Source organism: Arvicola amphibius, chromosome 17 (genome assembly GCF_903992535.2).
Source record: "Arvicola amphibius chromosome 17, mArvAmp1.2, whole genome shotgun sequence".
Lineage (NCBI taxonomy): Eukaryota > Metazoa > Chordata > Mammalia > Rodentia > Cricetidae > Arvicola > Arvicola amphibius.
In genome coordinates, this window is record NC_052063.2 from 32237202 (window position 1) to 32380106 (window position 142905).

Below are 142905 nucleotides of genomic sequence, written 5' to 3' on the forward strand. Positions count from 1 at the left end.
GTGTAGATTGCTCAGTTACTGAATTCTATGCTGGGAGGGGAAACAGCGGTGCTCTGAAAATAAACTTTTTCAGCCCTTGCTACCAGTGAAACTGTAGCCTCAGCCTTCCCGTCTAGAAACCCTGGTGATCTAGTTCCTTTTGTAACTAACTTTCTCCACGAAGGAGTTCACTGGAGGTGTACTAGCCACTCCCATGTTAACAGCCACAGGTGTGTGTGTGTGTGTGTGTGTGTGTGAGAGAGAGAGAGAGAGAGAGAGAGAGAGAGAGAGAGAGAGAGCTCCTTTCTGAATTTTATTGGGAAAAAGAATTCCAGCCCTGAAACCAGGTAGGGCTGGAGAATTGCTGGTTATAAGGGTATTTATGACTGGGAATGTTTGTAATAGGGGAGGAAGAGAGAAAAAAGGAGAAAGAAACGTGGCTAGACAAACCCTATAGTGTGAGTAGATTTCTTACCCCCAGACTTCAGCCACTTTCCATTATTGTGGTGTCTTTTATTGAACCTTTTGAGGTACCATGTCTGTCTGCGCACAGCCATGCTTGCCACAGAGATAATAAGGGACTGCACCTCCACAATTGTAAGTGAGTCGCCCAGTTTACATGATTTCCTTTATTAGAGTTGCCAGAGTCATGGTGTCTCTTCACAGCAATGAAAAGCATTTGAATTGTAGTGTGAAGCGGCGGGGCTGTGTCCCGCCACCCGGCCCCCGGCTAGCTTTACACCCGAAATAATTACACGGAAACTGTATTCTTTTAAAGCACTGCCTGGCCCATAGTTTCAGCCTCTTATTGGCTAATTCTCACATCTTCCTTTAACCCATAGTTAGTAATCTGGGTAGCACCACGAGGTGTGGCTTACCAGGAGAAATCTTAACCTGCGTCCATCTCGGAGAGGAGAAGCATGGAGACTCACTATGGTGAATGCCTGAAGCGTCTCCCCAACTCTACTTCCTTGTTCCCACAATTCTGTTCTGTCTACTCCACCTACCTAATTTTCTGTCTCTTAAAGGGCCAAGGCAGTTTTCTTTATTAATTAACCAATGAAAGAAACATAGACAGATAACTCTCATGACTTAAGTGCTACTTAATGGGCCGTAGTAGTAGGAGCAGGAAAGACAATGGTGCGGAGTGTCATTTGATGAACTGCGTGTCCACTCAAGAGGCTTCAGAGGAGAATTTACTGTGTTGGCTAGAAATTATTCTTGTTATATTTTGGTGAGGAAAGTGGCTGCCTTTTGCCCTTGTCTGAAGAGTCTGCCTGAAGTTAAAGTGAAGAGTTGTTGATTAATTACCATGGTAGAGGAAATCTCAAAACAGCCTAGCATAGATTCTGTTTCATGGTTACAAGTGTTAACCCTTATGAAGATTTATAATGAAAAGGAGCAAGCTGAGCAAGGAAAAATATTTGTGGAGGAAAAGATCACCAGAAAGTGGAGTGGAGCTAAGTTCTGTGTTCTGAGAGAGAGACAGATGAGGAGATGGAATAGAGGAAGTAGTGACCTCAGGGCAAGATCCCACCCAGCTACATTTCCCACTTGTAAAAAGGAACTAAGGGAAAACTGAGGTGTGGTGAGGCCTACCTTTCATCCCAGTATGGGAAGATAAAGGCTGACAGATCTCTGAGTTGGAGGCCAGCCTGGTCTACACAACAAGTTCAAAGACAGCCAGGCTAAGGCAGCAAAAGAAAGCAAGCTGGCAAAGAAGTAATTGAACAAGGGGACTGTGTTCAAGCCCCAGTAAGCAGCAAAACTTGGCATATTTGGCAACCCTGTTCTGACTTTAGAGCTAAGGATAGATGAAACAGGTGTGGAATTTGACTCGATGCCTAAAAAAAGCTGCTGAAGCCAGGCAATTGTCAGGGGTCTCCTGAATGGAGGCCTAGAATGGATGCCTAGTAGAGAGGCCATAGTGTGAATCAATGAAGTTGAAGGCTGGACTGACTTGAAAACCCCAAATGTTGGAGATGCCAGAGCTGTGGGATACCTGGAAGGAAAGCTGCTAACAGGAAGAAGAACCAACCCAAGGGAAGAAGTGTGTTGCAGTCAACAAAGCTGAATGGTGTTGGTCTGAGACAGGTCCAGCCCTCCTGATCAGTTTCCTCACAATCTGTAGTTTGTAAAGTCAAAAAATGCTATTGTTTTTTCTAAAATGGGATTCGTGTGTGAAGGTGTTTGTGAGTGTGTATACATATGTCTGTTCACATGGATGCAGAGAAATTTGTAAATCCAGTAGACTTCATATTCACACTTGCCTTCCAGTGTGGAGGCCCAAAAATGTGAGCCTATTTCCACCTTGTCTGAAGATCACAGAGTTTGAGGTTGCTCAAAATTGTTGACAACAACCAGGGCTACACATCCTGACCCAGGATGTGGTTTCTTGGTTCTTCTGACATTAAGATTTCCCCTACAGGTAGATCCACTCCACCCTCACCAATGGTTAGGATATGCAAGCATACTTCTGCTCTTTCTTTTCAAATAGGAGGTTTGATACTTCAGAGTGAGTGGCTGCCTTAGGATATTTGGTCTAGGGTGGATTCACTGCCTAAACAACAGCACACTAATGACTTGATGGCTCAATATATTGAAGCAAGTAACTGTTCTAGTTGTCCTTTGTATCATGTTAAAGCAGTCTTTTGTCTTCTTCTGCCTGTTGAAATAGGGTATAAAAGTGTATGGAAAGATTAAATTAATATTTAATTAAAATTAAATGCTGTGGATTTCAGTATTCACTGAAACTCGCTCCCAATACTATCCTATTTATTATTATTATTTTCACTCATGTCTTTATCCTCTTTACTATATTTCTGATTCCTATTCCCTTGCCCTGGTAAGTGGTATTTTTGTCAAAGCTGGTCTCTGACAAACGGCACCCAATGTGGGTGACAGTCAAATCCTAGAATGCACAGAAGTGTGCCCAGGCATACAATGAAGTACATGAGGGACTCCTCATTAAGAAAATTACACTGCTGTAAAACAAAGAACACAGTCATTGAGACTAAAAGGCAACCTACTGAATGGGAGAAGATCTTCACCAATCTCACATCAGACAAAGGTCTGATCTCAAAATATTTAAAGAACTCAAGAAATTAAATGTTAAAATGGTGTGATCAACACCCCCAACCAGCTGGAAGTAGCCTGAAATACTACGCCCACACTCCCAAAAAAAATGGACTATGGATATTTTCCTTTTTTTAAAAAAAAAAAAAAAAGAGGGAGAAGTGGTGCGGGAGAATTGTCTGTAATCTGTCAATCATGTTTTATATAATACGCTGATTGGCCAGGCAGAAAGTATAGAAGGGAAAACCAGACAGAAAGGAGAAATGATGTAATGAGAACAGAAGAATTCTGGGAAGGAGGAAGTTGATTCCTCCTACTCCTGCCCAGACAACCAAAACAGCAGGATGTGATCTGCAACCACTGAAAAAGGTACTGAGCCACTTGGCTAAAATAGATAAAAAAAAAAAAAAAATGGGTTAATCAAGATGTGAGAGTTAGCCAGTGAAAGGCTAGAGCTAATGGGCCAATCAGCTTTATAACTTATAGAGATCTCTGTGTTATTTCTTTGGGGCTTGCTAGCTGTGGGGTACTGGGCAAAACAGAAACCCAAACAAGCAGTACGTGGACCCTCCATGTTACATTAAAATTCTAATTAACCCAATTAAAAAATGTGGTACTGAACTGAACAGAGAATTCTCAAGAGAAGAATTGCAAATGGCCAAAAGATACCTAAGGATATGTTCAAATTCCTTAGCTATCAGGGAAATGCAAATCAAAACAAATTTGAGATACCATCTTACAAGTGTTAGAATGGCTAAAATCAAAAACACCCATGATAACCTTTGCTGGAGTAGATGTGGAGTAAAGGGAACACTCATCCATTGCTGGTGGGAATACAAAGTTGTGCAACTACTTTGGAAATCAGGTTAGAAGGGAAACATGACCCTCTGCAGCATCGAAGGAGCTGCTAGATGCATTTATAGGACTGGGTAATTATAATCAGACAGAGCCTGATGACCCAGGACTGTGATGAGGAATTCACCTCCCTCAGTGACCCACAGTCCTTAGAGACAGGAGCATAATGATAAAATCTGGCAGGAGCTAAAAGGCTTAAAAGAGTTGGTAACATAACTTTCACAGAAACTAGACACTCTGCAGATTCCCTCTTACCAGAAGAGTACTTCTCTTACTACCGTAATAGCTGATTTAGATCCACCTACGATGCAAAGATCTCCAAGAGCAAGAAAGGCACTTAATATTAATCATGGGTCTCCCTTGCAAGCTAGCATTAGAGAGGTTGCTCACAGAGGGGAAGATATGCAAGGATTTCAATTGTTTCCTGTAATGGAGCAAAGAGATGCTCAAGGAAATCTACTCAGGGTACATACTCCCTTATCATTCAAGTTACTCAAAGAATTAAAAGCAGTCAGTGTTCAATATGGCCCCACAGCTCCATTTACACAGATGTTCCTAAAAAAATATGGCTCTAGAAGCTCTGCCCCCAGGGGACAGAAAGCAGTTGGCCAAAGTTTGCCTATGCGGAAAACCAAGTTTGTACAACCATGTCAGGCCACAGCTGAGAGAAACAGTGCCCAACAAGTTCCTAGTTCTTATGAAATGCTCGTTGCTGAGGGATCTTATACAGGGACAGAACAGCAGCTAAACTTTGATATGGCAGCACATGCCCAAATTAATGCAGCTACCAAAAAGGCCTGGAATAGACTTCTGTCTCTAAGAGCAGACTGAGGAATTGTGTAGTATAAGGCAGGGACCAGATGAACTGTTTCCAGACTTTGTCTCCAGACTGATGCAGATATCAAAAGGTTGATTGGGGATACAAAAACAGGACTTCTGATAGTTAAACAGCTACCCTTTGAGAATGCTGATGCTATACATAAAGCTCCTCTAAGGCCTTTTAGAAAGAAAAGTAACATTACTAAGTACATTCAGGTTTGTTCAGATATTGACCACTTGTATACTCAGGGACTGACCATAGCCCCTGCTTTACAGGGAAAGACAGTTAATGATGTTCCCTTCCAACAAAGACATCAAGGCCCAGGAACAGTGAGATCTACTGGATCTCCTAGAAGCTGCTTTGGGTGTGGTCTTATGGGGTATCACATCAGGCAACGTCCTGATAGGAGGGTAAGCCTGAGGGCAGCGAAGGAACCAGGACTGAGCAAGAAATGCAGGAGAGAGAAACATTGGACCAGCAAGCACAGGCCAAAGAGAAATGACCAAGGGGACCCCTTTTAGGAAATGGACACAAGGGCCAGCCTCAGGTCCTTAGACAAATTTTGGGGTAACCCAGCAACCTGTTCTCCCAAAAGAAAACCCATTCAGGTCCTTTGCAGGGCAGCCCCAGGCAGCACAGGGCTTGATCTCAGCTCTTCCATATACACAGTTCTGACTCCCAAAATGGAGATGCAGGCTCTCCCCACTGGGGTTTGTTAGAGGGCACTATAGGGCTACTGTTGGGAAGAAGTAGCATCACTATGCAAGGGATCCTTGTTGCCCCTGGAGTCATTGACACTGATTACCATGTAGAAACCGAGGTTATGACTCATTTTCTGTGGTAAAGACAAACCAGAGGCTTTCACCGTTAATTTTACTACCCATTGTGCAAACCAAAAATCAAAGAGAGATAAGAGAGGAGACATCAGATTTGCTCAATTGAAACCTATTGGCTACAAGTCAAAGTTCCACAGTAACCAGAACTCACTTTGTTTACAGATGAAAAAAAATTTTTTTCTGGTCTTCTGGATACTGGTGTTGATACTTCTGTTAAAACTGTCAGTCAAGGCTGCCAGGAATCCCTTATCCAGTGCAGTAGAGTTCCATCTGGACTGGTGAGTATGTGCGACCCTGGGGCACCCTGCCCTGGAAGAGAGCACAGACCCCCTCCCCCAGCTCCTGCTGCAGGCTTGTCTTTGTTTTTCATGTCCCTGCCTCTCCCAAGCCTTCCCTAGTGTATTCAGGTGTCCTGCTCCTGTACTAAGGCCATCCACCCAAAGGGGTCCGACTCTGGCCTCCAGGCAGGTCTGAGGATTCCTGCAAGGGAGTGTGGGCTCCTTCAGATTGTGCCGCAAGGAATAGCTCCTGCTCTGGCACTGAGGAGATCCAACCAGATTCAGTCACAGCAAAGATTGGTCTAAGACACCAAGCACCTCCCGGCTCCATTTGAAGGAAGAGATGGGCAGGCACCAATGCGAGAACTCCTCCAACAACATGAAAGGCAACATGACATCACCAGAATCCAGACATCCCGAAACAACAAGAATTGAACACCCTACTCCAGAAGATATAGAAGAAACCGACCTTAAACAGTACTTTATGAAAATAATAGAGAACCTTAAACAGGAGGTAAAAAAATTGCCATAAAGAAATGGAGATGACAAACAAAAAGGTAGATGAAATAAATAAATCTCTCAAAGATACCCAAGAAAAACAAGAAAAAGCAATCAAACAGGTAAGGGGAAACAGTACAAGACCTGATAAATGAAATGGAGGTAATGAAGAAAACACAAGGGAAGACTGGAAATGGAAATTCTGAGTAAACGAACAGAAACTTCAGAGACAAGTATTTCCAACCGAATACAAGAGATGGAAGAATCTCGGACTCTGAAGATACTATAGAGGAAATAAATTCACAGATTAAAGAACAAAACAAATCTAACAAATTCTTAACACAAAACATCCAGGAAATCTGGGACACCATAAAAAGACAAAACCTAAGAATAATTGGGGTAGAAGAAGGAGAAGAATTACAACTCAAAGGCCCAGAAAACATATTCAACAAAATTATAGAAGAAAACTTCCCCAACCTAAAGAATGATGTTCCTATGAAGGTACAAGAAGCCTACAGAACACCGAATAGACTGGATCAAAAGAAAGCAACCTCATGCCATATAATAATCAAAACACAAAACATACAGAATAAAGAACAGATATTAAGAGCTGCAAAGGAAAAAGGTCAAGTAACATATAAAGGGAAACCTATCAGAATTACACCTGATTTCTCAATGGAAACCATGAAAGCCAGAAGAGCTTGGATAGATGTGCTACAGACACTAAGGGAACATGGATGCAAGCCTAGACTACTATACCCAGCAAAGCTTGCATTCACCATCAATGGAGAAAACAAGATATTCCAGGACAAAAACAGATTTAAACAATACGTAGCCACAAATCCAGCCTTGCAGAAAGTAATAGAAGGAAAATCACTAACCAAGTAGTCCAACAACACCCACAATAACTCAGGCATCTAGCGACCCTTCACCAGCACAACTCAAAGAAGGGTAACACACAAACTCTACTACCAGAAAAAAATGACTGGAGTTAACAACCACTGGTCATTAATATCACTTAATATCAATGGACTCAATTCACCTATAAAAAGGCACAGGCTAAGAGACTGGATACGAAAACAGGATCCAACATTCTGCTGTTTACAAGAAACACACCTCAATGACAAAGACAGACATCTACTCAGAGTAAAGGGTTGGGAAAAGGTTTATCAAGCAAATGGACCTAAGAAACAAGCCGGTGTGGCCATACTAATTTCTAACAAAGTTGACTTCAAACTAAAATCAATCAGAAGAGATGGAAAGGGACACTTTATACTCATAACAGGAAAAATCCATCAGAATGAAGTCTCAATCCTGAATATCTATGCCCCTAATATAAAAGCACCCACTTATGTAAAAGAAAAATTACTAGAACTCAAGGCAGCCATCAAACCACACACATTAATAGTAGGAGGCTACAACACTCCTCTCTCACCAATGGACAGGTCAATCAGACAGAAACCTAACAGAGAATTAAAGACTTAATGGAGGTAATGAACCAAATGGACTTAACAGACATCTATAGAACATTCCACCCAAATAGAAAAGAATATACCTTCTTCTCCGCGGCTCATGGAACCTTTTCAAAAATTGACCATATACTGTAGTGTGCGGCGGGGCTGTGTCCGGCCACCCGGCCGCCGGCTAGCTTTACACCCGAAATAATTACACGGAAACTGTATTCTTTTAAAACACTGCCTGGCCCATAGTTTCAGCCTCTTATTGGCTAATACTCATATCTTGCTTTAACCCATATTTAGTAATTTATATAGCACCACGAGGGGTGCCTTACCAGGAGAGTTCTTAACCTGCGTCCATCTCGGAGAGGAGAAGCATGGAGACTCACTATGGCGACTGAAGCGTCTCCCCACTCCTGCTACCCAGCATTCTGTTCTGTCTACTCCACCTACCTAATTTTCTGTCTCTTAAAGGGCCAAGGCAGTTCTTTATTAATAATGAAAGTAACACATAGACACTCCTCCATCAATATACTTGGTAACAAAGCAAACTTCCACAGTTACAAAAAAATATTAGTAACCACCTGTGTCTTATCGGATCACCATGGATGAAAATTAGAATTCAACAACAATGCTACCCCCAGAAAGCCTACCAACTCATGGAAACTGAACAGTCAACTACTGAACCACACCTGGGTCAAGGAAGAAATAAAGAAAGAAATTAAAGTCTTTCTTGAATTTAATGAAAACAAAGACACAACATACTCAAACCTATGGGACACAATGAAAGCAGTGCTAAGAGGAAAGTTCATAGCACTAAGTGCCCACTTAAAGAAAACGGAGAAAGCACTCATTGGAGACTTAACAACACACCTAAAAGCTCTAGAAAAAAAGAAGCAGATTCACCTAGGAGGAGTAGAAGACTGGAAATAATCAAACTGAGGGCAGAAATCAACAAAATAGAAACACAGAAAACAATCCAAAGAATCAATGAAACCAAAAGCTGGTTCTTGGAGAAAATCAACAAGATTGACAAACCCCTAGCCAAACTAATCAAACAGCAGAGAGAGAACAAGCAAATTAATAAGATCAGAAATGAGAAGGGGGACATAAGCACAGACACAGAGGAAATTCAGAGAATCATTAGATCTTACTACAAAAGCCTTTATGCCACAAAATTGGAAAATGTAAAAGAAATGGGCAGTTTTTTAGATAAGTACCACATACCAAAGTTAAACCAGGACCAGGTGAACAATCTAAATAGTCCTGTTAGTCACGAAGAATTAGAAACTGTTATCAGAAACCTCCCTACCAAAAAAAGCCCAGGACCAGATGGTTTCAATGCAGAATTCTACCAGAACTTCCAAGAAGACCTAATACCTATACTCCTTAAGGTATTTCATAATATAGAAACAGAACAGTCATTGCCAAATTCCTTTTATGAGGCTACAGTTACCCTGATACCTAAACCACACAAAGACTCAACCAAGAAAGAGAATTACAGGCCAATCTCACTCATGAACATTGACGCAAAAATTCTCAATAAAATACTGGCAAACCAAATCCAAGAACACATTAGAAAAATTATCCACTACAAGCAAGTAGGCTTCATCCCAGAGATGCAGGGCTGGTTCAACATACAAAAATCTATCAAGCCGGGCGGCGGTGGCGCACGCCTTTAATCCCAGCACTCGGGAGGCAGAGGCAGGCGGATCTCTGTGAGTTCGAGGCCAGCCTGGTCTACAAGAGCTAGTTCCAGGACAGGCTCTAGAAACTATGGGGAAACCCTGTCTCGAAAAACCAAAAAAAAAAAAAAAAAAAATCTATCAATGTAATCCATCATATAAATAAGCTGAAGGATAAAAACCATATGATCATCTCATTAGATGCTGAAAAAGCATTTGACAAAATTCAACACCCCTTTATGATAAAGGTCTTGGAGAGATTAGGGATACAAGGGTCATTCCTAAATATAATAAAGGCTATTTACAGCAAGCCAACAGCTAACATCAAATTAAATGGAGAGAAACTTAAGGCCATCCCACTAAATTCAGGAACACGACAAGGCTGTCCACTCTCTCCTTATCTCTTCAATATGGTGCTTGAGGTTCTAGCAATAGCAATAAGACAACATAAGGGGATCAAGGGGATTTGAATTGGAAAGGAAGAAGTTAAACTTTCGTTATTTGCAGATGATATGATAGTGTACATAAGCGACCCCAAAAACTCCACGAAAGAACTCCTACAGCTGATAAACTCCTTCAGTAATGTGGCAGGATACAAGATCAACTCCAAAAAATCAATTGCCCTCCTATACACAAAGGATAAGGAAGCAGAGAGGGAAATCAGAGAAGTATCACCTTTCACGATAGCCACAAATAGCATAAAATATCTTGCGGTAACTCTAACCAAGGAAGTGAAGGATCTATTTGACAAGAACTTTAATTCTCTGAAGAAAGAAATTGTAGAGGATACCAGAAAATGGAAGGATCTCCCTTGCTCATAGATTGGGAGGATTAACATAGTAAAAATGGCAATTCTACCAAAGGCAATCTATAGATTCAATGCACTCCCCATCAAGGTCCCAACAAAATTCTTCACAGACCTTGAGAGGACAATAATCAACTTTATATGGAAAAACAAGAAACCCAGGATAGCCAAAACAATCTTATACAATAAAGGAACTTCTGGAGGCATTACCATCCCTGACTTCAAACTCTATTACAGAGCTACAGTATTGAAAACAGCTCGGTATTGGCATAAAAACAAAGAAGTCGACCAATGGAATCGAATAGAAGAACACCTGATTTTTTATAAAGGAGCCAAAAGTACACAATGGAAGAAAGAGGGCATCTTCAACAAATGGTGCTGGCATAACTGGATGTCAACCTGTAGAAGAATGAAAGTAGATCCATATCTATCACCATGCACAAAACTCAAGTCCAAATGGATTAAAGACCTAATATTAATCGGAACACACTGAGCCTGATAAAGGAGAAAGTGGGAAGTACTCTACAACATATGGGCACAGGAGACCGTTTCTTACGTATAACCCCAGCAGCACAGACATTAAGGGCAACATTGAATAAATGGGACCTCCTGAAGCTGAGCAGTTTCTGTAAAGCAAAGGACACTTTCACTAAGACACAAAGGCAGCCCACTGACTGGGAAAAGATCTTCACCAACCCTGCAACTGACAAAGATCTGATCTCTAAAATATATAAGGAACTCAAGAGACTAGACTTCAAATTGCTAATTAACCCATTAAAAAAATGGGGCTCTGAACTGAACAGAGAATTCTCAACAGAAGAAATTCAAATGGCCAAAAGACACTTAAGGTCATGCTCAACCTCCTTAGCTATCAGGGAAATGCAAATCAAAACAACTTTGAGATACCATCTTACACCTGTCAGATTGGCTAAAATCAAAAAACACCAATAATAACCTTTGCTGGAGAGGATGTGGAGTAAGGGGTACTCTCATCCATTGCTGGTGGGAATGCACACATGTGCAACCACTTTGGAAAGCAGTGTGGCAGTTTCTCAGGAAATTCGGGATCAACCTACCCCAGGACCCAGCAATTCCACTCTTGGGAATATACCCAAGAGATGCCCAATCATACTACAAAAACATTTGTTCAACTATGTTCATAGCAGCATTATTTGTAATAGCCAGAACCTGGAAACAACCTAGATGCCCTTCAGTGGAAGAATGGATGAAGAAACTGTGGAATATATACATATTAGAGTACTACTCAGTGGTAAAAAAAACAATGACATCTTGAATTTTGCATGCAAATGGATGGAAATAGAAAACACTATTCTGAGTGAGGTAACCCATACCCAAAAAGATGAACATGGGATGTACTCACTCATAATCGGTTTTTAGCCATAAATAAAGGACATCGAGCCTATAATTTGTGAACCTTGAGAAGACAATAAGAAGGTGAAACCAAAGAAAAACATATAGTTATCCTCCTGGATATTGGAAGCAGACAAGTTTGCCGTGCAAAAATTGGGATCTTGGGGGTGGGGTGGGTTGGGGGCAAGGGGAGATGGGGAGAGCAAAGCGTGAAGGGGAGGATAGGGAGAGCTTGGGGGAATGGGATGCTTGGGATATAGGAAGGGTGGATATGGGAGCAGGGAAGCATATATCCTAATTAAGGGAGCCATCTTAGGATTATTAAGAGACTTGACTCTAGAGGGGTTTCCAGGTATTCAGTGAGACGCCCCCAGCTAGTTCTGTGGGCAGCTGAGGAGAGGGAGTCGGAAAAGGCCAGATCCTATAGCCATACTGATGATTATCTTGCATATCACCAAAGAATCTTCATCTGCCGATGGATGGAGCTAGAGACAGAGCCCCACATTGGAGCACTGGACTGAGTTCCCAAGGTCCTGACGAGGAGCAGAAGGAGGGAGAACATGAGAAAGAAAGTCAGGACCGTGAGGGAACCTTCATCTGGTGATGGATGGAGATAAAGACAGAGCCACACATTGGTGTACCGAACTGAGTGCCCAAGGTCCAAATGAGGAGCAGAAGGAAGGAAAACATGAGCAAGGAAGTCTGGACTACAACGAGTGCTCCCACCCACTGAGATGGTGGGGCTGATCTATTCGGAGCTTACCAAGCCCAGCTGGACTGGGACTGAAAAAGCATGAGATAAAACCGGTCTCCCTGAATATGGCAGACAATGAGGGCTGCTGAGAAGCCAAGGACAATGACACTGGATTTGGACCCTACTACACATACTGGCTTTGGGGGGCCTGGCCTGTTTGGATGTTCACCTTCCTAGACCTGGATCGAGGGGGGAGGAACTTCAACTTCCCACAGGGCAGGGAACCCTTACTGCTCTCTGGACAGGAGAGGGAGGGGGAATGGAGGAGGGAGGGGGGTAATTGGGAGGCAGGGAGGAGGCGGAAATTTTTAATTAAAAAAGAAAAACCTGTCAGTCAATGGCCATCAAAATTGCCAAAACTGGAGACTGTTCCAAGGCTACAAGGGATTGGTCAAGCTCAAAAGTAGTAATTGGTCCTGAACAAAAGTAGTAATGAGCTTTACTGAAAGGATGGAAAAGGTCACTAAGGGACTTTTCAGTCATACATTGTTTCTCATTTACCTGTAAATTTATCAGGCTGACTTATGACCCAAATGGGGGTATATTTATATTCCCCTGACAGTTATTGCTAATCAAATGTTTCAGCAAGGATTGTTACCCAATCAGGGTCTAGTCAAGGAAAATAAGGGAAGAACAATCCTATCATACCTAGTGAAAGGTCTCCCAAGGTAGCATTAGGATATTTTTAGGAGAGGTCACTGAGAAACCTGCACTCCATGCAGGTTACCCAGTGGTCTGGAAAAGTAACAAGCATGTATGGGTAAATCAGTGGCCTCTAATAAAAGAAAACTTACAAGCTGCCCAACAGCTAGTGCCAGAATAGCTTGGTAAATGTCACATTATACCATCCAATCCACCCCCCATAATTCTCCTAGTTTTCTAATTAAAGAGAAGTCAGAAAAGTAGAGATTAATTCAGGACCTAGAGAGGCTAATGGAACCATGCAGGTGATGTGAGCATTACAACCTGGGTTGCCTTCTCCTACAGCTATACCGAAAGAAACTCATAAGATTATTTTAGATTCATGGTAGAAAAGCGTTATCTTAAGGCTATGAGGTCTCACATGTGAATAAGATTCATTTCGTACTGGTCAGCTAATGCAGCCAACACCATAGAGCTAAGCTTTGTTCTTAACATTAAATGAGACTCTAAATATCTTCTAAAGTATTTAAACATAACACATAAGTACATAAAGAATAGTAGAAAGTGCATGAAATAATGGAAGTCTAGGAAAAAAATATGAATAGAAGTTTATGTGGCAAAGAAAACACAGAAAAATGATAAACCTGATGATTGGAGGTTTGTTATTCTTTGTTTATTTGCTCAATAAAAAATTCAGTGACATAGCCACTGAGAGGGAAGGAAAAAGATTTTAGATTCAAAATGTTGTTTTTATGCCATCTTTTTGGCACCACAAGATTGCCAAAGATTTGCATTTAGTATGACCTCAAATAATATAATTTCAAAGAGCCAATGAAAAGATATCAATGGAGTGTCTTATCTCAGGGAATGGAAAAAAGTGCTACCTTTTGCCAGACATTTGTAGCTCAGGCTATACAAAATGATAAAGATCTATTTCCACAGGTTTATATTGTCCAGTATATGAGTGATATCTTACTTGCTCATAAAGATGAAGGAGTTTTACTTGAGACATACGGACTACTACAACAGAGCCTTACCCATGCAGGGTTAATTGTTCCTCCAGAGAAAATACAGGGTGCCCACCTTTACAATATTTAGGTCATATGATACATCCTAAAGAAAAAAAATTAAGCCTCAAAACTAAAAACTTAAAGGGATAGTTTAAAGATTCTAAATGATTCAAAAGTTGTTGGAAAACATCCAATAACTGAGACACTATTTAAAATATTTATGGGAGATGTTGATCCATAAGCAAAATTCTTAAAGGGAACAGTGATCCAAATTCCACTAGAGAGCTTATGGAAGCTGCCAGACAGGCACTCACACAGGTAGAGAATGCTATAAAGAGACAGCAAGTACATTATATTAATTGTAATTAGCCTTGGCAAGAATTATATTATCTAAAGAAATTGTGCCTACAGCAGTATTATAGCAAAAAGGTCCACTTTTATGGTTATTCTTCTTGTTTAACCAGTTAAGGAATTAAACTCTTATTTTTAAGCAGTAGCATGCTTGGCACAGAAAAACAGGAGTGAATCTAGAAGATATTTTGAAAGAACCTGCTGTGTTCAACATTTCTTATACTAAGCAACAGATTGATTATTTCAAAATAGTGATCCTTGGACAATTTTGTTTGCTCAATTTGAAAGCCAATTTAACCATCTTTTTCCAGCTGATCCATTGCCGCAACTTGCACAACTACATTCCCTTATTTTCCCAAAACTTATACCATAAGATCCCTTAAAGATGCTTTGTCAATTTTTACAGTTGGTTCTTCACATAGAAGACCACATATGTTCAGGAAAATAAAAAATCTGGACTCTATGGGTATTTCTACTCACATGCAATATAGACACACATAAAGACAAAAAAATAAATTTTTAAATTAAAATAAGTAAAATAGATGATCCTGATACATGGAAGTTCCCTTTCTTATTTTTATCAAGATTGGAATCATTGTTTAAACATAGAAGCTTTTCCTGTGGCTCTATATTCTCCATGGTCATACCAAAGGAATAAAAGTCAGGCACCTATGGATCTCCCTCCCAGTGACAAGTTTGTCCCAAGCCCAGCATCTGCCTTCTCCGGAGGATCCTCTTCCTCACACTGCACTCTTATACCTCCCAAAACAGAAACAGATGCAGGCTTCACAGAGCTTTTTCAGGCTTCATGGAGGTCCAGAATAAGATGGCATCTGCAAGACGGGTGGGCAGGTAGCTCACAGGGATGTAGAAGAGCTTGGCATCCCAACCAGCTGAGTAGCGGGTCCGGGGGTAACAGGAAGTCAGCGCATGCTCCATGCAGTTCGTCACCAAGGAGAGGTCCGTGTTGCACAGTTTGTCCAATAACTTTAGCCCTGTCAGATCTACGCAAAAGGAGAAAGGATTCAGGAGGTGATTACCTCTACCACTCCTGCTCTAGACAACATGGAGGAAAGCCTCACTAGAGCCCACGCTGCCCACATCTGAAGCCATGCCCAAGCCTAGCCTGTCCCAGGTCGTCAGGAGGACACAGCCCAGCTTCTAGAAGGAACTGCACACATGTTCCACCTGGGTCTCTGTTCAGAGAACTCTCTTGTCTCTGCAAGAGTGGAAACAAGTCCAAGCTCATGGAAAGCTCATGCTTCCTGACTCTGGCTTCACTTTCGTGTCATAATAATAAGGGGTTTAAATGAAACAATACTCTATGTTCTAGAAGGCACGATCTCTTTATGTGGAGACATGCCCACCATGGACCAAGGAAACAGAGGCTAATCGTGCTCATTTTGAGAAGAAACACCTTAGGGAAACAGCAGTCTACACCAACAGGAGACTCAGAATTCTATACTTCTTTGCTTTGGACTCCAAATCCCACTCACAGGCTAACAAAAACTTCTCGTCATAGATCTCCTTGGCTTCTGAGCTGGCCCGGTCCCACAGCATCTTGGAATGTGACACATGCTGGTCACTACTAGAAATGGCAGTCTGGAAGAAACCAGGCTCTATAATAGCCACCTTCACTCCAAAATAGGAGAGCTCCCTCCTGCAAGATAGAGAGACGTCAAGGACTTCAGAGGACTTTCTCTGTGGAAACTCATAATCAGAGTCCAGTCACATGACAACGTGAGCCTGTGGTGAGGAGAGGCCGCAAGCTTCAGACAGGTGTTGTGCAGCAGATAGGGATGAAACTCATGGTGAGGGCAATGCCTCTGTGCTTTAAATGGCACCCTAAGTATTTGGTGTATGTAGCTCTCTGGCATAAAATTAGACTCCAGGTAAGACCTGTCTATACATTCCAGGTGCAAAGGGTTACCCTTGCCCAAGTCACCTCCTCCTCACTCTTAGATTTGAACCTTCCCCAAACCCGCCTCAGTCCAGCTGGCCAATGGCTCCTGCAGGCATCTTCCTGGAAACACTCTCTGGCCACTTTCTTAGTGCCTCTCACGTTTACCATCCCCCCCATTCTCTACAACTCACAGGCTGCATGGCACACATGGCTCCCCTGATTCACTCTCTTCTCATTTGCCTTGCGAAGATCATGAAGTACATCTTTGTCTGTGGTTCTCATGCTCCCTACATGCCTGCATGTACTCACCTACTCATCCTCCTGCCTGTATCATATGACTTATCCTTTGGTTGAGTAGTAGCCAGCAGCACATTCAATGGCCACACAGAGCCTAAGACTGACCATTTTCCCCAACAGGCCTCCTCACCAGGCTGCTAGGTCGCCATTTGGCTCCTTGTTCTAGGACCCTAAATCTGATAACTGCTCTGTTCACTGCAAGGATGGCCACAATCTCTCTCTCTCCTTTCAATTTCTCAGTTGTCAGAGTTTTTAGGGTTTGGGGGAAAGTCTTCTTGTGGTTCTATAATGAGTTGACCACAGACCAAAGCAAGAGTCTAGAAACTATGATATGAACTGAATGAGTTGCTCAGCCCACCTCAAGGACATCAAATTTGAACATCATTAAAGGCCAAGAGTCTGGACTCTTCCCAAAATACCATATGTTTGACTATACTTCAAAAAATATTCCCTTTGTGTGCCTTCTGCTAGAGCAGGGTATTACATTTTTATGTGCATTGGTGTTTTTTTCTGCATGTGTGTGTGTGAGGAGTCAGATCTTGGAGTCATAGACAGCTGTGAGCTGACATATGGGTCCTGGGAATAGAACCTGGATTCTCTAGAACAGCAGCCAGTGCTCATAGCTTTTGAGTCATATCTCCAGCTTCAAGCAGAATACTATGAACTGATCTTGACAGGATGCTGGCACACAACTTTTATCTTGACAGAATCCTTTAATCCCAGTCCTCAGGTGATAGCTCTGTATGAGTTTGAGGCCAGTCTGCTCTATGTAGTGAATTGCAGGCCAGTCAAAATTACATAGACCGTGACAAAAATAAATGAAATAAATAAATAAACAAATAACTACTGTCTCAACCCTGCCCTTACTCGAGACATGGAAATGGATTCCTGGAGAATGGTCACCTTCCTCTGACAAGGAGGCAGTTATAGAATACCAGACCAGAGCATGTCCTCTTCATGATGGCCTCCTAATGGTCTTGATTAAAAAAACCCTATTCCAATGATTCTCTTAGATACCCACATCCCTTTCATTACCTGATGGAGTCTGAGAAGGCCTCTACACCATACTTGGAGATGCAGTAACCACCACCAAACAAAGACACTCGTCCCAAGACACTGGAGACGTTGACCACTCGGCCCTTTGCCTTCCTCACTAAGGGCAGCATGCTCAGAGTCACCTCGATCACACCCAGCAGGTTCACATCCAGGATCTTTGCAAAATGCTCTTTGTTCATCCACTCATTGAGACCCGAGGGGATGGAGATGCCAGCATTGTTGACCAGGCCCCAGAGTCCTGGGGACAGGGGGAGGAAGAGAAAGTTACACGGCACAGGTATAGTTATAGATGAAATGCACACTCCACAAAATAAGACAGCTTGGACATGTGTTTACTGGAGACTAGGACACAATGAAGAACGGCATGGTGTTGACAGAGGTTTTTGTCCCACCAGGCCCCATAGCAATTTAGTCCCAAAGAAAACACACAAAGGTTCGCATTAATTATAAACTGGTTAGCCTATTAGCTCAAGCTTCCTATTAGCTCTTATAATTTATATTAGCCCATAAATCTTGTCAGTGTTAGCCACGAAGTTGGTACCTGTTTTCAGCAAAGCATTTTCTTCTTACTTCCTCTGCATCTGGGTGATGGCTGCAGAGTGACCTTTCTTCCTCCCAGAATTCTCCTGTTCTCATCACACAACCTCTACATCCTGCCTGGTCACCCCGCCTGTACTTCCTGCCTGACGACTGGCCAATCAGTGTTTTATTAAAAAGAAGAGAAGAGACAGGAAATAGACCATTGTCCCACAGCACATCCCCCCTTTTTAAAATAAGAACTCTGAATCTAATATCCTTTCTTAATGTTTGTCCAGACCGTTATTCATAACATCTAGTAACCAAACTGTAAACAAAGATAAAGATCCATAATCCACTTTTGGTGGAATATGGGTGCAGTTTTCCAAGCTACTTCCTGCTGGTTGGGCATGCTGATAATCTTATGAGGAACAAAAGAAAATTTGAAATTATGTTCCAGTCCTGCCTGGAATATTCTGTGGGGCTTGTTCATCTCAGCAAGCAGCCTTGAGGCTGCTCTGGATGTACAATTCAGACATCTAGTCCATCTGTTACTATCAGATTTCTCAGGGGGGTCTTCCTTGATCAAGCCTCATTTTTCTTAATCAAGAATGAATCCACAGCCTCTCATTTCCTGTGGAATAAAAAAAAAAATCTCTGCTCCAAAGTAACATATCTTTTGACTTAAATTTTGAAGTCAAAGCATTTTCAAAATATGTAGGTTGGATTAATGCAGCAGCATTTAATATCAAATGTCTTTTAGCAGCTGTTGCCCCTTACTCAGCATTCAAACAATTCAAGGAGAATATAATAACATACAGTATCCAGATTCTCTGGGTGCTTTCCTTCTTCTCATGGCTTTATTTTCAATTCTGTTTCTGTTATTTTTACTTTAATTTTTTGGCTTTTTGAGACTAGCTTTCTCCATATATCTTTGGCTGTCCTGGCACTCACTCTGTAGACCAGGTTGTCCTTGAACTTAGAGATCTGCCTGCCTCTACCTCCCATTGTTGGGATTAAAGGTGTGTGTGCCACCGAACCCAACTTCTCTCTTCCTTTCATTTTTATTTTAAGGACTTTATTTTTTTACTTTTCTCTCCCAAGCCTACATATATTTTTAAACACACTGTAAACCATTTAGAGGTTTTCTTGTCTTTGAACCTATATTTACTGTATATCATTCTTTTTCTGACCATATGAGTCTTTAATTTGCTTAGTGATATATATGTGGCTATGATTAAAACCATAGCTTTGACAGCTGGATCCACCTCATTCCTTGGCTTTCTGAGAGTCTAGCCTCATAGTGAAGGAATAGGCTGGAGCCATGTTTATTGCCACAACTATATGAAGTTTCAAGGTTTCTGCCACCACCAAGAAGAATGCTATTAGCTACTCATAAACACCATTTAAGTTTTTGGTGTGGGGCTTCTTAAAAGATCTGCAAGGTTTTTGCTTCTAAAGCTGAGTCAGGAAGCCTCTCTTAAACGAGGTGCACTTGCATCTAGCTAGCAGAGTCCACCTGAGAAAATGTTACCAGCAAGGCATGCTTAAGGCTATTATTTTGTGTCTAGAATTCCTTCCTAAATTCTCTCAGGTTTTACGTGGATTTAGCTTTCCATGTTGGTGCCATTTGGTCGACTGAGGTTTCTGTCCCACGAGGTCCCACAGCCATTTAGGCCCAAAGAAAACACACAAGGCCCACATTAATTATAAACTGGTTAGCCTATTAGCGCAGGCTTCTTATTAACTCTTATAACTTATATTAGCCTATAATTCTGGTCTGTATTAGCCATGTGACTGGGTACCTGATATCAGTGAGGCATTCTCACCTTGCTTCCTCTGCCTCTGGGTAATGGCTGCAGAGTAACCTTTCCTCTTCCCAGAATTCTCCTGTTCTCGTTTCCCCACCTCCACTTCCTGCCTGGTTGCCCTGCCTATACTTCCCACCTGGCTACTGTGCAATCAGCATTTTATTAAAAATAAGACTAGTGACAGGATGAAAGACCATTGTCCCACAGCAGCATGGTATCATCAGGGCTGGGGAGCCCATCCCCAAGGCTCTAGGCTCCTTTAACCCTTCCTGACCCAGTGCGCTGCATGGGAAGCAATAGCAGTCACTTCTCAGTTGCTGATCTTCAGAACAGATGTTGAACACATGCTGTGCCTCTGCTAACCTGGAGAACAAGATGCTCTGCTTGTGTTTTACAGGTTGATGTCATGCTTGCACATACTTTACGCTTACAGCCACATTTTCAGATCTCTCTGAGCAGTTTACACACTGCGGTCTCTGTCTTTCAATGACAAAGAAAAGTAGGAGAAAGGGTTGTGGGGGACAGCTCAGTGTGCAGAGCACTTGCCTCCCATGCATGAAGACCTGAGTTTGAGCACTACAACCCACATGAAAAGGCCAGAAACGGGGCTTGTGTGTAATCCTGAAACTGGGGAGACCTAGACAGGAGCCTACTAGCCCAATAGCCTAGACAAATCTGTGAAACCCAGGTGGGAGATTCTTTTTATAAAAACCACACAAAAAAAACCCACAGGAATAAACAAAGAAGGTATGCACTGACCACTCCCAAGGTGTCTTCTGACTGATATGCCTTGGCACATTCAGCATCAACACTGAGCAACTTCCCCAAGGAGATTACAAAACAAGGCCAACCTGAGGGAGCAGCAAGGCTACAGCACAGCTCCACACTCTGCTCTCATCCTGCTCATCCACAGGATGCTGTCGCTGGTCTCTTTTAGTCACTGTTGCAGAATCCAGGCAGCCACCCTGTCCATGCTGCAAACTTCACCAGCACGTTCACTGTCAACCACCGTGCTTGGTCACCTGCAGGCTACTGGGTTCAAGGCTATTGTGGTGCTTATTGGTTTTGAAGAATTGGGCCCAAGAGGCACGTGCCACCTCACTCCAAACCCATACCTTATCCTGCTGGAAACACAAACTGTTTAACTGAGATATTTTATTGCTAGGATCCCACCACAAGCTCAGAAAACTGACTACCAGGATAGTGCTCGTGATCATAACTGTAGGGAAGAAGATGTGGGTGGTAGCACAGACCTGCAATCCTGGTACAGGACGGTCTGAGGCAGAGAGGTTGTGAGTTCAAGGCCAGTCAGTATCCATTTCCTGTCCTAAAATCTCAAGCTAAAACAATCACAAATGTACCAGACAATCCCAGCATCTGATCCCAAGATATGGTTCATTAGTGGGGGTTCTTGATGGTTAGATTTCTTTTTTTTTTTTCTTTTTTTTATTTGACAGTTGGTATTTTATTCAGATAGCAGTCTCATTACATGTGGTCCAAGAATATTCAAAGAACTCAAATAAAGTCAGATGTGAAGGTCAGTCTTCACACATCATAGCCAACGATGCCACGTTTGCCTATGATCTCTCCGACATAAAACCACATCCACACCTCAGTGGCCACCAAACCATTCAGCACAGCTTCCTTAACTGTAAGATGTTTGAAGCTACCAGTTTTAGCACTTTGAATTATTTTTTCTGCACTCTGAATAGCTGCAGGGAGTTCAGCAGGGGTTGAGGGAGCCAGCTCAACCTTGGCCTATTGCCAAAATGTGGCCAATCGAGGCTTTGAGTAAGTCACAGCAGCGGATATTAGCCCCGGGGCCTTCTCCGCGAAGTTACGGACGAACTTGGCCATGGTTTAGGGTGGAAGGTCATGGTTAGATTTCGTAATTCGTTAAATATTAGCATGCAAGCCAGGCTTTGGTGGCAAATGCCTTTAATACCAGCATTTGTAAGACACAAAAGGACTCATCTCTGAGTTGGAGGCCGGCTTGGTCTGCAGAATTCCAGAACAATCAAGAAACAAAGAAACCACGTTTTGAAAGTACAAGTATCAAAGGAATGTCGAGGTAAAAATTGCTTACCTTTCTTAAGCGAAAAGAATTCATTTACTTTAATGCACACAGGTGAAAATGTTACCAGTTTTTATGCACTGGATACTAAATTATAGGTTAAATTGTGTTGTTTAACATGCTCTAGTAATTTGAACAATCACCATGTTTTCAACTTATTCTTAGATTTCTTTTAAACCAAGGGTGGTCTTTTGTGCCATCACAATTAACACTGTCAGCTGCATGAAAGAAGAGAGTCATCTCTCCCTTATTTCCCTAATCAGTCCTTAATCTTGTCATGGCTGCTCTACATGGGAGCAGTCTTCTCTCCCTCACAGGTTACAAGTAAGAGCAAGGACGGTGCTGAACCAGGAGATCCACTCACACGTGGTCCCAGATACCCTGTAAAATATCCCAGGAACAAGTCCCATCCTCTGATCCAGAAAGGGACCCTGCTCTTAGCACCCAGCAGTCTAGATTGTCTGCATAGAGAAGGGGACAGAGCATAGGCAGGAAGGTGAGAAGGTGATTTCTCCAAAGGGCAACTTCTTTCCAAGACCAAAGAGACTGAGAGAGAGCAGGTAGGGGCTGGAGAGAGAACAAGTGCTCAGATAATGTTCAGGGGAGAGCAGGAGGCTCTGGTACTTTAAGTGCCCCAACCCACATAAAGCATCTTGTCATGGATATAAATGGGAGACCCCTTCAAACACGGAGTCAAACCAACAGACACAGACAGGGATCTCAATGGTACCTCTGTTCCCAACACGCTCCTTCACCCACTGGGTGGCTGCCACAATACTCTCTGTCTTGGTGACATCAAGGATCACTGTCTCCAGCCTGTCCGATGTCTTGTTCCTCAGCTCCTCGGCTCCATTCTCCGTCAGACATGCAGCCAGCACCCTCATGCCTCTCCTGTCCAGCTGTCTGGCCAGCAGGTTCCCGAAGCCCGAGTCACAGCCCGTGATGAAGACATGCTTGTCTTGGAGATGGCTCACCACCTGCCTCTCCCTAATCAAGCGCAGGAGGTTCCACAGGCCCACTAGAGCCACCAGGTAGAGCCACATGGCTTTTGATGGACTGCCACAGAGTCTGGGACAAAGTAGGCACACAAGACTCAGGAGACACAGAGGAATGAAGGCTTCTAGCAGGAAGTCCACACTTGGTTCTCTGTCCACTGCCTTTCTTGGTATTTATTCATGCCTCACTTCTCCTTTCGTTCACATGCTTGGTTTTATGAAATTTAATGGCCTTTGGTATTCCTTTACTTACTGCCAAAGGAAACATCATTGTCTATTCAGTAACACACCTCTGTTTTCTTATGATCTTTGCTTGTTTTACTTGTATGGCAATACATGCATGTTTTCATTACACTGCTCACTACAGTCAAGTCCCTGCCTCACCTTGCGTCTCAGCATCTTGCACTCCACCTCCACAAATGCAGGATTTGTGAATATATTTAGGCACAGTTTCTATTGTGCACTTGGACTCAGGACACATTTAAAAGACAAATTATCAATCACTGGACATAAATATCTCTTAATATCAATGGACTCAATTCACCTATTAAAAGACACAAGCTAGCCCGGTGGTTGTGGCACATGCCTTTAATCCAAGCACTCTGGAGGCAAAGGCAGGTGGATGTCTGTGAGTTCAAGGCCAGTCTGGTCTATGAGAGCCATTTGTAAGACAGGTTCCAAACCTACAGAGAAACCCTGTCTGGATAAACAAAATAAAACAAAGACACAGGATAACAGAATGGATACAAAACCAGAACCCATCCTTCTGCTACATACAAGAAACACACCTCAACCTCAAAGACAGATATTACCTCAGAGTAAAGGGTTGGGAAAAGATTATCCAATCAATTGGACCTAAGAAACAACTGGTGTAGATATCATAATATCTGACAAAATACCCTGCAAACTAAAATTAATCAAAAGAAATGGAGGACATTTCATATTCATCACAAAGAAAGTCCATCACAATGAAGTCTCAATTCTATCTATGACCCAAATTCAAGAGCATCCACATCTGTAATAAAAACATCATAGAGCTTAAATCATACATCAAACCCCACACACTAATAGTAGAAGACTTCAACACCCCAATCTCACCAAAGAACAAGTCTGCCAGACAGAAACCTAACATAGAAATAAGGGATTTAACAGATGTTATGACTAAAATGGACTTAACAGACATCTACAGAACATTCCACCCAAACACAAAATAATATACCTTCTTCTCAGCACTGCGTGGAACCTTCTCAATAATTGACCACATACTCAAAAACAAAGAAAATCTCAACAGATAAAAAATTAAAATAACCCCCTGTATCTTATCAGATCACAATGACTTAAAGTTAGAATTCAAAAACAAATCTAATTGCAGAAAGCCTATAAAACCATAAAAATTTAACAGTTCTCAACTGAATCATCACTGAGTCAAGAAAGAAAGAAAGAAAGAAAGAAACAAACAAACAAACAAACAAACAAAGAAGTTAAAGACTTCCATGAATTCAGTGAAAATGAAGGCACAACATACCCAAACCTATGGGACACTAGGAAAGCAGTGCTAAGAGGAAAGTTCACAGCACTAAGTGCCTACATAAAGAACATGGAGAAATCTCACACTCGTGACTTAACAGTACACTTGAAAGCTCAAAAACAAAGAGAAGCAGACTCACCCAGAAGGAGTAGTCAACAGGAAATAATCAAATTGACGCTAAAATCAATAAAATAGAAACAAAGAGAACAATACAAAAAAATCAATGAAACAAAAAGTTGGGTCTTAAATAAAATCAACAAGACAGACAAATCCTTATCCAAACTATCCAAAAAGCAGAGAGAGAATATCCAAATTAACAAAATCAGAAATGTAAAGGAGGATATAACAGCAGGCATGGAGGAAATCCAGAGAATCACCAGGTCATACTTTGAAAACTTGTTCTCCACAAAATTGGAAAATGTAAAAGAAAAGGACAACTTTCTTCATAGGTACCACATATCAAAACTAAATCAAGACCAAGTGGGCAATTTAAATAGACCTAGAACCCCTTAGGAAATAGAGACAGTCATCAAAAGTCTCCCAACCAAAAAGAAAAGCCCAGGGCCAGATGGTTTCAGTGCAGAATTCGACCAGAATTTCAAAGAAGAGTTCATATCAATGCTCCTCAAACTGTTCCACTCACTAGAAACAGAAGGTACACGCCAAACTCCTTTCACAAGGCTACAGTCACCCTGACACCCAAATCACACAAAGACACAACCAAGAAAGAGAATTGCAGACCAACACCCCTCATGAGTATTTTATTGAACAAAACATTCAATAAAATACTGGCAAACAGAATCCAAGAACACAACAACAACAACAAAATAAACCCCAGGCTGCATCCCAGAGATGCAGGGATGTTCAACATACAAAAATATATCAATATAATCCACCATATAATTAACTAAAAGAAAAAAAAACACATTATCATCTCATCAGATGCTGAAAAAGCATTAGACAAAATCCAGCACCCCTTCATGAGAAAGGTCTTAGAGAGATCAGGGATACCTAAACATGATAAAGGTAATATACATCAAGCCAGCAGCCAACATCAAATTAAACAGAGAGAAACTCAAAGTGATCCCACTAAAATCAGCCAGAAGACAAAATTGTCCACTCTCTCTGTTCAATCTTGTACTCAAAGTTCTATCTAGAGCAGTAAGTCAACAAAAGGAGATCAAAGGGAGACAAATTAGAAGAAAACGAGTTCAACTTTCACGATTTGCTGATGATATGATAGTTTACATAAGGGACCGCAAGAATTCTTCCACAGAGTTCCTAAAGCTGATAACACCTTCAGTAAAATGGCAGGATACAAGATTAACTCAAAAACAAACCAAAAAAGAAAAACAGCAGTAGCCCTCCTATATACAAATGAGTTAAACTTAAGTCTCTCTGTGTCCTTGAAGCTCCGCCCTTCCTCATTCCTGAGCTCTCTTTTCCCTGTCCCCAGGTCCTGCATAACCTCTTCCTGCCTAGATATTGGCCATTAGGTCTTTAATAAACCAATGAGAGTAACACATCTTCACAGAGTACAAAAAAGACTATTCCAGAGCCCTCATATTTCTCTGATGCTCCAAAGAAGAGGTCTAAGATTGGTCCAGCACTCATGATCAGCTTCCTCACAATCTACAGTCTTTAAAGTCAAGAAATGCTATTGTGTTTTTCAAAAATGTGATTTGTATGTGAAGGTGTTTGTAGGTGCATATACGCATATATGTTGAAACGTAATTAGAAAGAGCTGGAAATCCAGGAGACCTCATATTCACACTTGCCTTTCACTCACAGCGATCCTCCTGGCTCAGCTTTGCAAAATGATAACATTCCAATGGTGACAGGCATGTGTCACATATCAAGATGCTGTGGTTCGGGGCCAGCTCAGAAGTCAAAGAGATCTATGACGAGAAGTTTTTGTTATCCTGTGAGTGGGATTTGGGGACCAAAGCAAACGAGTCTAGAATTCTGAGTCTCCTGGTAGTGTTGACAGCGGTCATCCTAAGTGACCACAGCACTACCCTTTGTACCGAATGGTAGGGCTTCACCTTAACTTCCCCGAGTCCCAGAGGAGCCCCAAGGCAGCATCTACCGCCAGTGCAGGGGTGGGAGTGTGCTATTTACAAACTCTAAATATTCTGCCCTTGTTTTCTTCTCTACTTTAGCTCTTCTTGCTATCAAAATACATCCAAGCAACCGTGCCGATAACTGAATATTATTTCCTTGTCTCCTATCTACAACTATACACAGTTTTACTCTTGATTTTTTCTTCCCCACTTCTCTCTTTTTTAATATCTACTTATTTCTAAGGGCTCGTTACTCACCTCTTCACCTGTGGGGCAATTTTTTCCCTTCGGAGTTCCTCATGGGCCCCTCTGTACACCTGGTACTCTCCTGCATTTTTGGGGTTCCTCAGTCAGCTCCTCATTGTGGTGCTATATGTTGCGGATCAGCCCCAACAAAAAAAACACTTCTTGCCAAGACAGAGGCATGGGAACTGAAGAAATATAAGTGAAAGATACGAAGAGACATAAAAATAAGAAGACTGAGAACCTAGTACAGAGTCAGGAGGGAGTTTCAGGGATTATTCGGGTCCCCGAATCTGTAATCCCCGCTTGGCGGGTCAGCTATTCAGGGTCCTCTGAAGAGGCGCTAACCTGCAAGACATGGGCTGAAGAAGAGGAAGGAAACCAAGAAAGATTCTATTGTCAAGGTCTCCGTTTATTGGGGTGAAAGTTACAGTTTATATACCCTTGAATCGGGTGGAGGTAGGTAGGCAGGAACTCTGCCCAGGTAACTGAAGGTCATCAGCCAGCACCTGGTAAATAAGCCGAAGCATGTGATTCATTAACATTGGAGTAAGGGGTGGGTTCCATTAACAGATGTGATCCATTAGCATTGGAGTAAGGGGTGGGTTCCGTTAACAATGTTCTCAAGATAGTTGGGATGAGGGGTGGGTTCTCAGTAAACATCCTTAGGGCAATGACCTCTGCTATCCCTGTAAGGACGGTGGCCCCTGACAAATCTATCCTTTAGGAAAAAGGTCCCTGACACAAATCACCCATGTTTGTCTCTCCAACAGCTTTGAATGTGCACTGGGGAGCAGGTAACAAAAGGCTTCGTTAACATTCTGTTGCCTCGGTAGCTGGATGGCTTATTTACTTGGTCGTGTAGGCAGAAAACACTTCGCCCCCAGCTGAGCTCATAGTTCAATGGAAGGAGCAGAATCATATTAGCGCATCCTGACCATCTCAGCATGGCTAGGCAACCACCTCCTGTATTGGGAGGTGCAGATGGTGCCAGATAGTCTCTCAGATTCTCTGACCACCAGACAATGTGGGAAATGGGCCTGCATTTCTCAGCCCCCACAGCGTTTGAGGATAAAATTCTCCTGTTTTTATCTTTTGAAGTTGTGTTTTCAAGGAGCCATGGGCATGCTCCACAACTCCTTGTCCTTGAAGATTATAAGATATACCTGTCGTATGTTTGATATTCCATTGGGAACAAAATTGCTGAAATCCTTTACTCACATATCTGGACCCATTAACTGTCTTTATGATCTTTGGGGTTCTCATATATGAGAAGCATTTTAACAATGAGTTATTACATGCTTAGTAGCTGACCCCGTTTGTACAGTGGCCACCCAGAATTCTGAATATATATCGACTGTTACATGTATATATCTTAATTTGTCAAACTCTGCAATATGAGTAATATCCATTTGCCATGAATGACTAGGAAGCGGTCCTCATGGATTTACCCCCAGATGAGGTACAGATAAATATTATGAGCATCTATAACATTGCTTAATGATTTATGAGCAGCTTCTCTTGTTAATCTAAATAGTTTTCTTCAACTTATACTATTTTGATGATGTTATCTCTGAGCAAGCTCAACCTTAGGCAAAGTAATTAGTTTTGTAAGGTTATCAGCTAAAGCGTTACCTTTGGCTAGTGAATCAAGAATATTTGAGCTGAGGCCGGTTCTGTTTGTACTACATATCCTTCACCATCCACATGTGCAGTCTTCCATTGGAAGAACCATCTGTAAAAATTGACACAACATCCTTTAAGGGATCTTTTGCTATAAGTTTTGGGAAAATAAAAGAATATAGTTGTGCAAATTGCAGCACCAGATCAGCTGGAAAAAGATGGTTAATCTGGCCTTCAAATTGAGCAAACGCAATTGCCCAAAGATCACTATTTTGAAATAATCAATCTGTTGCTTAGTATAAGGAATGTTGATCACATCAGATTCTCTGCTAAAATATCTCCTAGATTCTCTCCTGTTTTTCTGTGCTAAGCATGCTACTGTTTAAAAATAAGGGTTTAATTCCTTAACTGATGGAACACAAAGGTGTAGCCACAAAAGTGAACCTTTTTGCTATAATATTACTGTAGGAATAAGTTTCTGAGATAATATAATGCTTGCCAAGACTGGTCACAATTAATATAATATACTTACTGTCTCTTTTTTTAATTTTATTTATTTATTATGTATACAACATTCCTTCCATGTATGCTTGCATGCCAGAAGAGGGCACCAGATCTCATTAAAGATGGCTGTGAGCCACCATGTGGTTGCTGGGAATTGAACTCAGGACCTCTGGAAGAACAGTCAGTGCTCTTAACCTCTGAGCCATCTCTCCAGCCCCACTTACTGTCTCTTTATAGCATTCTCTACCTGTGTGAGTGCCTGTCTGGCAGCTTCCATAAGCTGTCTAGTGGAATTTGGATCACTGTTTTTTTTAAGAATTTTTCTTAGAGGATCAAGGCCTCCCAAAGGATACATTAAATAAGGTCTCAGTTATTGTATGTTTTCCAACAACTTTTGAAAATCATTTAGAGTCTTTAAACTATCCTTTTTAATTTTTAGTTTTGAGGCTTAATTTTTTCTTTAGGATGTAACATGTGACCTAAATACTGGAAAGGTGGGGGCCCTGTATTTTCTCTGGAACAACAATTAATCCTGCATAGGTAAGGCTCTGTTGTAGTAGTCCATATGTCTCAAGTAAAACTCCTTTATCTTTATGGGCAAGTAAGATATCACAAATATGCTGGACAATATAAACCTGTGGAAATAGATCTCTATCATTTTGTATAGCCTGACCTACAAATTTCTGGCACAAGGTAGCACTGTTTGGCATACCCTGAGGTAAGACACTCCATTGATATCTTTTCATTGGCTCTTTGAAATTAACTGAGGTTATACTAAATACAAACCTTTGACAATCTTGTGGTGCCAAAGGAATGGCGTAAAAACAATATTTTGAATCTAAAATAATCTTATGAGTTTCTTTTGGTATAGCTGTAGGAGAAGGCAACCCAGGTTGTAATGCTCACATCAGCTGCATGGTTCCATTAGCCTCTCTTAGGTCCTGAATTAATCTCTACCTTTCTGAATTCTTTTTAATTAAAAAAATTAGGAGAATTACGGGGGGAGGGTAATTCAATGATATAATGTGACATTTACCCAGCTATTCTGGCACTAGCTGTTGGGCAGCTTTTAATTTTTCTTTTATTAGAGGCCACTGATTTACCCATACATGCTTGTTACTTTTCTAGACAATTGAGCAATCTGCATGTAGTGCAGGTTTCTCAGTGACCTCTCCTAAAAATATCCTAATGCTACCTTGGGAGACCTTTCACTAGGTATGATAGGATTGTTCTTCCCTTATTTTCCTTGACTAGACCCTGATTGGGTAACAATCCTTGCTGAAACATTTGATTAGCAATAACTGTCAGGGGAATATAAATATACCCCCATTTGGGTCATAAGTCAGCCTGATAAATTTACAGGTAAATGAGAAACAATGTATGACTGAAAAATTCCTTCATGACTTTTTCCATCCTTTCAGTAAAGCTCATTACTACTTTGTTCAGGATTTGGAGTCTGACCACTCCCTTGTAGCTTTGACCGTCTCCATTTTTGAACATTTTGATGGCCACTGACTGACAATTTTAACAAAAATATTCATACAAGTATTCAGAAGACCAGAAAACTTTTTTCATCTGTAAACAACATGAGTTCTGGTTACTGTAGAACTTTGACTTGTAGACAATAGGTGTCAAATGGAGCAAATCTGACATCTCCTCTCTTATCTCTCTTTGATTTTTGGTTTGTACAATGGGAAGTAAAATTAATAGTGAAATCCTCTGGCTTGTCTTTACCACAGAAAATGAATCATAACCTTGGTTTCTACATGGTAATCAGTGTCAGTGACTCCAGGGGCAACAAGGATCCCTTGCATAGTGATGCTACTTCTTCCCAACAGTAGCCCTATAGTGCCCTCTAACAAACCCCAGTGGGGAGAGCTTGCATCTCCATTTTGGGAGTCAGAACTGTGTATATGAAAGAGCTGAGATCTAGCCCTGTGCTGCCTGGGGCTGCCCTGCAAAGGACCTGAATGGGTTTTCTTGTGGGAGAACAGGTTGCTGGGTTACCCCAAAATTCATCTAGGGACCTGTAGTGATGAGATGAGCAGGCCTGCTTTTCGTCCTGCCTGACTCTTGCCCAGCTAGCTCTGTCAATAGAGCATGAGACTCTTAATCTCAGGGTCGTGGGATCGAGCCCCACGTTGGGCACCAGATGAAGGCATAAATCACAAACAATCCCACACCAGTTTGGAATTATGATTAATAGAATGGTTATTTATTTAAAGGGGAAAACTTACAGATCACCGTCCCAGCCCTCTGTGCAATGAGGAAGGGACCCTAGTTGCCGGAAGCAGAGCAGGAAGCCAGATAGTGAGTGGAGGAAAGTGGCCATTTTTTTTAAAGAAAGAGATAGACCACGCCCCAATAGGCTGGTATCTCAACAGCTATTGGCTGAAGGAGCGGAAGGAGCTCCCGCAACAGGGACCTGAGGCTGGCCCTTGTGTCCATTTCCTAAAAGGGGTCCCCTTGGTCATTTCTCTTTGGCCTGTGCTTGGTAGTCCAATGTTTCTCTCTCCTGCATCTCTTGCTCAGTCCTGGTTCCTTCCCTGCCCACGGGCGTACCCTCCTATCAGGACATTGCCTGATGTGATGCCCCATAAGACCACATCCAAAGCAGCTTCCAGAAGACTAGTAGATCTCACTGTTCCTGGGCCTTGATGTCTTTGTTAGAAGGGAACATAATTAACTGTCTTTCCCTGTAAAGCAGGGGCTATGGTCAGTCCCTGAGTATACAAGTGGTCAACATCTGAACAAACCCGAATGTAATCAGTAATGTTACTTTTCTTTCTAAAAGGCCTTAAAGCATCTTTATGTATAGCATCAGCATTCTCAAAGGCTAGCTGTTTAACTATCAAAAGACCTGCTTCTGTATCTCCAATCAACCTGTTTGATATCTGCATCAGTCTGGAGACAAAGTCTGGAAACAGTTCATCTGGTCCCTGCCTTATACCACACAATTCCTCAGTCTGCTCTTTAGAGACAGAAGTCTATTCCAGGCCTTTTTGGTAGCGGCATTAATTTGGGCATGTGCTGCCATATCAAAGTTTAGCTGCTGTTCTGTCCCTGTATAAGATCCCTCAGCAACAAGCATTTCATAAGAACTAGGAACTTGTTGGGCCCCGTTTCTCTCAGCTGAGGCCTGACATGGTTGTACAAACTCAGTTTTCAACAATAGGTAGTACCCTCCTGACAGGCAAGTTTTGGCCAACTGCTTCTATTCTCCTGGGGGCAGAACTTGAGTTGGGTCACTTTCTGTAATGTCACACAGAATCAGAGTCCAGTCACATGACAACGTGAGCCTGTGGTGAGGAGAGGCCGCAAGCTTCAGACAGGTGTTGTGCAGCAGATAGGGATGAAACTCATGGTGAGGGCAATGCCTCTGTGCTTTAAATGTCACCCTAAGTATTTGGTGTATGTAGCTCTCTGGCATAAAATTAGACTCCAGGTAAGACCTGTCTATACATTCCAGGTGCAAATGGTTACCCTTGCCCAAGTCACCTCCTCCTCACTCTTAGATTTGAACCTTCCCCAAACCCGCCTCAGTCCAGCTGCCCATGGCTCCTGCAGGCATCTTCCTGGAAACACTCTCTGGCCGCTTTCTTCGTGCCTCTCACGTTTACCATCCCCCCCATTCTCTACAACTCACAGGCTGCATGGCACACATGGCTCCCCTGATTCACTCTCTTCTCATTTGCCTCACGAAGATCATGAAGTACATCCTTGTCTGTGGTTCTCATGCTCCCTACATGCCTGCATGCGCCCACTGACTCATCCTCCTGCCTGTATCATATGACTTATCCTTTGGTCGAGTAGCAGCCAGCAGCACATTCAATGGCCACACAGAGCCTAAGCCTGACCATTTTCCCCAACAGGCCTCCTCACCAGGCTGCTAGGTTCCCGCTTGGCTCCTTGCTCTAAAATCCTAAGTCTGATAACTGCTCTGCTCACTGCAAAGATGGCCACAGTATCTCTCTCTCTCTCCTCTTTCAATTTCTCAGTTGTCAGAGTTTTTAAGGTCTGGGGGAAAGCCTTCTTGTGGTTCTGTAGTGAGTTGACCACAGACCAAAGCAAGAGTCTAGAAACTACGATATGAACTGAATGAGATGCTCAGCCCACCTCAAGGACATCCTCAAGTTGAACAACATTAACGGTAAAGAGTCTGGACTCTTCCCAAAATATCATATGTCTTACTATGCCTCAAAAAATATTCCCTTTGTGTGCCTTCTGCTAGAGCAGGGTCTTACATTTTTATGTGCACTGGTGTTTTTCCTGCATGTGTGTCTGTGTAAGGGGTCAGATCTTGGAGTCATAGACAGCTGTGAGCTGACATATGGGTCCTGGGAATTGATCCTGGATCCTCTAGAAGAGTAGCCAGTGCTCATATCTGCTGAGCCATGTATTCCCTTCAAGCAGGATACTATTAATTGAACTTGACAGAATGCTGGCACACAATTTTCATCTTGAAAGATTCCTTTAATTCCAGTCCTCAGGAAATAGGTCTGTACAAATTTGAGGGCAGCTGATCTACATAGTGAATTGAAGGCCAGTCAAGTTTACATAGACCATGCCTAAAATAAATTAAATATAAATAAACAAACAAACAAAAACCAACCAACCAACCAAACAAACAAACAAATAAATAAATAAATACTGTCTCAACGCTGCCTTTACTGGAAATATGGAAATGTATTCCTGGAGACAGTTACAGCACCCCAAAGCCAGAGTGTGTCCTCTTCATGATGGCCTTTAATGTTTTTGATTAAATGAAACCCTATTCCAATGATTCTCTCAGATACCCACATCCCTGTCATTACCTGATGGAGTCTGAGAAGGCCTCTACACCATACTTGGAGATACAATAACCACCGCCAAACAAACACAATCGACCCAAGATGCTGGAAACATTGACCACTCGGCCCTTTGCCTTCCTCACTAAGGGCAGCATGCTCAGAGTCACCTCGATCACGCCCAACAGGTTCACATCCAGGATCTTTGCAAAATGCTCTTTCTTCAGGAGCACATTGAGACCCGAAGGGATGGAGATGCCAGCATTGTTGACCAGGCCCCAGAGTCCTGGGGACAGGGGGAAGGAGAGAGTCACACAACACAGGTATAGTTATAGATGAAATGCACACTCCACAAGATAAGACAGCTTAGATATGTGTTTACTGGAGACTAGGACACAATGAAGAACGGCATGGTGTTGACAGAGGTTTCTGTTCCACCCAGTCCCACAGCCATTCAGTCCCAAAGAAAACATACAAAGGCCACATTAATTATAAACTGGTTAGCCTATTAGCTCAGGCTTCTTATTAACTCTTATAACTTATATTAGTCCATAATTCTTGCCTGTGTTAGCCACACAGCTTGGTACCTATTATCAGTGAGGCATTCTCATCTTGCTTCCTCTGCATCTGGGTGATGGCTTCAGAGTGATCTCTCCTCTTCCCAGAAATCTCCTGTTCTCATCATGCTACCTCTACATCCTGCCTGGTCAACCCGCCTGTACTTCCTGCCTGACGACTGGCCAATCAGTGTTTTATTAAAAATAAGAGACGTGACAGGAAATAGACCATTGTCCCACAGCACATCTCCCCCTTTTTAAACAAGAACTCTGGATCTAATATCAATTGTTTAGCTCTTTTTCTAGACCATTATCTATTACATCTTCTAACCGACACTCTATAAACAAGATAAATATTCATAATCCATTTTGGGGGGAATGTGCGCATAGTTTTCCAAGCTACTTCCTGCTGATTTGGAGTGCTGATAATCTTAGGGAGTCCTAAAGAACTTTAGAATTATGGCCAGCCCTGGCTGGAATATCTGTGGGGCTTGCTCGTCTCAGCAAGCAGCCTTGAAGCTGCTCTGGATGTAGAACTCAGACATCTGGGCATCCGCTCCTAGCGGCGTTTTCTCAGGGGGTCTTCTTCGATCAAACCTCAATTTCTTAATCAAGAATCAACCTACAGCCTCTGTTTTCCTGTGGAAACAAAAACAAAACCTCTGGCCCAAAGTAACATATCTTTTAACTTAAATTTTGAAGTCATATTTTCAAAATATGTATGTTGGATTAAATCCAGGAACATTTATAATCAAATGTCTTTTAGCAGCTGTTGCTCCTTCCTCAGCATTCAAACAATTCAAAGAGAGCATAATAACATACAGTATCCAGATTCTCTACGTGTTTTCCATCTTCACATGGCTTTATTTTAAATTCTGTTTCTTTTATTTTTACTTTAAGATTTGGCTTTTTGAGACTAGGTTTCTCTATGTATCTTTGGCTGTCCTGGCACTCACTCTGTAGACCAGGTTGTCCTTGAACTCAGAGGTCTGCTGCTTCTGCCTCTCAAGGTTGCCACCACCACACCCAACTTCTGTCTTTCTTTCATTTTTATTTTAACGACTTTATCCTTTTTCTTTTCTCTCCCAAGCCTACATATATTTTTAAACACACTGTAAACCGTTTAGACGTTTTCTTTGTCTTTGAATCTATCTTTACTATATATCTTTCTTTTTCTGACCACATGAGTATTTAATTTGCTATTATATATATATATATATATATATATATATATATATATATATGGCTAGGATTAAAACCATGGCTTTGATGGCTAGATCCACTACATTCCTTAGCTGTCTGAGAGTCTAGCCTCATGGTGGAGGAATTGGTCGGAGCTATGTTTATTGCCACAACTCTATGGAGTTTCAAGGTTCCTGCCACCACCAAGAAGCATGCTATTGGCTACTCATAAACACCATTTAAGCTTTTGGTGGTGGGGCTTCTTAAAAGAGGTGCAAGATTTTTGCTTCTAAGCTGAGTCAGAAAGCCTCTCTTAAATGAGGGGCACTTGCCTCTAGTAAACAGAATCCATCTGAGAAGATGTTACCAACAAGCTGTGCTTAACACTATTATTTTGTGTCTAGAATTCCTTCCCAAACTCTCTCAGGTTTTACGTGGATTTAGCTTTCAATGTTGGTGCCATTTATTTGACAGAGGTTTCTGTCCCACGAGGTCCCACAGCCATTTAGGCCCAAAGAAAACACACAAAGGCCCACATTAATTATAAACTGGTTAGCCTATTAGCGCAGGCTTCTTATTAACTCTTATAACTTATATTAGCCCATAATTCTGGTCTGTATTAGCCATGTGACTGGGTACCTGATATCAGTGAGGCATTCTCACCTTGCTTCCTCTGCCTCTGGGTAATGGCTGCAGAGTGACCTTTCCTCTTCCCAGAATTCTCCTGTTCTCGTTTCCCCACCTCCACTTCCTGCCTGGTTGCCCTGCCTATACTTCCCGCCTAGCTACTGTGCAATCAGCATTTTATTAAAAATAAGACTAGTGACAGGATAAAAGACCATTGTCCCACAGCAGCATGGTATCATCAGGGCTGGGGAGCCCATCCCCAAGGCTCTAGGCTCCTTTAACCCTTCCTGACCCAGTGCGCTGCATGGGAAGCAATAGCAGTCACTTCTCAGTTGCTGATCTTCAGAACAGATGTTGAACACATGCTGTGCCTCTGCTAACCTGGAGAACAAGATGCTCTGCTTGTGTTTTACAGGTTGATGTCATGCTTGCACATACTTTACGCTTACAGCCACATTTTCAGATCTCTCTGAGCAGTTTACACACTGCGGCCTCTGTCTTTCAATGACAAAGAAAAGTAGGAGAAAGGGTCTTGGAGGACAGCTCAGTGTGCAGAGTACTTGCCTCCAATGCATGAAGACCTGAGTTTGAGCACTACAACCAACATGAAAAGGCCAGAAACGGGGCTTGTGTGTAATCCTGAAACTGGGGATACCTAGACAGGAGCCTACTAGCCCAATAGCCTAGACAAATCTGTGAAACCCAGGGGGGAGATTCTTTTTTATAAAAACCAAGCAAACAAACTCCAGGAATAAACAAAGAAGGTAGGCAGTGACCACTCCCAGGGTGTCTTCTAGCCAGTATGCCTTGGCACACTCAGCATCAACACTGAGCAACTTCCCCGACAAGCTTACAAAACAAAGCCAACCTGAGGGAGCAGCAAGGCTACAGCACAGCTCCACACTCTGCTCTCATCCCGCTCATCCACAGGACACTGTCGCTGGTCTCTTTTAGTCACTGTTGCAGAATCCAGGCAGCCACCCTGTCCGTGCTGCAAACCTCACCAGCACGTTCACTGTCAACCACCGTGCTTGGTCACCTGCAGGCTACTGGGTTCAAGGCTATTGTGGTGCTTATTGGTTTTGAAGAATTGGGCCCAAAAGGCACGTGCCACCTCACTCCAACCCATACCTTATCCTGCTGGAAACACAAACTGTTTAACTGAGAAATTTTATTGCTAGGATCCCACCACAAGCTCAGAAAACTGACTACCAGGATAGTGCTCGTGATCATAACTGTAGGGAAGAAGATGTGGGTGGTAGCACAGACCTGCAATCCTGGCACAGGACGGTCTGAGGCAGAGAGGTTGTGAGTTCAAGGCCAGTCAGTATCCATTTCCTGTCCTAAAATCTCAAGCTAAAACAATCACAAATGTACCACACAATCCCAGCATCTGATCCCAAGATATGGGATCATTAGTGGGGCTTTCTTGATGGTTAGATTTCTTAATTCATTAAATATTAGCATGCAAGCCAGACTCTGATGGCGAATGCCTTTAATACCAGCATTTGTGAGACACAAAAGGACTCATCTCTGAGTTGGAGGCCAGCTTTGTCTGCAGAATTCCAGAACAATCAAGAAACAAAGAAACCACGTTTTGAAAGTACAAGTATCAAAGGAATGTCGAGGTAAAAATTGCTTACCTTTCTTAAGCGAAAAGAATGCATTTACTTTAATGCACACAGGTGAAAATGTTACCAGCTTTTATGCACTGGATACTAAATTATAGGTTAAATTGTGTTGTTTAACATGCTCTAGTAATTTGAACAATCACCATGTTTTCAACTTATTCTTAGATTTCTTTTAAACCAAGGGTGGTCTTTTGTGCCATCACAGTTAACACTGTCAGCTGATGAAAGAAGAGAGTCATCTCTCCCTTATTTCCCTAATCAGTCCGTAGTCTTGTCATGGCTGCTCTACACAGGAGCAGTCTTGTCTCCCTCCACAGAGGATGGCAGGTGACAAGTAAGAGCAAGGACCGTGCTGACCCAGGAGATCCACCCAAGTGGGGCCCAGATATCCTGCACACATAGCCCAGGGACAAATCCCATCCTCTGCTCCAGAAGGGACCCTGCTCTAAGCACCCAGCAGTCTAGATTGTCTGCATAGAGAAGGGGACAGAGCACAGTCAGGAAGCTGAGAAGGCGAGTCCTCCACAGGGCACCTTCTTACCAAGACCAGAGAGACTGAGAGACAGCAGGTAGGGGCTGGAGAGAGAGAAAGTGCTCAGGTGATGTTCAGGGGAGAGCAGGAGGCTGCTGGAACTTCAAGTGCCCTAACTCACATAAGGCATCTTGCCAGGGAGTGTGACCATGAGACCCCTTCAAGCAGGGAGACAAACCAACAGACACAGACCGGGATCTCAATGGTACCTCTGTTCCCAACACGCTCCTTCACCCACTGGGTGGCTGCCACAATACTCTCTGTCTTGGTGACGTCAAGGATCACTGTCTCCAGTCTATCCGATGTCTTGTTCCTCAGCTCCTCGGCTCCCTTCTCCGTCAGACATGCAGCCAGTACCCTCATGCCCCTCCTGTCCAGCTGTCTGGCCAGCAGGTTCCCAAAGCCCGAGTCACAGCCTGTGATGAAGACATGCTTGTCTTGGAGATGCCTCACCACCTGCCTCTCCCTGATCAAGCGCAGGAGGGTCCACAGGCCCACTAGAGCCACCAGGTAGAGCCACATGGCTTGCAGAAGACAAGCTGAGAGCAAGAAAACTCCTATTCAGAATGAGCCTGACTTAAGTTCACACAGGACAAGCTAGGAAATCTGGACTGTGATTTGTACCTTAGAATCCACACTTTCCTCTCAAACCACGGTATTTCTGTAACATTTATTTCATGCCTGACCTCTGCTCTTTGAACTTCTATTGGTCTTCTGATATCCAGTGCCCTGTGGCATGCCCTTCCTTGCTGTCAAAGAAAATACAACTTCTTGTTAAGCAGGACACCTCCATGCCCTTACGATTTTGCTTCTTTTACTCACGTGGGAATACGTGCATGTTTCCTTGCACATGCCCACTTGATTCAAGTCCTAGGGTCAACTTGTGTCTCAGTGTCTCGCACACAGCTCCCTAAACCCAGAGCTATGTGAACATAATTTAGGTGCTGTTGCCAGCATTCACTTAGACTCAGGACACTCTTTACAAGGAAATCCTTACCTTAGTTCAGGTCATCTTCCTCGGGCTCCTCAGCCAGATTCTTTCCTCAGTAAATAAAGTTCCTCTCCTTGTCTGTAGAGCTTCAGGGGAGGCTAAAGAAAGACAGGGAGAGCTGGTGTCTTTCTGGTACAGCATCTGCCTGTGATGAAGGAGGTACCAACTACAAACCTTTCCAAACCTTTCCTTGTTCCTTCTCTTCTTTGCTTCTTTGGTTTTCTGTCTTTTTTTTTTTTTTTTTTCAACTGACACAAGCCAGAATCAAATTAGAAGGACCTTAACTGAGAAGAGGCTCCCAGGAGATTGCTATAGGCAAGACTTTGATGGCCTTTTCTTGATCGTTCATTGATTAAGGAGGGTCTACTCTCCAATGGACAGGGTCCTTCCCGGAAAGGTGGTTCAGAGCAGTATAAAAATTTTGGCTGAGTTAGGAGCAAAGCAGGACACAACATTTCCCAAGCTCTCTGCTTCAGTTCACGACTCCGGGTTCCTGCCTTGACTTCCCTTCACGATGCCTGTCACTCAGAGGTGAAATGAACCCTTTCCTCCCCACGTCGCTTTGGGCCATGGTGTTTCAGCACAGCAATAGAAGGCTGCTGAGGGCAGATGTCCTTCTCTTGACCACGCAGAATCACCGGACACAAGTGGAGCAATCTTGAGTTGTAACCACCATGAATGCCCCAGGCCAACCTGAGCCAGGATTTCTTGCATGATTTCCCACCAATCCTTACTTACACAAAATGTCTAGAGATACTTGAAGCCTTGCATGTGGTTCCTAGGCTCTAGGCTCTAGGCTCTAGGGTCATGCCTAACGGAATCTCTGATTCAAGCTCAAAATAAACAGGGTAACTTGCAGCACAGATACAGTTGCATTCGTCCTTACCCATGGTTTTCACTGATTTTTAATTCAGATTTCACGAATCAAAATAGGCTTGTCACCCACAAGGATGAGATCTGTCATGGAGTCTCCCAGTGCTTGTATACACAAACTCCGTCTTCCTGCCTTTCTTCATCAGGTCTCCTAGTATTTCATGTCCGCTCCTCATTCCCTAGGACGCCGTAGTTCTAGAAAGCAGGATGTGGGTGCCCATCATCTGCCCTCTCTCCTCCATTTCTGATGTTTGAGATTGGTCCAACCCTATCGATCAGCTTCCACACAGCCTACACAGTGGAGAAAAGCTACTGTTTTTAAAACATGTGATTTGTATGTGAAGGTGTTTGTGCGTGTGTATACACATATATGTTCACATGTATGTAGAGAGAGAGCTGTAATTCCAGGAGACTTCATATTCACACTTGTTTTCCACTCACAGCGATCCTCCTGGCTCAGCTTTGCAGAATGCTAACATTGCAGGAGTGACCTACCAGGCCCTGGGCTTCCTCTCCCTACAAGGAGAACCTGGGCTGACCAGAATGAACCACACAGGAGCATTTGGAGGCTCTTAGCTCCTTTACATCCTGGTCATCCTGTTCCTTCACTGCTCTGATGCTGGAACCAACACTCATTGTGAGTTTGATGAGTAATTGCTTGAAATATTACATGCTAGACTATTATCATGGGTAATATTCCTGTTTGTATGTATTAATCAAACATAAAATAGCAGTATGTCTAGGGTGTGCATTCATAATCCCAGCACTGGAGACACCGGAGCAATATAAAGACAAGGAAGCCCTAAGTGAAGGTGTGCTGTAGACCAGGACATCAAAATGACAAGGACCAAGGCTTCAGACCCAAAGAAAATTGGAACAACCTTTCCATATGGCTCAGGCTCAGAATTGGCAAAGTCTTCTTCCTCTACTTCAAGTTCCAGTGTTTATGGATGCCTGATCATTCTGAAGAAAACTGGCAACTGAAGCTCCCTGGAGGTTCTAGCCTGAGACAGCTGCCTTCAGACCTCCTACAGAGCCGAGAAAGCCTCTTCCCCTTCCCTGTCACAATAACCAAGCTGAGGCTGCAGCTTACAGTGGAGCAGCTGAGGCTCCATCAGAGCACACACGAGCCACTGATGCCAGCTTTTCTGTCCACGTGTCTGTGTGTCTGTCCTTTCTTCATTCCCTCACTGCCCCTCAAGGGCCCTGTGGGGTCAGACCTAAGAGATGTGCTAAAGCAAGGCTAGAGATTGAGAAGGACATGACGTACCTGGGTGACATAGTGAGATCCTGTCTCAAAATAATTAACTAAAGATATAAATAAGGTGTTTAGCCATAGGGACAGGTGGTAGACTAGAGGACCAAAATGTGTTCCCAACTCCACAGTTAGGTAATTCACAAGAGCCTGTAAGTACAGGCCCAGGGAAATCAATCATCGGGACTCTATGGGTATTCCTACATGCATGGAATATAGACACACATGCAGACAGACAAATAAAAATTTTTTTTAATTTAAATAAGTAAAATGGATGATACATGGAAGATCAATTTTGTGTTTTTACCAAAATTGGAATCATTGTACAGACAGCAGTTTCTCCTGTGGCTCGATGTTCTCCATGCTCACACGGAAGAAAGACAAGTCAGGCACCTGTGAATCCCCCTCCAGTGACAAGTTTGTCCCGAGCCCAGCATCTGCCTTCTCCCGAGGATCCTCTCCCTCACACTGCACTCTTATACCCCCAACTACGGAAACAGATGCAGGCTTCACAGAGCTTTGTCAGGCTTCAGGGAGGTCCAGTAGAAGAAGGCATCCGCAAGACAGGTGGGCAGGTAGCTCACAGGGATGAAGAAAAGCTTGGCATCCCAACCAGTTGAGTATCGAAGCCGGGGATGACAGGAAGTCAGCGCATGCTCCATGTAGTCCGTCATCAAGGAGAGGTTCTCTTTGCACCTTTGGTCCAGTGACTTTAGCATTGTCAGATCTACACAGGAGAAATGATTCAGGGGGTGATTATCTCTACCACTTCTGCTCTAGACCAACATGGAGGAAAACCTCGCTAGAGCCCATGCCTCCCATGTCAGAAGCCATGCCCAAGCCTAGCCTGTCCCTCATCATCAGGAGGACACAGCCCGGCTTCGAGGAGGAACCATGCACACGCTCCACCTGGGCGTCAGCTCATGGAAGGTGCTGTCCATCCCGGCCCCATTGCTGACTTCACTCTCAGCTGAAGAGGATGAGAGGTTCAGATGGGACAGAGCCCCAAGCTCTAGGTCAAGAAACTCACTTTGCGAAAATGTACCCACCCACCCCATGGGTCTAAACGCCCTTCCTTTGAAGAGAAAGACTGTGGGATTTTTTTCTGGCTTAATGAATAGAAGACTAAGGTTTCAGACTAGACTTCCTTGGGCCCTCATAGTTCACATACGGGATGCCAGGAACTTCTCGCCATAGATCTCTTTGATTTCTGAGCTGGCCCGGCCCCACAGCATCTTAAGACTACATAAATGCCGGTCACTACTGGAACCTGTAGTCTTAAAACTTCCAGGCTCTACAATAGCCACCTTCACTCCAAAACAGGAGAGCTCCCTCCTGCAAGACAGACAGACATTAAGGACTTCAGAGGAATTTCTGTTAGGTCACTCCGAATCAGAGTACAGTCACATGACAACGTGAGCCTAAGCCTAGCCATGTCTGCTTAGCATTGTTTTTGTTAAAAGGGGGCACTCCTGCTCAGAAAACGTTTACAGATACTCACTAAAGACAGATTCAGACAGAAATAAAATTCTGAACGGGTCATAGTATGTTTTTAAAAATGTACATAGGCTTGGGAGACAGGAAAAAAGAATATAGACAGTTATAAAAACAAATAAATGGTTTTAAAAATAAAACAAAGTCTTTAAAGAGACAGTAAAAGTAATAGAAAGGAGTACAGACAGTGATAGATTAAAGGAGTGAAGAAAAATAAGACACGTAAGATGTAATACGCACAGAGAGCCTGGGTTGTGTATATTATTGTGTTCTTTGAACTTTTAGACTGCAGAGAGACATTTGATTCTGGGGGATGCTAAGTAAAACCAACATAAAGGTACATGGACTTCAAAATTTGGATCTCAGGATATGTTACTTTTGAAAAGAGGTTCTGCTTTTGTTTCCACAGAGGATGAGAACCCGTAGATTTCCTTCCAGGCTAATGTGATTTGATGGAACAAGAGCCCCTGAAAGGTCTTGGTGAACCCTAAAAATATTTTGTCCAACAAAGAGCAGGAAGCTGTTTGGAGAAAATAATGCCCAAATTCCAAAAATGATTTTTTATAAATGTTGGTTTTCATTTAAAGGGGGTTGATTATAAATGTTTAATGTCACAACAAATTTCTTTCAAAAAAAAAGAGGGAGATAAGATATAGACATGAATGCTATACATTGGTATGGATCTTGGTTTATTGCTATAAATTTAAGGTCAATTTTGTTATCTGTGTATTTCTACTCTTGTTTAAGGTATTATGTTTGTGCAGCTCATTTAAAAATGTAATATATAATTAAAAATGATGGGTTATAGTTATCTGTAATTGTCAAACTTATAGTCTGTTGCGGGAGCTCCTTCCGCTTCTTCAGCCAATAGCTGCTGAGATACCAGCCCATTGGGGCATGGTCTTTCTGTGTAAAAAAGCTGCCACTGCCCTCAGCTCACTCTCTGGCTTCTGGCTCTGCTTCCGGCGACTAGTCTCCCTTCCTGATCAAGCAGAGGGCTGTTGTGTGGGACGGTGATCTGTTTTTCCCCCTTAAATAAATAACCATTCTATTAATCATAATTTCAAACTAGTGTGGGATTGTTTGTGACTTACACCTTCAATAGTCATGTTAGTTAGGTATTCTAAAACACAAAGATATATTTCAGGTAGATAGATAATCTTTAACACTTCAAAGACCTACAGAATATGGCATTTAAAGTGTTTTAAGAACTTAGACTTTTCTCAACAGTGAGACATGTCTGATTCTGGCAGAACTAATTACTTCAGAGAGGTTGATGGACGTTGAAGAAACTTGTTATGGAATTTGCCTTCAATGTGACAAGGCTAGCCATTTGGGCAAGAACCTGCTCTTGCCTGGACTACTTGATGGTATGCTATATGAACTGGACATGCAGGACCCACAGAGAAATGGCTCCAGAACGTGTCTAAAGAAGGTTAGACAGTCCTTCAGGATTCCAGTTTCATGAAAGAGTCTTCCAGATTTTCTACAGGGCACAGAAAAAAAAACAAAAACAAAGAAGAAAGTGACTCACCAACTGCCAATAGACGCAAAACAGTCTTTCAAATTTCCTGACTCACTGTAAAGTCTGCAGGACACTATGAGCCTGTAGGTTGCCCAAATGCTACAGAAGAGCTCAGGTGACTTTACAGGCAGCACGATGTCTCTGTCAATTCCAGAACTTTGGAAGTTGCTTACAATACACTTCCTGTTTTCTTAGGTAATATTATATTCTTTTGGGGTCTTTGATTCAGTTGAATATTAGAGAGTTATAATTATAGTTTTTCTTTGTTATGATAAAAGATAAAATAGATATAAAATTTTAAACTCACAAAAATAGAATAGATGATGGAGTATTTTTCTTAATTTGCTAAATGTAAAAGGGTTAAATATGGTAAGTGTAATTCTTGGTCGATAACTGTTTTGTTATATGTAATTCTACTATATTAAAGTAAAACCTTCCTTTTTATAATTAGACAAAAATGTAGAGATGATGTGGGATGCTCTTCTTTATCTGTGTTGCTTTAATTGATTGATGGATAAAGTTGTTTCAGCCAATGGTTTAGCAGAGTAAAGCCAGGTGGGAAGCATGAACAGAAATATAGAGAGAGAATAGGCAGAGTCAAGGAGATATCATGTAGCTGCTTAAGAGACAGATACTAGACCATTATGAGTAGGGCACAGACTTGTGAGAAACACAAACGGGAGGGCGGACATGGAATCAGACAGGGCACCAGCTGACCAACACTAGAGAGCTTGAAGGACTAGGTATAGGAGTAAGAAGAAGGGCTGACATGCTGGGGGAGAGCCAGAGTCTGCAGTCACTTTAATTCCACCCCCACCCACATCGGGAACCTTTGCGGGCAAAGCAGACATTTCCTTCACGCAGCCATAAAACCACCAGACAGAGACAGGGATCTCAATGTTACCTCTGTTCCCAACACGCTCCTTCACCCACTGGGTGGCTGCCACAATACTCTCTGTTTTGGTGACATCAAGGATCACTGTCTCCAGCCTGTCCGATGTCTTGTTCCTCAGCTCCTCGGCTCCCTTCTCTGTCAGACATGCAGCCAGCACCCTCGTGCCCCTCCTGTCCAGCTGTCTGGCCAGCAGGTTCCCGAAGCCCAAGTCACAGCCTTGATGAAGACATGCTTGTCTTGGAGATGGCTCACCACCTGCCTCTCCCTGATCAAGCGCAGGAGGGTCCACAGGCCCACTAGAGCCACCAGGTATAGCCACATGGCTTGCAGAAGACAAGCTGAGAGCAAGAAAACTCCTATTCAGAATGAGCCTGACTTAAGTTCACACAGGACAAGCTAGGAAATCTGGACTGTGGATTTCTACCATAGAATCCACACTTTCTTCTCTAACCAGGGTATATCTGCAACACTTAATTCATGCCTGACCTCTGTTCTTCTATTATTTTTCTGATATCCAGTGCCCTGTGGCATGCCCTTCCTTGCTGCCAAAGAAAATACAACTACTTGTTAAACAACACACCTCAATTCTCTTATGTTCTTTGCTTCTTTTATTCATGGGGCAATATATTCATGTTTTATTACACATGGCCACCACAGCCAAAACTCAGGCTCACCTTGTGACTCAGCACCTTACCCACAGTGCCGTAAACCCAGGGCTATGGGAACATACCCAGGTGCTGGTACCACCATTCGCTTGAACTCAGGACACGGTTTACAAGGAAATCCTGCTCTGAGCTCAGGTCTCCTCCTTGGGCTCCCCAGCCAGAATCTCTCCTCATAAAACAGAGTGGCTCTTTGTGTTTCTAGAGATCAAGGGGAAGCTAAAGAGACCTCAGGGTGAGCTGGTATCTTCCTACTACAGCATCTGCCTGAGATGAAGGAGGTACCAACTACAAACCTCAAAGGACAGTGAGGGGATGGTCATATGGGACCCAGATACATGTGGCTTCCCAGAATGGATGCGAGGGTACGAATGACTTTTACCTTCTCAAGATGCCGTCCTTGTTCCTTCTCTTCTTTGTTTGTTTCTTTGGTTTTCTGTCTTTTTTTTTTTATTATTTTGTCAACTGACACAAGCCGGAACCAAAGTAGAAGGACCTCAACTGAGAAGAGGCTCCCAGGGGATTGCTATAGGCAAGACTGTGGTGGCCTTTTCTTGATTATTCATTGATTAAAAAAGATCCACGCTCCTATGGACAGGGTCGTCCCTGGACAGGTGGTTGCGAGCGGCATAAAAGTGATGGCTGAGTTAGTCAAGAGGAGCAAACCAGGAAACAACATCCTCCCCACCCACATGTTCTCTGTTTCAGTTCATGACTCTGGGTTCCTGCCTTGACTTCCCCTCACGATGTCTGTCACTCAGAGGTGAAATGAATCCTTTCCTCCCCACGTCGCTTTCGGCCATGGTGGTTTCAGCACAGCAATAGAAGGCTGCTGAGGGCAGATGTCCTTCTCTTGACCACGCAGAATCACCGGACACAAGTGGAGCAATCTTGAGTTGTAACCACCATGAATGCCCCAGACCAACCTGAGCCAGGATTTCTTGCATGATTTCCCACCAATCTTTACTTTGACAAAATGTCTGGAAATACTTGGAGCTTTGCATGTGGTTCCTGTTTGATTGCTAGATGCTGGGTCTGAAGAATGTTTGGGAAGCATTGGGGTTTTGGCCTTGTTGGAGGAGGTGTGTCACTCGGGGCCAGCTGTCAGGTTACTAAAGAGTCCATCCACTCAAATCTGCTCTGTTCCCTGCTTCTGGGAGATGTGAGCTCTCCTGCTGCTCCAGCTGTCTGCCCCGGGGGCTTTGCTCCACCATCATAAACCCGATCATACCTAAGCCCAGCTAAATGCTTTCTTCTGGCAGAGGCCTTGTTCATGGCTTTTCATGACAGCAGTGGGAAGGAGCCTCTGCACATCTATTCCTGTCCCGGCATCCTACCTTATTTATCACTGCTCCAGAAACAGTTGCCAATCACAGCAAAAGGGACAAAGAGACTCGAAAGGATCTCAGTAGTCAAGGGGACCTCAAAACCCTAGAATGGTTTGCACCTTACAAAGTGAATACTGGGGCTCCCTTACCAGAGTGAGACTGAAGGTAGATCCCCTGTCCCATGTCACGTCACCTGTGAGTTCGCTAGGTCCATCCATTCACGTCCAAACACACTCTTCACAGCAGCTGCACGGCTCTTCCTCATCCTGACAGCGGGAAGCCCTCGAGCTGCTGTCTAGGGCTTCTAGAACACAGTAGGGTTTAGACTAGGCAGTCTCTCTAAGTTCTGGACAGAGTCAGTGGGAATGGGAGTCTGTGTGTGACTCCTGCACATGGAGCCACAGGGCTGAGGAGACATCCTCAGAGACACCGACCTGTCCCGTGGGGCTTCCCTCAGCCCATCCATCCCTCCACTGAGATCCCTGCACAAACCACTAGACAGTGCCCAGCTGGCTCTCCTCTCTGTCCTGGGTAGCGGGTGCCTGGTCCCATTCCAGGACTGAACGTGTGAGGGTCTAAAGTCTCCAGCTGTCTGAGCTCCAGCTGCGGTGCTGAGGTAGAATCTGAGCAGAGCCACCTACGGGGATCAACACTCCAGAGGGGTCTCCCCACCCACCCCACTCTTTCTCCTTCATGCAGGAAGGGGAGGGACGGGGCCTGGAATATGTGATGTAAAGCATGGGAAACAGGCCCACTGTGGAAGCCTGTACCCAGTCCTGCCACAGGGAGCCCCTTCTCATTCCTAACTGGGGACCCAGAAATGAAGAACCAGTTGTGCTCTAAGGCCTGAAGGTCTACAGCAGCGATCTCAACATTCCTAATGCTCGACCCTTTAATACAGCCGCTCACCTTGCAGCGACACCACCATACAATCATTACCACTGCTATTTCATAACTGCAGCTTTGCTCCTGTGACGAACAATAATGAGTATCTTTTTCTTAGGGTCTTAGGTGACCCCTGTGAAAGGCTCATTCGATACCCAAAGGAGTCACCACCCACAGGCTGAGAACTGCTGACCAGAAGTTGGGCTTAATTAGGTGGACATCTGACAAACGGCCATGACAACAAGGGGAATAAACAAGGTGGCTTTTTATAGCAGTCCAAGAGGAGGAGGAGGAGGTTGAAGAGGCAAGAGAGAGGAGGAGGGAGCTAGGGAGATGGTTTTCCAAGCATAAAAACCCAATTCAATTCCTACAATTTACGTTGAAAAGCTAAATGTGCTGTTTGTCCTGCTTTTAATCTTGTGGAAGGCTGGTGAACCTCTGGGGCTCACTTAAAAAATGGATTGCTTTGGGGAAGAGGTTATGCTTTTGGTTCCACAGGTAACAAAAGACTGTGGGTTTCTTCAATGTTGCTAGAGATCAGATTTGGTTAGGGAAGACTCCCTGAATATCCTGGCTACAAACATAAAGATCATATTTGGCTGGCTGGGTATGATCCACAGTCCATATGTGTGGTAAGGTAGATATATATGTTACCTTTGAAAATTTGTGTGTTTTCAGAGCAGGGGACCAGACACCAAACAGGTGGCCAGGTTATCCAGCCTCTGATGCGGTCCCACGCCCAGACCAGCTTCAAGACTGCAGGTAGAGATGCTGCAGCCTTACAGACTACTCCAGCCAGATGTCAGATAAGCCCTAAGCTTTCCCATCACAATGAGACTAGACAACAGCAAACTCTCCCAGGAATTAAACATTACCCCAATTTTTTCAGGCTCACTCCATTCACCAAAGGGCTGAGGAGGGGACCGAGGTGGCAGATGCCACAGAACAGAACACGGTGAACTGAGGGGGTCAGTGACTGAGTCTGCAGGGCAGGTGCTGGTGACAGAAGGGAAAGGTGGGAGAAAGGAAGGGCCTGGGGGCTCCCAACACCCCCAACAGATCTCCTTGATGAAAACTCTTTGCCTTATCCTGGGAATCAGGTTGCTTAACAGCCCTGAAAGGGAAGCAATGGTCACTGTGCTCCATGGTGGGAGGAGCTGAGCAAGAGCAGAGGTGACAGTTGCTGGCGCTCCTCAGGACAGCCCCCTCCCTTAACTCTGTCTCCCTGTGGTCCACACCTCGCTGCTCCTCTAGAGCAAGGCATAGGACACAAGTAATCTTTCCAACATTTATTCTAAAATGAAAGGAAGCCGAAGAAGGCCATGGTTTCAATACAAATCAACAATTGTTTCTCAGTCTTGGTGAGATTCCATACCACCAGCGTCACCGTCTCCCTGCCACAGGTTGCTCATGCGGCATTAGGACATGGGGTGCTGGCGGTGGCCCTCCCACTTCACTGCACAAGGGCAGATTTCACAGGGCCTGGGCGGGCTTTGCTGAGCTCCAGTAGAAGAAGGCATCTGAGAGGAAGGTGGGCAGGTAGCTCAAGGGGAGGTACAAGAGCTTAGCGTCCCAGCCGGCTGAGTACCGGGTACGAGGATGACAGGAAGTTAATGCATGTTCCATGCAGTCCGTCACCCAAGTAAGGTCCTCTGAGCATGTTTCCACCAGTGATGTTATTGTTTGCAGGTCTGCAGAGAACAAGACGCTATTCTGGTCACCTCCATATCTGACCACCCCTGCTCAGTGACCGACTGAAGAAAGCCTGTCTAGAACCCGGTGTCCAGTTGAGAAGCCACGCCCAAGCCTAGCCTGTCCCAAGTGCTCAGGAGGACACAAGCAAGTTTTAAGAAAGAACCGTGCACACTCAGTCCCCGGTATCCCTGTTCAGAGAACTCTCTGGCTGAATGGCTGGAAGATCTCACCCAACTCCAGACACTAACCCAAGCTTATGGAAAGCAGTGGTCTGATGCCACCTCCCACCCCTGGTATCATTTTTATCTGTGAGATAATGAGGGGTTCATATAAAACAGAGCCTCATGTTCTAGAAGCCAGAATGTCTTTGTGTGAGCAGAATCCCATATGCCCCCAAGGAAAGGGGACTAAACTTCTCCACAGTGGGAAAGACAATCTGGATGAGGCCATGGAGCAGTGACAGAAAGCAGAGACTCAGGACTTAGGACAAGACTTTTTCTCGGTTCCTAAAGGTCACTCACAGGACTGCAAAAATTTCTCCCCATAGATCTCTTTGACCTCTGAGCTGGCCTGGTCCCACAGCATCTTGATAATTGACGAGTGCCTGTCATTTATAGCGGTCTTGAAGCCCCCGGGCTCTACAATAGCCACCTTCACCCCAAAATAGGACAGCTCCCTCCTGTAAGAGAGCAGACAAATGTCAATGACTTTAGATGTTTGGAGGAAAAGAAAACAGTTAACAACACAACACAACGCAACAACAGGAGCCTGTGCTAAGGAAAGTTCAAGAAGGTTTGGGTCTGGTAAGTGCAGCAATTCAGGACAAAACTTTTGGGAAGTGTAGGAAAATAAGAATCGCAAAGCAGAGAGGGGAGCCAACCTGCAGTCTGCCTGGAGGCCTACACGTAGGCTCTCTGGGAGGTCCTGATCGCGCCTAGCATTACAATGAAGGGCAACCATGTGATGGTGCCTAAGGCCCTAGCAATAGGTGTTATCAGAGGTCCCAGTGGTTCTTAGCCAATGAGCCTACTACGCAATGTCAATAGATCAGAATGCAGCCCCAGGCTCTCCTCATTGCTGAGTAAAGGAGTGTGCTGTCTGCCTTTTGCCTGACTCCCAAAGTCTATGCCAGTGATGCTGTGCCTCTCACCCCTCCACCATGGAAGCCAAGAGGATCCAACAAAATCTGACACCAGAACAGGTGCCAGCCATCTCCTGCTCCTCATCTGTGGCACCGGACAGCACCCCCAAGGTGGAGTGTTTTAGTGGAAAGGCCCCTTGATGTTTGTGTTTTCAGTTCCCTCAGAGGAAAGCATTGGGACCCACTTTCTTTCCTTGTCTGGCTTTTATTTATTTATTTATTTATTTATTTATTTATTTATTATTTATTGATTGATTGATTGATTGGTTGATTTATTGATTTATTTATTTATTGTGCTGTCTGTTGTAACATGAAGGGGCCAGGCCTGCTTGTTTGTTGGGGTTTCTGTCCTGCCCAGTACCCCACAGCCGGCAAGCCCCAAAGAAATAATACAGAGATCTCTTTAAGTTATAAAGCTGATTGGCCCATTAGCTCTAGCCTCTCACTGGCTAACTCTCACATCTTGATTAACCCATTTTTCTCATCTATTTTAGCCATGTGGCTCAGTACCTTTTTCAGTGGTTGCAGATCACATCCTGCTGCTTCGGTGATCTGGGCAGGAGTGGGAGGAATCAACTTCCTCCTTCCCAGAATTCTCCTGTTCTCATTATATCATTTCTACTTCCTGTCTGGTTTTCCCACCTATACTTTCTGCCTGGCCAATCAGCATTTTATTTAAAACACGATTGACAGATTACAGACAATTCTCCCACACCAGTCTGTATTGTCTGTCTGCCCACCTGGTTAGGAAGGCATATTTTTTCTGCTTTGATTTGCCCGATGCCTCCACATAAGTGCTGTCCCCCACAGAAGGTGGAACCAAGGCTTGTCTTCTCATCTGGAGACATGGTGTGGGCTTAGAGCCGTGGCCAGAAAAACCACGGAAGGCCCCAATAATCATGAATCATGACACAATTTTCCACTCCTGTTGACCACTGTCTTTTCTTTTGACTGTAGCTCACCTGGTAGCTCCCTCTACAAAATGGGTAACCTCTCCATCACCCCCACCCTTTCCATGTGTGATCTCTCTATGACATCCAATGATGAGGAGACAGACAGTTAGAGACCTGGAATACACACTAAGGAGAGCACAGGCACAGTTAAGAGCTCATGTGCCACCTCCCATCAGATTCCCTCCTGCTGGTGGAGGCTATGCCTCGCCCAGCCACCCTTGGATTGAGATGCCTCAGTGTCTACCTGGCCCTGACAGCAGACTTTCTCCCCAATCTGGGACAAATGCCATTAACCAGCCCTGGATTCCCACTCCCACAGTTGAACTCTCACCTATCCAGAAGGCAGCTAATGAGTCATGCCCGGACTCATCTTACTTCAGAAAGATTCTCACTCAGACTTACTTTGATTGCTGTAGTCCCCTCAAAGCTGTGCCAGAGCCAGCCCCCTTTGGTAGTTGGAAAACAGCTTACTATGGTCAGGCTCAAGCATGAACAAACCTCATAATTAGTGTTCCATTGACCTTTGAACTGATCACTGGTGAGGTAACTCTGTCTGTCCTGTCTATCAGGCACAGATTTGCCATCAAATCTACTCCCAACAGATTTCTGATGTGGCCTTCAAGGCTGTCAAGCCTTGTACCATGCCGGACCATTCTGCTTACTTCTGCAATCTTATTCAACAGACACATGAAATTGTCCTATTAAATCAGAAAAGGGCAGAGGTTATAGCTTTGGACTCTTCATTTTTTGAAAAAGTTTGGTGTAATATAAAAAGGCTATTTGATCCCTCCTGGGTGCTCACATATGCCTTAATTGGCAGCGTGACACTGTTAATCTTTATTCTTTTTAAATGTTTCCTGCAGCATATTCAAGAGTAGTGGCAGCAACCAACCAAGGGGACTCTCAGGCACCCTTTTCTCAGTCCTCTGCAGGAGGTTATGCATGCCTGGTTATCTGAAATCCAAAAGGCTGCAGCCTTGTCTCCCCACCCTGGAAGCTTTCCAGGAATGAATGCTTTTTGAGGAATGGAGGTCAATGAAGGATAACAGCTTCTTAGCAGGGCAGTCTAAGACAGGCAAGGCAAAGTCCAGTTGCCGAGCCCACCTGAGGCAGGATCAACAAGGCCTGAGCAGAGAACTCTGGCTCCCGCTGAGTGATCATGTAATTAAAAAAAAAAAAAGGTGGATACATAGAAAGTAAAGGCATACAAGGCTGAGAGATGAGCCACCCTGGAGTCTGCCTGAGAGTCTAGCACAGGCACCGTGGGAGGTCCTGATTGTGCCTGACCAATGGATGGACCAAGTGATGCTTCCTGGGGGCCTAGCAAAGGGTGCTGTCTGTAGACTGAATAATAAAAGCCCAGAGACAGATATTGGGGTTCAAGCTGAAGATCAGCAAAGCAAAGCAGCCAAGCCACGAGAGAGTTCTTACCTCTACCAAGGCTCAAACCATCAAAGGGTCGATCCTGTCTTCAGAGTGACTGTGGACTGCAATGCTCTCCACCAGCCTCAGACTGTAATGAGCTCTCATCTCTTCCTACTGCATATACCTCTCTCCACCCGGCCATATCCCTCCCGTCTCTACCTCACTCATGCTGGGATTAAAGGCACATGAAACCCAAGGGCTGAGAGCATCTCTGTGTGAGTTCTATTTCTCTTTTTAGACAGATTCAATCTCGTGTTGCCCAGGGTGGGCTTGGGTCCTGGGGTTAAAGGTGGGTGGCACCTGTACATGGACTCTAGTGTCTTAGCTCTGCATTCTGCTCCTCAGGAAAACTTTATTTATTAAAACACAAATTAAATAGCACTATAACTGTCAGATGTCCTGATTGTGCCTAGTCTATCACAGGTGACCATGAATATTCAACGGATCAAAATACAGCCTAGGAGCTGGGAGGAGGGTATATACAGCTGTCCCCATTGGTGAATAAATGAGTCTGTTAAACAGACTTTTACTTGACTCCCAGTATCTATGCCATTGACATCACGCCTGCTCAACCCCTCCCCTGAGGGAGCCGTTAGGACCCTGTCACAGGCGAGTACAATGCTGCTGGGCTGTGGAGTGTCACTCCTATTATTTATTGTATGCAGCTCACTGCTCTAAATCTAGATATTTCTCTGCTATGACACCAAGGAGGACTTCTGTCCATAAAGAGTCACATGACTCACCAGGCTTGCCTAAATCAACTCCCCCTCATTCCTGGCCCCTGCCTTCACCTACTACTGGCTCAGGAAATCTCAGACCATTTCTTGCCTGGCTCCCTCAGATGCGTTCAGGGAGCTATTCTGTATAAGTGTTTGTAGAACTCAAACTTGAGATCTTCTTGTCCAGAAGCTAGCAGAAAGTCTAACCCCCTTTGCTACAGTGATACCACAGCTTCAGATGGCTGAATATATAGTATACATATTGTGTATATACAGCTCTCAGCCTCTGCACAGCCACCTCGTGAGTCTGCACAGATCCACCGCTGCCAGGGCTGACCTGCCTTTTGCTCCAGGATGACGCAGCACTGAAGGCACTCTGCAAATGTCACACTGGGCCTGCACTGTTCACATTTTTCTTATCCTGGAACGCCAGGATAAGACCCGTGCTGCAGGGCCCTCCACTCATCTGGTGATTAACGCGGTCACTACTGCTAATACCCTGTCTGTCCTGCCCGTGTTCTCTCTCTTTCTCTCTCAGTTGCTGGGGTTTTGGGTGTGGTTGTTGAGCTGTTTGTTTATCAGGGTCTAACATCTTGGCATGCTAGGATACGAGAATTGTAGACTTTGATATAGCTTGAGAAGAGAGGTCGCATTGAATACGATGCTCAGGCACCCCAAGGTCAATTCCCTACAGAGCATCAGAGAGGGTGAACATCTGGACTCTTGGCCAAGGCCAGTGCCACCTCAATGATTCCTGGTTGTACACGGGGCAAACATTCAGGACAGGGCAAGGGTAAATGAACCCAGGGGTTGGTCATCTACCAGGGGTATGGCAAGGGGTTCACAAGAAATGATCACCTTATTCCAGGGAGGCAAACGTAAGAGAGTGCCATAAACAGGATTGGAAAGCTCTTCATGAGGGTTTCTGAAAAGCTGTGATCAAATCAAAACCCCGCTGAAGGTTTTCCACAGGACGCCAAAACTCTCCATTACCTGAGGGAGTCCGAGAAGGCCTCTACACCATACTTGGAGATGCTGTAACCACCACCAAAGAAACAAATTCGACCCATGACGCTAGAAACGTTGACCACTCGGCCCCTTGCCTTCCTCACTAAGGGCAGCATGCTCAGAGTCACCTCAATCATGCCCAACAGGTTCACATCCAATATCTTTGCAAAGTCTTCTTTGTTCATCCACTCAATGGGACACACGGGAATGGAGATGCCGGCATTGTTGACCAGGCCCCAGAGTCCTGGGAAGAAGAAAGAATCACATTATACAGGTATAATCATAACTAAAATCACATTACAGTGGGTATGGCCATATGTACAGGCATTGGATGGAGAGTTAAATAGAAGTAACAGCATGGTGTCTGTGGGCTGGAGCTACCCATCCTGGTAGTCATGGCTCACAGCAGGATACCTTCCTCTTCCTTTGACTCCTGACAGCTCCCTCCCTGAGAATCCACAACCAGCGACTTCACATTTGCTAATAACCACGACAGATGTTGAAGACATATGGCGCCCCTGTTAATCTGGACGCGTGGAACTGTGTTTGCATCTTACAGGTTAATAACACCTGCAGGTGAGGGAGCAGAGGAAAAGACAAGACAGGAAAGGGACAGGGCAGAAGGCAGAGCTAATACCCTAGTGGAGTTTGAGAAATATGGACTGAACGTCTTGGCTGGAGGAGACCATGGAAAACCATGCTGCGTTCGTGCTTTGAAGAAAGCTGGCTTTGGCAGGTCCAGCATCACTACTGAACGACTTATCACACTTGGTGTGTTCTATTTTAAAAAGAAGATGTGACGTTGTGGAGGAAGATATAAAGCAGGGTGGGGGGGGGACTAAAGGAGAGAGAGGTGTTGGATTGATATGATACAAATTCACTGAATGACTCCATGAAATTACCAAACAATGAGTAAACAGTCTTAAAAATATATTGAGCCATGTTCCTGGGATGCTTGCCACACATGGCCAGCAAGAAGGGGAAGTGTCACTTCCTGCAAACAACAGGACATGAGCTCCACCCTCTGTCCCAGAAAATGGGGCCCTCTCTGCACAGTCAACCACAGGCCACTCTCACCCATTCTGCCAGTCTCTAGGCAGTGGATCTTCAGGGAGTCACCCTGCAAGATCTACCATCAGCTACACAATTGTCAGCACTGGACCCTGCTAACCTCCATGCGTAGAGAACAGGGGACTGGCTGATTTAAGAAAACAGGTCACTTTAGAACTGGCTCAGTAAGTCAGATGCCTCCTTAACTCAGTTCCACGCCTGTCTTTCTTGAGGTGAACATGTTTAATCAAGGAAATTTACTCTAGAATCTCAACATATTCATGCGTGCTGATAATTTTAGTAAATGGTTTCCCAAGACATTGCTTATAGCAAAAGAAAAAGAAAAAAAGAGAAAATAAAAGTAGGAAACAAACTGAACATGATGGCACATGAAACCAAAGCCCTTCTACAAAAATAACAACAACAATAATAATAAAAGAAAGAATTATGTGCTAAACATTCCAGTATTCACCTCAAGATACATTTAAATTCCTAAGGATAGATTAAAGTATTCACTGCTCCTAATCAGTGAATACCAATATTTGAATAAATGTGCTTCAGGTATCAAAACTGGTCATATTTTTAAGTGAAAATAATTCATGTATTTTAATTTCATATGAGTCAAAATGTTTATAGATTTTAGGTCCAGGGAGTGAGAATATAGGTTAATTTTAATTAAAGTTTCATTCCCAATGTTTTAATGAAAAATCATATTTTCAATTTATTCTTAGATTTCTTTAGCCACCTCTTTCTTGCTTGCTATTGGTATAATAAAAGAACAGCCAGCAGTGTTGGTACACCCCTTTAATCCGAGCACTCTGGAGACAGCTGCGGGGGGGGGGGGGTATATCTGTGAGCTTGAAGACACCCTGAGATGCACAAAGAAACCCTGTCTCAAAAACCAAACCAAAGCAACAACAAGGCAGCCCCCTTTTCAAGTATGTTGTTTCCTAAGTCAGTCCCTAATCTTGTCATGGCCGCTCTACACAGGAGCAGTCTTGTCTCCCTCCACAGAGGATGGCAGGTGACAAGTAAGAGCAAGGACCGTGCTGACCCAGGAGATCCACCCAAGTGTGGCCCAGATATCCTGCACACATAGCCCAGGGACAAATCCCATCCTCTGCTCCAGAAGGGACCCTGCTCTAAGCACCCAGCAGTCTAGATTGTCTGCATAGAGAAGGGGACAGAGCACAGTCAGGAAGCTGAGAAGGCGAATCCTCCACAGGGCACCTTCTTACCAAGACCAGAGAGACTGAGAGACAGCAGGTAGGGGCTGGAGAGAGAGAAAGTGCTCAGGTGATGTTCAGGGGAGAGCAGGAGGCTGCTGGAACTTCAAGTGCCCTAACTCACATAAGGCATCTTGCCAGGGAGTGTGACCATGAGACCCCTTCAAGCAGGGAGACAAACCAACAGACACAGACAGGGATCTCAATGGTACCTCTGTTCCCAACACGCTCCTTCACCCACTGGGTGGCTGCCACAATACTCTCTGTCTTGGTGACGTCAAGGATCACTGTCTCCAGCCTGTCCGATGTCTTGTTCCTCAGCTCCTCGGCTCCCTTCTCCGTCAGACATGCAGCCAGTACCCTCATGCCCCTCCTGTCCAGCTGTCTGGCCAGCAGGTTCCCAAAGCCCGAGTCACAGCCTGTGATGAAGACATGCTTGTCTTGGAGATGGCTCACCACCTGCCTCTCCCTGATCAAGCGCAGGAGGGTCCACAGGCCCCCTAGAGCTACCAGGTAGAGCCACATGGCTTTCAAAGGACAGGCACAGACAGTCTGAAACAGAGAGAACCTGGCCTCTATTCACAGAGGATAAAGTAGGCACACAGGACTCAGGAGACACAGAGGAATGAAGGCTTCTAGCAGGAAGTCCACACTTGGATCTCTGTCCGCTGCCTTTCTTGGTATTTATTCATTCATCACTCCTCTGCTCTCTCACCTGTTTGGTTTTGCAATATTCCTTTACCTGCTGCCAAAGAAAACATCACTGTCTACTCAGTAACACACCTCCATTCTCTTATGACCTTTGCTCCTTTTATTCATACGGGAATACGTGCACGCTTCCTTACACATCCCCACTACAGTCAATCCCTGCCCCACCTGTGTCTCAGCATCTTGCCCTCCACCTCCACAAATGCAGGATTTGTGAACATATTTAGGTGCTGGAACTCAAGACACAATTTACAAAAAAATCCTGCTCTGAGCTCAGGCCTCCTCCTCGGGCTCCTCAGCTAGAATCTCTTCTCAGAAAACACAGCTACTCTTTGGGTTTCTAGAGATTTAGGAGAGGCTAAAGTGAGGCCAGGGTAAGCTGGTGATTTCTTGATACAACAAGGAAATAGGAGGGGTCAATTATAAATTGGAAGGCTGACCCACGGAGGTACAGGCCCCACCTGCATCAACTGGAAGGAAGAGATGGGCAGACGGCAGTGTAAGATCACATTCAACAACATAAAGGGCAATATGGCAGCACCAGAAACTAGAGGCTCTACACCAGCAAGATCTGAACATCCCAACACAGATGAAGCAGGAGAAAACAACCTCAAAAATAATTTTATGAAGATAATAGAGGCCATTAAAGAGAAAATGAAAAATTCCATTAAGGAAATGGAGGAAAATACAAACAAAAATTGGAAGAAATAAAAAAATCCCTTAAAGAAAGCCAAGAAAACTAAGAAAAGCAATTAAACAAATGAAGGAAACAGTCCAAGACTTAAAAATTGAAATAGAGGCAATAAGAAAACACAAACCATGGCAATTCTGGAAATGGAAAATCTGGGTAACAGGAACTACAGATGCAAGCATAACCAGCAGATCGCAAGAGATGGAAGAGAGAATCTCAGGCATTGAAGATACAATAGAAGAAATAGAGTCATCAGTCAAAGAAAATGGTAAAACAAAAAATTCTTAACATCTGGGCTGGAGAGATGGCTCAGCAGTTAAGAGCACCGCCTGCTCTTCCAAAGGTTCTGAGTTCAATTCCCAGCAACCACATGGTGGCTCACAACCATCTGTAATGAGGTCTGGTGCCCTCTTCTGGCCTGCAGGCATACACACAGACAGAAAATTGTATACATAATAAATAAATAAATATTTAAAAAAAAAATTCTTAACATCAAACATCCAAGAAATCTGGGACACAATGAAAAGACCAAACCTAAGAATAGGAATTGAAGAAGAAATAGAAGTACAGACCAAAAGTACAGAAAATATATTTAACAAAGTCATAGAAGAAAAATTTTCCCAAACTAAAGAAAGATATGACTATGAAGGTACAAGAAGCTTACAGAACTCCAAATAGATTGGATCAAAAGAGAAAGTCTCCTCACCATATAATATTAAAAATACTAAAAATACAGAATAAAGAAAGAATACTGAGAGCTGCAAAGGAAAAAGGCCATGAAATATATAAAGGCAGACCTATCAGAATTGCACCTGACTTCTCAATGGAAACTCTAAATCCAGAAGGTCCTAGGCAGATGTGCTACAGACACCAAGAGACCTCAGATGTCAGCCTAGACTACTATACCCAGCAAAGCTTTCAGTCACCATAGATGGAGAAAACAAGGTATTCCATGACAAAATCAGATTTAAATGATATCCACAAAATCTGTCCTACAGAAAGTACTAGAAGGGAAACTTCAACCTAAGGAAGTTTGCTGCACCCACAAACACACAGGCAACAGATAAACAAACTCACACCTCACACCAGCAAAACCCAAAGAAGAGAAACACACAAACACTACCACCACTAACAACAAAACCCAATGTAATAGGAATTAACACTCACTAGTCATTAATATCAATGGATTCAGTTCACCTATTAAAAGACATAGGCTAGCCTGGTGGTGGTGGCACATGCCTTTAATTCAAGCACTCAGGAGGCAAAGGCAGGTGGAACTCTGTGAGTTCAAGGACAGCCTGGTCTATGAGAGCCAGTTGTAAGACAGGTTCCAAAGCTACAGAGAAACCCTGTCTGGAAAAACAAAATAAAACAAAGACACAGGCTAACAGAATGGATACAAAAACAGAACCCATCCTCCTTCTACATACAACCTCAACCTCAAAGACAGATATTACCTCAGAGTAAAGGGTTGGGAAAGATTGTCCAACTAAATGGACCTAAGAAACAAGAGGTGTAGCTAGCATAATATCTGACAAAATACACTGCAAACTAAAATTAATCAATGGAGATGGAGAGGACATTTCATATTCATCACAGGGAAAGTCCATCACAATGAAGTCTCAATCCTAACTATCTATCCCCCAAAAACAAGGGCACTCACATCTGTAATGAAAACATTACTAAAACTTAAATCATACATCAAACCCCACACACTAATAGTAGAAGACTTCAATACCCCAATCTCACCAAGGAACAGGTCTGCCAGTCAGAAACCTAACATAGAAATAAGGGATTTAACAGATGTTATGACTAAAATGGACTTAACAGACATCTACAGGACATTCCATCTGAACACAAAATAATATACCTTCTCAGCACTGCATGGAACCTTCTCAATAATTGACCATATACTCAGTAACGAAGCAAACCTCAACAGATAAAAAAAAATGAAATAACCCCCTGTATCTTATCAGACCACCATGACTTAAAGTTAGAATTCAACAGCAAAACTAATTGCAGAAAGCCTACAAACTCATGGAAATTTAACAGTTCTCAACTGAATCATCACTGGGAAGGAAAGAAAGAAAGAAAGAAAGAAAGAAAGAAAGAAAGAAAGAAAGAAAGAAAGAAAGAGAGAGAGAGAGAGAGAGAGAGAGAGAGAGAGGGAGGGAGGGAGGGAGGGAGGGAGGGAGGGAGGGAGGAAGGAAGGGAGGAAGAAAGGAAGAAAGTAAGTCCATGAATTCAGCGAAAATGAAGGCACAACATACCCAAACCTTTGGGACACTAGGAAAGCAGTGCTAAGAGGAAAGTTCACAGCACTAAGTGCCTACATAAAGAATGTGGAGAAATCTCATACTCATGACTTAACAGTACACTTGAAAGCTCAAAAACAAAGAGAAGCAGACTCACCCAGAAGGAGTAGTCAACAGGAAATAATCAAATTGAAGCTAAAATCAATAAAATAGAAACAAAAGAACAATACAAAAAATCAACAAAACAAAAAGTTGGGTCTTAAATAAAATCAACAAGACAGACAAATCCTTATCCAAACTATCCAAAAAGCAGAGAGAGAATATCCAAATTAACAAAATCAGAAATGTAAAGGAGGATATAACAGCAGACATGGAGGAAATCCAGAGAATCACCAGGTCATACTTTGAAAACTTGTTCTCCACAGAATTGGAAAATGTAAAAGAAAAGGACAACTTTCTTCATAGGTACCACATATCAAAACTAAATCAAGACCAAGTGGGCAATTTAAATAGACCTAGAACCCCTTAGGAAATAGAAACACTCATCAAAAGTCTTCCAACCAAAAAGAAAAGCCCAGGGCCAGATGGTTTCAGTGCAGAATTCGACCAGAATTTCAAGGAAGAGTTCATATCAATGCTCCTCAAACTGTTCCACTCACTAGAAACAGAAGGAACATGCCAAGCTCCTTTCACAAGGCTACAGTCACCCTGACACCCAAATCACACAAAGACACAACCAAGAAAGAGAATTGCAGACCAACACCCCTCATGAGTATTTTATTGAACAAAACATTCAATAAAATACTGGCAAACAGAATCCAAGAACACAACAACAACAACAACAAAATAAACCCCAGGCTGCATCCCAGAGATGCAGGGATGTTCAACATACAAAAATATATCAATATAATCCACCATATAATTAACTAAAAGAAAAAAACACATTATCATCTCATCAGATGCTGAAAAAGCATTAGACAAAATCCAGCACCCCTTCATGAGAAAGGTCTTAGAGAGATCAGGGATACCTAAACATGATAAAGGTAATATACATCAAGCCAGCAGCCAACATCAAATTAAACAGAGAGAAACTCAAAGTGATCCCACTAAAATCAGCCAGAAGACAAAATTGTCCACTCTCTCTGTTCAATCTTGTACTCAAAGTTCTATCTAGAGCAGTAAGTCAACAAAAGGAGATCAAAGGGAGACAAATTAGAAGAAAACGAGTTAAACTTTCACGATTTGCTGAGATATGATAGTTTACGTAAGGGACCGCAAGAATTCTTCCACAGAGTTCCTAAAGCTGATAACACCTTCAGTAAAATGGCAGGATACAAGAGTAAATCAAAAACAAACCAAAAAAGAAAAACAGCAGTAGCCCTCCTATATACAAATGATAAATGGGTTTCAGCACCGTGAGTTAAACTTAAGTCTCTCTGTGTCCTTGCATCTCCGCCCTTCCTCATTCCTGAGCTCTCTTTTCCCTGTCCCCAGGTCCTGCATAACCTCTTCCTGCCTAGATATTGGCCATTAGGTCTTTAATAAACCAATGAGAGTAACACATCTTCACAGAGTACAAAAAAGACTATTCCAGAGCCCTCATATTTCTCTGATGCTCCAAAGAAGAGGTCTAAGATTGGTCCAGCACTCATGATCAGCTTCCTCACAATCTACAGTCTTTAAAGTCAAGAAATGCTATTGTGTTTTTCAAAAATGTGATTTGTATGTGAAGGTGTTTGTAGGTGCATATACGCATATATGTTGAAATGTATGTAGAAAGAGCTGGAAATCCAGGAGACCTCATATTCACACTTGCCTTCCACTCACAGTGATCCTCCTCGCTCAGCTTTGCAAAATGATAACATTCCAATGGTGACAGGCATGTGTCACAAATCAAGATGCTGTGGTTCGGGGCCAGCTCAGAAGTCAAGGAGATCTATGACGAGAAGTTTTTGTTATCCTGTGAGTGGGATTTGGGGACCAAAGCAAACGAGTCTAGAATTCTGAGTCTCCTGGTAGTGTTGACAGCGGTCATCCTAAGTGACCACAGCACTACCCTTTGTACCGAATGGTAGGGCTTCACCTTAACTTCCCCGAGTCCCAGAGGAGCCCCAAGGCGCAGCTACCGCCAGTGCAGGGGTGGGAGTGTGCTATTTACAAACTCTAAATATTCTGCCCTTGTTTTCTTCTCTACTTTAGCTCTTCTTGCTATCAAAATACATCCAAGCAACTGTGCCGATAACTGAATATTATTTCCTTGTCTCCTATCTACAACTATACACAGTTTTACTCTTGATTTTTTTCTTCCCCACTTCTCTCTTTTTTAATATCTACTTATTTCTAAGGGCTCGTTACTCACCTCTTCACCTGTGGGGCAATTTTTCCCTTCGGGGTTCCTCATGGGCCCCTCTGTACACCTGGTACTCTCCTGCATTTTTGGGGTTCCTCAGTCAGCTCCTCATTGCGGTGCTATATGTTGCGGATCAGCCCCAACCAAAAAAAAAAAAAAAAAAAAAACACTTCTTGCCAAGACAGAGGCATTGGAACTGAAGAAATATAAGTGAAAGATACGAAGACAGATAAAAATAAGAAGACTGAGAACCTAGTACAGAGTCAGGAGGGAGTTTCAGGGATTATTCGGGTCCCCGAATCACCCATGTTTGTCTCTCCAACAGCTTTTGCAGCTCATTAAGAGGTCCTGCCACAAAACAAACGGTGTTGATGAAAAGCTGACTGCATGCTTGTTTGTTTTCAGCGGTAGCAGGAAAAAAGTTGTGCTGTTTTAAAATGCTGGCGTTCTGGTCCGTCCTGCCATGGCAAACTCTGACTCTTTCAAGCAGGCGGTCCTAACTATGGAGCTTTTGATTATTGTTTAACACTGTTGCAGCTTGCTTGCTGGCAGGGACCTTGAACCGCCACAGAGCTGTGGTGATAAACATGGCTACAGCCAGTACCTCTGCTATGAGGCTGGAAAGCTAAGGAATGGGCTGGATCCAGCTGCCAAAGTCACGGCTTTATTCCTACCGATATTGTTTGGTAAATTAAAGACTCGTGTCGTCAGAAAAAGAGAGATATACAGTAAAAGAAAGATTTAAAGTCGAAGAAAATGTCTAAATGATTTATGATGTGTTAAAAATATATGCAGGCTAAAGGTTAAAGTTCTTAAAAAAAAAAAAAGGAAGCAGTTTGTTGTGGTGATACACACCTTTAATCCCAACACTTGGGGGGCAGAGGTAGATTGACCTCTGTGACTTCAAGGTGTGGCAGGACATACCTTTAATCCCAATGCCTGGGAGGCAGAGACAGACAGATCTCTGTGAGTTCAAGGTGTGGTAGCATACGCCTTTAATCCCAGCACTTGGGAGGCAAAGGCCAGTGGATCTCTGAGAGTTCAAGGACAGCCTGGTCTATAGAGTTATTCCAGGACAAAGATATACAGAGAACCTGTCTCAAAAAGTAAAAGTAAAAATAAACGAAATAGAGGTTAAAACAAAGCTGCACAAAGATGGAAAATATACAGAGAACCTTGATACTGTATACTATTATGCTCTCTTTGGATTGTTTCAATGCTGAGGAAGGAGCAACAGCTGCTAAAAGATATTTGTTTATAAATGCTGCTGAACTAATACAACATAGATATTTTGAAAATACCTTGACTTCAGAATTTGGATCTAAGGATATGATACTTTGGAAAAGAGATTCTTCTTTTGTTTTTACAGAAAATGAGACCCTGTGGATTGCTTCTATCCCAGTATGGTATGATAGACCACGCCCTCCTGAAAGGTTGCTGTGAACACCCTCAAAAAATTACTTTACCCAACTGCTGACTGAGATAAACCTGGCACACAGATTATACTGTGAAAGACCTAATTAACAGCGCCCCCATTCAGCAGGAAGCAGTTTGGAGAGAAATAACTGCGCCCATGTTCCCAAATATTGTTTATAAATGTTCTTTTACATTTAAAGGGGGAGATAATACAGATATGAATAATTTACATTTGGTATAAATTTTGCCTTATTGATAGAAATTTAAGGTCTATTTTGTTAAATGTATATGTATTTCTGATACTGATTAATGTATTGTGATTGTGTAGTTCATTTTAAAAATGTAATGTATATAGGTTGTTAATGAATAGTCATCAATAATAGTAAAGCTTGTAGTTATGTTAGTTAGATTTTCTAGATATATAGAGATATATTTAAGTTAAATAGGCATTCTTCATATCTTTCAAAGACTACAGAATATCGCATTTTAGATGTTTTAATAACTTAGGGCTTTTCATGACAATGAGACACGTCAGCTCCTGGCAGCACCAATCTACTTCAAGAGGAAGATGGGCATCGAAGAGGCTACTTATGGAGTTTGATAGCCATTTGGGCAAGAAACTGCTCTTGCCTGGACTGTTGGCATAAACTGGACATAAAGAACCCACAGAAAGAGGACTGCTGAACTTGCCTAAATGTGAGATGATTCTTTGGGGTTCCTGATTCATGAATGAGGCTGTGAGACATTCTGCAGGACACAGCAGATACTGACTGAACTGCCTTTGAAATTTCCTGCATCATGGAAATGTCTCCTGGAAACTATGGGCCTGTAGGCCGAAGATGGATGCCCCAACAGTACAAAAGAACTTTGGGTGACTGTCCAGGCAGCGAGATGTCTCTGTCATTTCTAGAGTTTGGAAATTGCATATTTCTTATTTACTTAGGTAATATTGTGTCCTTCTGGAGTCTTTGATGGAGCTGAAGAAGAATAGATAGATAATTATAATTGTTTTCCTTTGTTATGATAAAAGATAAAGTAGATGTAAATATTGTAACTGTAATTCTTACTTGATAACTGTTTTGTTATATGTAATTTTACTATGTTAAAGTTAAAGCCTTTCTTTTTTGTTTAAACAGAAAAAGGAGAAATGATGGAGGGCTCCCATTGGCTAATAAAGAAACTGCCTGGCCCATTTGATTGGCCAGCCTTTAGGTGGGCGGAGTAGACAGAACAGGAAGAAGGAAGTGAGGTAGATGGCTCAGTCAGATGCCACGCCTCTCCTAAATTAGTCAGACCGCAGTGCCTCTCCTCAGAGAGATGCCAGATGCGATGAAGCCAGCCACCAGGTCAAACATGCTGGATCTTTCCCGGTAAGACACCACTTTGTGGTGTTACACAGATTATTCGATATGGGTTAGTCAAGATGTGAGTAAGAGGCTGAAAATAATGGGCCAGGCAGTATTTAAAAGAATAGAGTTTGTGTGTTGTTATTTTGGGTAAAGCTAGCCAGTGGCTGGGAGCCGGGCGGTGGGAAGCCGCCCGCAGCTCCACACTACAAGCTTTGAATGTGCACTGGGAAGCAGGTAACAAAAGGCTTCATTATCATTCTGTTGCCTCGGTAGCTGGATGGCTCAGTCATGTTTTACTTGGTCGTGTAGGCAGAAAACACTTCGTCCCCAGCTGAGCTCATAGTTCAATGGAAGGAGCAGAATCATATTAGCGCATCCTGACCATCTCAGCATGGCGCCGAGTTTCCCCAACTTCAAAAGAGGCTAGGCAACCACCTCCTATATTGGGAGGTGCAGATGGTGCCAGATAGTCTCTCAGATTCTCTGACCACCAGACAATGTGGGAAATGGGCCTGCATTTCTCAGCCCCCACAGCATTTGAGGATAAAATTCTCCTGTTTTTATCTTTTGAAGTTGTGTTTTCAAGGAGCCATGGGCATGCTCCACAACTCCTTGTCCTTGAAGATTATAAGATATACCTGTCGTATGTTTGATATTCCATTGGGAACAAAATTGCTGAAATCCTTTACTCACATATCTGGACCCATTAACTGTCTTTATGATCTTTGGGGTTCTCATATATGAGAAGCATTTTAACAATGAGTTATTACATGCTTAGTAGCTGACCCCGTTTGTACAGTGGCCACCCAGAATTCTGAATATATATCGACTGTTACATGTATATATCTTAATTTGTCAAACTCTGCAATATGAGTAATATCCATTTGCCATGAATGACTAGGAAGCGGTCCTCATGGATTTACCCCCAGATGAGGTACAGATAAATATTATGAGCATCTATAACATTGCTTAATGATTTATGAGCTGCTTCTCTTGTTAATCTAAATAGTTTTCTTCAACTTATACTATTTTGATGATGTTATCTCTGAGCAAGCTCAACCTTAGGCAAAGTAATTAGTTTTGTAAGGTTATCAGCTAAAGCATTACCTTTGGTTAGTGAATCAAGAATATTTGAGCTGAGGCCGGTTCTGTTTGCACTACATATCCTTCACCATCCACATGTGCAGTCTTCCATTGGAAGAACCATCTGTAAAAATTAACACAACATCCTTTAAGGGATCTTTTGCTATAAGTTTTGGGAAAATAAAAGAATATAGTTGTGCAAATTGCAGCACCAGATCAGCTGGAAAAAGATGGTTAATCTGGCCTTCAAATTGAGCAAACGCAATTGCCCAAAGATCACTATTTTGAAATAATCAATCTGTTGCTTAGTATAAGGAATGTTGATCACATCAGATTCTCTGCTAAAATATCTCCTAGATTCTCTCCTGTTTTTCTGTGCTAAGCATGCTACTGTTTAAAAATAAGGGTTTAATTCCTTAACTGATGGAGCACAAAGGTGTAGCCACAAAAGTGAACCTTTTTGCTATAATATTACTGTAGGAATAAGTTTTTGAGATAATATAATGCTTGCCAAGACTGGTCACAATTAACATAATATACTTACTGTCTCTTTTTTTTATTTTATTTATTTATTATGTATACAACATTCCTTCCATGTATGCTTGCATGCCAGAAGAGGGCACCAGATCTCATTAAAGATGGCTGTGAGCCACCATGTGGTTGCTGGGAATTGAACTCAGGACCTCTGGAAGAACAGTCAGTGCTCTTAACCTCTGAGCCATCTCTCCAGCCCCACTTACTGTCTCTTTATAGCATTCTCTACCTGTGTGAGTGCCTGTCTGGCAGCTTCCATAAGCTGTCTAGTGGAATTTGGATCACTGTTTTTTTTAAGAATTTTTCTTAGAGGATCAAGGCCTCCCAAAGGATACATTAAATAAGGTCTCAGTTATTGTATGTTTTCCAACAACTTTTGAAAATCATTTAGAGTCTTTAAACTATCCTTTTTAATTTTTAGTTTTGAGGCTTAATTTTTTCTTTAGGATGTAACATGTGACCTAAATACTGGAAAGGTGGGGGCCCTGTATTTTCTCTGGAACAACAATTAATCCTGCATAGGTAAGGCTCTGTTGTAGTAGTCCATATGTCTCAAGTAAAACTCCTTTATCTTTATGGGCAAGTAAGATATCACAAATAAGCTGGACAATATAAACCTGTGGAAATAGATCTCTATCATTTTGTATAGCCTGAGCTACAAATTTCTGGCACAAGGTAGCACTGTTTGGAATACCCTGAGGTAAGACACTCCATTGATATCTTTTCATTGGCTCTTTGAAATTAACTGAGGTTATACTAAATACAAACCTTTGACAATCTTGTGGTGCCAAAGGAATGGCGTAAAAACAATATTTTGAATCTAAAATAATCTTATGAGTTTCTTTTGGTATAGCTGTAGGAGAAGGCAACCCAGGTTGTAATGCTCACATCAGCTGCATGGTTCCATTAGCCTCTCTTAGGTCCTGAATTAATCTCTACCTTTCTGAATTTTTTTTAATTAAAAAAATTAGGAGAATTACGGGGGGAGGGTAATTCAATGATATAATGTGACATTTACCCAGCTATTCTGGCACTAGCTGTTGGGCAGCTTTTAATTTTTCTTTTATTAGAGGCCACTGATTTACCCATACATGCTTGTTACTTTTCTAGACAATTGAGCAATCTGCATGTAGTGCAGGTTTCTCAGTGACCACTCCTAAAAATATCCTAATGCTACCTTGGGAGACCTTTCACTAGGTATGATAGGATTGTTCTTCCCTTATTTTCCTTGACTAGACCCTGATTGGGTAACAATCCTTGCTGAAACATTTGATTAGCAATAACTGTCAGGGGAATATAAATATACCCCCATTTGGGTCATAAGTCAGCCTGATAAATTTACAGGGAAATGAGAAACAATGTATGACTGAAAAATTCCTTCATGACTTTTTCCATCCTTTCAGTAAAGCTCATTACTACTTTGTTCAGGATTTGGAGTCTGACCACTCCCTTGTAGCTTTGACCGTCTCCATTTTTGAACATTTTGATGGCCACTGACTGACAATTTTAACAAAAATATTCATACAAGTATTCAGAAGACCAGAAAACTTTTTTCATCTGTAAACAACATGAGTTCTGGTTACTTTAGAACTTTGACTTGTAGACAATAGGTGTCAAATGGAGCAAATCTGACATCTCCTCTCTTATCTCTCTTTGATTTTTGGTTTGTACAATGGGAAGTAAAATTAATAGTGAAATCCTCTGGCTTGTCTTTACCACAGAAAATGAGTCATAACCTTGGTTTCTACATGGTAATCAGAGTCAATGACTCCAGGGGCAACAAGGATCCCTTGCATAGTGATGCTACTTCTTCCCAACAGTAGCCCTATAGTGCCCTCTAACAAACCCCAGTGGGGAGAGCTTGCATCTCCATTTTGGGAGTCAGAACTGTGTATATGGAAGAGCTGAGATCAAGCCCTGTGCTGCCTGGGGCTGCCCTGCAAAGGACCTGAATGGGTTTTCTTGTGGGAGAACAGGTTGCTGGGTTACCCCAAAATTCATCTAGGGACCTGTAGTGATGAGATGAGCAGGCCTGCTTTTCGTCCTGCCTGACTCTTGCCCAGCTAGCTCTGTCAATAGAGCATGAGACTCTTAATCTCAGGGTCGTGGGATCGAGCCCCACGTTGGGCACCAGATGAAGGCATAACTCACAAACAATCCCACACCAGTTTGGAATTATGATTAATAGAATGGTTATTTATTTAAAGGGGAAAACTTACAGATCACCGTCCCAGCCCTCTGTGCAATGAGGAAGGGACCCTAGTTGCCGGAAGCAGAGCAGGAAGCCAGATAGTGAGTGGAGGAAAGTGGCCATTTTTTTTAAAGAAAGAGAGAGACCACGCCCCAATAGGCTGGTATCTCAACAGCTATTGGCTGAAGGAGCGGAAGGAGCTCCCGCAACAGGGACCTGAGGATGGCCCTTATGTCCATTTCCTAAAAGGGGTCCCCTTGGTCATTTCTCTTTGGCCTGTGCTTGGTAGTCCAATGTTTCTCTCTCCTGCATCTCTTGCTCAGTCCTGGTTCCTTCCCTGCCCACGGGCATACCCTCCTATCAGGACATTGCCTGATGTGATGCCCCATAAGACCACATCCAAAGCAGCTTCCAGAAGACTAGTAGATCTCACTGTTCCTGGGCCTTGATGTCTTTGTTAGAAGGGAACATAATTAACTGTCTTTCCCTGTAAAGCAGGGGCTATGGTCAGTCCCTGAGTATACAAGTGGTCAACATCTGAACAAACCTGAATGTAATCAGTAATGTTACTTTTCTTTCTAAAAGGCCTTAAAGCAGCTTTATGTATAGCATCAGCATTCTCAAAGGCTAGCTGTTTAACTATCAAAAGACCTGCTTCTGTATCTCCAATCAACCTGTTTGATATCTGCATCAGTCTGGAGACAAAGTCTGGAAACAGTTCATCTGGTCCCTGCCTTATACCACACAATTCCTCAGTCTGCTCTTTAGAGACAGAAGTCTATTCCAGGCCTTTTTGGTAGCTGCATTAATTTGGGCATGTGCTGCCATATCAAAGTTTAGCTGCTGTTCTGTCCCTGTATAAGATCCCTCAGCAACAAGCATTTCATAAGAACTAGGAACTTGTTGGGCCCCATTTCTCTCAGCTGAGGCCTGACATGGTTGTACAAACTCAGTTTTCAACAATAGGTAGTACCCTCCTGACAGGCAAGTTTTGGCCAACTGCTTCTATTCTCCTGGGGGCAGAACTTGAGTTGGGTCACTTTCTGTAATGTCACACAGAATCAGAGTACAGTCACATGACAAGGTGAGCCTGTGGTGAGGAGAGGCCGCAAGCTTCAGACAGGTGTTGTGCAGCAGATAGGGATGAAACTCATGGTGAGGGCAATGCCTCTGTGCTTTAAATGGCACCCTAAGTATTTGGTGCATGGAACTCTCTGGCATAAAATTAGACTCCAGGTAAGACCTGTCTATACATTCCAGGTGCAAAGGGTTACCCTTGCCCAAGTCACCTCCTCCTCACTCTTAGATTTGAACCTTCCCCAAACCCGCCTCAGTCCAGCTGCCCATGGCTCCTGCAGGCATCTGCCTGGAAACACTCTCTGGCCGCTTTCTTCGTGCCTCTCATTTACCATCCCCCCATTCTCTACAACTCACAGGCTGCATGGCACACATGGCTCCCCTGATTCACTCTCTTCTGACTTGCCTCACGAAGATCATGAAGTACATCTTTGTCTGTGGTTCTCATGCTCCCTACATGCCTGCATGCGCCCACTGACTCATCCTCCTGCCTGTATCATATGACTTATCCTTTGGTCGAGTAGCAGCCAGCAGCACATTCAATGGCCACACAGAGCCTAAGCCTGACCATTTTCCCCAACAGGCCTCCTCACCAGGCTGCTAGGTTCCCGCTTGGCTCCTTGCTCTAAAATCCTAAGTCTGATAACTGCTCTGCTCACTGCAAGGATGGCCACAGTATCTCTCTCTCTCTCTCCTCTTTCAATTTCTCAGTTGTCAGAGTTTTTAAGGTCTGGGGGAAAGCCTTCTTGTGGTTCTGTAGTGAGTTGACCACAGACCAAAGCAAGAGTCTAGAAACTACGATATGAACTGAATGAGATGCTCAGCCCACCTCAAGGACATCCTCAAGTTGAACAACATTAACGGTAAAGAGTCTGGACTCTTCCCAAAATATCATATGTCTTACTATGCCTCAAAAAATATTCCCTTTGTGTGCCTTCTGCTACAGCAGGGTATTACATTTTTATGTGCACTGGTGTTTTTCCTGCATGTGTGTCTGTGTAAGGGGTCAGATCTTGGAGTCATAGACAGCTGTGAGCTGACATATGGGTCCTGGGAATTGATCCTGGATCCTCTAGAAGAGTAGCCAGTGCTCATATCTGCTGAGCCATGTATTCCCTTCACGCAGGATACTATTAATTGAACTTGACAGAATGCTGGCACACAATTTTCATCTTGAAAGATTCCTTTAATTCCAGTCCTCAGGAAATAGGTCTGTACAAATTTGAGGCCAGCTGATCTACATAGTGAATTGAAGGCCAGTCAAGTTTACATAGACCATGACTAAAATAAATTAAATATAAATAAACAAACAAACAAAAACCAACCAACCAACCAAACAAACAAACAAACAAATAAATAAATAAATAAATACTGTCTCAACGCTGCCTTTACTGGAAACATGGAAATGTATTCCTGGAGACAGTTACAGCACCCCAAAGCCAGAGTGTGTCCTCTTCATGATGGCCTTTAATGTTTTTGATTAAATGAAACCCTATTCCAATGATTCTCTCAGATACCCACATCCCTGTCATTACCTGATGGAGTCTGAGAAGGCCTCTACACCATACTTGGAGATACAATAACCACCGCCAAGCAAACACAATCGACCCAAGATGCTGGAAACATTGACCACTCGGCCCTTTGCCTTCCTCACTAAGGGCAGCATGCTCAGAGTCACCTCGATCATGCCCAACAGGTTCACATCCAGGATCTTTGCAAAATGCTCTTTCTTCAGGAGCACATTGAGACCCGAAGGGATGGAGATGCCAGCATTGTTGACCAGGGCCCAGAGTCCTGGGGACAGGGGGAAGGAGAGAGTCACACAACACAGGTATAGTTATAGATGAAATGCACACTCCACAAGATAAGACAGCTTAGATATGTGTTTACTGGAGACTAGGACACAATGAAGAACGGCATGGTGTTGACAGAGGTTTCTGTTCCACCCAGTCCCACAGCCATTCAGTCCCAAAGAAAACATACAAAGGCCACATTAATTATAAACTGGTTAGCCTATTAGCTCAGGCTTCTTATTAACTCTTATAACTTATATTAGTCCATAATTCTTGCCTGTGTTAGCCACACAGCTTGGTACCTATTATCAGTGAGGCATTCTCATCTTGCTTCCTCTGCATCTGGGTGATGGCTTCAGAGTGATCTCTCCTCTTCCCAGAAATCTCCTGTTCTCCTCATGCCACCTCTACATCCTGCCTGGTCAACCCACCTGTACTTCCTGCCTGACGACTGGCCAATCAGTGTTTTATTAAAAATAAGAGACGTGACAGGAAATAGACCATTGTCCCACAGCACATCCACCCCCCCCCCTTTTTAAACAAGAACTCTGGATCTAATATCAATTGTTTAGCTCTTTTTCTAGACCATTATCTATTACATCTTGTAACCAACACTCTATAAACAAGATAAATATTCATAATCCATTTTGGGGGGAATGTGCGCATAGTTTTCCAAGCTACTTCCTGCTGATTTGGAGTGCTGATAATCTTAGGGGGTCCTAAAGAACTTTAGAATTATGGTCCAGCCCTGGCTGGAATATCTGTGGGGCTTGCTCGTCTCAGCAAGCAGCCTTGAAGCTGCTCTGGATGTAGAACTCAGACATCTGGGCATCCGCTCCTAGCGGCGTTTTCTCAGGGGGTCTTCCTCGATCAAACCTCAATTTCTTGATCAAGAATCAACCTACAGCCTCTGTTTTCCTGTGGAAACAAAAACAAAACCTCTGGCCCAAAGTAACATATCTTTTAACTTAAATTTTGAAGTCATATTTTCAAAATATGTATGTTGGATTAAATCCAGGAACATTTACAATCAAATGTCTTTTAGCAGCTGTTGCTCCTTCCTCAGCATTCAAACAATTCAAAGAGAGCATAATAACATACAGTATCCAGATTCTCTACGTGTTTTCCATCTTCACGTGGCTTTATTTTAAATTCTGTTTCTTTTATTTTTGCTTTAAGATTTGGCTTTTTGAGACTAGGTTTCTCTATGTATCTTTGGCTGTCCTGGCACTCACTCTGTAGACCAGGTTGTCCTTGAACTCAGAGATCTGCTGCTTCTGCCTCTCAAGGTTGCCACCACCACATCCAACTTCTGTCTTTCTTTCATTTTTATTTTAACGACTTTATCCTTTTTCTTTTCTCTCCCAAGCCTACATATATTTTTAAACACACTGTAAACCATTTAGACGTTTTCTTTGTCTTTGAATCTATCTTTACTGTATATCTTTCTTTTTCTGACCACATGAGTATTTAATTTGCTATTATATATATATATATATATATATATATATATATATATATATATATGGCTAGGATTAAAACCATGGCTTTGATGGCTAGATCCACTACATTCCTTAGCTGTCTGAGAGTCTAGCCTCATGGTGGAGGAATTGGTCGGAGCTATGTTTATTGCCACAACTCTATGGAGTTTCAAGGTTCCTGCCACCACCAAGAAGCATGCTATTGGCTACTCATAAACACCATTTAAGCTTTTGGTGGTGGGGCTTCTTAAAAGAGGTGCAAGATTTTTGCTTCTAAGCTGAGTCAGAAAGCCTCTCTTAAATGAGGGGCACTTGCCTCTAGTAAACAGAATCCATCTGTGCTTAACACTATTATTTTGTGTCTAGAATTCCTTCCCAAACTCTCTCAGGTTTTACGTGGATTTAGCTTTCAATGTTGGTGCCATTTATTTGACAGAGGTTTCTTTCCCACGAGGTCCCACAGCCATTTAGGCCCAAAGAAAACACACAAAGGCCCATATTAATTATAAACTGGTTAGCCTATTAGCGCAGGCTTCTTATTAACTCTTATAACTTATATTAGCCCATAATTCTGGTCTGTATTAGCCATGTGACTGGGTACCTGATATCAGTGAGGCATTCTCACCTTGCTTCCTCTGCCTCTGGGTAATGGCTGCAGAGTGACCTTTCCTCTTCCCAGAATTCTCCTGTTCTCGTTTCCCCACCTCCACTTCCTGCCTGGTTGCCCTGCCTATACTTCCCGCCTGGCTACTGTGCAATCAGCATTTTATTAAAAATAAGACTAGTGACAGGATAAAAGACCATTGTCCCACAGCAGCATGGTATCCTCAGGGCTCTAGGCTCCTTTAACCCTTCCTGACCCAGTGCGCTGCATGGGAAGCAATAGCAGTCACTTCTCAGTTGCTGATCTTCAGAACAGATGTTGAACACATGCTGTGCCTCTGCTAACCTGGAGAACAAGATGCTCTGCTTGTGTTTTACAGGTTGATGTCATGCTTGCACATACTTTACGCTTACAGCCACGTTTTCTGATCTCTCTGAGCAGTTTACACACTGCGGCCTCTGTCTTTCAATGACAAAGAAAAGTAGGAGAAAGGGTCGTGGGGGACAGCTCAGTGTGCAGAGCACTTGCCTCCCATGCATGGAGACCTGAGTTTGAGCACCACAACCAACATGAAAAGGCCAGAAACGGGGCTGTGTGTAATCCTGAAACTGGGGAGACCTAGACAGGAGCCTACTAGCCCAATAGCCTAACAAATCTGTGAAACCCAGGTGGGAGATTCTTTTTTATAAAAACCAAGCAAACAAACTCACAGGAATAAACAAAGAAGGTAGGCAGTGACCACTCCCAGGGTGTCTTCTGGCCAGTATGCCTTGGCACATTCAGCATCAACACTGAGCAACTTCCCCGACAAGCTTACAAAACAAAGCCAACCTGAGGGAGCAGCAAGGCTACAGCACAGCTCCACACTCGGCTCTCATCCCGCTCATCCACAGGACACTGACGCTGGTCTCTTTTAGTCACTGTTGCAGAATCCAGGCAGCCACCCTGTCCGTGCTGCAAACCTCACCAGCACGTTCACTGTCAACCACCGTGCTTGGTCACCTGCAGGCTACTGGGTTCAAGGCTATTGTGGTGCTTATTGGTTTTGAAGAATTGGGCCCAAAAGGCACGTGCCACCTCACCCCAAACCCATACTTTATCCTGCTGGAAACACAAACTGTTTAACTGAGAAATTTTATTGCTAGGATCCCACCACAAGCTCAGAAAACTGACTACCAGGATAGTGCTCGTGATCATAACTGTAGGGAAGAAGATGTGGGTGGTAGCACAGACCTGCAATCCTGGTACAGGACGGTCTGAGGCAGAGAGGTTGTGAGTTCAAGGCCAGTCACTATCCATTTCCTGTCCTAAAATCTCAAGCTAAAACAATCACAAATGTACCAGACAATCCCAGCATCTGATCCCAAGATATGGGATCATTAGTGGGGCTTTCTTGATGGTTAGATTTCTTAATTCATTAAATATTAGCATGCAAGCCAGACTCTGATGGCGAATGCCTTTAATACCAGCATTTGTGAGACACAAAAGGATTCATCTCTGAGTTGGAGGCCAGCTTTGTCTGCAGAATTCCAGAACAATCAAGAAACAAAGAAACCACGTTTTGAAAGTACAAGTATCAAAGGAATGTCGAGGTAAAAATTGCTTACCTTTCTTAAGCGAAAAGAATGCATTTACTTTAATGCACACAGGTGAAAATGTTACCAGTTTTTATGCACTGGATACTAAATTATAGGTTAAATTGTGTTGTTTAACATGCTCTAGTAATTTGAACAATCACCATGTTTTCAACTTATTCTTAGATTTCTTTTAAACCATGGGTGGTCATTTGTGCCATCACAGTTAACACTGTCAGCTGATGAAAGAAGAGAGTCATCTCTCCCTTATTTCCCTAATCAGTCCGTAGTCTTGTCATGGCTGCTCTACACGGGAGCAGTCTTGTCTCCCTCCACAGAGGATGGCAGGTGACAAGTAAGAGCAAGGACCGTGCTGACCCAGGAGATCCACCCAAGTGGGGCCCAGATATCCTGCACACATAGCCCAGGGACAAATCCCATCCTCTGCTCCAGAAGGGACCCTGCTCTAAGCACCCAGCAGTCTAGATTGTCTGCATAGAGAAGGGGACAGAGCACAGTCAGGAAGCTGAGAAGGCGAATCCTCCACAGGGCACCTTCTTACCAAGACCAGAGAGACTGAGAGACAGCAGGTAGGGGCTGGAGAGAGAGAAAGTGCTCAGGTGATGTTCAGGGGAGAGCAGGAGGCTGCTGGAACTTCAAGTGCCCTAACTCACATAAGGCATCTTGCCAGGGAGTGTGACCAAGAGACCCCTTCAAGCAGGGAGACAAACCAACAGACACAGACCGGGATCTCAATATTACCTCTCTTCCCAACACGCTCCTTCACCCACTGGGTGGCTGCCACAATACTCTCTGTCTTGGTGACGTCAAGGATCACTGTCTCCAGCCTGTCCGATGTCTTGTTCCTCAGCTCCTCGGCTCCCTTCTCCGTCAGACATGCAGCCAGTACCCTCATGCCCCTCCTGTCCAGCTGTCTGGCCAGCAGGTTCCCAAAGCCCGAGTCACAGCCTGTGATGAAGACATGCTTGTCTTGGAGATGGCTCACCACCTGCCTCTCCCTGATCAAGCGCAGGAGGGTCCACAGGCCCACTAGAGCCACCAGGTAGAGCCACATGGCTTGCAGAAGACAAGCTGAGAGCAAGAAAACTCCTATTCAGAATGAGCCTGACTTAAGTTCACACAGGACAAGCTAGGAAATCTGGACTGTGATTTGTACCTTAGAATCCACACTTTCCTCTCAAACCACGGTATTTCTGTAACATTTATTTCATGCCTGACCTCTGCTCTTTGAACTGTGTTTGGTCTTCTGATATCCAGTGCCCTGTGGCATGCCCTTCCTTGCTGTCAAAGAAAATACAACTTCTTGTTAAGCAGGACACCTCCATGCCCTTACGATTTTGCTTCTTTTACTCACGTGGGAATACGTGCATGTTTCCTTGCACATGCCCACTTAATTCAAGTCCTAGGGTCACCTTGTGTCTCAGTGTCTCGCACACAGCTCCCTAAACCCAGAGCTATGTGAACATAATTTAGGTGCTGTTGCCAGCATTCACTTAGACTCAGGACACTGTTTACAAGGAAATCCTTACCTTAGTTCAGGTCATCTTCCTCGGGCTCCTCAGCCAGATTCTTTCCTCAGTAAATAAAGTTCCTCTCCTTGTCTGTAGAGCTTCAGGGGAGGCTAAAGAAAGACAGGGAGAGCTGGTGTCTTTCTGGTACAGCATCTGCCTGGGATGAAGGAGGTACCAACTACAAACCTTTCCTTGTTCCTTCTCTTCTTTGCTTCTTTGGTTTTCTGTCTTTTTTTTTTTGTCAACTGACACAAGCCAGAATCAAATTAGAAGGACCTCATCTGAGAAGAGGCTCCCAGGAGATTGCTATAGGCAAGACTTTGGTGGCCTTTTCTTGATCGTTCATTGATTAAGGAGGGTCTACTCTCCAATGGACAGGGTCCTTCCCGGAAAGGTGGTTCAGAGCAGTATAAAAATTTTGGCTGAGTTAGGAGCAAAGCAGGACACAACATCTCCCAAGCTCTCTGCTTCAGTTCACGACTCCGGGTTCCTGCCTTGACTTCCCTTCACGATGCCTGTCACTCAGAGGTGAAATGAACCCTTTCCTCCCCACGTCGCTTTGGGCCATGGTGTTTCAGCACAGCAATAGAAGGCTGCTGAGGGCAGATGTCCTTCTCTTGACCACGCAGAATCACCGGACACAAGTGGAGCAATCTTGAGTTGTAACCACCACGAATGCCCCAGGCCAACCTGAGCCAGGATTTCTTGCATGATTTCCCACCAATCCTTACTTACACAAAATGTCTAGAGATACTTGAAGCCTTGCATGTGGTTCCTGGCTCTAGGGTCATGCCTAACGGAATCTCTGATTCAAGCTCAAAATAAACAGGGTAACTTGCAGCACAGATACAGTTGCATTCGTCCTTACCCATGGTTTTCACTGATTTTTAATTCAGATTGCACGAATCAAAATAGGCTTGTCACCCACAAGGATGAGATCTGTCATGGAGTCTCCCAGTGCTTGTATACACAAACTCCGTCTTCCTGCCTTTCTTCGTCAGGTCTCCTAGTATTTCATGTCCGCTCCTCATTCCCTAGGACGCCGTAGTTCTAGAAAGCAGGATGTGGGTGCCCATCATCTGCCCTCTCTCCTCCATTTCTGATGTTTGAGATTGGTCCAACCCTATCGATCAGCTTCCACACAGCCTACACAGTGGAGAAAAGCTACTGTTTTTAAAACATGTGATTTGTATGTGAAGGTGTTTGTGCGTGTGTATACACATATATGTTCACATGTATGTAGAGAGAGAGCTGTAATTCCAGGAGACTTCATATTCACACTTGTTTTCCACTCACAGCGATCCTCCTGGCTCAGCTTTGCAGAATGCTAACATTGCAGGAGTGACCTACCAGGCCCTGGGCTTCCTCTCCCTACAAGGAGAACCTGGGCTGACCAGAATGAACCACACAGGAGCATTTGGAGGCTCTTAGCTCCTTTACATCCTGGTCATCCTGTTCCTTTACTGCTCTGATGCTGGAACCAACACTCATTGTGAGTTTGATGAGTAATTGCTTGAAATATTACATGCTAGACTATTATCATGGGTAATATTCCTGTTTGTATGTATCAATCAAACATAAAATAGCAGCATGTCTAGGGTGTGCATTCATAATCCCAGCACTGGAGACACCGGAGCAATATAAAGACAAGGAAGCCCTGAGAGAAGGTGTGCTGTAGACCAGGACATCAAAATGACAAGGACCAAGGCTTCAGACCCAAAGAAAATTGGAACAACCTTTCCATATGGCTCAGGCTCAGAATTGGCAAAGTCTTCTTCCTCTACTTCAAGTTCTAGTGTTTATGGATGCCTGATCATTCTGAAGAAAACTGGCAACTGAAGCTCCCTGGATGTTCTAGCCTGAGACAGCTGCCTTCAGACCTCCTACAGAGCCAAGAAAGCCTCTTCCCCTTCCCTGTCACAATAACCAAGCTGAGGCTGCAGCTTACAGTGGAGCAGCTGAGGCTCCATCAGAGCACACACGAGCCACTGATGCCAGCTTTTCTGTCCACGTGTCTGTGTGTCTGTCCTTTCTTCATTCCCTCACTGCCCCTCAAAGGCCCTGTGGGGTCAGACCTAAGAGATGTGCTAAAGCAAGGCTAGAGATTGAGAAGGACATGACGTACCTGGGTGACATAGTGAGATCCTGTCTCAAAATAGATAATTAACTAAAGATATAAATAAGGTGTTTAACCATAGGGACAGGTGGTAGACCAGAGGACCAAAATGTGCTCCCAACTCCACAGTTAGGTAATTCACAAGAGCCTGTAAGTACAGGCCCAGGGAAATCAATCATCTGGACTCTATGGGTATTCCTACATGCATGGAATATAGACACACATGCAGACAGACAAATAAAATTTTTTTTTAATTTAAATAAGTAAAATGGATGATACATGGAAGATCAATTTTGTGTTTTTACCAAAATTGGAATCATTGTACAGACAGCAGTTTCTCCTGTGGCTCGATGTTCTCCATGCTCACACGGAAGAAAGACAAGTCAGGCACCTGTGAATCCCCCTCCAGTGACAAGTTTGTCCCGAGCCCAGCATCTGCCTTCTCCCGAGGATCCTCTCCCTCACACTGCACTCTTATACCCCCAACTACGGAAACAGATGCAGGCTTCACAGAGCTTTGTCAGGCTTCAGGGAGGTCCAGTAGAAGAAGGCATCTGCAAGACAGGTGGGCAGGTAGCTCACAGGGATGAAGAAAAGCTTGGCATCCCAACCAGTTGAGTATCGAAGCCGGGGATGACAGGAAGTCAGCGCATGCTCCATGTAGTCCGTCATCAAGGAGAGGTTCTCTTTGCACCTTTGGTCCAGTGACTTTAGCATTGTCAGATCTACGCAGGAGAAATGATTCAGGGGGTGATTATCTCTACCACTTCTGCTCTAGACCAACATGGAGGAAAACCTCGCTAGAGCCCATGCCTCCCATGTCAGAAGCCATGCCCAAGCCTAGCCTGTCCCTCATCATCAGGAGGACACAGCCCGGCTTCGAGGAGGAACCATGCACACGCTCCACCTGGGCGTCAGCTCATGGAAGGTGCTGTCCATCCCGGCCCCATTGCTGACTTCACTCTCAGCTGAAGAGGATGAGAGGTTCAGATGGGACAGAGCCCCAAGCTCTAGGTCAAGAAACTCACTTTGCGAAAATGTACCCACCCACCCCATGGGTCTAAACGCCCTTCCTTTGAAGAGAAAGACTGTGGGGTTTTTTTCTGGCTTAATGAATAGAAGACTAAGGTTTCAGACTAGACTTCCTTGGGCCCTCATAGTTCACATACGGGATGCCAGGAACTTCTCGCCATAGATCTCTTTGATTTCTGAGCTGGCCCGGCCCCACAGCATCTTAAGACTACATAAATGCCGGTCACTACTGGAACCTGTAGTCTTAAAACTTCCAGGCTCTACAATAGCCACCTTCACTCCAAAACAGGAGAGCTCCCTCCTGCAAGACAGACAGACATTAAGGACTTCAGAGGAATTTCTGTTAGGTCACTCCGAATCAGAGTACAGTCACATGACAACGTGAGCCTAAGCCTAGCCATGTCTGCTTAGCATTGTTTTTGTTAAAAGGGGGCACTCCTGCTCAGAAAACGTTTACAGATACTCACTAAAGACAGATTCAGACAGAAATAAAATTCTGAACGGGTCATAGTATGTTTTTAAAAATGTACATAGGCTTGGGAGACAGGAAAAAAGAATATAGACAGTTATAAAAACAAATAAATGGTTTTAAAAATAAAACAAAGTCTTTAAAGAGACAGTAAAAGTAATAGAAAGGAGTACAGACAGTGATAGATTAAAGGAGTGAAGAAAAATAAGACACGTAAGATGTAATACGCACAGAGAGCCTGGGTTGTGTATATTATTGTGTTCTTTGAACTTTTAGACTGCAGAGAGACATTTGATTCTGGGGGATGCTAAGTAAAACCAACATAAAGGTACATGGACTTCAAAATTTGGATCTCAGGATATGTTACTTTTGAAAAGAGGTTCTGCTTTTGTTTCCACAGAGGATGAGAACCCGTAGATTTCCTTCCAGGCTAATGTGATTTGATGGAACAAGAGCCCCTGAAAGGTCTTGGTGAACCCTAAAAATATTTTGTCCAACAAAGAGCAGGAAGCTGTTTGGAGAAAATAATGCCCAAATTCCAAAAATGATTTTTTATAAATGTTGGTTTTCATTTAAAGGGGGTTGATTATAAATGTTTAATGTCACAACAAATTTCTTTCAAAAAAAAAGAGGGAGATAAGATATAGACATGAATGCTATACGTTGGTATGGATCTTGGTTTATTGCTATAAATTTAAGGTCAATTTTGTTATCTGTGTATTTCTACTCTTGTTTAAGGTATTATGTTTGTGCAGCTCATTTAAAAATGTAATATATAATTAAAAATGATGGGTTATAGTTATCTGTAATTGTCAAACTTATAGTCTGTTGCGGGAGCTCCTTCCGCTTCTTCAGCCAATAGCTGCTGAGATACCAGCCCATTGGGGCATGGTCTTTCTGTGTAAAAAAGCTGCCACTGCCCTCAGCTCACTCTCTGGCTTCTGGCTCTGCTTCCGGCGACTAGTCTCCCTTCCTGATCAAGCAGAGGGCTGTTGTGTGGGACGGTGATCTGTTTTTCCCCCTTAAATAAATAACCATTCTATTAATCATAATTTCAAACTAGTGTGGGATTGTTTGTGACTTACACCTTCAATAGTCATGTTAGTTAGGTATTCTAAAATACAAAGATATATTTCAGGTAGATAGATAATCTTTAACACTTCAAAGACCTACAGAATATGGCATTTAAAGTGTTTTAAGAACTTAGACTTTTCTCAACAGTGAGACATGTCTGATTCTGGCAGAACTAATTACTTCAGAGAGGTTGATGGACGTTGAAGAAACTTGTTATGGAATTTGCCTTCAATGTGACAAGGCTAGCCATTTGGGCAAGAACCTGCTCTTGCCTGGACTACTTGATGGTATGCTATATGAACTGGACATGCAGGACCCACAGAGAAATGGCTCCAGAACGTGTCTAAAGAAGGTTAGACAGTCCTTCAGGATTCCAGTTTCATGAAAGAGTCTTCCAGATTTTCTACAGGACACAGAAAAAAAAACAAAAACAAAGAAGAAAGTGACTCACCAACTGCCAATAGACGCAAAACAGTCTTTCAAATTTCCTGACTCACTGTAAAGTCTGCAGGACACTATGAGCCTGTAGGTTGCCCAAATGCTACAGAAGAGCTCAGGTGACTTTACAGGCAGCACGATGTCTCTGTCAATTCCAGAACTTTGGAAGTTGCTTACAATACACTTCCTGTTTTCTTAGGTAATATTATATTCTTTTGGGGTCTTTGATTCAGTTGAAGATTAGAGAGTTATAATTATAGTTTTTCTTTGTTATGATAAAAGATAAAATAGATATAAAATTTTAAACTCACAAAAATAGAATAGATGATGGAGTATTTTTCTTAATTTGCTAAATGTAAAAGGGTTAAATATGGTAAGTAATTCTTGGTCGATAACTGTTTTGTTATATGTAATTCTACTATATTAAAGTAAAACCTTCCTTTTTATAATTAGACAAAAATGTAGAGATGATGTGGGATGCTCTTCTTTATCTGTGCTGCTTTAATTGATTGATGGATAAAGTTGTTTCAGCCAATGGTTTAGCAGAGTAAAGCCAGGTGGGAAGCATGAACAGAAATATAGAGAGAGAACAGGCAGAGTCAAGGAGATATCATGTAGCTGCTGAAGAGACAGATACTAGACCATTATGAGTAGGGCACAGACTTGTGAGAAACACAGACGGGAGGGCGGACATGGAATCAGACAGGGCACCAGCTGACCAACACTAGAGAGCTTGAAGGACTAGGTATAGGAGTAAGAAGAAGGGCTGACATGCTGGGGGAGAGCCAGAGTCTGCAGTCACTTTAATTCCACCCCCACCCACATCGGGAACCTTTGCGGGCAAAGCAGACATTTCCTTCACGCAGCCATAAAACCACCAGACAGAGACAGGGATCTCAATGTTACCTCTGTTCCCAACACGCTCCTTCACCCACTGGGTGGCTGCCACAATACTGTCTGTTTTGGTGACATCAAGGATCACTGTCTCCAGCCTGTCCGATGTCTTGTTCCTCAGCTCCTCGGCTCCCTTCTCTGTCAGACATGCAGCCAGCACCCTCGTGCCCCTCCTGTCCAGCTGTCTGGCCAGCAGGTTCCCAAAGCCCGAGTCACAGCCCGTGATGAAGACATGCTTGTCTTGGAGATGGCTCACCACCTGCCTCTCCCTGATCAAGCGCAGGAGGGTCCACAGGCCCACTAGAGCCACCAGGTAGAGCCACATGGCTTGCAGAAGACAAGCTGAGAGCAAGAAAACTCCTATTCAGAATGAGCCTGACTTAAGTTCACACAGGACAAGCTAGGAAATCTGGACTGTGGATTTCTACCATAGAATCCACACTTTCTTCTCTAACCAGGGTATATCTGCAACACTTAATTCATGCCTGACCTCTGTTCTTCTATTAGTTTTCTGATATCCAGTGCCCTGTGGCATGCCCTTCCTTGCTGTCAAAGAAAACACAACTACTTGTTAAACAACACACCTCAATTCTCTTATGTTCTTTGCTTCTTTTACTCATGGGGCAATATATTCATGTTTTATTACACATGGCCACCACAGCCAAAACTCAGGCTCACCTTGTGACTCAGCACCTTACCCACAGTGCCGTAAACCCAGGGCTATGGGAACATACCCAGGTGCTGGTACCACCATTCGCTTGAACTCAGGACACGGTTTACAAGGAAATCCTGCTCTGAGCTCAGGTCTCCTCCTTGGGCTCCCCAGCCAGAATCTCTCCTCATAAAACAGAGTGGCTCTTTGTGTTTCTAGAGATCAAGGGGAAGCTAAAGAGACCTCAGGGTGAGCTGGTATCTTCCTACTACAGCATCTGCCTGGGATGAAGGAGGTACCAACTACAAACCTCAAAGGACAGTGAGGGGATGGTCATATGGGACCCAGATACATGTGGCTTCCCAGAATGGATGCGAGGGTACGAATGACTTTTACCTTCTCAAGATGCCGTCCTTGTTCCTTCTCTTCTTTGTTTGTTTCTTTGGTTTTCTGTCTTTTTTTTTTACTATTTTATCAACTGACACAAGCCGGAACCAAAGTAGAAGGACCTCAACTGAGAAGAGGCTCCCAGAGGATTGCTATAGGCAAGACTGTGGTGGCCTTTTCTTGATTATTCATTGATTAAAAAAGATCCACGCTCCTATGGACAGGGTCGTCCCTGGACAGGTGGTTGCGAGCGGCATAAAAGTGATGGCTGAGTTAGTCAAGAGGAGCAAACCAGGACACAACATCCTCCCCACCCACATGTTCTCTGTTTCAGTTCATGACTCTGGGTTCCTGCCTTGACTTCCCCTCACGATGTCTGTCACTCAGAGGTGAAATGAATCCTTTCCTCCCCACGTCGCTTTCGGCCATGGTGGTTTCAGCACAGCAATAGAAGGCTGCTGAGGGCAGATGTCCTTCTCTTGACCACGCAGAATCACCGGACACAAGTGGAGCAATCTTGAGTTGTAACCACCATGAATGCCCCAGACCAACCTGAGCCAGGATTTCTTGCATGATTTCCCACCAATCTTTACTTTGACAAAATGTCTGGAAATAATTGGAGCTTTGCATGTGGTTCCTGTTTGATTGCTAGATGCTGGGTCTGAAGAATGTTTGGGAAGCATTGGGGTTTTGGCCTTGTTGGAGGAGGTGTGTCACTCGGGGCCAGCTGTCAGGTTACTAAAGAGTCCATCCACTCAAATCTGCTCTGTTCCCTGCTTCTGGGAGATGTGAGCTCTCCTGCTGCTCCAGCTGTCTGCCCCGGGGGCTTTTCTCCACCATCATAAACCCGATCTTACCTAAGCCCAGCTAAATGCTTTCTTCTGGCAGAGGCCTTGTTCATGGCTTTTCATGACAGCAGTGGGAAGGAGCCTCTGCACATCTATTCCTGTCCCAGCATCCTACCTTATTTATCACTGCTCCAGAAACAGTTGCCAATCACAGCAAGAGGGACAAAGAGACTCGAAAGGATCTCAGTAGTCAAGGGGACCTCAAAACCCTAGAATGGTTTGCACTTTACAAAGTGAATACTGGGGCTCCCTTACCAGAGTGAGACTGAAGGTAGATCCCCTGTCCCATGTCACGTCACCTGTGAGTTCGCTAGGTCCATCCATTCACGTCCAAACCCACTCTTCACAGCAGCTGCACGGCTCTTCCTCATCCTGACAGCGGGAAGCCCTCGAGCTGCTGTCTAGGGCTTCTAGAACACAGTAGGGTTTAGACTAGGCAGTCTCTCTAAGTTCTGGACAGAGTCAGTGGGAATGGGAGTCTGTGTGTGACTCCTGCACATGGAGCCACAGGGCTGAGGAGACATCCTCAGAGACACCGACCTGTCCCGTGGGGCTTCCCTCAGCCCATCCATCCCTCCACTGAGATCCCTGCACAAACCACTAGACAGTGCCCAGCTGGCTCTCCTCTCTGTCCTGGGTAGCGGGTGCCTGGTCCCATTCCAGGACTGAACGTGTGAGGGTCTAAAGTCTCCAGCTCTTCTGAGCTCCAGCTGCGGTGCTGAGGTAGAATCTGAGCAGAGCCACCTACGGGGATCAACACTCCAGAGGGGTCTCCCCACCCACCCCACTCTTTCTCCTTCATGCAGGAAGGGGAATATGTGATGTAAAGCATGGGAAACAGGCCCACTGTGCAAGCCTGTACCCAGTCCTGCCACAGGGAGCCCCTTCTCATTCCTAACTGGGGACCCAGAAATGAAGAACCAGTTGTGCTCTAAGGCCTGAAGGTCTACAGCAGCGATCTCAACATTCCTAATGCTCGACCCTTTAATACAGCCGCTCACCTTGCAGCGACACCACCATACAATCATTACCACTGCTATTTCATAACTGCAGCTTTGCTCCTGTGACGAACAATAATGAGTATCTTTTTCTTAGGGTCTTAGGTGACCCCTGTGAAAGGCTCATTCGATACCCAAAGGAGTCACCACCCACAGGCTGAGAACTGCTGACCAGAAGTTGGGCTTAATTAGGTGGACATCTGACAAACGGCCATGACAACAAGGGGAATAAACAAGGTGGCTTTTTATAGCAGTCCAAGAGGAGGAGGAGGAGGTTGAAGAGGCAAGAGAGAGGAGGAGGGAGCTAGGGAGATGGTTTTCCAAGCATAAAAACCCAATTCAATTCCTACAATTTACGTTGAAAAGCTAAATGTGCTGTTTGTCCTGCTTTTAATCTTGTGGTGGTTAGGTGAAGGCTGGTGAACCTCTGGGGCTCACTTAAAAAATGGATTGCTTTGGGGAAGAGGTTATGCTTTTGGTTCCACAGGTAACAAAAGACTGTGGGTTTCTTCAATGTTGCTAGAGATCAGATTTGGTTAGGGAAGACTCCCTGAATATCCTGGCTACAAACATAAAGATCATCTTTGGCTGGCTGGGTATGATCCACAGTCCATATGTGTGGTAAGGTAGATATATATGTTACCTTTGAAAATTTGTGTGTTTTCAGAGCAGGGGACCAGACACCAAACAGGTGGCCAGGTTATCCAGCCTCTGATGCGGTCCCACGCCCAGACCAGCTTCAAGACTGCAGGTAGAGATGCTGCAGCCTTACAGACTACTCCAGCCAGATGTCAGATAAGCCCTAAGCTTTCCCATCGCAATGAGACTAGACAACAGCAAACTCTCCCAGGAATTAAACATTACCCCAATTTTTTCAGGCTCACTCCATTCACCAAAGGGCTGAGGAGGGGACCGAGGTGGCAGATGCCACAGAACAGAACACGGTGAACTGAGGGGGTCAGTGACTGAGTCTGCAGGGCAGGTGCTGGTGACAGAAGGGAAAGGTGGGAGAAAGGAAGGGCCTGGGGGCTCCCAATACCCCCAACAGATCTTCTTGATGAAAACTCTTTGCCTTATCCTGGGAATCAGGTTGCTTAACAGCCCTGAAAGGGAAGCAATGGTCACTGTGCTCCATGGTGGGAGGAACTGAGCAAGAGCAGAGGTGACAGTTGCTGGCGCTCCTCAGGACAGCCCCCTCCCTTAACTCTGTCTCCCTGTGGTCCACACCTCGCTGCTCCTCTAGAGCAAGGCACAGGACACAAGTAATCTTTCCAACATTTATTCTAAAATGAAAGGAAGCCGAAGAAGGCCATGGTTTCAATACAAATCAACAATTGTTTCTCAGTCTTGGTGAGATTCCATACCACCAGCATCACCGTCTCCCTGCCACAGGTTGCTCATGCGGCATTAGGACATGGGGTGCTGGCGGTGGCCCTCCCACTTCACTGCACAAGGGCAGATTTCACAGGGCCTGGGCGGGCTTTGCTGAGCTCCAGTAGAAGAAGGCATCTGAGAGGAAGGTGGGCAGGTAGCTCAAGGGGAGGTACAAGAGCTTAGCGTCCCAGCCGGCTGAGTACCGGGTACGAGGATGACAGGAAGTTAATGCATGTTCCATGCAGTCCGTCACCCAAGTAAGGTCCTCTGAGCATGTTTCCACCAATGATGTTATTGTTTGCAGGTCTGCAGAGAACAAGACGCTATTCTGGTCACCTCCATATCTGACCACCCCTGCTCAGTGACCGACTGAAGAAAGCCTGTCTAGAACCCGGTGTCCAGTTGAGAAGCCACACCCAAGCCTAGCCTGTCCCAAGTGCTCAGGAGGACACAAGCAAGTTTTAAGAAAGAACCGTGCACACTCAGTCCCCGGTATCCCTGTTCAGAGAACTCTCTGGCTGAATGGCTGGAAGATCTCACCCAACTCCAGACACTAACCCAAGCTTATGGAAAGCAGTGGTCTGATGCCACCTCCCACCCCTGGTATCATTTTTATCTGTGAGATAATGAGGGGTTCATATAAAACAGAGCCTCATGTTCTAGAAGCCAGAATGTCTTTGTGTGAGCAGAATCCCATACGCCCCCAAGGAAAGGGGACTAAACTTCTCCACAGTGGGAAAGACAATCTGGATGAGGCCATGGAGCAGTGACAGAAAGCAGAGACTCAGGACTTAGGACAAGACTTTTTCTCGGTTCCTAAAGGTCACTCACAGGACTGCAAAAATTTCTCCCCATAGATCTCTTTGACCTCTGAGCTGGCCTGGTCCCACAGCATCTTGATAATTGACGAGTGCCTGTCATTTATAGCAGTCTTGAAGCCCCCGGGCTCTACAATAGCCACCTTCACCCCAAAATAGGACAGCTCCCTCCTGTAAGAGAGCAGACAGATGTCAATGACTTTAGATGTTTGGAGGAAAAGAAAACAGTTAACAACACAACGCAACAACAGGAGCCTGTGCTAAGGAAAGTTCAAGAAGGTTTGGGTCTGGTAAGTGCAGCAATTCGGGACAAAACTTTTGGGAAGTGTAGGAAAATAAGGATCGCAAAGCAGAGAGAGGAGCCAACCTGCAGTCTGCCTGGAGGCCTACCCAGGCTCTCTGGGAGGTCCTGATCGTGCCTAGCATTACAATGAAGGGCAACCATGTGATGGTGCCTAAGGCCCTAGCAATAGGTGCTATCAGAGGTCCCAGTGGTTCTTAGCCAATGAGCCTACTACGCAATGTCAATAGATCAGAATGCAGCCCCAGGCTCTCCTCATTGCTGAGTAAAGGAGTGTGCTGTCTGCCTTTTACCTGACTCCCAAAGTCTATGCCAGTGATGCTGTGCCTCTCACCCCTCCACCATGGAAGCCAAGAGGATCCAACAAAATCTGACACCAGAACAGGTGCCAGCCATCTCCTGCTCCTCATCTGTGGCACCGGACAGCACCCCCAAGGTGGAGTGTTTTAGTGAAAAGACCCCTTGATGTTTGTGTTTTCAGTTCCCTCAGAGGAAAGCATTGGGACCCACTTTCTTTCCTTGTCTGGCTTTTATTTATTTATTTATTATTTATTTATTGATTGATTGATTGGTTGATTTATTGATTTATTTATTTATTGTGCTGTCTGTTGTAACATGAAGGTGCCAGGCCTGCTTGTTTGTTGGGGTTTCTGTCCTGCCCAGTACCCCACAGCCGGCAAGCCCCAAAGAAATAATACAGAGATCTCTTTAAGTTATAAAGCTGATTGGCCCATTAGCTCTAGCCTCTCACTGGCTAACTCTCACATCTTGATTAACCCATTTTTCTCATCTATTTTAGCCATGTGGCTCAGTACCTTTTTCAGTGGTTGCAGATCACATCCTGCTGCTTCGGTGATCTGGGCAGGAGTGGGAGGAATCAACCTCCTCCTTCCCAGAATTCTCCTGTTCTCATTATATCATTTCTACTTCCTGTCTGGTTTTCCCACCTATACTTTCTGCCTGGCCAATCAGCATTTTATTTAAAACACGATTGACAGATTACAGACAATTCTCCCGCACCAGTCTGTATTGTCTGTCTGCCCACCTGGTTAGTGAAAGACCCCCACTCAATAATAGCAGCTAGCAGCAGTAACGCCATTTCGCAAGGCATAAAATTTTACCAGCGCAGAGGACAGGGAAGCTCAGTTAAAGTTCAGCTCAGAAAAACAAGGGCGGTGGGGGCCAAGCAGGATATCTGTGGTCAGACACCCGGCCATGAGCAAGGGAACGGAAACAGCTTGTGCCCTAGATAAACGAAGTTAACTTGCATATCTGATTTCTTGGAAACCCCCTGGAAGTGCCCAGCTGTCCCTAGTTTAAACCCGAGCCTTGTTTAAATTGTCCAATCAGAACCCTGTAACTACGCTTCTCGCTTCTGTACCCGCGCTTTTGCTCCCCGACCCTATAAAAACCCACTGCTCCAGCCTAAAGGCGCGCTAGTCCTCCGAGAGACTAAGTCGCCCCAGGTACCTGTGTATCTGAATAAAGCCTCTTGCTTTTTGCATCCGAAGAGTGGTCTCGCTGTTCCTTGGGAGGGTCTTCCCAGACTGGAAGACAACCCACCTCGGGGGTCTTTCATTTGGGGGCTCGTCCGGGATTTGAAGACCCCTGCCCAGGGACCACCGACTCACCACCGGGAGGTAAGCTGGCCAGCGATCGCTTTATGTGACTGTCTGTATTGTGTTTTTATGTTTGTGCCTGCGCCAGTGTCTGCACTAGTTAGCTGACTAGATCTGTATTTGGCGGACCCGTGGAGGAACTGACGAGTTCGTACTCCCGACCGCAGCCCTGGGAGACGTCCCAAGGGCATCTGGGGTCCGATTCGGGACCCGTCCGTATTCAGTGAACCCCACCCGGATTGGGCTGTTTGGAGCTCCTCCGCAGTCAGAAGGGTACGTGGTTCTTCTGGGAGTAGAGAGATCCGGACTCTCGCTATCTCCAACTCAGACTTTGCTCTCGGTTCTACGCCGAAGCCGCGCTGCGCGATTTTGTTGTTTTGTTATTGGTTTTCTGTTCTTTTGTTTGGTTTTGTCTGCGTCCGTGTTTGAAAATATGGGACAGTCCTTAATTACCCCTTTGAGTCTAACTTTACAGCACTGGAGGGACGTCCAGGACATTGCGAACAACCAGTCCGTGGAAGTCCGAAAAAGGCGTTGGGTCACTTTCTGTTCGTCTGAATGGCCCACGTTTAACGTGGGCTGGCCGAGGGATGGTACATTCGACCTTACTATTATTTCACAGGTCAAAGCCAAAGTGATGGACCCCGGCCCTCATGGGCACCCAGACCAAGTTGCCTACATCGTGACTTGGGAGGCAATGGCATATGATCCACCACCATGGGTTAAGCCTTTTGTCCCTCCCAAACCCCCACTTCCTCCGTCTGCTCCCTCCTTACCCCCTCCACTCCTCCCCACTCCAACAGGACCCCCATCCCGCTCATCTCTATATCCGACTCTTACTGACCCCTCAAAAATCAAACCTCCTCCTCCGCAGGTTCTGCCCGCGGGGGATGACCTATTGGTAGACCTCCTCACGGAGGACCCCCCTCCCTACCGAGAACAGGCCCTCCTGCCTCAGGTGGCCGACTCGACCGATGAAAACGAGGGGCCTGCCGCGCCATCTCCCGCTGCCCCGTCCCCCATGGCAGCCCGCTTAAGGGGACGGCGAGACCAGCAGCTGGCCGCGGATTCTACTTCCTCTCAGGCATTCCCTCTCCGGACCGGAGGAAATGGCCAACTACAATACTGGCCGTTCTCCTCCTCCGACCTATATAACTGGAAAAATAACAATCCCTCTTTTTCTGAAGACCCAGTTAGGCTGACTGCTCTAATTGAGTCGGTCCTGATTACTCATCAGCCCACCTGGGATGATTGCCAACAATTACTGCAGACTTTGCTGACTTCGGAGGAGAAGCAGAGAGTCCTCCTGGAGGCTCGAAAGGCGGTTCGGGGAACAGACGGACGTCCCACCCAGCTGCCTAATGAAATAGATGCCGCTTTTCCCCTCGAACGTCCCAACTGGGACTTCACCACCCAGGAAGGTAGGAATCACCTAATTCTCTATCGCCAGTTGCTCATAGCGGGTCTCCATGGGGCAGGCCGACGCCCCACCAACCTGGCTAAAGTTAAACAGGTATTGCAGGGACCAGGAGAAACTCCCTCAGCGTTCTTAGAGCGACTCAAAGAAGCCTATCGTAGATACACTCCTTATGACCCAGAAGATCCAGGGCAAGAAACTAGCGTAGCTATGTCTTTTGGCAATCTGCTCCGGATATCAAACGCAGACTCGAGCGCCTAGAAAACTTAAGGGAGAGTTCGCTCAGGGACCTACTAAAGGAGGCAGAAAGAATTTACAATAAGAGAGAGACTCCAGAAGAAAGGGAGGACCGTCTTAGAAAGGAGGCAGAGGAAAGAGAGGACCGTCGGAGAAAAAAAGCTGAGAAAAAGGAAAAAAAAAAAGGGGACCGTAAGAGACATAAGGAGATGAGCAAACTCTTGGCCACCGTAGTTTCCAGTCAAAGACAGGGTAGACAGGAGGGAGACCGGAGGGGGCCCCAGGTGGGGCGAGGACCAACAAAAGGCATATCAGGAAATAAAGCGGGCCTTACTCACCGCTCCCGCATTGGGACTCCCAGACCTAACTAAGCCATTTGAACTGTTTGTGGACGAAAAACAGGGTTACGCAAAAGGGGTCCTAACTCAAAAACTGGGTCCTTGGAGACGTCCTGTAGCTTATCTCTCGAAGAAGCTCGACCCAGTGGCTTCAGGATGGCCGCCCTGCCTGCGAATGGTAGCGGCGATTGCAGTCCTTACCAAGGACGCGGGTAAACTAACTCTGGGCCAGCCATTGACCATCCTGGCACCTCATGCGGTGGAAGCCTTGGTTAAGCAGCCTCCAGACCGTTGGCTCTCTAATGCCCGCATGACCCACTACCAAGCCATGCTCCTGGATACGGACCGGGTGCACTTCGGACCTGTGGTAACCCTAAACCCTGCAACCCTGCTCCCTTTGCCGGAGGGAGGGGCGAAACACTATTGCCTCGAGATCCTTGCGGAAATGCACGGGACCAGACCGGACCTGACGGATCAACCCCTCCAGAACGCTGATTTTACCTGGTATACAGACGGGAGCAGCTTTCTAAAAGATGGTCAACGAAGAGCCGGGGCTGCGGTGACCACCGAAACCGAGGTAATCTGGGCAGAAGCCCTTCCAGCCGGAACCTCTGCCCAGCGGGCTGAACTCGTTGCGCTCACCCAGGCTCTCAAGCTGGCAGAAGGTAAGAAGCTTAATGTCTATACTGATAGCCGGTACGCCTTTGCCACTGCCCACATCCACGGGGAGATTTATCGGAGGCGGGGACTGCTAACATCCGAGGGCAAGGAAATTAAAAACAAAAACGAGATCTTGGCCTTACTAAAAGCCCTGTTTTTACCCCGAAAACTAAGTATAATCCATTGCCCAGGACACCAAAAAGGGGACAGCCCCGAGGCCCGAGGCAACCGAATGGCTGACGGGGCCGCACGAGAGGCCGCTATAGGCATGACGCTAGGCGCCTCACAAGTCCTCACGATTGCCCCAGAAGATACCAACGCCCCTCCTTTACATTGTCCCTTCCACTATACCAGAGAGGACACGGAGATACTAAAAAGAATGGGGGCTTCTCATGATTTGGCCAGAGGGCATTGGGTCTTCCAAGGCAGATCTGTGGTGCCCACAAAACAGACTTTCGAACTGATAGATTATTTACACAAGCTGACTCACCTTAGTCCTCGGAAAATGAAAACTCTCCTAGACAGAGAAGAAAGCTTCCATTATTTGCTAGGCAGAGACAAAATCCTACAACAAGTAGCTGATGCCTGCAGGGCATGCTCTCAGGTCAATGCTGGAAAATCCAAATTCGGGACAGGAATCCGGGTACGAGGACACCGACCAGGTACCCATTGGGAAATTGATTTCACTGAAATTAAGCCTGGACAATATGGATACAAATATCTGTTGGTATTTGTTGACACCTTCTCCGGATGGGTAGAAGCCTACCCGACCAAACATGAAACAGCCAAGATAGTGACCAAGAAGCTGTTGGAAGAGATTTTCCCCAGGTACGGCATGCCCCAGGTACTGGGAACCGACAATGGGCCCGCCTTTGTCTCCCAGGTAAGTCAGTTGGTGGCCAAGCTCTTGGGGATTGATTGGAAATTACATTGTGCTTACCGACCCCAAAGTTCAGGACAGGTAGAGAGGATGAATAGAACAATCAAGGAGACTCTAACTAAATTAACGCTTGCAACTGGCACTAGAGATTGGGTACTCCTACTACCCCTAGCCCTTTATCGTGCCCGCAACACTCCAGGACCTCATGGACTTACTCCCTTTGAGATATTATATGGGGCGCCCCCGCCCCTCATTAATTTTTTTGACCCCGATATTTCAGACTTTGCTAACAGTCCCTCTTTGCAAGCTCACTTACAGGCACTCCAGGCCGTGCAGAGGGAAGTCTGGAAGCCACTTGCTGCCGCTTACAAAGACCAGCTGGACAGACCAGTGATACCCCACAACTACCAAATTGGTGACGCGGTTTGGGTCCGCAGACATCGGACTAAGAATTTGGAACCCCGTTGGAAGGGACCCTACACTGTGCTGCTGACTACTCCGACTGCCCTCAAGGTCGACGGCATTGCGGCCTGGGTCCACGCCTCCCACGTAAAAGCGGCCCGACCGGACGAGAAAACATCAGAATCATCATGGAAGGTTCAACGTTCTCAAAACCCTCTAAAGATAAGACTTACTCGGGAGCCCCCCTAATCATTTTATGGGCCCCCTCATAATCATACTGTTAATCTTGCTGTTCGGGCCTTGTATCCTCAACCGTCTGGTTCAGTTCATGAAAGACAGGCTGTCAGTTATACAGGCCTTGGTCTTGACCCAACAATACCACCAACTTAAACAGTTTGACCCTGAAGATGTAGGAAACCAAGTCAGCTGAATAAAGGATTTTATTCAGTTTAAAGAAAAAGGGGGGAATGAAAGACCCCCACTCAATAATAGCAGCTAGCAGCAGTAACGCCATTTCGCAAGGCATAAAATTTTACCAGCGCAGAGGACAGGGAAGCTCAGTTAAAGTTCAGCTCAGAAAAACAAGGGCGGTGGGGGCCAAGCAGGATATCTGTGGTCAGACACCCGGCCATGAGCAAGGGAACGGAAACAGCTTGTGCCCTAGATAAACGAAGTTAACTTGCATATCTGATTTCTTGGAAACCCCCTGGAAGTGCCCAGCTAGCTGTCCCTAGTTTAAACCCGAGCCTTGTTTAAATTGTCCAATCAGAACCCTGTAACTACGCTTCTCGCTTCTGTACCCGCGCTTTTGCTCCCCGACCCTATAAAAACCCACTGCTCCAGCCTAAAGGCGCGCTAGTCCTCCGAGAGACTAAGTCGCCCCAGGTACCTGTGTATCTGAATAAAGCCTCTTGCTTTTTGCATCCGAAGAGTGGTCTCGCTGTTCCTTGGGAGGGTCTTCCCAGACTGGAAGACAACCCACCTCGGGGGTCTTTCAGTTAGGAAGGCATATTTTTTCTGCTTTGATTTGCCCGATGCCTCCACATAAGTGCTGTCCCCCACAGAAGGTGGAACCAAGGCTTGTCTTCTCATCTGGAGACATGGTGTGGGCTTAGAGCCGTGGCCAGAAAAACCACGGAAGGCCCCAATAATCATGAATCATGACACAAATTTCCACTCCTGTTGACCACTGTCTTTTCTTTTGACTGTAGCTCACCTGGTAGCTCCCTCTACAAAATGGGTAACCTCTCCATCACCCCCACCCTTTCCATGTGTGATCTCTCTATGACATCCAATGATGAGGAGACAGACAGTTAGAGACCTGGAATACACACTAAGGAGAGCACAGGCACAGTTAAGAGCTCATGTGCCACCTCCCATCAGATTCCCTCCTGCTGGTGGAGGCTATGCCTCGCCCAGCCACCCTTGGATTGAGATGCCTCAGTGTCTACCTGGCCCTGACAGCAGACTTTCTCCCCAATCTGGGACAAATGCCATTAACCAGCCCTGGATTCCCACTCCCACAGTTGAACTCTCACCTATCCAGAAGGCGGCTAATGAGTCATGCCCGGACTCATCTTACTTCAGAAAGATTCTCACTCAGACTTACTTTGATTGCTGTAGTCCCCTCAAAGCTGTGCCAGAGCCAGCCCCCTTTGGTAGTTGGAAAACAGCTTACTATGGTCAGGCTCAAGCATGAACAAACCTCATAATTAGTGTTCCATTGACCTTTGAACTGATCACTGGTGAGGTAACTCTGTCTGTCCTGTCTATCAGGCACAGATTTGCCATCAAATCTATTCCCAACAGATTTCTGATGTGGCCTTCAAGGCTGTCAAGCCTTGTACCATGCCGGACCATTCTGCTTACTTCTGCAATCTTATTCAACAGACACATGAAATTGTCCTATTAAATCAGAAAAGGGCAGAGGTTATAGCTTTGGACTCTTCATTTTTTGAAAAAGTTTGGTGTAATATAAAAAGGCTATTTGATCCCTCCTGGGTGCTCACATATGCCTTAATTGGCAGCGTGACACTGTTAATCTTTATTCTTTTTAAATGTTTCCTGCAGCATATTCAAGAGTAGTGGCAGCAACCAACCAAGGGACTCTCAGGCACCCTTTTCTCAGTTCTCTGCAGGAGGTTATGCATGCCTGGTTATCTGAAATCCAAAAGGCTGCAGCCTTGTCTCCCCACCCTGGAAGCTTTCCAGGAATGAATGCTTTTTGAGGAATGGAGGTCAATGAAGGATAACAGCTTCTTAGCAGGGCAGTCTAAGACAGGCAAGGCAAAGTCCAGTTGCTGAGCCCACCTGAGGCAGGATCAACAAGGCCTGAGCAAAGAACTCTGGCTCCCGCTGAGTGATCATGTAATTTAAAAAAAAAGGTGGATACATAGAAAGTAAAGGCATACAAGGCTGAGAGATGAGCCACCCTGGAGTCTGCCTGAGAGTCTAGCACAGGCACCGTGGGAGGTCCTGATTGTGCCTGACCAATGGATGGACCAAGTGATGTTTCCTGGGGGCCTAGCAAAGGGTGCTGTCTGTAGACTGAATAACAAAAGCCCAGAGACAGATATTGGGGTTCAAGCTGAAGATCAGCAAAGCAAAGCAGCCAAGCCACGAGAGAGTTCTTACCTCTACCAAGGCTCAAACCATCAAAGGGTCGATCCTGTCTTCAGAGTGACTGTGGACTGCAATGCTCTCCACCAGCCTCAGACTGTAATGAGCTCTCATCTCTTCCTACTGCATATACCTCTCTCCACCCGGCCATATCCCTCCCGTCTCTACCTCACTCATGCTGGGATTAAAGGCACATGAAACCCAAGGGCTGAGAGCATCTTTGTGTGAGTTCTATTTCTCTTTTTAGACAGATTCAATCTCGTGTTGCCCAGGGTGGGCTTGGGTCCTGGGGTTAAAGGTGGGTGGCACCTGTACATGGACTCTAGTGTCTTAGCTCTGCATTCTGCTCCTCAGGAAAACTTTATTTATTAAAACACAAATTAAATAGCACTATAACTGTCAGATGTCCTGATTGTGCCTAGTCTATCACAGGTGACCATGAATATTCAACGGATCAAAATACAGCCTAGGAGCTGGGAGGAGGGTATATACAGCTGTCCCCATTGCTGAATAAATGAGTCTGTTAAACAGACTTTTACCTGACTCCCAGTATCTATGCCATTGACATCACGCCTGCTCAACCCCTCCCCTGAGGGAGCCGTTAGGACCCTGTCACAGGCGAGTACACTGCTGCTGGGCTGTGGAGTGTCACTCCTATTATTTATTGTATGCAGCTCACTGCTCTAAATCTAGATATTTCTCTGCTATGACACCAAGGACGACTTCTGTCCATAAAGAGTCACATGACTCACCAGGCTTGCCTAAATCAACTCCCCCTCATTCCTGGCCCCTGCCTTCACCTACTACTGGCTCAGGAAATCTCAGATCATTTCTTGCCTGGCTCCCTCACATGCGTTCAGGGAGCTATTCTGTATAAGTGTTTGTAGAACTCAAACTTGAGATCTTCTTGTCCAGAAGCTAGCAGAAAGTCTAACCCCCTTTGCTACAGTGATACCACAGCTTCAGATGGCTGAATATATATTATACATATTGTATATATACAGCTCTCAGCCTCTGCACAGCCACCTTGTGAGTCTGCACAGATCCACCGCTGCCAGGGCTGACCTGCCTTTTGCTCCAGGATGACGCAGCACTGAAGGCACTCTGCAAATGTCACACTGGGCCTGCACTGTTCACATTTTTCTTATCCTGGAACGCCAGGATAAGACCCGTGCTGCAGGGCCCTCCACTCATCTGGTGATTAACGCGGTCACTACTGCTAATACCCTGTCTGTCCTGCCCGTGTTCGCTCTCTTTCTCTCTCAGTTGCTGGGGTTTTGGGTGTGGTTGTTGAACTGTTTGTTTATCAGGGTCTAACATCTTGGCATGCTAGGATACGAGAATTGTAGACTTTGATATAGCTTGAGAAGAGCGGTCGCATTGAATACGATGCTCAGGCACCCCAAGGTCAATTCCCTACTGAGCATCAGAGAGGGTGAACATCTGGACTCTTGGCCAAGGCCAGTGCTACCTCAACGATTCCTGGTTGTACACGGGGCAAACATTCAGGACAGGGCAAGGGTAAATGAACCCAGGGGTTGGTCATCTACCAGGGGTATGGCAATGGGTTCACAAGAAATGATCACCTTATTCCAGGGAGGCAAATGTAAGAGAGTGCCATAAACAGGATTGGAAAGCTCTTCATGAGGGTTTCTGAAAAGCTGTGATCAAATCAAAACCCCGCTGAAGGTTTTCCACAGGACGCCAAAACTCTCCATTACCTGAGGGAGTCCGAGAAGGCCTCTACACCATACTTGGAGATGCTGTAACCACCACCAAAGAAACAAATTCGACCCATGACGCTAGAAACGTTGACCACTCGGCCCCTTGCCTTCCTCACTAAGGGCAGCATGCTCAGAGTCACCTCAATCATGCCCAACAGGTTCACATCCAATATCTTTGCAAAGTCTTCTTTGTTCATCCACTCAATGGGACACACGGGAATGGAGATGCCGGCATTGTTGACCAGGCCCCAGAGTCCTGGGAAGAAGAAAGAATCACATTATACAGGTATAATCATAACTAAAATCACATTACAGTGGGTATGGCCATATGTACAGGCATTGGATGGAGAGTTAAATAGAAGTAACAGCATGGTGTCTGTGGGCTGGAGCTACCCATCCTGGTAGTCATGGCTCACAGCAGGATACCTTCCTCTTCCTTTGACTCCTGACAGCTCCCTCCCTGAGAATCCACAACCAGCGACTTCACATTTGCTAATAACCACGACAGATGTTGAAGACATATGGCGCCCCTGTTAATATGGACGCGTGGAACTGTGTTTGCATCTTACAGGTTAATAACACCTGCAGGTGAGGGAGCAGTGGAAAGGACAAGACAGGAAAGGGACAGGGCAGAAGGCAGAGCTAATACCCTAGTGGAGTTTGAGAAATATGGACTGAACGTCTTGGCTGGAGGAGGCCATGGAAAACCATGCTGCGTTCGTGCTTTGAAGAAAGCTGGCTTTGGCAGGTCCAGCATCACTACTGAACAACTTATCACACTTGGTGTGTTCTATTTTAAAAAGAAGATGTGACGTTGTGGAGGAAGATATAAAGCGGGGGGGGGGGACTAAAGGAGAGAGAGGTGTTGGATTGATATGATACAAATTCACTGAATGACTCCATGAAATTACCAAACAATGAGTAGACAGTCTTAAAAATATATTGAGCCATGTTCCTGGGATGCTTGCCACACATGGCCAGCAAGAAGGGGAGGTGTCACTTCCTGCAAACAACAGGACATGAGCTCCACCCTCTGTCCCAGAAAATGGGGCCCTCTCTGCACAGTCACCCACAGGCCACTCTCACCCATTCTGCCAGTCTCTAGGCAGTGGATCTTCAGGGAGTCACCCTGCAAGATCTACCATCAGCTACACAATTGTCAGCACTGGACCCTGCTAACCTCCATGCGTAGAGAACAGGGGACTGGCTGATTTAAGAAAACAGGTCACTTTAGAACTGGCTCAGTAAGTCAGATGCCTCCTCAACTCAGTTCCACGCCTGTCTTTCTTGAGGTGAACATGTTTAATCAAGGAATTTTACTCTAGAATCTCAACATATTCATGCGTGCTGATAATTTTAATAAATGGTTTCCCAAGACATTGCTTATAGCAAAAGAAAAAGAAAAAAAGAGAAAATAAAAGTAGGAAACAAGCTGAACATGATGGCACATGAAACCAAAGCCCTTCTACAAAAATAACAACAACAATAATAATAAAAGAAAGAATTATGTGCTAAACATTCCAGTATTCACCTCAAGATACATTTAAATTCCTAAGGATAGATTAAAGTATTCACTGCTCCTAATCAGTGAATACCAATATTTGAATAAATGTGCTTCAGGTATCAAAACTGGTCATATTTTTAAGTGAAAATAATTCATGTATTTTAATTTCATATGAGTCAAAATGTTTATAGATTTTAGGTCCAGGGAGTGAGAATATAGGTTAATTTTAATTAAAGTTTCATTCCCCAGTGTTTTAATGAAAAATCATATTTTCAATTTATTCTTAGATTTCTTTAGCCACCTCTTTCTTGCTTGCTATTGGTATAATAAAAGAACAGCCAGCAGTGTTGGTACACCCCTTTAATCCGAGCACTCTGGAGACAGCTGCGGGGGGGGGGTATATCTGTGAGCTTGAAGACACCCTGAGATGCACAAAGAAACCCTGTCTCAAAAACCAAACCAAAGCAACAACAAGGCAGCCCCCTTTTCAAGTATGTTGTTTCCTAAGTCAGTCCCTAATCTTGTCATGGCTGCTCTACACGGGAGCAGTCTTGTCTCCCTCCACAGAGGATGGCAGGTGACAAGTAAGAGCAAGGACCGTGCTGACCCAGGAGATCCACCCAAGTGTGGCCCAGATATCCTGCACACATAGCCCAGGGACAAATCCCATCCTCTGCTCTAGAAGGGACCCTGCTCTAAGCACCCAGCAGTCTAGATTGTCTGCATAGAGAAGGGGACAGAGCACAGTCAGGAAGCTGAGAAGGCGAATCCTTCACAGGGCACCTTCTGACCAAGACCAGAGAGACTGAGAGACAGCAGGTAGGGGCTGGAGAGAGAGAAAGTGCTCAGGTGATGTTCAGGGGAGAGCAGGAGGCTGCTGGAACTTCAAGTGCCCTAACTCACACAAGGCATCTTGCCAGGGAGTGTGACCATGAGACCCCTTCAAGCAGGGAGACAAACCAACAGACACAGACCGGAATCTCAATGGTACCTCGGTTCCCAACACGCTCCTTCACCCACTGGGTGGCTGCCACAATACTCTCTGTCTTGGTGACGTCAAGGATCACTGTCTCCAGCCTGTCCGATGTCTTGTTCCTCAGCTCCTCGGCTCCCTTCTCCGTCAGACATGCAGCCAGTACCCTCATGCCCCTCCTGTCCAGCTGTCTGGCCAGCAGGTTCCCAAAGCCCGAGTCACAGCCTATGATGAAGACATGCTTGTCTTGGAGATGGCTCACCACCTGCCTCTCCCTGATCAAGCGCAGGAGGGTCCACAGGCCCCCTAGAGCCACCAGGTAGAGCCACATGGCTTTCAAAGGACAGGCACAGACAGTCTGAAACAGAGAGAACCTGGCCTCTATTCACAGAGGATAAAGTAGGCACACAGGACTCAGGAGACACAGAGGAATGAAGGCTTCTAGCAGGAAGTCCACACTTGGATCTCTGTCCGCTGCCTTTCTTGGTATTTATTCATTCATCACTCCTCTGCTCTCTCACCTGTTTGGTTTTGCAATATTCCTTTACCTGCTGCCAAAGAAAACATCACTGTCTACTCAGTAACACACCTCCATTCTCTTATGACCTTTGCTCCTTTTATTCATACGGGAATACGTGCACGCTTCCTTACACATCCCCACTACAGTCAATCCCTGCCCCACCTGTGTCTCAGCATCTTGCCCTCCACCTCCACAAATGCAGGATTTGTGAACATATTTAGGTGCTGGAACTCAAGACACAATTTACAAAAAAATCCTGCTCTGAGCTCAGGCCTCCTCCTCGGGCTCCTCAGCTAGAATCTCTTCTCAGAAAACACAGCTACTCTTTGGGTTTCTAGAGATTTAGGAGAGGCTAAAGTGAGGCCAGGGTAAGCTGGTGATTTCTTGATACAACAAGGAAATAGGAGGGGTCAATTATAAATTGGAAGGCTGACCCACGGAGGTACAGGCCCCACCTGCATCAACTGGAAGAAAGAGATGGGCAGACGGCAGTGTAAGATCACATTCAACAACATAAAGGGCAATATGGCAGCACCAGAAACTAGAGGCTCTACACCAGCAAGATCTGAACATCCCAACACAGATGAAGCAGGAGAAAACAACCTCAAAAATAATTTTATGAAGATAATAGAGGCCATTAAAGAGAAAATGAAAAATTCCATTAAGGAAATGGAGGAAAATACAAACAAAAATTGGAAGAAATAAAAAAATCCCTTAAAGAAAGCCAAGAAAACTAAGAAAAGCAATTAAACAAGTGAAGGAAACAGTTCAAGACTTAAAAATTGAAATAGAGGCAATAAGAAAACACAAACCATGGCAATTCTGGAAATGGAAAATCTGGGTAACAGGAACTACAGATGCAAGCATAACCAGCAGATCACAAGAGATGGAAGAGAGAATCTCAGGCACTGAAGATACAATAGAAGAAATAGAGTCATCAGTCAAAGAAAATGGTAAAACAAAAGATTCTTAACATCAAACATCCAAGAAATCTGGGACACAATGAAAAGACCAAACCTAAGAATAGGAATTGAAGAAGAAATAGAAGTACAGACCAAAAGTACAGAAAATATATTTAACAAAGTCATAGAAGAAAAATTTTCCCAACCTAAAGAAAGATATGACTATGAAGGTACAAGAAGCTTACAGAACTCCAAATAGATTAGATCAAAAAAGAAAGTCTCCTCACCATATAATATTAAAAACACTAAAAATACAGAATAAAGAAAGAATACTGAGAGCTGCAAAGGAAAAAGGCCATGAAATATATAAAGGCAGACCTATCAGAATTGCACCTGACTTCTCAATGGAAACTCTAAATCCAGAAGGTCCTAGGCAGATGTGCTACAGACACCAAGAGACCTCAGATGTCAGCCTAGACTACTATACCCAGCAAAGCTTTCAGTCACCATAGATGGAGAAAACAAGGTATTCCATGACAAAATCAGATTTAAATGATATCCACAAAATCTGTCCTACAGAAAGTACTAGAAGGGAAACTTCAACCTAAGGAAGTTTGCTTCACCCACAAACACACAGGCAACAGATAAACAAACTCACACCTCACACCAGCAAAACCCAAAGAAGAGAAACACACAAACACTACCACCACTAACAACAAAACCCAATGTAATAGGAATTAACACTCACTAGTCATTAATATCAATGGATTCAGTTCACCTATTAAAAGACATAGGCTAGCCTGGTGGTGGTGGCACATGCCTTTAATTCAAGCACTCAGGAGGCAAAGGCAGGTGGAACTCTGTGAGTTCAAGGACAGCCTGGTCTATGAGAGCCAGTTGTAAGACAGGTTCCAAAGCTACAGAGAAACCCTGTCTGGAAAAACAAAATAAAACAAAGACACAGGCTAACAGAATGGATACAAAAACAGAACCCATCCTCCTTCTACATACAACCTCAACCTCAAAGACAGATATTACCTCAGAGTAAAGGGTTGGGAAAGATTGTCCAACTAAATGGACCTAAGAAACAAGAGGTGTAGCTAGCATAATATCTGACAAAATACACTACAAACTAAAATTAATCAATGGAGATGGAGAGGACATTTCATATTCATCACAGGGAAAGTCCATCACAATGAAGTCTCAATCCTAACTATCTATCCCCCAAAAACAAGGGCACTCACATCTGTAATGAAAACATTACTAAAACTTAAATCATACATCAAACCCCACACACTAATAGTAGAAGACTTCAATACCCCAATCTCACCAAGGAACAGGTCTGCCAGTCAGAAACCTAACATAGAAATAAGGGATTTAACAGATGTTATGACTAAAATGGACTTAACAGACATCTACAGGACATTCCATCTGAACACAAAATAATATACCTTCTCAGCACTGCATGGAACCTTCTCAATAATTGACCATATACTCAGTAACGAAGCAAACCTCAACAGATAAAAAAAAATGAAATAACCCCCTGTATCTTATCAGACCACCATGACTTAAAGTTAGAATTCAACAGCAAAACTAATTGCAGAAAGCCTACAAACTCATGGAAACTTAACAGTTCTCAACTGAATCATCACTGGGAAAGAAAGAAAGAAAGAAAGAAAGGAAGAAAGAAAGAAAGAGAGAGAGAGAGAGAGAGAGAGAGAGGGAGGGAGGGAGGGAGGGAGGGAGGGAGGGAGGGAGGAAGGAAGAAAGAAAGAAAGTCCATGAATTCAGTGAAAATGAAGGCACAACATACCCAAACCTTTGGGACACTAGGAAAGCAGTGCTAAGAGGAAAGTTCACAGCACTAAGTGCCTACATAAAGAATGTGGAGAAATCTCATACTCATGACTTAACAGTACACTTGAAAGCTCAAAAACAAAGAGAAGCAGACTCACCCAGAAGGAGTAGTCAACAGGAAATAATCAAATTGAAGCTAAAATCAATAAAATAGAAACAAAAGAACAATACAAAAAAATCAACAAAACAAAAAGTTGGGTCTTAAATAAAATCAACAAGACAGACAAATCCTTATCCAAACTATCCAAAAAGCAGAGAGAGAATATCCAAATTAACAAAATCAGAAATGTAAAGGAGGATATAACAGCAGACATGGAGGAAATCCAGAGAATCACCAGGTCATACTTCGAAAACTTATTCTCCACAAAATTGGAAAATGTAAAAGAAAAGGACAACTTTCTTCATAGGTACCACATATCAAAACTAAATCAAGACCAAGTAGGCAATTTAAATAGACCTAGAACCCCTTAGGAAATAGAAATAGTCATCAAGTCTTCCAACCAAAAAGAAAAGCCCAGGGCCAGATGGTTTCAGTGCAGAATTCGACCAGAATTTCAAAGAAGAGTTCATATCAATGCTCCTCAAACTGTTCCACTCACTAGAAACAGAAGGAACATGCCAAGCTCCTTTCACAAGGCTACAGTCACCCTGACACCCAAATCACACAAAGACACAACCAAGAAAGAGAATTGCAGACCAACACCCCTCATGAGTATTTTATTGAACAAAACATTCAATAAAATACTGGCAAACAGAATCCAAGAACACAACAACAACAACAACAACAACAAAATAAATCCCAGGCTGCATCCCAGAGATGCAGGGATGTTCAACATACAAAAATATATCAATATAATCCACCATATAATTAACTAAAAGAAAAAAAAACACATTATCATCTCATCAGATGCTGAAAAAGCATTAGACAAAATCCAGCACCCCTTCATGAGAAAGGTCTTAGAGAGATCAGGGATACCTAAACATGATAAAGGTAATATACATCAAGCCAGCAGCCAACATCAAATTAAACAGAGAGAAACTCAAAGTGATCCCACTAAAATCAGCCAGAAGACAAAATTGTCCACTCTCTCTGTTCAATCTTGTACTCAAAGTTCTATCTAGAGCAGTAAGTCAACAAAAGGAGATCAAAGGGAGACAAATTAGAAGAAAACGAGTTCAACTTTCACGATTTGCTGATGATATGATAGTTTACATAAGGGACCTCAAGAATTCTTCCACAGAGTTCCTAAAGCTGATAACACCTTCAGTAAAATGGCAGGATACAAGATTAACTCAAAAACAAACCAAAAAAGAAAAACAGCAGTAGCCCTCCTATATACAAATGAGTTAAACTTAAGTCTCTCTGTGTCCTTGAAGCTCTGCCCTTCCTCATTCCTGAGCTGTCTTTTCCCTGTCCCCAGGTCCTGCATAACCTCTTCCTGCCTAGATATTGGCCATTAGGTCTTTAATAAACCAATGAGAGTAACACATCTTCACAGAGTACAAAAAAGACTATTCCAGAGCCCTCATATTTCTCTGATGCTCCAAAGAAGAGGTCTAAGATTGGTCCAGCACTCATGATCAGCTTCCTCACAATCTACAGTCTTTAAAGTCAAGAAATGCTATTGTGTTTTTCAAAAATGTGATTTGTATGTGAAGGTGTTTGTAGGTGCATATACGCATATATGTTGAAATGTATGTAGAAAGAGCTATAAATCCAGGAGACCTCATATTCACACTTGCCTTCCACTCACAGTGATCCTCCTCGCTCAGCTTTGCAAAATGATAACATTCCAATGGTGACAGGCATGTGTCACATATCAAGATGCTGTGGTTCGGGGCCAGCTCAGAAGTCAAAGAGATCTATGACGAGAAGTTTTTGTTATCCTGTGAGTGGGATTTGGGGACCAAAGCAAACGAGTCTAGAATTCTGAGTCTCCTGGTAGTGTTGACAGCGGTCATCCTAAGTGACCACAGCACTACCCTTTGTACCGAATGGTAGGGCTTCACCTTAACTTCCCCGAGTCCCAGAGGAGCCCCAAGGCAGCAGCTACCGCCAGTGCAGGGGTGGGAGTGTGCTATTTACAAACTCTAAATATTCTGCCCTTGTTTTCTTCTCTACTTTAGCTCTTCTTGCTATCAAAATACATCCAAGCAACTGTGCCGATAACTGAATATTATTTCCTTGTCTCCTATCTACAACTATACACAGTTTTACTCTTGATTTTTTTCTTCCCCACTTCTCTCTTTTTTAATATCTACTTATTTCTAAGGGCTCGTTACTCACCTCTTCACCTGTGGGGCAATTTTTCCCTTCGGGGTTCCTCATGGGCCCCTCTGTACACCTGGTACTCTCCTGCATTTTTGGGGTTCCTCAGTCAGCTCCTCATTGTGGTGCTATATGTTGCGGATCAGCCCCAACCAAAAAAAAAAAAAAACACTTCTTGCCAAGACAGAGGCATGGGAACTGAAGAAATATAAGTGAAAGATACGAAGACACATAAAAATAAGAAGACTGAGAACCTAGTACAGTGTCAGGAGGGAGTTTCAGGGATTATTCGGGTCCCCGAATCACCCATGTTTGTCTCTCCAACAGCTTTTGCAGCTTATTAAGAGGTCCTGCCACAAAACAAACGGTGTTGATGAAAAGCTGACTGCATGCTTGTTTGTTTTCAGCGGTAGCAGGAAAAAAGTTGTGCTGTTTTAAAATGCTGGCGTTCTGGTCCGTCCTGCCATGGCAAACTCTGACTCTTTCAAGCAGGCGGTCCTAACTATGGAGCTTTTGATTATTGTTTAACACTGTTGCAGCTTGCTTGCTGGCAGGGACCTTGAACCGCCACAGAGCTGTGGTGATAAACATGGCTACAGCCGGTACCTCCGCCATAAGGCTGGAAAGCTAAGGAATGGGCTGGATCCAGCTGCCAAAGTCACGGCTTTATTCCTACCGATATTGTTTGGTAAATTAAAGACTCGTGTCGTCAGAAAAAGAGAGATATACAGTAAAAGAAAGATTTAAAGTCGAAGAAAATGTCTAAATGATTTATGATGTGTTAAAAATATATGCAGGCTAAAGGTTAAAGTTCTTAAAAAAAAAAAAGGAAGCAGTTTGTTGTGGTGATACACACTTTAATCCCAACACTTGGGGGGCAGAGGTAGATTGACCTCTGTGACTTCAAGGTGTGGCAGGACATACCTTTAATCCCAATGCCTGGGAGGCAGAGACAGACAGATCTCTGTGAGTTCAAGGTGTGGTAGTATACGCCTTTAATCCCAGCACTTGGGAGGCAAAGGCCAGTGGATCTCTGAGAGTTCAAGGACAGCCTGGTCTATAGAGTTATTCCAGGACAAAGATATACAGAGAACCTGTCTCAAAAAGTAAAAGTAAAAATAAACGAAATAGAGGTTAAAACAAAGCTGCACAAAGATGGAAAATATACAGAGAACCTTGATACTGTATACTATTATGCTCTCTTTGGATTGTTTGAATGCTGAGGAAGGAGCAACAGCTGCTAAAAGATATTTGTTTATAAATGCTGCTGAACTAATACAACATAGATATTTTGAAAATACCTTGACTTCAGAATTTGGATCTAAGGATATGATACTTTGGAAAAGAGATTCTTCTTTTGTTTTTACAGAAAATGAGACCCTGTGGATTGCTTCTATCCCAGTATGGTATGATAGACCACGCCCTCCTGAAAGGTTGCTGTGAACACCCTCAAAAAATTACTTTACCCAACTGCTGACTGAGATAAACCTGGCACACAGATTATACTGTGAAAGACCTAATTAACAGCGCCCCCATTCAGCAGGAAGCAGTTTGGAGAGAAATAACTGTGCCCATGTTCCCAAATATTGTTTATAAATGTTCTTTTACATTTAAAGGGGGAGATAATACAGATATGAATAATTTACATTTGGTATAAATTTTGCCTTATTGATAGAAATTTAAGGTCTATTTTGTTAAATGTATATGTATTTCTGATACTGATTAATGTATTGTGATTGTGTAGTTCATTTTAAAAATGTAATGTATATAGGTTGTTAATGAATAGTCATCAATAATAGTAAAGCTTGTAGTTATGTTAGTTAGATTTTCTAGATATATAGAGATATATTTAAGTTAAATAGGCATTCTTCATATCTTTCAAAGACTACAGAATATCGCATTTTAGATGTTTTAATAACTTAGGGCTTTTCATGACAATGAGACACGTCAGCTCCTGGCAGCACCAATCTACTTCAAGAGGAAGATGGGCATCGAAGAGGCTACTTATGGAGTTTGATAGCCATTTGGGCAAGAAACTGCTCTTGCCTGGACTGTTGGCATAAACTGGACACAAAGAACCCACAGAAAGAGGACTGCTGAACTTGCCTAAATGTGAGATGATTCTTTGGGGTTCCTGATTCATGAAAGAGGCTGTGAGACATTCTGCAGGACACAGCAGATACTGACTGAACTGCCTTTGAAATTTCCTGCATCATGGAAATGTCTCCTGGAAACTATGGGCCTGTAGGCCGAAGATGGATGCCCCAACAGTACAAAAGAACTTTGGGTGACTGTCCAGGCAGCGAGATGTCTCTGTCATTTCTAGAGTTTGGAAATTGCATATTTCTTATTTACTTAGGTAATATTGTGTCCTTCTGGAGTCTTTGATGGAGCTGAAGAAGAATAGATAGATAATTATAATTGTTTTCCTTTGTTATGATAAAAGATAAAGTAGATGTAAATATTGTAACTGTAATTCTTACTTGATAACTGTTTTGTTATATGTAATTTTACTATGTTAAAGTTAAAGCCTTTCTTTTTTGTTTAAACAGAAAAAGGAGAAATGATGGAGGGCTCCCATTGGCTAATAAAGAAACTGCCTGGCCCATTTGATTGGCCAGCCTTTAGGTGGGCGGAGTAGACAGAACAGGAAGAAGGAAGTGAGGTAGATGGCTCAGTCAGATGCCACGCCTCTCCTAAGTTAGTCAGACCGCAGTGCCTCTCCTCAGAGAGATGCCAGATGCGATGAAGCCAGCCACCAGGTCAAACATGCTGGATCTTTCCCGGTAAGACACCACTTTGTGGTGTTACACAGATTATTCGATATGGGTTAGTCAAGATGTGAGTAAGAGGCTGAAAATAATGGGCCAGGCAGTATTTAAAAGAATACAGTTTGTGTGTTGTTATTTTGGGTAAAGCTAGCCAGTGGCTGGGAGCCGGGCGGTGGGAAGCCGCCCGCAGCTCCACACCACAAGCTTTGAATGTGCACTGGGAAGCAGGTAACAAAAGGCTTCATTATCATTCTGTTGCCTCGGTAGCTGGATGGCTCAGTCATGTTTTACTTGGTCGTGTAGGCAGAAAACACTTCGTCCCCAGCTGAGCTCATAGTTCAATGGAAGGAGCAGAATCATATTAGCGCATCCTGACCATCTCAGCATGGCGCCGAGTTTCCCCAACTTCAAAAGAGGCTAGGCAACCACCTCCTGTATTGGGAGGTGCAGATGGTGCCAGATAGTCTCTCAGATTCTCTGACCACCAGACAATGTGGGAAATGGGCCTGCATTTCTCAGCCCCCACAGCGTTTGAGGATAAAATTCTCCTGTTTTTATCTTTTGAAGTTGTGTTTTCAAGGAGCCATGGGCATGCTCCACAACTCCTTGTCCTTGAAGATTATAAGATATACCTGTCGTATGTTTGATATTCCATTGGGAACAAAATTGCTGAAATCCTTTACTCACATATCTGGACCCATTAACTGTCTTTATGATCTTTGGGGTTCTCATATATGAGAAGCATTTTAACAATGAGTTATTACATGCTTAGTAGCTGACCCCGTTTGTACAGTGGCCACCCAGAATTCTGAATATATATCGACTGTTACATGTATATATCTTAATTTGTCAAACTCTGCAATATGAGTAATATCCATTTGCCATGAATGACTAGGAAGCGATCCTCATGGATTTACCCCCAGATGAGGTACAGATAAATATTATGAGCATCTATAACATTGCTTAATGATTTATGAGCAGCTTCTCTTGTTAATCTAAATAGTTTTCTTCAACTTATACTATTTTGATGATGTTATCTCTGAGCAAGCTCAACCTGAGGCAAAGTAATTAGTTTTGTAAGGTTAGCAGCTAAAGCATTACCTTTGGCTAGTGAATCAAGAATATCTGAGCTGAGGCCGGTTCTGTTTGCACTACATATCCTTCACCATCCACATGTGCAGTCTTCCATTGGAAGAACCATCTGTAAAAATTGACACAACATCCTTTAAGGGATCATTTGCTATAAGTTTTGGGAAAATAAAAGAATATAGTTGTGCAAATTGCAGCACCAGTTCAGCTGGAAAAAGATGGTTAATCTGGCCTTCAAATTGAGCAAACGCAATTGCCCAAAGATCACTATTTTGAAATAATCAATCTGTTGCTTAGTATAAGGAATGTTGATCACATCAGATTCTCTGCTAAAATATCTCCTAGATTCTCTCCTGTTTTTCTGTGCTAAGCATGCTACTGTTTAAAAATAAGGGTTTAATTCCTTAACTGATGGAGCACAAAGGTGTAGCCACAAAAGTGAACCTTTTTGCTATAATATTACTGTAGGAGAGTTCCTGCGAGTTTCTTCCTGCTGTGTACATCTGGCCTCTGGCCTCTGGCTTCTAACCACTTCCCTCGTGCTATGGCCCCGAAACGGCAATCTGCGCTCCTGCCTCAGTCCAAGAAACCCAAATCGGCTCCTTCCCTGAAACTGGAGGACAAGTCGGCCTCTCCCGCCCTGCCGAAGGGAGAAAAAGAACAGCAAGAAGCAATTGAACATATTGACGAAGTACAAAATGAAATAGACAGACTTAATGAACAAGCAAGTGAGGAAATACTAAAAGTAGAACAAAAATATAACAAACTCCGCCAACCGTTTTTTCAGAAGAGGTCAGAATTGATCGCTAAAATCCCAAATTTTTGGGTAACCACATTTGTCAACCATCCACAAGTGTCTGCACTGCTTGGGGAGGAAGACGAAGAGGCTCTGCGTTATTTAACCAGAGTTGAAGTAACAGAATTTGAAGACATTAAATCAGGTTACAGAATAGATTTTTATTTTGATGAAAATCCCTACTTCGAAAATAAAGTTCTCTCCAAAGAATTTCATCTGAATGAGAGTGGTGACCCATCCTCAAAGTCCACTGAAATCAAATGGAAATCTGGAAAGGATTTGACAAAACGCTCGAGTCAAACACAGAATAAGGCCAGCAGGAAGAGACAACACGAAGAGCCAGAGAGCTTCTTTACCTGGTTTACTGACCACTCTGATGCAGGAGCAGATGAGCTAGGAGAGGTCATCAAAGACGACATTTGGCCAAACCCCTTGCAGTACTATTTGGTTCCTGATATGGACGATGAAGAGGGAGAAGCAGAAGATGATGACGATGATGATGAAGAAGAAGGCTTGGAAGATATTGATGAAGAAGGAGATGAAGGTGAAGAAGATGATGATGAAGATGATGATGAAGGGGAAGAAGGAGAGGAGGATGAAGGCGAGGATGACTAGCACAGAAGACTGATGGATTCCGACCCTCTTTTTTATTTTCTTTTTATTTTTTAAATTTTCTCCAGTCCCTGGGAGCAAGTTACAGTCATTTCCCTCCCGTCCCCAATCCCTCTTGTGCTCAGTCGCCCTGTTTTTGAGGTCTCGCTTCTCAACACCATGGTTCTCAATTTATTTTGGGGGAAATGTCTTGAGCAAAATACAATGGGAAAAGAATCTCTACTACTCTGTTCTACATTCATTTTTATCTTTTCTTGTCTTGAACTGTGGATTCAACACCACCACCACCACCGTGCTCTGTGGGAAAAAAGAAAAGCCCTCCAGCCCCTTTGGCTCTCTTTGCTGGAGGCTGGGAGGTGCTAGGCCCCTGTGCAGTAGTGCATAGAATTCTAGCTTTTTTCCTTTCTCTGTATATTGGGCTCAGAGATTACACTGTGTCTATGTGGATACAGACAGTTAGCATTTACCAACATGTATCTGTCTACTTTCTCTTGTTTAATAAAAAGAAAAAAAAGAAAAAAAGGGGGGGTATAGAAGGTCAGCAAGGGTGGGTTTGAGGTGTCTGGGGGAGTAAGTGGGCATTGTGACAACATGGCTTCTCCTTTGGCATGTTTAATTGTGATGTTTAACAGACATCCTTGCAGTTTAAGATGACACTTTTAAAATAAAATTCTCTCCTAACGATGACTCGAGCCCTACCACTCAATGGGAGAATCAGCAGAACCTGTAGGGGTTTATTTGGAGTTCACATTCTCTGTTGTAACTTTATTTTTAATTTTTTTATTTTTAGTTTTTTGGTTTTCACTGGAAGGAAAAGATGCTCATTTTAAATGTTGAAGTGTACAAGTTGCTTTGTTACAATAAAACCAATGTGTACACAAAGGACCGGATGCTTTTCTATCAGAACAGATGCTCAACATGACCTTCCCAGTTGGACCTGCATAATGACATCATGTCAAACTTTGTCTCCCTAACTTCATATTTTTTGATACGCACTTTGCAGGATGACCTCAGGGCTATGCAGATTGAGTTAAAGGGATGTGAATCATGTCTTAATGTTTCCGTAACTGGGTGATGTGGGTACAGTTTGCTGCAATGGACTTGGACCCATGATTTTTATCTCAATTTGGCATTTTTTTAACGGGCCTTTAGTTACCTGGATATTGTGACAGCACCTGCGCCCACCATGTCACAGAGCTGTTGCTCTAATGCCGTCTATACAAAGGACAGCTGCTGGTGGGTCTTCATTGGCAATTTGAACTGACCAAGGAAATGGGCTTTCAGAGTCAGCAGTCTTTGGGGTAGTTGGGAGTGCACTGTCCCAGGTATGTAGCAAAGCCCTCAGACTCTGTGAATCTGGGTGGATAAAGAACTTTTGTCTGCTCAACGCCATTGTGCAGAGAATAATGTTTTGGAAAGCTACCTGATACATAAGCTTTTTAATGCTGTAAAATATAGCTAAAATTAAATGCCACTTTTTCAGAGATGATTAATGGACAGCCTGGTCAAATTCAAAGCTTTTTGATGTATAAAACTTTATAAATGGAACTACTCCATCAGTAGGTAAAGTGTAACCAAATCTGTCTAGATGGATAGTGTATAATTTCTGCACAGGACTCTGTTTAGTAAATACATCACGGTATACGTCAGGAATCTTGCTCCAATAAAGGAACATAAAGAAGAAAAAAAAAAGATTCTGTGTCGGGCTGGAGAGATGGCTCAGAGCTTAAGAGCACTGGCTGCTGCTCTTGCAGAGGTCCCAGCAACCACATGGTGGCTCAGAGCCATCTGTAATGAGATCTGGCACCCTCTTCTGGAGTGTAGGCATATGTGCAAGGAGAACACTGTATACACAATGAATAAATAAATCATTAAAAAATTACAGTTGTAAAGTAGCAATGAAATTAATTTTAAAAAAGATTCTGTGTCAATTTTTACAGATGGTTCTTCCAATGGAAGACTGCATGTGTTCAGGAAAATCAATAATCTGGACTCTATGGATATTTCTACTCACATGCAATATAGACACACACGCAGACAAACAAATAATAAATTGTTAAATTTAAATAAGTAAAATGGATGACCCTGAGACGTGGAAGATCGCTTTCTTATTTTTATAAAGATCGGAATCATTGTTTAAACATAGAAGCTTTTCCTGTGGCTCTATATTCTCCATGGTCATACCAAAGGAATAAAAGTCAGGCACCTATGGATCTCCCATCCAGTGAAAAGTTTGTCCCAAGCCCAGCATCTGCCTTCTCCGGAGGATCCTCTCCCTCACACTGCACTCTTATACCTCCCAAAACAGAAACAGATGCAGGCTTCACAGAGCTTTTTCAGGCTTCATGGAGGTCCAGAATAAGATGGCATCTGCAAGACGGGTGGGCAGGTAGCTCACAGGGATGTAGAAAAGCTTGGCATCCCAACCAGCTGAGTAGCGGGTCCGAGGGTAACGGGAAGTCAGCGCATGCTCCATGCAGTTCGTCACCAAGGAGAGGTCCGAGGTGGACAGTTTGTCCAATAACTTTACAGTTTTTTCATCTACGCAAAAGGAGAAAGGATTCAGGGGGGTGATTACCTCTAACACTCCTGCTCTAGACCAAGGCGGAAGAAGGAAAGCCTCACTAGAGCCCAAGCTGCCCACATCTGAAGCCATGCCCAAGCCTAGCCTGTCCGAGGTCGTCAGGAGGACACAGCCCAGCTTCTAGAAGGAACCGCACACATGCTCCACCTGGGTCTCTGTTCAGAGAACTCTCTTGTCTCTGCAAGAGTGGAAACAAGTCCAAGCTCATGGAAAGCTCATGCTTCCTGACTCTGGCTTTACTTTCGTGTCATAATAATAAGGGGTTTAAATGAAACCACACCTCATGTTCTAGAACCCAGGATCTCTTTATGCGAAGACATGCCCACTGTGGACCAAGGAAACAGAGGCTAATCATGCTCATTTTGAGAAGAAAGACCATAGGGAGACAGCAGTCAACACCAACAGGAGACTCAGAATTCTAGACTCATTTGCTTTGGTCCCCAAATCTCACTCACAGGCTAACAAAAACTTCTCGCCATAGATCTCCTTGACTTCTGAGCTGGCCTGGTCCCACAGCATCTTGATTTGTGACACATGCCTGTCACCACTGGAAATGGCAGTCTGGAAGAAGCCAGGCTCTATAATAGCCACCTTCACTCCAAAATAGGAGAGCTCCCTCCTGCAAGATAGAGAGACGTCAAGGACTTCAGAGGACTTTCTCTGTGGAAACTCATAATCAGAGTCCAGTCACATGACAACGTGAGCCTGTGGTGAGGAGAGGCCGCAAGCTTCAGACGGGTGTTGTGCAGCAGATAGGGATGAAACTCATGGTGAGGGCAATGCCTCTGTGCTTTAAATGGCACCCTAAGTATTTGGTGCATGGAGCTCTCTGGCATAAAATTAGACTCCAGGTAAGACCTGTCTATACATTCCAGGTGCAAAGGGTTACCCTTGCCCAAGTCACCTCCTCCTCACTCTTAGATTTGAACCTTCCCCAAACCCGCCTCAGTCCAGCTGCCCATGGCTCCTGCAGGCATCTTCCTGGAAACACTCTCTGGCCGCTTTCTTCGTGCCTCTCACGTTTACCATCCCCCCCATTCTCTACAACTCACAGGCTGCATGGCACACATGGCTCCCCTGATTCACTCTCTTCTGACTTGCCTCACGAAGATCATGAAGTACATCTTTGTCTGTGGTTCTCATGCTCCCTACATGCCTGCATGCGCCCACTGACTCATCCTCCTGCCTGTATCATATGACTTATCCTTTGGTCGAGTAGCAGCCAGCAGCACATTCAATGGCCACACAGAGCCTAAGCCTGACCATTTTCTCCAACAGGCCTCCTCACCAGGCTGCTAGGTTCCCGCTTGGCTCCTTGCTCTAAAATCCTAAGTCTGATAACTGCTCTGCTCACTGCAAGGATGGCCACAGTCTCTCTCTCTCCTCTTTCAGTTTCTCAGTTGTCAGAGTTTTTAAGGTCTGGGGGAAAGCCTTCTTGTGGTTCTGTAGTGAGTTGACCACAGACCAAAGCAAGAGTCTAGAAACTACGATATGAACTGAATGAGATGCTCAGCCCACCTCAAGGACATCCTCAAGTTGAACAACATTAATGGTAAAGAGTCTGGACTCTTCCCAAAATATCATATGTCTTACTATGCCTCAAAAAATATTCCCTTTGTGTGCCTTCTGCTACAGCAGGGTATTACATTTTTATGTGCACTGGTGTTTTTCCTGCATGTGTGTCTGTGTAAGGGGTCAGATCTTGGAGTCATAGACAGCTGTGAGCTGACATATGGGTCCCGGGAATTGATCCTGGATCCTCTAGAAGAGTAGCCAGTGCTCATATCTGCTGAGCCATGTATTCCCTTCAAGCAGGATACTATTAATTGAACTTGACAGAATGCTGGCACACAATTTTCATCTTGAAAGATTCCTTTAATTCCAGTCCTCAGGAAATAGGTCTGTACAAATTTGAGGGCAGCTGATCTACATAGTGAATTGAAGGCCAGTCAAGTTTACATAGACCATGCCTAAAATAAATTAAATATAAATAAACAAACAAACAAAAACCAACCAAACAAACAAATAAATAAATAAATAAATACTGTCTCAACGCTGCCTTTACTGGAAACATGGAAATGTATTCCTGGAGACAGTTACAGCACCCCAAAGCCAGAGTGTGTCCTCTTCATGATGGCCTCTAATGTTTTTGATTAAATGAAACCCTATTCCAATGATTCTCTCAGATACCCACATCCCTGTCATTACCTGATGGAGTCTGAGAAGGCCTCTACACCATACTTGGAGATACAATAACCACCGCCAAACAAACACAATCGACCCAAGATGCTGGAAACATTGACCACTCGGCCCTTTGCCTTCCTCACTAACGGCAGCATGCTCAGAGTCACCTCGATCACGCCCAACAGGTTCACATCCAGGATCTTTGCAAAATGCTCTTTCTTCAGGAGCACATTGAGACCCGAAGGGATGGAGATGCCAGCATTGTTGACCAGGCCCCAGAGTCCTGGGGACAGGGGGAAGGAGAGAGTCACACAACACAGGTATAGTTATAGATGAAATGCACACTCCACAAGATAAGACAGCTTAGATATGTGTTTACTGGAGACTAGGACACAATGAAGAACGGCATGGTGTTGACAGAGGTTTCTGTTCCACCCAGTCCCACAGCCATTCAGTCCCAAAGAAAACATACAAAGGTCACATTAATTATAAACTGGTTAGCCTATTAGCTCAGGCTTCTTATTAACTCTTATAACTTATATTAGTCCATAATTCTTGCCTGTGTTAGCCACACAGCTTGGTACCTATTATCAGTGAGGCATTCTCATCTTGCTTCCTCTGCATCTGGGTGATGGCTTCAGAGTGATCGCTCCTCTTCCCAGAAATCTCCTGTTCTCATCATGCCACCTCTACATCCTGCCTGGTCAACCCGCCTGTACTTCCTGCCTGACGACTGGCCAATCAGTGTTTTATTAAAAATAAGAGACGTGACAGGAAATAGACCATTGTCCCACAGCACATCACCCCCTTTTTAAACAAGAACTCTGGATCTAATATCAATTGTTTAGCTCTTTTTCTAGACCATTATCTATTACATCTTGTAACCGACACTCTATAAACAAGATAAATATTCATAATCCATTTTGGGGGGAATGTGCGCATAGTTTTCCAAGCTACTTCCTGCTGATTTGGAGTGCTGATAATCTTAAGGAGTCCTAAAGAACTTTAGAATTATGGCCAGCCCTGGCTGGAATATCTGTGGGGCTTGCTCGTCTCAGCAAGCAGCCTTGAAGCTGCTCTGGATGTAGAACTCAGACATCTGGGCATCCGCTCCAACCGGCGTTTTCTCAGGGGGTCTTCCTCGATCAAACCTCAATTTCTTAATTAAGAATCAACCCACAGCCTCTGTTTTCCTGTGGAAACAAAAACAAAACCTCTGGCCCAAAGTAACATATCTTTTAACTTAAATTTTGAAGTCATATTTTCAAAATATGTATGTTGGATTAAATCCAGGAACATTTATAATCAAATGTCTTTTAGCAGCTGTTGCTCCTTCCTCAGCATTCAAACAATTCAAAGAGAGCATAATAACATACAGTATCCAGATTCTCTACGTGTTTTCCATCTTCACGTGGCTTTATTTTAAATTCTGTTTCTTTTATTTTTGCTTTAAGATTTGGCTTTTTGAGACTAGGTTTCTCTATGTATCTTTGGCTGTCCTGGCACTCACTCTGTAGACCAGGTTGTCCTTGAACTCAGAGATCTGCTGCTTCTGCCTCTCAAGGTTGCCACCACCACACCCAACTTCTGTCTTTCTTTCATTTTTATTTTAACGACTTTATCCTTTTTCTTTTCTCTCCCAAGCCTACATATATTTTTAAACACACTGTAAACCGTTTAGACGTTTTCTTTGTCTTTGAATCTATCTTTACTGTATATCTTTCTTTTTCTGACCACATGAGTATTTAATTTGCTAATATATATATATATATATATATATATATATATATATATATGGCTAGGATTAAAACCATGGCTTTGATGGCTAGATCCACTACATTCCTTAGCTGTCTGAGAGTCTAGCCTCATGGTGGAGGAATTGGTCGGAGCTATGTTTATTGCCACAACTCTATGGAGTTTCAAGGTTCCTGCCACCACCAAGAAGCATGCTATTGGCTACTCATAAAAACCATTTAAGCTTTTGGTGGTGGGGCTTCTTAAAAGAGGTGCAAGATTTTTGCTTCTAAGCTGAGTCAGAAAGCCTCTCTTAAATGAGGGGCACTTGCCTCTAGTAAACAGAATCTATCTGAGAAGATGTTACCAACAAGCTGTGCTTAACACTATTATTTTGTGTCTAGAATTCCTTCCCAAACTCTCTCAGGTTTTACGTGGATTTAGCTTTCAATGTTGGTGCCATTTATTTGACAGAGGTTTCTGTCCCACGAGGTCCCACAGCCGTTTAGGCCCAAAGAAAACACACAAAGGCCCACATTAATTATAAACTGGTTAGCCTATTAGCGCAGGCTTCTTATTAACTCTTATAACTTATATTAGCCCATAATTCTGGTCTGTATTAGCCATGTGACTGGGTACCTGATATCAGTGAGGCATTCTCACCTTGCTTCCTCTGCCTCTGGGTAATGGCTGCAGAGTGACCTTTCCTCTTCCCAGAATTCTCCTGTTCTCGTTTCCCCACCTCCACTTCCTGCCTGGTTGCCCTGCCTATACTTCCCGCCTAGCTACTGTGCAATCAGCATTTTATTAAAAATAAGACTAGTGACAGGATAAAAGACCATTGTCCCACAGCAGCATGGTATCATCGGGGCTTGGGAGCCCATCCCCAAGGCTCTAGGCTCCTTTAACCCTTCCTGACCCCGTGCGCTGCATGGGAAGCAATAGCAGTCACTTCTCAGTTGCTGATCTTCAGAACAGATGTTGAACACATGCTGTGCCTCTGCTAACCTGGAGAACAAGATGCTCTGCTTGTGTTTTACAGGTTGATGTCATGCTTGCACATACTTTACGCTTACAGCCACATTTTCAGATCTCTCTGAGCAGTTTACACACTGCGGTCTCTGTCTTTCAATGACAAAGAAAAGTAGGAGAAAGGGTTGTGGGGGACAGCTCAGTGTGCAGAGCACTTGCCTCCCATGCATGAAGACCTGAGTTTGAGCACCACAACCAACATGAAAAGGCCAGAAACGGGGCTGTGTGTAATCCTGAAACTGGGGAGACCTAGACAGGAGCCTACTAGCCCAATAGCCTAGACAAATCTGTGAAACCCAGGTGGGAGATTCTTTTTTATAAAAACCAAGCAAACAAACTCACAGGAATAAACAAAGAAGGTAGGCAGTGACCACTCCCAGGGTGTCTTCTGGCCAGTATGCCTTGGCACACTCAGCATCAACACTGAGCAACTTCCCCGACAAGCTTACAAAACAAAGCCAACCTGAGGGAGCAGCAAGGCTACAGCACAGCTCCACACTCTGCTCTCATCCTGCTCATCCACAGGACACTGTCGCTGGTCTCTTTTAGTCACTGTTGCAGAATCCAGGCAGCCACCCTGTCCGTGCTGCAAACCTCACCAGCACGTTCACTGTCAACCACCGTGCTTGGTCACCTGCAGGCTACTGGGTTCAAGGCTATTGTGGTGCTTATTGGTTTTGAAGAATTGGGCCCAAAAGGCACGTGCCACCTCACTCCAAACCCATACCTTATCCTGCTGGAAACACAAACTGTTTAACTGAGAAATTTTATTGCTAGGATCCCACCACAAGCTCAGAAAACTGACTACCAGGATAGTGCTCGTGATCATAACTGTAGGGAAGAAGATGCGGGTGGTAGCACAGACCTGCAATCCTGGTACAGGACGGTCTGAGGCAGAGAGGTTGTGAGTTCAAGGCCAGTCAGTATCCATTTCCTGTCCTAAAATCTCAAGCTAAAACAATCACAAATGTACCACACAATCCCAGCATCTGATCCCAAGATATGGGATCATTAGTGGGGCTTTCTTGATGGTTAGATTTCTTAATTCATTAAATATTAGCATGCAAGCCAGACTCTGATGGCGAATGCCTTTAATACCAGCATTTGTGAGACACAAAAGGACTCATCTCTGAGTTGGAGGCCAGCTTGGTCTGCAGAATTCCAGAACAATCAAGAAACAAAGAAACCACGTTTTGAAAGTACAAGTATCAAAGGAATGTCGAGGTAAAAATTGCTTACCTTTCTTAAGCGAAAAGAATGCATTTACTTTAATGCACACAGGTGAAAATGTTACCAGTTTTTATGCACTGGATACTAAATTATAGGTTAAATTGTGTTGTTTAACATGCTCTAGTAATTTGAACAATCACCATGTTTTCAACTTATTCTTAGATTTCTTTTAAACCATGGGTGGTCTTTTGTGCCATCACAGTTAACACTGTCAGCTGATGAAAGAAGAGAGTCATCCCTTATTTCCCTAATCAGTCCGTAGTCTTGTCATGGCCGCTCTACACGGGAGCAGTCTTGTCTCCCTCCACAGAGGATGGCAGGTGACAAGTAAGAGCAAGGACGTGCTGACCCAGGAGATCCACCCAAGTGTGGCCCAGATACCCTGCACACATAGCCCAGGGACAAGTCCCATCCTCTGCTCCAGTAAGGGACCCTGCTCTTAGCACCCAGCAGTCTAGATTGTCTGCATAGAGAAGGGGACAGAGTATAGACAGGAAGCTGAGAAGGTGATTTCTCCAAAGGGCAACTTCTTTCCAAGACCAAAGAGACTGAGAGAGAGCAGGTAGGGGCTGGAGAGAGAACAAGTGCTCAGATAATGTTCAGGGGAGAGCAGGAGGCTCTGGTACTTTAAGTGCCCCAACCCACATAAAGCATCTTGTCATGGATATAAATGGGAGATCCCTTCAAACACAGAGTCAAACCAACAGACACAGACAGGGATCTCAATGGTACCTCTGTTCCCAACACGCTCCTTCACCCACTGAGTGGCTGCCACAATACTCTCTGTCTTGGTGACATCAAGGATCACTGTCTCCAGCCTGTCCGATGTATTGTTCCTCAGCTCCTCAGCTCCCTTCTCTGTCAGACATGCAGCCAGCACCCTCATGCCCCTCCTGTCCAGCTGTCTGGCCAGCAGGTTCCCAAAGCCCGAGTCACAGCCTGTGATGAAGACATACTTGTCTTGGAGATGGCTCACCACCTGCCTCTCCCTGATCAAGCGCAGGAGGGTCCACAGGCCCCCTAGAGCAACCAGGTAGAACCACATGGCTTTCAGAGGACAGGCACAGACAGTCTGAAACAGAGAGAACCTGGCCTCTATTCACAGAGGATAAAGTAGGCACACAGGACTCAGGAGACACAGAGGAATGAAGGCTTCTAGCAGGAAGTCCACACTTGGATCTCTGTCCGCTGCCTTTCTTGGTATTTATTCATTCATCACTCCTCTGCTCTCTCACCTGTTTGGTTTTGCAATATTCCTTTACCTGCTGCCAAAGAAAACATCACTGTCTACTCAGTAACACACCTCCATTCTCTTATGACCTTTGCTCCTTTTATTCATACGGGAATACGTGCATGCTTCCTTACACATCCCCACTACAGTCAATCCCTGCCCCACCTGTGTCTCAGCATCTTGCCCTCCACCTCCACAAATGCAGGATTTGTGAACATATTTAGGTGCTGGAACTCAAGACACAATTTACAAAAAAATCCTGCTCTGAGCTCAGGCCTCCTCCTCGGGCTCCTCAGCTAGAATCTCTTCTCAGAAAACACAGCTACTCTGGGTTTCTAGAGATTTAGGAGAGGCTAAAGTGAGGCCAGGGTAAGCTGGTGATTTCTTGATACAACAAGGAAATAGGAGGGGTCAATTATAAATTGGAAGGCTGACCCACGGAGGTACAGGCCCCACCTGCATCAACTGGAAGGAAGAGATGGGCAGACGGCAGTGTAAGATCACATTCAACAACATAAAGGGCAATATGGCAGCACCAGAAACTAGAGGCTCTACACCAGCAAGATCTGAATATCCCAACACAGATGAAGCAGGAGAAAACAACCTCAAAAATAATTTTATGAAGATAATAGAGGCCATTAAAGAGAAAATGAAAAATTCCATTAAGGAATATACAAACAAAAAATTGGAAGAAATAAAAAAAATCCCTTAAAGAAAGCCAAGAAAACTAAGAAAAGCAATTAAACAAGTGAAGGAAACAGTCCAAGACTTAAAAATTGAAATAGAGGCAATAAGAAAACACAAACCATGGCAATTCTGGAAATGGAAAATCTGGGTAACAGGAACTGCAGATGCAAGCATAACCAGCAGATCACAAGAGATGGAAGAGAGAATCTCAGGCATTGAAGATACAATAGAAGAAATAGAGTCATCAGTCAAAGAAAATGGTAAAACAAAAGATTCTTAACATCAAACATCCAAGAAATCTGGGACACAATGAAAAGACCAAACCTAAGAATAGGAATTGAAGAAGAAATAGAAGTACAGACCAAAAGTACAGAAAATATATTTAACAAAGTCATAGAAGAAAAATTTTCCCAAACTAAAGAAAGATATGACTATGAAGGTACAAGAAGCTTACAGAACTCCAAATAGATTGGATCAAAAAAGAAAGTCTCCTCACCATATAATATTAAAAACACTAAAAATACAGAATAAAGAAAGAATACTGAGAGCTGCAAAGGAAAAAGGCCATGAAATATATAAAGGCAGACCTATCAGAATTGCACCTGACTTCTCAATGGAAACTCTAAATCCAGAAGGTCCTAGGCAGATGTGCTACAGACACCAAGAGACCTCAGATGTCAGCCTAGACTACTATACCCAGCAAAGCTTTCAGTCACCATAGATGGAGAAAACAAGGTATTCCATGACAAAATCAGATTTAAATGATATCCACAAAATCTGTCCTACAGAAAGTACTAGAAGGGAAACTTCAACCTAAGGAAGTTTGCTTCACCCACAAACACACAGGCAACAGATAAACAAACTCACACCTCACACCAGCAAAACCCAAAGAAGAGAAACACACAAACACTACCACCACTAACAACAAAACCCAATGTAATAGGAATTAACACTCACTAGTCATTAATATCAATGGATTCAGTTCACCTATTAAAAGACATAGGCTAGCCTGGTGGTGGTGGCACATGCCTTTAATTCAAGCACTCAGGAGGCAAAGGCAGGTGGAACTCTGTGAGTTCAAGGACAGCCTGGTCTATGAGAGCCAGTTGTAAGACAGGTTCCAAAGCTACAGAGAAACCCTGTCTGGAAAAACAAAATAAAACAAAGACACAGGCTAACAGAATGGATACAAAAACAGAACCCATCCTCCTTCTACATACAACCTCAACCTCAAAGACAGATATTACCTCAGAGTAAAGGGTTGGGAAAGATTGTCCAACTAAATGGACCTAAGAAACAAGAGGTGTAGCTAGCATAATATCTGACAAAATACACTGCAAACTAAAATTAATCAATGGAGATGGAGAGGACATTTCATATTCATCACAGGGAAAGTCCATCACAATGAAGTCTCAATCCTAACTATCTATCCCCCAAAAACAAGGGCACTCACATCTGTAATGAAAACATTACTAAAACTTAAATCATACATCAAACCCCACACACTAATAGTAGAAGACTTCAATACCCCAATCTCACCAAGGAACAGGTCTGCCAGTCAGAAACCTAACATAGAAATAAGGGATTTAACAGATGTTATGACTAAAATGGACTTAACAGACATCTACAGGACATTCCATCTGAACACAAAATAATATACCTTCTCAGCACTGCATGGAACCTTCTCAATAATTGACCATATACTCAGTAACGAAGCAAACCTCAACAGATAAAAAAAATGAAATAACCCCCTGTATCTTATCAGACCACCATGACTTAAAGTTAGAATTCAACAGCAAAACTAATTGCAGAAAGCCTACAAACTCATGGAAATTTAACAGTTCTCAACTGAATCATCACTGGGAAAGAAAGAAAGAAAGAAAGAAAGAAAGAAAGAAAGAAAGAAAGAAAGAAAGAAAGAAAGAAAGAGAGAAAGAAAGAGAGAAAGAGAGAGAGAGAGAGAGAGAGAGAGAGAGAGGGAGGGAGGGAGGGAGGGAGGGAGGGAGGGAGGGAGGGAGGAAGGAAGGAAGGAAGAAAGAAAGAAAGTCCATGAATTCAGTGAAAATGAAGGCACAACATACCCAAACCTTTGGGACACTAGGAAAGCAGTGCTAAGAGGAAAGTTCACAGCACTAAGTGCCTACATAAAGAATGTGGAGAAATCTCACACTCATGACTTAACAGTACACTTGAAAACTCAAAAACAAAGAGAAGCAGACTCACCCAGAAGGAGTAGTCAACAGGAAATAATCAAATTGAAGCTAAAATCAATAAAATAGAAACAAAGAGAACAATACAAAAAATCAATGAAACAAAAAGTTGGGTCTTAAATAAAATCAACAAGACAGACAAATCCTTATCCAAACTATCCAAAAAGCAGAGAGAGAATATCCAAATTAACAAAATCAGAAATGTAAAGGAGGATATAACAGCAGACATGGAGGAAATCCAGAGAATCACCAGGTCATACTTTGAAAACTTGTTCTCTACAAAATTGGAAAATGTAAAAGAAAAGGACAACTTTCTTCATAGGTACCACATATCAAAACTAAATCAAGACCAAGTGGGCAATTTAAATAGACCTAGAACCCCTTAGGAAATAGAAACAGTCATCAAAAGTCTTCCAACCAAAAAGAAAAGCCCAGGGCCAGATGGTTTCAGTGCAGAATTCGACCAGAATTTCAAAGAAGAATTAATATCAATACTCCTCAAACTGTTCCACTCACTAGAAACAGAAGGAACATGCCAAGCTCCTTTCACAAGGCTACAGTCACCCTGACACCCAAATCACAAAAGACACAACAAAGAAAGAAAATTGCAGACCAACACCCCTCATGAGTATTTTATTGAACAAAACATTCAATAAAATACTGGCACACAAAATCCAAAAACAGAACACAACAACAACAAAATAAATCCCAGGCTGCATCCCAGAGATGCAGGGAAGTTCAACATACAAAAATATATCAATATAATCCACCATATAATTAACTAAAAGAATAAAACACATTATCAGCCGGGAGGTGGTGGCGCACGCCTTTAATCCCAGCACTCGGGAGGCAGAGGCAAGGCGGATCTCTGTGAGTTCGAGACCAGCCTGGTCTACAAGAGCTAGTTCCAGGACAGGCTCTAAAGCTGCAGAGAAACCCTGTCTCGAAAAAAAAAAAAAAAAAAAAAAAAAAAAACATTATCATCTCATTAGATACTGAAAAAGCCTTTGGAAAAAAATCAGCACCCCTTCATGATAAAGGTCTTGGAGAGATCAGGGATACCTAAACATGATAAAGGCAATATACAGCAAGACAACAACCAACATAAATTAAATAGAGAGAAACTCAAAGCAATCCCACTAAATTCAGCAAGAAGACAAAATTGTCCACTCTCTCTGTTCAATCTTGTACTCAAAGTTCTATCTAGAGCAGTAAGTCAACAAAAGGAGATCAAGGGGAGAAAAATTAGAAGGAAAGAAGTTAAACTTTCACTATTTGCTGATGATATTATAGTTTACATAAGTGACCCCAAGAATTCTTCCCGGGAACTCATACAGTTGATAACACCTTCAGTAATATGGCAGGATACAAGATTAACTTAAAAACAAACAAGCAAACAAATAAACACCAGTAGCCCTCCTATATACAAATGATAAATGGGCTGAGAAAGATATCAGAGAAACATCAACCTTTTCAAAAGCCACAAATAATATAAAATATCTTGAGGTAACTTTATTTAAACAAGTAAAAGACCTGTATGACAAGAACTTTAAGTCTTTGAAGGAAGAAATTGAAGGAGAAATCGGAAGATGGAAAGATCTCCCATGTTCTTGGGTAGGTGGGATCAACATAATAAAAATGACAATTTTACCAAAAGCAATCTACAGATTCAATGAAATCTCACCAAAATTCCAAAACAATTCTGCACAGACCTTGAGAGAACAAAACTCATCTGCATATGGAAAAATTTAAAAACCCAGGATAGCCAAACAATCCTGCACAGTAAAGGAGCTTCAAGAGGCATCACCATCCTTGACTTCAAGCTCTACTATAGAGCTACAGTAATAAAACAGCTAGGTACTGGCATAAAAACAGACACATTGATCAATGGAATCGAATGAAGTCCCTGATATTAATTCATACACCTATAAACACCTGATTTTTGACAAAGAAGCCAAAATTGTACAATGGGAAAAAAGAAAGCATCTTCAACAAATGGTGCTGGCATAACTAGATGTCGACATGTAGAAGAATGAAAATAAACACATATCTATTCCCATGAATAAAACTAGAGTCCAAATGTGTCAACGATCGCAATATAAATTCAGTTACATTGAACCTGATAGAAGAGAAAGTGGGAAGTAGCCTGGAACGCATGGGCACAGGAGACCACTTCCTAAATATAACCCTAGTAGCGCAGATACTGAAAGCAACAATAAATGATACCTCCTGAAACCAAGACACTTATATATGGCATATGGCAAGGACATAAGGTCAAAAGACAAAAGGGCGATCTACAGAATGAAACAAGAAATTCACCAACCCCACAACTGACAGAGGGCTGATCTCCAAAATATATAAAGAACTCAAGAAACTAAATACCTATATACCAAATAACCCAATTAAAAAGTGGGGTACAGGGGCTGGAGAGACGGCTCAGTGCTTAAGAGCATTGCCTACTCTTCCAAAGGTCCTGAGTTCAATTCCCGGCAACCACATGGTGGCTCACAGCCATCTGTAATGAGGTCTGGTGCCCTCTTCTGGCCTGCAGACATACACACAGAAAGAATATTGTATACATAACATATAAATAAATAAATATTTTTAAAAAGTGGAATACAGTCATTCTAAACAGAGAATTCTAAACAGAAGAAATTCAAATGGCCGAAAGACATTTAAGGAATTGGTCAACATCCTTAGCTATCAGCAAAATGTAAATCAAAACAACTCTGAGATATCTCTTACACCTATCAGAATGGCTGAGCTCAAAAACTCTGAGGACAGCTTATGCTAGAGAGGATGTGGAGTAAGAGAAACACTCCTCCATTGCTGGTGGGAGTGAAAACTCGTACAGCCACTTTGGAAATCAGTATGGCAATTTCTCAGAAAATTTGGAATCAGTCTACCTCAAGACTCAGCAATATCACTCTTGGGCACATACCCAAAGGATCCACAATCACACCACAAGGACATTTGCTCAGTTAATAGCAGCATTATTTATAATAGTCAGAACCTGGAAACAATCAAGATGCCCCTCAACTGAAGAATGGATAAAGAAAATGGGATACATTTACACAATAGGGTACTATTCAGTGCTAAAAAGTAATGACATCTTAAAATTTGCAGGCAAATAGATGGAACTAAAAAAGCCATGCTGGTGAGATAACCCAGACCCAGAAAGACCAACATGGTATGTACTCACTCATAAGTGGGTATTAGACTTAAAGCAAAGAATAACCAGCTACAATCCACAAGCCCAGAGAAGCTAGGTAAAAAAGAGGGCCCTAAGAGTGACACATATGGAGGGCCCTAATGGGAGCTCTAAGCCTCTGGACTGACAGGAGGGGAACCTGTATGAAACCAAACTGGGCCCTATGAATGTGGCTGACAGCTATGTGCTTGGTCTGTTGCCGGGGCCCTTGGCAGTGGGACCAGGACCTATCCTAGGTGCATGAACTGGCTTTTTGGACCCTATTCCCTATGGTGGGATACCTTGCTCAGCCTTGATAGAGAGGGCAGGTCCTTGGTCCTACCTCAAATTAGTATGCCAGACTTTGTTGACTCCCCAAGGAAGGCCTCACCCCTTCTGAGGAGTTGGTGGGTTGGGTGAAAAGGGGGAAGATGGATGGGTGGTAGAAGAGGAGGGAGGGGGAACTGGGTTTGGTAAGTAAAATAAGAGAAATTTTTTTAAATAAAAAAAGATGCCCTTCTCCAGGTTGCATAGATTCAGTCAGACGTGAGCTTAGCCATCTTGAGTTGTAACCTCCACGACTGTCACTGACCAACTTGAGCCAGGATTTCTTGCTTAATTTCCCAGCAAGCCTTACTCAGAACCTCTAGAGTTTGTGTGAGTTGTGCATCTGGTTCCTGGCTCTAGAGATGTGCCCAACTAACTATGTGATTCCAGCTCAAACTAAACCAGGCACCTTCCACCAGAAATGAAGCCATGTTTCCCGTATCTGTTTCTTCCACCACTCTGGCCTGACCTGTAAGGACTCAAACTGGTCCTTTTGTTCTCCAGGACCTGATCCATCTGCAAGTCCTCCAACACAATGTGGGCATGTCTGTGGGAATTTTTTTTTCTTGACTTCTAATTGATGGTCCAGTCCACTGTGGGAGTTGACACCCTGGGCAGGTGGTCCTGGGTTGTGGAAGAGAGTCACATGACCAGTCATGGAGGGCAAGACAGGAAGCAGTGTTCTTCCATGGTCTCTGGTTCCATTTCCTCTAGGTTCCTGCTCTGGGTTCCACCCTGCCAGGAAAGCCAGATAAACCCTTCCTCCTTCTCAGGAGCTTGTGTTTCATCACACACAGAAATGCAAACTAGGATCCGGCTTGGTACCAGAGGGCGGGTGTTACTCTGATGGTCCTGCATACGTGAGTGTTGGTGTAGACCGTGAAAAGATTTTGGAGATTTGAGCTGCAGAGGCTGTTGGAAACTGGGAGCTGTTCTGTGAGAGGCTAAAAAGAAGAATGAAGGGTGAAGTTGGTCTGGGTTCTTTATCAAAAACCAGGTGTCCATAAATGTGTGGATTTAGGTCTGGATCTTCGATTTGATTCCATTGATCATCCTATCTGTTTTGATGCCAACACCATGCAGTTTCTATTACTATACTCCATAAAACTGCTTGAAGTCAGGGGTGGTGAAACCTCCAGAAGTTCTTTTATTATGCAAGATTATTTTAGTTACCCTGGGTTTTTGGTTTTGTGTTTTCTGTTTTAGTTGGTTTGAGGGGGGGGGGGGTGTTTTGTTTTTTGCTTTACATATGAAGTTGAAAATTGTTCTTTCCAGGAAAGAATTGTGTTGGAATTTTGATGAGGACGGCATTGAATCTATAGATTGCTTTTGGCAAAATAGTCACTTTTACCATGTTAACCCTACCAGTTCATGAGTATGGGAGTTCTTTCCGTCTTCTGATATCTTCTTCAATTTCTTTCTTTAAAGACTTTGTTTGATGAAGCTATTGTCATACTAGTCTTTAGTTTGCTTGGTTAGCGTTACCCAAAGATATTTTATATTATCTGTAACTATTGTGAAGAGTGGTGCTTCCCTGATTTCTTTCTCAGCTCATTCTTATTATTTGTAGATGAGAGGGCTTATGCTGTTTGTTGTTTGCGGTGGTTTTTTTTTGGGGGGGGGAGGGTAAATTAATCTTGTATCAAACCACTTCACTAAAGGTTTTTACAGGTGTATGAGGTCCGTGGTAGAATTTTGGGGGTTGCTTATATATTCTATCATATAATCTGAGAAAGGCAATACTTAAACTTCTTCCTTTACAATAACTCAGAGACCTAGGACAGAACCAAAAAGGACTTGGAAAACAAACAAACAAGAACACAGTGAGTGACATGATTTCTAGTGTTACTCTGCTATAATCATTGACAGGAGCTCCTCCAAGGGTGTGGTTTGTGGATGTGGACCACTATTGGGGTACTTCCTTCTATTTACTCGCTGGTCAGTCAAATCATGATGCCCTTCTTAAACCATAGATCTGTGCTTGGTGTTGTCAGTTCCCGAGTGCTTCCCAGTGTGGGCCTGTTGATAGGGCAGAATTAGGTAGGCAGGAAAAAACAAACTGAATGCTGGGAGAAAGAAGGTTGGGATCACAGAGAAGCCATGGAGCCTCCAGAGATAGATGCTGGGAACTTTACCCGGTAAGCCACAGCCATGTGATGATATACAGATTAATAGAAATGGGTTAAATTAATATAAGAGTTAGCCAATAAGAAGCTAGAGCTAATGGGCCAAGCACTGATTTAATGAATACAGTATCTGTGTGATTACTTCGGGCTAAGCGGCTGGGAATCAACAGGAGATGAGCTACTTTTGGGAAAGGGTTTTGCTGAACAAACAGAAAGGGATGGAAAATACCCCCAGAGATAGATTGCGTAATGCTTTATTAACCTTGAATTTTCTTAACACTAATGAGAAAGGAACTACAGAGAACTACAGAGAGGCATTGGATAATGGAAAAAACTTCTGAATTGAATCACTAATATATTTCAAAGATATGTTGACCTCACAATGGAAACCAGGAGATGTCCTACGTTGGGGAAAGGGTCTTGCTCTTGTTTCCACAGAGAAGAAAAAATATGGATACCATCAAAATTAATAATGATTCACTATAAAAAGAAGAAACCTATTGAAACAGAGAAATGACAGCTCATCCACAATGGTGACAACCATACAGGTGGAAAGGAAACCATATAGGGTTGGGGCAGGGTTCTGCTCTTATCTTTGAAGGAAAATACACATCATTGAAAATTCAAGAAACCCTGTATGTTTAAATGCTGACATAAGGAAATATAACTATCCACTAATGATCATCTAGAAAACAGAATATGGTTTATGAATGCAGGTACTGGTTACACTTACATTTACACACACACACAAACATATATATATATATATATATATATATTGGAGTTGGACAATGGCTCTGTACTTAATATAATATAAATATAATATAATATAATATAAATCCAAGCGTGTTGTTAAAAGGAACATTCAGAGTTTCTGTCTCATATCAGGAGTCATCTGGTATGGGACAGAAGGAAGACTTTAGGAAAAATTTTACTTTCTCCGTGCCTATTTTGTCTATATCATATTCTTCAATTAACGTGTGTTTATATGAATGATGTTTATGTTTTCCATGATGAACAATAGATTTTCCTACAGATCCTTCTCCTGCAGTAATCTTTGAAGTTTCCAGGAAGAAGATGAGGCCCCACAGCAACAACTCCACCTAATTAAGATGACACTGTGATGTAGACGGTGCTACTATACGACCATTTTAGATACTAGCTGCTGAAATGGTACACCTTCTCATGACATTCTAGCCAGAACTCCAAATAAGAACTTTGAAAAAAAACCCTATTGACTGCTCAGAAATTGTTTGTGACTATACTAGACAGTAATTTTGGAACTTAACCACCACTTAATTTTTGCAGGATCCCATTAAGAGAACATTGCCCCCATGACAGCAGGAAGCAATTCTAGAAGACACAAAGCCCCCATCCCAAAAAAGTTTGTCCATAGAGTTGGGAACACTGTTTAGGGGTTGTTAATTATTACTTATACTAGATAGAGGGTTGGGGTGAAAACTATGTTAGTTCAAAAAAAGAGGGGTAGTAATAGTGGGTAATAGAGTGAATACTTGTGAGCTATTGTTTATGAATCATTTACATTGGTAGTTTTTGTATATTGGTACAATGCGGCGAACCCCCCTGGCCAGCAGGGAAGAACAACCACCGAGTCGAGGATTCTTCTCAAATCACGCTTTATTGGAGCCTCTTGGTTAAGGGAGAGCTGGAAGCAAGGGGCCCCGAGCACTAAACGGCAGCCACTTATATAGGGAGAGTGGACACAGGTCGTGCCTGAGGGAGGTTCTGTCTAGAGCCTTGCCTAATATGGAGTTGTTTACTCGGCGCTGCAGGGGCTCAGCGCCATCTTGTGATGGTGGCCGGCAAATCGGCTCCCTGCAGTACAAGTTCAAATTATATGTGCTACTTTTGTTTACATTATTTGTACACCTATACCAAGTTATTTTGTCAGATTGTGTGTGTGTATATATATATATATATATATACACACACATGTTTCTATCTCTCTGTTTAGGACATTTTGTATATTGATACAACGTTTAGGGTACATTTTCATCTTGTGTTATATATTACTCTTACCGCTGATACAGACACTTATAGATTGTTTACATTTTGAGGTTATTGTCCTCATTTGTTACACATTTATTTACAGATTATTTACTATTCTGACATGAAGTTTTAGTCTTTAAGTTATACAGGTATTAATTATTATAAGTCAATAGTTGTTCATGTTTGTTGTACATACAGTCAGATCAATTAGGTTCTTTAGATACACAGAGATTGTATTCTGTCTAGATAGGTAATCTTCAACCACTTTAAAGATCTGTGGAACATGGCATTTAAATAACTTAGGGTTCTGTTGACATGAGACATGATTGATTCTGACAGCACCAATCTATTCCCGAGAGAATGATGAGCACCAAAGACACTCCACTTGGAGCTTGTTTTCTTCTTGGCAAAACTGGCCTTTGGGCTAGGAACTGACAATGCCTCAACCACTGACAAGTTACATAGTATTCAGAAATGGATAAGCAGGACTGTCAAATCTTGACAAAAATTTCCTGCCTCTGAAAATGGTCTGTCAGTTACACTATGCTTTAGCCAAAGTAGGTTGCTTCAATGTTGCAAAATGAGACTTTGGGTGATTGCTCAAGTAGCTAATTGTCTTCTTCATATATTGCTTGCTTTGGAAGCTACTTGATGGTGCTTCCTGCCTGATCAAATAATATTATCTCCTTTCTCAGGCCTTGGATGGGATTGAAGATTAGATAATCATAGTTACTGTACTGTTATGATCTAGCCAACCCATTTCCTATACAAGACTTAGACTCCATAGGATAGAATGTTTATTGAAACATTTAGTATATGCTCCTTGCTTAATATTGTTTATGCTGGTTGTAAGTCTAATTACACTTGATATCTGTTCCTAGTGTATATAGTTTTATATTGGATTTGGAACTCTCTTATTTAAACCAAAACAGAAGGTGCTGTGGGAGCACATTCTGCTCCTTCAGCCAATAGCCTTTAAGATACCAGCCCACTTGGGCATGGACTCTTACAGTTTAAAAAGCAGTGGGAATGGTGTGCCTGCCATCTTGTTTTCGGCTCCCATTCCGGCTGCTAGACTCTGTTCCTGTTTGCTCTCAGAGGACTGTTGTTTAGGACAGCAATCTGTAAGTTTTCCTCTTAAATAAATAACCCTTTTATTACCGGTTCTTCTGAACTGGTGTGGGATTGTTTTGTGACTTACACCTTCTTATCTTTCAGAGACCTTCAGAATATGACATTTAAAATGTTTTAATAACTTAGGAGTTTTCATTACAATGAGTCACGGCTGCTCCTGGCAGCACTAATCTACTTCAAGAGGAAGATGGGCATCGAAGAGGCTCCTTATGGAGTTTGCTTGCCATTTGGGAAAGAAACTGATTAATCAAACATGCCAAACGCACAGAGAGGTGACTTCTTTTTTTAAATATTTATTTATTTATTATATGTACAATATTCTGTCTGTGTGTATGCCTGAAGACCAGAAGAGGGCACCAGACCTCATTACAGATGGTTGTGAGACATCATGTGGTTGCTGGGAATTGAACTCAGGATTTTTGGAAAAGCAGGCAATGTTCTTAACTACTTAGCCATTTCTCCAACCCGAGAGGTGACTTCTGAACTTGCATAAAGGTGAGATGATCCTTCAGGGTTCCTGCTTCATGAAAGAGTCTGTGAGACATTGGCAGGATACAGAAGAAAGTAATAAACTGCCAATATAGGCAGAATTGTCTTTGAAATTTCCTCTTTGTGAAAAAGTGTGCTGGATACTATGGGCCTCTAGGCCCCAATGGTACAGAAGACTTTGGGTGACTGTACCGGCAGTGAGATGTCTCTGTCAATTCTTGAGTTTTGAAAGTTGCTTACAATGTCCTTCCTGTTTATTTAGGTAATATTATATCCTTCTGTAGTCTTTGGTGGAGTTGAAAAATTTATAGTTATAGTTATAGTTCTCCTTAGTTATGATAAAAAAATAAATTAGAGGGCTGAAGAGATGGCTCAGAGGTTAAGAGCATTGCCTGCTCTTCTAAAGGTCCTGAGTTCAATTCCCAGCAACCACATGGTGGCTCACAACTATCTGTAATGGGGTCGGTCTGGTGCCCTCTTCTGGCCTGCAGGCATACACACAGACAGAATATTGTATACATAATAGATAGATAGATAGATAGATAGAGTAGATATAAATATTGTAACTGTAATTCTTATTTGATACCTGTTTTGTTATATGTAATTTTACTATGTTAAAGTTAAAGCTTTCCTTTTTGTTTAAACAGAAAAGGGGAAATGGTGTAGGAGGTCCTTCTGTTTTTGTGTTGCTTTCATTAGTTAAGGAATAAAGAAAGTGCCTTGGCCTAGTTGATAGGGCAGAACTTAGGTAAGCGGGGAAGACAGAAGTGAATGCTGGGAGGAAGAAAGGCACAGTAGAGGAGGAACGCCATGGAGCCACCAGAGATAGACATGCCAAATCTTTCCCAGTAAGCCACTGCCCTGTGGCAATATACAGATTAATAGAAATAGGTTAAATCAAGATGTGAGAATTAGCCAATAAGAGGCTAAAGCTAATGGGCCAAGCAGTGATTTCATTAATACAGTATCTGTGTGGTTATTTCAGGTGTAAGCTAGCCAGGAGGCTGAGACAAACAAGCAGGCCCTCTCCCTACAACAAGGGGCCATGTTCTTTTATTCTAAAACGTTTTCTTTTTATTTATTTTGATTTTCATTTCATTTTATTTTATTTTTGAGTAGGGTGAGATGTAGAAAGAACGTGAACTAGAGTGAGTAGGAATGTGGGGAGAATTTGGGGGCAGGTGGGAAAAAGAAACCTGATAAAGACATGCTGTACATAAAAAGTCTGGCCTGGTGTGCTGATACTTACCTTCAATCCCAGCACCCAGGAGACAAAGGCAGGGGGATCTGTGAGCTTGAGTTCAGTTGTGTCTATGGATTGAGTTCCAGGACAGTCAAGGCTATGCCAAAAAACCTTGTCAGGGAAGCTTTATCTTTCAAAGAAATGTTGTTGATGTTGTAAAAATTTCTTACCTTTTTGTAAGTGAGAAGAATGCATTTATTTTAATGCACACAGGTTAAAACATTACCAGTTTTTATGCACTGGGGAGCTGAATTGTAGGTTAAATTTTGTTGTTTTACATGCTCTTAATGTTTTGAACAATCACCATTTCTCTCAAGTGAAGTTCCTCCTTGTTAAGATGGCAAAGAAGTAAGCAGGATGTAAACAAAACAAGAAAGAAAGGGATGGGGGTCTAGGAATGCCAAATGAAACTCTCAGAGCTACTGAAAGGAAAGAAGAAAATGGCTTATATAAGCCCTGTCCCAGCTGTATGGCTTTAGCCATCTTGACTTTTAAGAACCATGATTGCTTCAGATTAACACGAGCCAGTTTTTCATGCTTAGTTTTCCAGCAAAATGTAAGTTAACAGACTTCTCAATCAGTATGTAGAGTTTTGCCATTGGTTCCTGCACCAGGGATGCGCCTGACTCTGGTTCCAGTATCAAGTCCCTCTCAGCGAGGAGGAAGGCACTTTTGTCCCTCTTTCTGATAGAACAGCTGCAGGGGTCTAGCTGTTCTTGTGAATACAGGGATGAAGAGTTTACTTAAGCTCAGAATTTGAGTGTACGGTCATCACAACAACAAAAGTATGAGGTGGCTGGCCATAGGATCTCTGCAGGAGGCCGAGAGGAGTAGACAGTGATGATATATATGCTTGGCCTCTCATTGTTTATTTGGTTCAGCCCTACAGCATGGCACTGCCGATTCTCTAGAAATGTCCTCACAAACACACCCAGAAGTTGATCTCCCTGGTGACTCTAAGCCCCGCGCGTTAACGATCAAGTTTAACTGCTACATCTTCTCCCATAAATTTCACTCTGAATCTGAAGCAAAAGTCTAAGAAACTGAATCGAAACTGTCTCCATCCGACTCTTGTTTTAAGTGCTCGTTCCTCAGCTGTTGGTGCTAGTTACAGAAGCTGAGGAACCTTTAGGAGGTGAGAATGGTAAAAGAAAGATAGTCACCAGGTGTGGGCCTTTGTAGGTTATAACCCCCAGCCCTGTTCTGGCCCTGTCCCTTCCGCCTCCTGGCATACCATAATGTCATCACCAAGAACAGTTACACTGCCATGACTCACCCACACTGACGGACTGAAATCCTCTGAAACTGTGAGCCAAGATAGCCTTCTTCCATGAAGTGCTCCTCCCAGGTATTCTGGTCACATTATCACAGCAGAAATCAATGCTCACTACTTTTAGAGCTCCTCTCTCCCTGTCTGCCTTTGTTTCTCAGACTTCATAACACCCGAGGGCTGTTCCTCACACACTAAGACTTGGTTGGCCTACATCACCAGCCTTGGGCACCACCACTGTCCTCTTCCTTCCTGCTCTAGGGCCTTTCTTGCACACACACCTAGATTCCAGACTTGTCAGACACTCTGAAAGCATAAACGCCTCAGCTGAACAAGGACCACAGAGAGGACAAGAGAACATGAACATCAGCCAGGCACTAATAGCCTGAGTTCAGTAGACATCCTGGCAGGACAAACAGAACAGCATTTCCCCTCAGGGGACTTAAGGCAGAGCCAGAGTCTGGACCCCATAGGACTGCCCATGGAGAGTTCTAGGATGGGATACAAGATGCCACATTCCACAGGGGACAGAATGAAGAGAAATCAGGTAACTAAAGCAATGGGCAGAGACAGAACTCAGACTGGCTCCCATGCTTACCCGACACTCCGTCCTTTAATTAAGGGAAGATGAAGATTTAGATGAGGAGAATTCAGTGACTGGGGCTGGAGAGATGACTCAGTAGTTAAGAACACCTACTTCACTTTCAGAGCACCCAAATTCAGTTGCCAGCTCCCATATTGGGTGGTTCACAACCACCGTAATCCCTTCTCCTAGCCTATTTGGGCACCTGCACCCACATGGCACACACATATACATAAAGAGAACTAAATCTTTTCTTCCTGAAACAAGAAACCAGAGTATCGACCTACCCACTGGTCCTACTGGTCCTCGATGGCACTGCAGTCTTAACACAGGTCAGACTTGGACTCTGCCACCATGGACTCCAAGCCATGCCTGTGACGGCCATTCTCGCCATCATAAGAGCATATCTCCCCCACGTCCAGACATCCTTTGTATTTCAGAGCCAGTAACAGTCTGAGCTGCGTGTGATTATCCAAATCAGTTTTTAGCTCTTAAGGCTATAACATCCTTCTATGCTAGCGCAGGAACCCACATCTGAAATGATGCCCCCCCCCTTCGTGTCAAAGATTTAAGCTGGCTATGGTAGCACGGGTCTATAATTCCAGCACTTAGCAGGTAGAGACAGGAGGATTGCAAGTTCGAGACCAGCCTAAGCTACTTGGCAAGGCCTCATTTCAGTAGAGCCAAGACAGCAAAGCAAGAAAGTGAGCACTTTTTCTCATGGCACCCACATACATGCTCAGATCTCCTGGGCTAGTTTGGGCCTCTTTCATATGATGACTCCAGGAGAGGCCCATGTCTCTGGAACCCCTTCCCTTGGAGCTACAAAATAGCTCAATAACCAATGTCTTTCTCAGAGAAAACTGGTAGTTATCTAGAAGCTCCATCTTAGACCCAGCATGGCTTCATTTGATTGGAGGAGCAAGGATGGTGTTAGGAGTGTGGTACACACTAGAGCTCTGCGGGACTTAGAGACTCCCAGGGCAAGATCTGACAGCCATTTCTGTGTTTTAATCACCTGCCTACACTCAACATCCAGCAGAGTTGAATAAATGCTGAGGCAAATGACTTCCTTCATCCACCTATACCCCATACCTTGTCTGACAATTCCCCAGCGTCTCCATTTCCTTCATCTTTACAATGAATAAGAATCAAGATGACTTCAGCAAGTCCTCCCAGCTCTAACTTTTGGGGAGTCTAAGATTCTATGCTTTTTGCAAAATAGTGGAAACAGAAATTGAAGACCATGGGAAGCCCTGGAGAATTCAGAGAAAGTTCTGTTGGTGGGGGGAGGGGGGACAGGACTAGAAAGCTCTGGAGTCAGCAAGGGAGTGTCCCCACATCCACAAGACAGCTTGGGGAGGCTGAGGAAGCCTGGGGGAGGCATGGGAACGGAAGGAGGGCGCGAAGGCGGAGCATGCTGGGAGATTTCTGGGTGTTATCATGGTTGCAGGCCCGGAGCTGGTATCTGGTGCCCTGCGGGTCTGTTATCTGTCTAAGTTTCCTCTTCCTTTGCTGGAGTCGCATTTCCCGTTCAGGAAGGCAGAGAGAGTAAGTAAACAGCTGTCCTTAACCTCATGGAAGGGGGGCCATGGCGATTCCCCTTCTCAGGCCCCGTTCCAGACCACCTCAAACCCACAGGGGTCACCAGGAGACTTCAGGATCTCCAGGCTGAGTGACCTCCAGAAACAAGTCCAGCTCTATGTTTGATTCCAGCTGGTGTCCGTGGGCAGTCATTTTTAACATATGGACATCTTGAACCCTTTTGAGAATCTAATGAAGTCCTGATTTTAAGAAGTACATAGCAGACAAACTTGGTGTATGCAGACAGTACTTTGCCAGGGGGTCATGTCTGAAGCCATTGCGTTACCCAGACAGAATTACCCAACTGCTAGCGTTGTGACCCAGGCAGGTTCACTTCTCTGTACATCATCTCATCTATGGGAATATTCACCTTACAGATTCTTGAGCAAATGTCCTTTGGCAGCTGTGTCCAAAATAAACAGTGACTATTCAGTGAGTGTCAGCTGCGGCCGCCACACCTGGTGAGCGGTGACCCCTGGTGGCCTCTGGGAACGCGCTCCCCCCCTTGCTTCTACTTTCAACTCCAGACAACTTATTAGAAGAGGAAGTCGGTATCGACCCAATGTGGAGACAAAACGGCTGGTGGGTGACGAGACCAGAGAGGGTGGCTACCAGGCTCACGCCAGTTACATGTACTGCCGACCGCACCTCCATGTGGGAAGTGTTGCTAACCTGCAAATAGGAAAACGGAGATGAACGTCCAAGTGACTTTGCCCAGCCACCCAGTAGAATAAGTGAAATCAGGTCTAAAGCCTCAGTCAGTGTGGTTGCCATGTTGTCTCCCGAAGAGTGGATGAGAGAAACCGAGCCCAAAGAGCCAATGATGTGGGGTGGGTCCCAGTCTTTGGAGAGCCCAAGGGCAAAGCAGCTTTTGAGGCTACACTTAGCTTCTCACTGAGTGAGCTTCTAGAAGCCCATGCTGGGTAGTTGCCAAAGTCTTCAGCCCTGACTTTTCCATTACCCACCTGCCCCCACCACACAGGCCTGGCCAGTCAGGCAGGGTCCTGGAACAGCCTGTCTCAGCCTTTCTTCAGGGTCACAAGCCCTTCACCCAGGCCAACTCTGAGAAGCTGCCAGGGCTTATCTCTGCTTCTTGAGATCTTTTCCCTCCTTCCTTCCTCTGCAATGTTGATTATTATAATGTCTTGTCTACACTGGAGGAGGGAAAAAAAAGTATAGTTAGGCGGGGAAGGGGAAATTACATTTCCAGGGATTGTTTCAAGGTGACTGTTCTTGCTGCTTAAGACAAAACTGTATGCCTCAGGCTGGCAAGGAGCCTACACACACACACACACACACACACACACACACACGCATGCGCTCGCACACCAATGGGAAGGAGCCTAAATATATATACACACACATGAATATACTCATACATTTGCACACACAGAGAAGGGAAGAAGCCTACACACACATGCATTCATAGACGTGCACACACACGGAAAGGAAGGAGCTTACACAAACACACACACATATACACACACAAAATGGAAGGCGCCTAGACATGCACACACATATACACAGAAGAGAAACCACAATCTAACCTGAGAGCTTCAGAACTCACACTCCTTCCTGAAGGAGCAGCTGTCCCTCTAGAGTCTGTCCAAAGGTGCCACTAGGCCAGCACCCGGAAAAGCTAAGCTGCTTAGAGGGGTGACGTCTCCACCTGTGAGGGCAGGCTCAGGAGCCAGTAAAACACCAAGGCATGGCCCTGGTATTCCGAAAGGGCCTTCCTCAGAAGGAAGTGGTCCAGCAGAGGCTCCACCTGTGTGGCTTAAAGGGACAGAAGAGGGAGTGGAAATTCTCAGAGTCGATACTTGGGGGTGGGGCGGAACCCTAATACAAGAAAAGCTGGAGCTGTGTATGTGTAAAGAAAGAGAACGCAGAACTGTTTCAAAATTTAAACCACACTTCACATCCTCCCAGCTCAGGACAGACTTCCTCATTTACAAATAGGAAGATATAGGAAAACAGTAAAATTAGGTCGGGGCATGGTGGTGCAGAGTTAAGTCCCAGCACTAGGGAAGCAGAGGCTAGAGAATCAAGAGTTCAAGGTCAACCTGTGCTACATATTGAATTCCAGACCAGCCTACGCTACAAGGAGGCTCTGCCCAAAAATGAAAAAACAAATAATTTTTTTAAATGAAGGAAAAAGGTGGCGTGGAAGGGCAGGGTGGCCTTGTGGGTAAAGAAGACTGGAGGAGAGCAGAGACAGGAGAATTTCAGCGGCTTGCTGATCAGCTTCCCAGAGGGGAGCTACAGATCCAGTGAGTGACACCAGGAGAAACTAATGCAGAGGTGGGGCTGGAGAGATGGCTCAGCGACAGAGCTCACTGCGTTTCCAGAGGGCCCGAGTTGGCATCCATGTGGAGTGGCTCCAGCCGGTCAACTCCGGCTCTAGGGTGTCCAGCACCCTCTTCTGGCCTTTAAGAACATTCACAAACTGATTGCTCATGTACAGACACAAACACATAGAAAATAAATTACTTAAAATACGTAAATAAATGCCAGGCAGTGGTGACTCAGGAGGCAGAGGCAGGTGGATCTCTGTGAGTTCAAGGCCAGCCTGGTCTACAGACTAGTTCTAGGACAGCCAGGGCTACACAGAGAAACTCTGTATTAAAAATAATAATAATAATTAATAATACTAATAATAAAAGATGCAAATAAAGTGGAGAGCAATAGAGAAAAACCATTAACATTAGCCTCTGACCACCACAGGCATGTACCTGCATGTATACACATACACACACAAATAGCAAAAACTTTCTGAAGATTTTAAAATGACCAAGAACCTCCGGGAGGGGGAGGAGGGGGAGGGAGGAGGGAGAGTTGCGGTACTACGGTGTAAGCTCCCGTGGAGATGGGCACGACTGTGGCGTGACAACACTGAACTCTACCCTTTGCGATGGTTTAGGTGACAAATGGTATCTGGATTCACCGCGATGAAAGACCAATTAGCAAATCTTAAAAATTCCCCTTCCTCGGGTGAAAAAGTGCAGTGTGAGTGGGTATGTACATACAGTGGAGCATTACACAGCCATGAAAGGAAATTAAGAGTCAACACATGTGAATGAGCCCTGGAAACATGAAGCCACACAGGCAGAGAGCAGACTGGCAGTGGGCGGCTGCCTCCATCACAGTTCAGATCACAGCCTCCCACTGGCCTCTACGAACAAAAGAAATCCATTCTGTACATGTAAGGCAAGTGTCACGAGGACAGTGCGGATTACACAAGTAGTGTGACCTCATCAAGGACACTGGGAAAGAAAGCAAGGTTGAGAAGCAGAAGCTGCTCATTGCTGCTAAGGTGCCCCACCACCACCACTACCCCAATCAGTTCTGCACTGTAGCTC

At 43.8% G+C, this 142905-nt stretch overlaps 8 protein-coding genes and 2 pseudogenes across 10 annotated transcripts; 1 reads left to right on the forward strand and 9 right to left on the reverse strand.

The window, feature by feature from the left end:
• Positions 1-14978: 14978 nt before the first annotated feature.
• On the reverse strand, positions 14979-23116 carry LOC119803236 (retinol dehydrogenase 16-like). Its single transcript, XM_038314400.1, has 4 exons — positions 22804-23116; positions 17652-17910; positions 15913-16076; positions 14979-15420 (listed from the first exon to the last, which is right to left on the reverse strand). The coding sequence occupies exons 1-4, from the start codon at positions 23114-23116 to the stop codon at positions 15203-15205; spliced, it is 954 nt and encodes a 317-aa protein (XP_038170328.1). The 3' UTR covers positions 14979-15202.
• On the reverse strand, positions 21448-21856 carry LOC119803238 (annotated as a pseudogene).
• Positions 23117-28543: 5427 nt separating the features above from the next.
• LOC119803642 lies at positions 28544-46411 on the reverse strand (annotated as a pseudogene).
• On the reverse strand, positions 41695-43283 carry LOC119803239 (retinol dehydrogenase 16-like). Its single transcript, XM_038314402.1, has 2 exons — positions 42636-43283; positions 41695-42191 (listed from the first exon to the last, which is right to left on the reverse strand). The coding sequence occupies exons 1-2, from the start codon at positions 42697-42699 to the stop codon at positions 41974-41976; spliced, it is 282 nt and encodes a 93-aa protein (XP_038170330.1). The 5' UTR covers positions 42700-43283; the 3' UTR covers positions 41695-41973.
• Positions 46412-49527: 3116 nt separating the features above from the next.
• Positions 49528-58094, reverse strand: LOC119803237 (retinol dehydrogenase 7-like). Its single transcript, XM_038314401.2, has 4 exons — positions 57683-58094; positions 55180-55438; positions 50470-50627; positions 49528-49944 (listed from the first exon to the last, which is right to left on the reverse strand). The coding sequence occupies exons 1-4, from the start codon at positions 57993-57995 to the stop codon at positions 49727-49729; spliced, it is 948 nt and encodes a 315-aa protein (XP_038170329.1). The 5' UTR covers positions 57996-58094; the 3' UTR covers positions 49528-49726.
• A 9258-nt stretch (positions 58095-67352) lies between these two features.
• On the reverse strand, positions 67353-77794 carry LOC119803643 (retinol dehydrogenase 16-like). The gene is made up of 3 exons (XM_038315056.1): positions 77339-77794; positions 72660-72918; positions 67353-67446 (listed from the first exon to the last, which is right to left on the reverse strand). The coding sequence occupies exons 1-3, from the start codon at positions 77649-77651 to the stop codon at positions 67353-67355; spliced, it is 666 nt and encodes a 221-aa protein (XP_038170984.1). The 5' UTR covers positions 77652-77794.
• Positions 77795-80456: 2662 nt separating this feature from the next.
• Positions 80457-84651, reverse strand: LOC119803733 (retinol dehydrogenase 16-like). The gene is made up of 2 exons (XM_038315165.2): positions 84144-84651; positions 80457-80949 (listed from the first exon to the last, which is right to left on the reverse strand). The coding sequence occupies exons 1-2, from the start codon at positions 84454-84456 to the stop codon at positions 80732-80734; spliced, it is 531 nt and encodes a 176-aa protein (XP_038171093.1). The 5' UTR covers positions 84457-84651; the 3' UTR covers positions 80457-80731.
• Positions 84652-88279: 3628 nt separating this feature from the next.
• On the reverse strand, positions 88280-102356 carry LOC119803735 (retinol dehydrogenase 7-like). The gene is made up of 4 exons (XM_038315167.1): positions 101901-102356; positions 99403-99661; positions 89222-89379; positions 88280-88696 (listed from the first exon to the last, which is right to left on the reverse strand). Exons 1-4 carry the CDS (start codon positions 102211-102213, stop codon positions 88479-88481), a joined length of 948 nt encoding a protein of 315 aa, XP_038171095.1. The 5' UTR covers positions 102214-102356; the 3' UTR covers positions 88280-88478.
• Positions 102357-111126: 8770 nt separating this feature from the next.
• On the reverse strand, positions 111127-122770 carry LOC119803732 (retinol dehydrogenase 16-like). 3 transcript variants are annotated; one of them, XM_038315161.1, is made up of 5 exons: positions 122195-122770; positions 117491-117749; positions 115738-115901; positions 114995-115239; positions 111127-111402 (listed from the first exon to the last, which is right to left on the reverse strand). In XM_038315161.1, exons 1-4 carry the CDS (start codon positions 122505-122507, stop codon positions 115022-115024), a joined length of 954 nt encoding a protein of 317 aa, XP_038171089.1. In that variant the 5' UTR covers positions 122508-122770; the 3' UTR covers positions 111127-111402; positions 114995-115021. The 3 variants fall into 3 exon arrangements, with proteins under 3 accessions (XP_038171089.1, XP_038171092.1, XP_038171088.1); XM_038315164.1 differs by lacking the exon at positions 111127-111402 and having other exon boundaries at positions 114745-115239; positions 122195-122401; positions 122551-122770; XM_038315160.1 differs by lacking the exon at positions 111127-111402 and having other exon boundaries at positions 114745-115239.
• LOC119803734 (protein SET-like) lies at positions 111829-112907 on the forward strand. The gene has a single exon (XM_038315166.1). The coding sequence runs from the start codon at positions 111835-111837 to the stop codon at positions 112699-112701; it is 867 nt and encodes a 288-aa protein (XP_038171094.1). The 5' UTR covers positions 111829-111834; the 3' UTR covers positions 112702-112907.
• Positions 122771-142905: the final 20135 nt, after the last annotated feature.

Bases quoted from the DNA above. Each gene is read 5' to 3' on its own strand.
- LOC119803239 (XM_038314402.1), bottom strand. From the start codon at position 42,699: ATGCTGTGGGGCCGGGCCAGCTCAGAAATCAAAGAGATCTATGGCGAG. The intron at 42,192-42,635 runs GTATGTGAACTA...TCTCCTGTGTAG, and splicing joins CGAGAAGTTCCTGGCATCCC to ATCTGACAATGCTAAAGTCA.
- LOC119803236 (XM_038314400.1), bottom strand. From the start codon at position 23,116: ATGTGGCTCTACCTGGTGGCTCTAGTGGGCCTGTGGAACCTCCTGCGC. The intron at 16,077-17,651 runs GTAATGAAAGGG...TCTATCTTGCAG, and splicing joins GCCTTCTCAGACTCCATCAG to GAGGGAGCTCTCCTATTTTG. The intron at 15,421-15,912 runs GTGAGTGGGATT...CCTTTTGCGTAG, and splicing joins CGAGAAGTTTTTGTTAGCCT to ATCTGACAGGGCTAAAGTTA.
- LOC119803735 (XM_038315167.1), bottom strand. From the start codon at position 102,213: ATGTGGCTCTACCTGGTGGCTCTAGGGGGCCTGTGGACCCTCCTGCGC. The intron at 99,662-101,900 runs GTACCATTGAGA...TCTTCTTCCCAG, and splicing joins GGAGCGTGTTGGGAACCGAG to GACTCTGGGGCCTGGTCAAC. The intron at 88,697-89,221 runs GTGAGTGACCTT...TGTTCTCTGCAG, and splicing joins GGAGAAATTTTTGCAGTCCT to ACCTGCAAACAATAACATCA.
- LOC119803237 (XM_038314401.2), bottom strand. From the start codon at position 57,995: ATGTGGCTCTACCTGGTAGCTCTAGGGGGCCTGTGGACCCTCCTGCGC. The intron at 50,628-55,179 runs GTAATGGAGAGT...GCTCTCTTACAG, and splicing joins GCCTTCTCGGACTCCCTCAG to GAGGGAGCTGTCCTATTTTG. The intron at 49,945-50,469 runs GTGAGTGACCTT...TGTTCTCTGCAG, and splicing joins GGAGAAATTTTTGCAGTCCT to ACCTGCAAACAATAACATCA.
- LOC119803734 (XM_038315166.1), top strand. From the start codon at position 111,835: ATGGCCCCGAAACGGCAATCTGCGCTCCTGCCTCAGTCCAAGAAACCC.
- LOC119803643 (XM_038315056.1), bottom strand. From the start codon at position 77,651: ATGTGGCTCTACCTGGTGGCTCTAGTGGGCCTGTGGACCCTCCTGCGC. The intron at 72,919-77,338 runs GTAATATTGAGA...CCCTGTCCCCAG, and splicing joins GGAGCGTGTTGGGAAGAGAG to GACTCTGGGCCCTGGTCAAC. The intron at 67,447-72,659 runs GTAATGACAGGG...TAATTTTTACAG, and splicing joins GCCTTCTCAGACTCCATCAG to ATGGTTCTTCCAATGGAAGA.
- LOC119803732 (XM_038315161.1), bottom strand. From the start codon at position 122,507: ATGTGGTTCTACCTGGTTGCTCTAGGGGGCCTGTGGACCCTCCTGCGC. The intron at 115,902-117,490 runs GTAATGACAGGG...TCTATCTTGCAG, and splicing joins GCCTTCTCAGACTCCATCAG to GAGGGAGCTCTCCTATTTTG. The intron at 115,240-115,737 runs GTGAGTGAGATT...CCTTTTGCGTAG, and splicing joins CGAGAAGTTTTTGTTAGCCT to ATGAAAAAACTGTAAAGTTA.
- LOC119803733 (XM_038315165.2), bottom strand. From the start codon at position 84,456: ATGTGGCTCTACCTGGTGGCTCTAGTGGGCCTGTGGACCCTCCTGCGC. The intron at 80,950-84,143 runs GTAACATTGAGA...TCTCCTGCGTAG, and splicing joins GGAGCGTGTTGGGAACAGAG to ATCTGACAATGCTAAAGTCA.